The 144,179-nt window shown below is 43.1% G+C and overlaps 1 protein-coding gene across 1 annotated transcript; it reads left to right on the top strand.

Annotated features, from left to right (window-relative positions):
- Positions 1–62,069: 62,069 nt before the first annotated feature.
- On the top strand, positions 62,070–117,091 carry brinp3a.1 (bone morphogenetic protein/retinoic acid inducible neural-specific 3a, tandem duplicate 1). Its single transcript, XM_084548756.1, has 8 exons — positions 62,070–62,480; positions 62,756–63,063; positions 83,369–83,559; positions 85,583–85,767; positions 104,069–104,174; positions 104,610–104,846; positions 109,100–109,322; positions 115,193–117,091. Exons 2-8 carry the CDS (start codon positions 62,810–62,812, stop codon positions 116,307–116,309), a joined length of 2,313 nt encoding a protein of 770 aa, XP_084404882.1. The 5' UTR covers positions 62,070–62,480; positions 62,756–62,809; the 3' UTR covers positions 116,310–117,091.
- Positions 117,092–144,179: the final 27,088 nt, after the last annotated feature.

Here is a 144,179-nt window from a genome sequence, read left to right as displayed (position 1 = left end):
CTGCGAGATCCCTCTTGGCTGAATCAAAAAAAAAAGAAAAAAAAAAGAATAAATAAGTAAATCTTTTAATGTGCGGTGACTCGTCGTCTGTGTCACATCATTTAGTGAGCCGCCGCCGCCGCCGCCGCTGCCACCACCACGCTGGCTGGACAAGAACCCACAGGAGAAAAGGTTGTTTAATGCGAGCGCGACAGAAAAATGACAGTTGTGACAGCCGTGTACACGCCCGGCTTTTGGAGAGCGAATAAAAAAAAAAATAATAAAAAAAAAAGTGAGTGGCACCGTTTTGGAACAAAGCAACCTTCTTGATTGCTTGTTACGGAACCCGGAAAGCCATGGAGTCAGACGGAGGAGACAGATGTCAGAACAGTGGGTGCCTCAAAAGGAAGACGGGTCTAAGTGTTGAATTTCAGCAGGTGGGTGTCAAGAAAGTTTGAAGAATCTGAATCACTGTGGAGAGTTGCCAAACAGCTGTGTAGTGTTATATAAAATAAAATAGTTTTAGCTTTGTATAACCAAACCAGAAAGCTAAAAGAGAGGCAAATGGACTTGTTGAGTCTAAAGAAGCTACATGGATGCAGCAAAGAAAATTCAACAAGTCCTGTTGCCTCTTAGCCTGGAAGCCAGAGGGACTTCCCCGCCCACAAATCTCTTGTGGCAGAAAGTTGGGATGGAATCATTCTGTTCGGAACTGATTATGCTGTGGCAAAGATCTGCCAGGAGTGGCACAGTGGTGTGACCGTTAGGGTTAGGGTTTGAATCCATCGGCCGACTGGGGCCTTTTTGCGTGGGTTCTCTCCAGGTACTCCAGCTTCCTCCCACCGTCCAAAGACATGCTGGTTAGGTTCATTGGTGATTTTAAATTGTCCGTAGGTGGGAGTGTGAATGGTTGTCTGTCTCTCTGTGTTAGACTGGAGACCTGTCCAGGGTGTACCCCGCCTCTCGCCCAATGATAGCTGGGATAGGCTCCAGCCCCCCCTGTGACCCTCCAGAGGACAAGCGGTTACAGATAATGAATGAACGAATGATCTTCCATGGAAATCAAATCGTCTGGGGCGGGCTTTATGCCATGATGGACAGGAGTAACGGTCTGGGTCAAATCATGATGGACTAAAAAGTTAACAGCAACAGCCCTCAAAATTTTAGTGGTGTAAAGTCGGTCTGGATCATGATGGACAAAAGCGTTAACGGCAAACAACTTCCTTGCCTGGCAGTAACCCCGACCTCACCTGCGCTTAAAATTTTCGGTGGTGTAAAGCTGGCCTGGAGTCGCTCTGTTGGGAACTTATTATGCCCCTGCAATTGTCTGCCAGGCCAGTCAAATTCCTCGGGGCTGTGATGTAACAGTGACGTCATCTAAGCCTCACGGAGCTGAATTTGGATACACAATTTTGAATAAGCCCTGCGATAGACTGGCGACCTGTCCAGGGTGGACCCCGCCTCTCGCCCGATGACAGCTGGGATAGGCTCCAGCAGACCCCAGCAGACCCCGCGACCCTTAAAAGGAATAAGCGTTTACAGAAGATGAATGAATGAATTAATGAATTTTGAAAAACAAAATGGCTGTGATTGGTTGGAGGGCCATCCAATTGCATGCAAAGTTATTTTTTTGTTCTCTGTTCGGTTGAAACGCGCCCCATAATGAAATCCAAATGCTGTGGTCCAAGACTCATACTGCCTGCATTACCCAGAATATTCGGACACGGCTTTAGGTGATTTCATTAAAGTAGCTCACTGAAAAATATATTGTGCGATGGGAGAAGACAACTGTATCTAATCTAATGCAGACAGGCTGCCCTCACAACTTTTCCTCATGACGTGTGTAATGTCTTGCACGGTGTGTTGTTTACTTCTCATTTGTGAAAATGATCTTAACTTGGCATTTTGCGGAATTAGAAGTGGACTTGACTTTGCACATTGGACTGCAATAATGAAGTCATCCTGTTTCGCCAAAAAAAATAAAAAATAAAAAATTAAAATGGAAGTTGGCCATCAGGAAAACATAATGGGATATCTCTGAAGTCTGCAGCACCCCAGTAATGAAGAGAGAGATGCCCCTTGACTGTAAAGCGTAATGCAGTAATGGCTGAAATTTTAACTCGCGCAATTACTCATTCCCACTTCTGGCATGGGTTCAAACCTTGCCTTGGCCACTCATTACGTGAAACCTCCTGCACAAATTAAGTCAATAACAGCCGAATCAATGAAATTAAAATAGATGTTCTGTTTTTCTTTCCATTCCTAGAGGAACAGAATCCTTTTTTGAGTTGCGTTTTGCATTTATGACTCAGCAATACAGAAGAAGACGTTCTGGAGACAACGCCTGCGTTTGCCGATAAAGCGCCGCCGACTGCTCGCCGCACCTCCGTCGTCCTGGCTGTCAGCGGCGCTTTGCCTCTGCATCGAAAACTGAGATGCGACTCCCCCCCTCACAAAATCTGCGCACGGTGCAACAATCGCAACTTGAGATGAGTGCCAATCACGGCGGCTTTCACGTGCGCAGGAGGGATGAAGGGGGGAAAAAAGAAAGAAAAAAAGAAAGTCTGTTCTAACCTATCATACCAGAGAGGCTGACAGGCAGACATAATCTCCCCAGGAGTCTGAGCTCTCTGCTGTGGATGAAGGATAACGGGGGAGGAAGGGGGTGATGAAGCACTAGTGGTGGATAGACGGATGGGGGGGAAGGATGGATGGAGTGGTGGCGGGTACTCCAATGCCTTCTTGCTCTTGATTCTAGATAACTAGTGTCTCTGTAGTCGTCCAAAGTGATGAACACACAAATATCTCTCTCTCTGAATACATATATAAATACACACAGAAATGCATACGCCCATGTACACACTCTCACACACACAGATAAGACAGCTTTGCATCAAGGATCGCTGCTCACAAGCATGAGACCAGTAAAATCCCATTCGAAAATCCTGCTGCTACCGACGCCAGCGGGGAGTCCTGCGAGCAGCGCGGCATGCTTCTGCACTTTTGTGTGTAATAGAACAAGCGAGAACTGTCACGGCCGATAAGGAGAGGCACTTTATCTCTGGATCAAGCCTTATCCTGATGAAAACCAGTCATCTATGAGGGCATGCTGACATTTCATAGACAGCGGTGCCTCCGTATGGCACAATGTGGGAAAAGATGCTGTTTCCCAGCAGCATTCCGCGGATCCCATTCCGGCCCCTCGCTGCCGATGCCGGCAAATGATCCCAGGGAGACTGTTTGATATGCGCATCTTAAACAACGTGTGAAATGCATGTTTTGTTTTTCATCTCCCAAACACCACTAAGCATGTGCCGTGTGTGTACACCAGGTTCAGGAAGCTTGGAGCCTTTGCCCTGCGTCGCTAACTTATTCCTTACCCTCATCATCCCTGGACTCTGCCTGTCATGCCCCCTAATAAAGCAGAAATGTCAAAGAAGTGAAACAAAGATTACTCGGCTTTAGCTTAGGTTCATAACACAATACCGCCGCATTTATTTAAATACATATTAGGTGCCATTTCTGTATCATACCTTTTATCTGGAGATAAGGACGCCAATGAAAGATGGGGGATTAGAAGCAACAAAGGTCACCGACAAAACCCGAGTTGGCAATCTGAACGTGACGCCGGTTTTGAGACAGTCTCCCAATATAAACTTTTTTTTTCTTTTTTTTTTTTTATTTCATTTCCTGAAGAATAGTAAGCTGGTCTATCTTTCAAACAGCTAACATCAGGAGTTCCAGTTGAGTCGTCAGAACTGAAAAGTTAGCTCTGGCAGTTCCTCTCCCGAAACTGACAGATTGTGAACTTATAGATGAGCTGGTGGTGTTTTGATTGTATTCTTACAGCAACAACATGGATCTACATGGAGGCCAGGTCAACACCTTGTGCTGTTCTTCATGTTTTTTTTTTTAGTTGTTCCTAAAGCATTTTTGTGTGTACACATGTGTCAGGCTGCATCCTGCTGGGGATGGCTGCTGCCATCAAGGAGTGTCATTGCTATGGGGTGGGGGTGCCTGGTCTGGTCTAGGCGGGTGCTACATGTCTAAGTAACATCCACACTAATGAATGCCAGGTCCAAAAGTTTCCCAGCAGAACACTGAATTGTCACAAGATGGTCAATGTTATTCACTTCTCCTGCCAGTGGTCATAATGTTGTGGCTGATATGTGTAATTCTCCATTCCATTATGAATGAAAATGTAGGTTTCTTGCTTTATATTATTGTATTACTCCTGCATGAACTAAATCTTGTGAGTTTGAAACTGGCTTTGTAGTCATTGTTGAACATTTTCTGTAGGCCTGACCAGATGTCAATGCATTTTTCAGTCTCAAATCAAAGAGCAAATCGTACAAGCATCGTGGAATCATTTTTGCTGGCAACTGTCAAAACTGCTAAACGATGACTGAATGCATCAAGATCAGAAAGGTGGAATTTTCCAAGGACTAGCTTTGAATCTACAGCAGCGTGTCTCACCGAAGCCGCCTGCTGCAGACTTTCTCCCTGACAACAATACTTCCCCCTCACATCTTCACTTGCTCACAGAGGCACAGCTTGGCAACAGGCAAGGCCGGCGAATGCTTGGGGCTCCGGGCCAGCAGGGGGCCCCGGGCTAAGTTTTTAAATGACAGTCGGAGACCTCCACAACTCTGCACAGTCGATCCTGTTATAAGTCGTGTGCATGGCTCTTTGCGGTAGTCTAACAATGACACCCAGTTCAAAATGAAGAGGAGGTATCCCTCTGGGAGTCACAAAAGAATGGAAAAGAAAGAGGAGGAAAGAAAGCAAGACAGTGGAAAGTAAAGCAGATTATAGTGATATTAATAATATCAAATAGCAAACAAAATTTCTGCTAGTCTAGCCTTAACTATGGGCTTTAACTTTTGAACTTGGATGACAAATCAACTTCTTGACTGGTTTATTATTGTACCAAAGTACACATGGCATAATGAAATGTTTGCCTCGGGTCCCAATACACTCTGCTCTTCTTGCTCAATGCCTTTTGTGAACTTCTAAATGGTTGGTTTTCTTCATAGTGATATTGCTTTTTTCTGAGTTTTTTGATGGGTCCAAAACTTATGTTCATAGTATTACAAAAAAAAAAAAAAGCCGACAGAAATATTTTCCATCTGTTGTTTGAGTGTGCATCTGACATCCCAAGTCTGAATCCATTTTATCTCTTGCAGATGTTCCTGTCACACCAGCTAGGACGATGGAAGGAAGCAAAATGAAAGAACAAAGCTTTGCACAAGTGCTTTTGCAGCAGACTGGTTGAGTCTCAAGTGATCAAGATGAGCGAGACAACATCTTGACCAGCTGAGGGACGGAGAGATGGAGGCGCAAGCAAAACTGCACTCCTGCTGGATAAAAGTTACTGTAATTTCTCCTTTTGCAGAGGGTTTCAGATTTACACCAGCGGTTATGCTGAAACAGAACCCCCTCGGTTCAATTTTAATTTCTCGATAGGAGATGAAGAGGCAGATCATCCAGAAATCACACTCGAGTGATATATTCTGCACAGGAGTCTGATTTCCAGAGAGGGACACTCTCAACCTGTAGCCTTCATTCCCTCGACACAGCGCCAAGCACAGCTGCGGCAGTCAAGAGAGTTTAAAAATGTAATTTCCGGAAATAATGAACCAATTAAAATTAAATGCCACCCATAAACACAGACTAATCTTCGTCTTATTTGCATTTTGTAATTTATTATTTCAAAGAGACCATCTTGGCATGACTGAGTGGTTCCTGTGCTTAATATTAAAGAGCACCTCTTGCAATCTATCCAGCGACCTCCTGCTATCTTTCTGCAGAAACTTTACTTAACTTTGGAATGCACGCATTTAAAGCAATGAAATACTAGTGTGCAACAACAAGAGAGAATGACATGTTTGTGGAGTAGCATCACTCAAAACATAATAACAAAATAACACATTATTTGTCTGCCATTATCCTTGACCCTGACAAAGTCCTGTCATATTTATGAATTTGTTAAGATGACAACCCTGCATTAGACCTGCATCTAAACCCATTACTTCATTAGTCCATAAACGATTTCATTATTAAAACTTGAATGATTTATGTAATGGTATTTACTCTTGCTTATGCACATCAATGTGTCGGATAAACTGAATGAGGCACAGTGGAGTTGGAGGAGTGGAGGCCCACCAGCAGGTAAAGGGTGAAGGTGAAGCAGCAGCACCAGCCCATCAATGCTGCGCCCTTGAGCAAGGCTCTTAACCTCCCCGCACTGGCAAATGTCCAATAGAGTGTGGACGTAATAGACAGCTTCCAAGTATTCTAGTGAGTATAAATAAATGAATTTGGAAGGTTTGCTCAAATACTGAAAGACTGAAATGTTCTCAGCGTCCAAGTTCTCTTAACTTAATCCTAGTCTTGGTATTGGAGAAGTTCCATAATTGATAATGCATCCTGACCGCAGACTGTATAAAGATGGACAGCGGACCAGCTCCTCAAAAGTGAAGCCAAATCAAGTAGAGCTCCCCCTGGTGGCTGCCTGCAGTACAGGTCATAAGCTCCACCCCCTCCATGTTAGTGGGTGGGACTTGGGCCGAACTAAAACAGTAAAGTACACGTCAAATAATGTTTTTTGAAGGATGGTTTCTGTCATTTTAGGTTGTTATCAGAAATGTGGACACTTGAACATGCATCAGCATTATGCTAAGTTTAATTTTAGCTAGTTATTTGACTATAGAAACATGATGTGACATCATGATGACTACCAGTTGCTATGCCTACCACTCCCCGAAGCCGTCATCGATTGCGTACACCTGTATCCCTGGGATACTAGCATCAGTTTGGCCAATGCAAGGAAGTGTGGATGCATTGTCCATATTTATATACAGTCTATGGTCCTGACCAATAATCCGGGGCGACAAAATTGCACTGACCACCTTGAAATTGTTTTTACGTCAAAAAGCTGTAACACTGACTGGTCTGAACACCAAAGTGATTAAATGTAAAATATTTTAGCATCAGACCATCTTTAAACTTCCTGAGAGACTTGTTATAGATCTGGATTGTGTTTAGAGTCGATCTCCACACGGATACTTAAGACTCGAATGAGCCTAAACAGTGCAGGGGTGTGACAGATTTGGTACACACGGTGCACAAATGATCTTTTTCCATATACTGCCTGCTGCAAAGTAAATCATGGTCACAATAGCGGCCATTACCCCCGGGCCAGTTATTTTCCTCAGCGTTCCTTGAAACTGAGATGAAAGCCAAGAGTGCTTTCCAGGGGATTTGAATTATTAAGTAGCAACATGAAATCTAATTCAGAGTGATAAATGAAATTACATTAAATTAGAGTTCGAGCCTATGCAACCCAATCGCTGCTTGGAGGGCGTAGAGGTAATGGTCTGTGTGTGTGTGAGTAAGTGAATGTGTGGGTGCGTTTTGATGAATATGTGCCTCTCTACAGCTGTGCCTGTAGTCTTTATTGTGCTCTTGGACGTCACCAACTCCCCGTTTCGATCTCCTCTAGCAAAACAAGGGTCAACACCGTCACCTTTGTGCTGGTGTCATGAAGCTCTGTCAGAGAGCTGCAATTTTATCCTCCTTTAAAAGACAGAAATATAAAGACTCTGTAGGTTCTATTATGTGCGAATACCAGGAGGTGTACCACACATCCCATACGCTGCAGTTTGCCACTTTAAAACCTGTGCAAAGCTGCCAGGTCTGTTACGTGAGCAGAGACGGGTCCTTATAACAAGCGTGAATCAAACTGTGGAAGTTCAGCTGTACATTTTTTTTTTTCCTCCTCTTACATGTGCTGTTATACCTTCCTCCTGTCAAAGAAAATTGAGACAGTCGGGGGCGGACTTGCCATCTGGAGCAGCGGGAGATTTCCCTGTGGGACAGTCAACCCGTGAGCCGACTGTGAGATGAGTAACAGCGATGAGATTTTAAAAATTGTTCTTTACCGTTTCATTGGGCTAGATTGACTGGCTGCCTCCATAAAAGCATTGATTCATCAAGTCTCGTTTATCGAACCCCAGCAACTGTACCCTGCGCGTTTTGGGTTTGCTGATAAATTTCCACCATTTAATGATTTCACATTTGGGTGTCTACTGAAAAGGCAGCGTGATTTATTGCCACTTTCTCCACAAGAGAATCAACTTTGAAAAAATACCGGCAATGATTAGCGAGCATCACATGGCACATTTTGGACGTTCAGCCCCGTCGGAGTGTTTTCTTTTAGAAGGGGCGTAGTTGCGAGTTGAGCACACAAACAGTGTAATAAATTACAGGCAGGCAGGACTTGATGGGCCAGCCAAGCTCGTGCTGGATTAAGATACATTTCAAAAGCACTGCATAATGCTCTGTAGGCTTGCTGAAGGGTTTGGCTTTGTCTCTCTGTAACAGGCGGCACTTCCAAACTACAATATCAGGTTTCTTCCTAAACAAGACCCAGTGGTGTAAACTAACTCATTTACCCAAACACTGTACTTAAGAATAACGCTGTGTTTGCCTTGCATGTTTTAATGTTATGCGTCTTTCCACTTTGTGTTATACTGAAGAGAGCAGTATTGTACTTTACACCGATCAGCCACAACATTATAACCAGGAGAAGTAAATAACATTGAGCATCTTGACAATTCAGTGTTGTGCTGGGAAACTTTTGGACCTGGCATTTATTGGTGTGGATGTTAGTTAGACATGTAGCACCCACCTAGACCAGACCAGGCACCCCCACCCCATAGCAATGACACTCCTTGATGGCAGCAGCCATCCCCAGCAGGATGCAGCCTGACACAGAAACACACAACTAAAAAAAAACATGAAGAACAGCACAAGGTGTTGACCTGGCCTCCAAAATCCCAAACTGATCAAGTATCTGTGGGATGATCCACAGAGGCCCCTCCCCTCAAAGACCCCCCCCCCCCCACTAACAATATTCTGTTGCCAGACACCACAGGACACCCTCGGAAGGCCCATGTCCATTCTCTGGTGAGTCACAGCTGTTTTGGAGGCACAAGGGAGACCTACACCATAATAAGTACAATAAGATAAAGAACAACAACAGGAACAAATAAAAATGTTATATGGACTGGAGTGTTATATTCAGGGACCCAAAGGCCCCCCACTAACAACATTTTGCTCTGTGTGCGCTTCACTACATTCATCTCACTGTTGCAGTCGCTTGTTACTTTAGAACAGATTAGGATGATATGATGCATGACATGAAACACAATGAATTGTTATAATAAAGCCACCTGACAGCAAATAAAATAGGCAAAAAAAAACTTCTCCATCAGCTACAATATGGAAACGCTGCTTGCATTATAACACATCAGTAATAATAATGTATAACGTATGTAACAGAGCATAGATAGAGCTTGTTTGGGTGCAGGTCATGAACATAAGTTGTGGCAGAGTGTTTTTTTTTTCAGTTGCTATATTGTTACTTTCATTTTAAATAAAAGATCTGAGCGGTTACCCATGACAATTTCCCCGTCTCAGCTTCACCGAGGACACTCGGCTTGAACTCGGCAAATCGCTGCGCCGGCGGAACGTCATCTGACAAAAGTGGCAGTTCCGCAGAAGAAAAGGAAATCCATTGTGTGGATGTGAGCAGCCTGAAAGAACTCTAACGAGAGCGGCAAGCGATACTGAAGAGCAGACTCCTCCTCCTCTGCGGTTTGGGCACATGTCGCCTAGAATCCAGCGCCACGGATGACGCCGCCGGGGGAGATGTTTCACTCATCGGCACCTGAAAAGTCTGCAGGTGGACTTCCTTACCTCTGCAAAATTCTGCTGCTGTTCTAATTTACGGCAAAGCTACGATCCAAACCTTTTCTTTTGATGGGCTGTCTGAAAACAAGCCAAGTAATAAATGCTTTGTTGTGGTGCTTTGTTAATTAGTACCTGCACTTCCTTCTCTGTAAAGGTTGTCACGTTGTCAGACACAACTGTGGGAAGCTGAATACTTGATTGGGCATGCTTCTATATGTGCATGTCATTTACTTTGGTTGTAAATCAGTGCAACCTCTGTCAGGTTGACCAACTGGAGAAATGTGCTGTTCATAACATCATAAAGTACTCATAAGGTAACACAGTGCCTTGTCAGATGATGTTTCCTGCTCCAGTGTTTTTTTTCCCCGTTACCTTTTTGCTGTGATTTCGCTTTGACAGCTTCGGATGGAATATAAAATGTGAAAGAATACAACAGGTACACAAGCTTTTGGTTTTAGAGGATTAGAAAAGATTAGGGGAGACGTACGGTTTCTTTTCATCATGTTCTTCTCACATCAAGGAAAAGTAGTGAGTCAAGTTTTCTAAATCAGGTTTGTTGGTTTGACGCTCCGAGTTTTGGTAAAGCCGCTTTAGTGGCCAGCATGACAGGTCCCGACATGAGCCAAATTTTACTGCCCATGCGGCAAAAACAGAAGGGAGGGGGGCAAATAAGTCGGATTTCATGTAAGGATCTATGTCCGTCCACCAAATTGCGAAGGTGAAAGTATCATCGCATGTCTGATGCAATACATGTATCACAGATTGAATCAGAATTTTTCATTTTCACGGGATATATCCTAACACGACTATTACTTCGCTGCGAATGTGTCCAGATTTTCAATACTGGGAGCAGAGGGTAGTGGAGTCGGTGGGATGCTTGTGATCGGAGAGGGCGGCTAAATTTTTTATGCCGCGGAGTCATCTGAGACAGATGTGGAATCTACCCGGGAAGGTTCTGAAATGTATTTTCCCGCACACACACACACTTTGGAGATTTGCTATGCTACATGAAGAAGAAATCAGCCGTGCAATATTGAACATCCATATTTTCAAGTGTAAATAGGAGTTGCTAGCTTCTTATCAGAATATGAGTTTGGTAACAGTTCATATGAATGTCATTATGGGACCCACTCAACCAATACAGAGAAAAAAAAAATAATTAAATGGGCAAATGGGTAGTCCTCCAACCAATCGGAGCCATGTTGTTGGCGCTCAGATGACGTGTAGAACTGTGTCGCTGTTACTCATCTCTCCATCGATGCATAAAATCCACTCAAACAATTGGCTGATCTTTGTCGGCAATAATCAGTTCCCAATGGAGCAAGTTGGCGCGTGAAGTCAGGACAGATTCCAGGCTAGAAATTTGGTATGAATAAAACAAGAAAAAAGGATAGGTTAGTGTTGATGGCCTTTGACCCCTGACCGTTTGATGCCAGAATCTGATGTTAATGGAGTCCTATCCATCCTGTTGCCTATTCGCGGACGTGCAGCGGTTTGTTGTTCTTTGGCCAGCCGTTCCTCGCTCTACCTCCGCATCCTCCTTTCAACGAGCTCCTCATCCGTATATTCCGGCTCAAAGCGGTAAGGACGTCCATCATAAACAAAGTCGTCGTCTGCAACCTCAGAATCAGAAAAATATTCAGCCATGTTGCAAAAAACTAGCAGCAGCAAATTATAGGTAAACAAGCGGCGCTCAGAGATGACATCAACCAGGTCAGAGGTTAGTAGGTCAATCTTCAGACCCCGGATGATGATAACAGGTAACTCTGGACTCAACAGGGAATAGCGTATCATAACAAAATATTGGTGAAATGACGCTTGAAAAACCTCGAGAACAAGCTGCGAGAACACCCCAACCAGGGCAGCGAGAACACGATGGCAAACAAATGGCAGCCCGAGGAGCGAGAACAAACTAGTCACTTCTCGCGGAGTATGTAACAGCCTTAGCTGTGCGTGTACTCTGTGTGTTGCTTGTTCCGCCATGATCATCTTCTTCTTCTTCCACTGACTTACAAGCTGCTCAATCTGCTCCGGTCCCATTAAACAAACGGACCGTATTAATCGCATAGATCCGACCACCTCGAGAACACACCACGTTTGATTTCTGCCGTAATACACCAACACTCCCATGCATGTACATTCAAGCTGCTGACTCTTTTGATCTGCTCCACTCCTCCTGGAGGGCAGAGTCATTCACCACTCCATACCATATGTATGTCTGTGTCTGGCTTATGTGTAGATATTTTTTTTTTTTTTCCCCCTCTCTCTTCAACCTTCATATGCCCACCTGAGGGAAGAGGCCTTACCACAGGGTGGGGATCAATGAACTGCTGTGTTGTGCTCAGCCAGCGTAGGATCTTATTTAGAAGCCCTCCAGGTGGGTAGGATCAGTGGCGCACAGAGGGAGAGAGAGGCAAAGCCGGCATCCATTATTTATTTCTTCATTTAACACTGGCAGCGGGTTCCGCGCCCACTTTCATTTGTTCAAAGAGTAGTGGCGGTGTGGGGTTAATTCTCTAAAGGGGTTAATATCACGAGCATAATTGGATTCCTGCACCGGGACAGATGGGAGTTTGAAAGATAAGGGATGTGTTGTAAACACACAAAGCCTTGTCGCTGATAGAAGATCTATTTTGTGGTGCCTGCTCTTTTGTCGTAACGTCGCTGCGTGCCTGAACGGGGCAGCTGGTGAAGATTATTGATCTGATCTTACCTCTTCAATTAGAAGAAAGAAGAATTAGTCCTTGCCAATAAAACATAACTTATTGTCTTCACTATCCCACCCATCCATCCATCCATCCATCCATCCATACATCTGTCCACCCGCTTCTCTCACTGTCTCTCGGACCAAAAGCCAGATGCTGTTCGAATGGGGGCTTAAGAGCAAGCTCCTTTGTTCTATAGTAGATGAAACTCCTCAGAACCATCTGAAATATAGAGGTAGCTGTCTCGCAAGTTTCACATCTCACCTCCAGGAAGTTGCTTTTTTGTGTTTTCATGTGTACGATAGCTCAAAGAGAAGACACTGAAGGTAAAACCCTGACAAACGTTTTCTTTGCATTGTCATCGCAGATTCACAGCGAGAGTTAAAATACATATTGCCACAATAGAACGCTATGAATTCAAAGTTGCGCTGAATTTCGACCTCGCGTCACACTTTTATCCCCGCGGAATGAAAAATCACAGAGGAGCTGATCGATCCATTCATGCAAAGAGATTAAAAACAGCCACCGGCATCCCACGTTCTGACATTAGGACATTAACCTTGCAAAAAGTCTGTCTGAACAAGTTCTAAGCATAATCTTTAGTGGATAAAATTACCTTAAACTGCTTGAATTAAGAGTTTGAGATATATTTGCTTTTTGGAGAAATGGCACACGTGCACTGTTTGTTTATTTGAGAAGGTGCAAGCCTTCTGAGTAGTTGCATTGCAGTCAAAAAATAAACTGCTTCTGTAAAATTCCTCTAAATGTGCAAGTGTTTCCATCGTGTTTTTTCATACCGTGATTCTGCAACTAAAACGCTAAATGATCTCTTTTACCGCTGCCCCAAATGACTGAGCGGTTACCGTTAAACTTTTAAGCTCTAATTAAAAAATAGAAAAAGAAGAAGAAACGCATTCAGCTGCCGAACCCCCCCGGGGATGAAATCTGTCTTCTATTCTGTTGTAAATTGAGCACACCTAGCAGCTCACTGCAGAATAATCAGGAATTAGGGGATAAATGCGGCGACTGTGAAGAGTAATACGAGCCTGCATTGCTCCTGCACCCTGAGTTTATAAAGCTCCCTCTCCCCGCGAGCTTGTGGCTATGCTTCTCTGTTTGAATGCAGGATTTAAAAGTCTCTGGAGAAGCACAGTGGGTGAGTAAGAAGTGTTTTTATGTCACGCTATAAGCTTCCACTCGAGATATTTTCTGCCCTTTTAGATTCCGCCTTTTTTTCCCCTCCCATCTCTGAATGCATGTGAATTGTGCTTTGAAATAGCACAGAGGGAGTGTGAAGTTCTGATTGCCGCGTAATAAATGAGGGAGAGAAACACTTGCGGTGCCTTTATGCTTTGACAAGTAATTAAGGGCAACTGTGCCACAGCAGACGCCGAGTGGTGGCCGGATATTACAGATAAACAAATTCAGGCAGAAGACAGTAAATTGCCTTATTTGCGGTTTCTGCTTCCTTATTTATGTTTATGAATAAGTCAGTTTATTTTAGAGTGTAAATGATGAACTGTAATATACAGTATTTCCTTATCTGCAACCATTGTCAATCTTGCCACAGTGGATACTATGGCACTATTTGCAGTCTGCAGCCTTCCATGGGCAGTGTTGGGCTCTCGGTGTGAAGGTGAGGGACATCGAAAGGGGCCACGGCCACCTCTTTGCCCCTACATGTCCTTCAGCAGATGGAGTAAACCCCCCCCCCGCTGCTAACAACAGCCATCATTGCAGCTCTGGACGGCCTTGGTGGAAATTGAGTGTCAGGTATTTACTTGAGCGGATTAAGCAGTGGCCCAAAGATTGTACGGGGGTATTTCTTTAATCCTTGCAATTCTGCTTCTACTATTACTGTCCTTCACCGCCATGTCAACACAAACACACGGTGTTTGGACCACACACTTTTTGAGCTATAATTGTTTTATTTCTATATATATATATAGAGAGACATGTTATGGCTTGTTAGGTTCAGTTTCTGTTTGCCGTTTCAGGTCATTCTTGTGGAATGTTTCGCTATAAAGACATGTGTGATATGTGTCTGTAGTTGTGCAGCCTGTAAGATGGGGAAGTGCCATATAATGTACCCACACATGTGGATCAGGAATATTTCCTCCTTTTATCAAATATTGGCTATGACTGTTTATTTATTTATTTATTTTTTTACAATTTTTTATGATTTAACAGCCAATCCCTCCATTATGTGACAACCTTGGGGCATCTCTGCTATCTGTTTTGGATATATTTAGAAATGATATAAAAAAAACTAGGCTGCGTCTCTCCTCACAGATGATTTCTTTCGTACTAATGTAGTCCAGCTGACTGCTGGTGTATATAGCTGTGATTAACAGAGTTGTGACTCAGCGAACGAACTGAATCTATTGACCGGCTCCTTGAAACGAATGACGGGAACCGAGTCGCAGTTGGGAGCTGTTCTTTTGTTTTGTTTTTGCTGTGTTTCACACAGTTGCACACAAAAGCTCCTGCTTTGCTTTGAGGCGGTGTTTTCGAAGGAGCTGGTATAGTTCATAGTAGCATAGCAGTGGACATGGGTTCGATTCGCTCTCTGTGTTTACTGAATTTCTCACACGATAAAGAATCGAGATAGTTTGAATGATTCTGATCCATATCTTACCCTATCACCGTGCTTATTTCGGCTAGCATCTTAAAAAATAAATAAATAACAAGATGAGCCAGTCTTTTGAGCAGCTCTTTGAAAGAAACGGATCAACGAGATCTGGCTCCCTTCGAAAGAGACATTTTTTTCTTTTTACTACCCAATACAGTTTTTCAGTACATCTTTTGAGTTTTTCAGTACACTGGCAGTCTCCTTTACACAGTTTTAAATGGACATTTGGTGTTGGGAAAATATTATTTTTTTTTTAGTTGGCTTTCTATGAAACAGCAATGGCACATAATACTGTAACAGTGACATGAGTTTGTACATAAAGTTTGTGACATCTGAAAAACAACACCCAAGGCCTCAAAGGGTTAACCATTGTCCTCAAGGACGTCCATTTGTGTTTGGGCGCTGCTAACTCCAAAGTTATTTCTAGGATTCGGCTGAAACCTAGAAGTAATTTTGGAGTTGGCGAAACTGCAGTTGTCTGCGTCGACACATTACACATTCTAAATCCATCCGCACTTTTCTGCACACATACACATATATTTTCACAATGCACAGCACAAGGTCTGGCATGTCTTTTAATTTTTTATATTTTCTTGGCAAGTTATCACAAACCACGGGGAGGACAGCGGTCTCATACGCGAGGGTGTTCTTGCTGTGGAAGGCAGGCAGAATAGTGATGTGGTTTCATTACGCAAAAGTTGTCACACAGTCCTGCTGACCAGCGGTGTGAGTGCAGCCTCATTAATCCTGAAATATAAATATATATACAGATATATTTCTCACATCAAAGAGTGTTATTTACATCAGCGGCTTAGTGCATGAGGTGGATTTGCAAACTAAGTCTCTAAATGACACCAAGCAAGCTGTAATTTCTGGTTTGATCTTGCAGAGTTTGGGATGTACATGTTTTAAATAAAGTTTCAGCCATCTAATTCTATTGATTTTTATAATCAAAATCCACTGCAGTACAAATTAAAACTTGCTTGAGTTCTCTCATCAATCAGACCACATCAGGTGCACATTGATATTTGTCAAAGGTCCAATATTGTTGAATACATTAGAGATATTTAATGAAAAAATAAATCTCAAAATCTTAAATTCTAGAATATGTTAAAACGATATAGTTCACATATGTGCTCGTCATCATCATACACCGATCAGCCACAACATTATGACCACTGACAGGAGAAGTGTGTAACATTGACCATCTTGTGACAGTTCAGTGTTCTGCTGGGAAACTTTTGGACCTGGCATTCATTCATGTGTTACTTAGACATGTAGCACCCACCTAGACCAGACCAGCCCCCCCACCCCACCCCATAGCAATCACAGAGCAGGATGCAGCTTTAGGAACAACTCAAAAAAAAAACATGAAGAACAGAACAAGATGTTGACCTGGCCTCCAATTCACTAGATCCCAAACTGATCAAGTATCTTTGGGATGATCCACAGAGTCCCCTCCCCTCAACCCATAGGAACCAAAGAGTAATGTTTCATAATAAAAAAATGTTCATGGCAGCTTGTAAAAGAGGTATCACGAAGAGATGGTACAAGCCGGATTCACCAACACAAGGAAACTAGTTATTATCACATATGTTCTAGAGCAGCTGACTCCTAAGATAAGAATGCAAAGGGAGCAATGTCAAGTTAAATGGAAAAAATGGACTATGTATCATCAGAGTAAGGACTGAAATATCGATGAACTGTAAGAACAATGCAGTCCACATTGTTAGGTTTAGTGTTTATATGTATTATGTGGCAATGCAATATAGAATAATGTTCAAAAAAAAAAAAAGTTCACATAGCACAGTATTACCCAGTGTGATAAGTTTAAAAAGATCTGCCAAGTAACAGTAGGTGAAAAAACTGAGCTTTAGCTCAGTGAATTAAAGTTTGCAGAATGATTCAGTACCATGCTGTATGACTGGATTTCCCTTTCCCTCCCTAATACAAATATGCAGCTGTTTTTTTTTTCTTCAAATTCACAAACATCGTCTCAGGTGACCGTGGAGGTGAACCGCTCATTATCCGCACGCTCATTTCCATAGGAGCAACCCGAGGTCACCGGTGACAGCTCTGTGACTCATCACAGTGCAACAAGTGCCCCTGGCAGTAATCGTGGCACGCTGGCACCGTTGCCAGAACACCAGAGACCTGAAACCAGCAGATGAGAGGTCCTACACTTGACTTGAAGAGGTGGAGGCAGTCGGGGCACATATGCAACTCGCCCGCAGCGGGGGGGGGCAACAAAACCCAGCACTCGTTTCACAAATCTGGCAGCAAGAAAACTTCAGCTCAAGCCCTCACAACGGGAAATGGAATGCAAATACCGTGCAACTTCCAGCGCTCGCTCTCGGAATGCCATTTTTATAAATAGCATATCCACACTGAAGGTTTAAAATAAGTACAACATCAGGCTGCTCATAAATGTAAGTGGTTGCTTGTATTCTTATTTGCTTTTTCAAATTCATGCACAAGCTCCCTCAGTCTTTGGGGCGAGTCAAATAATTCAGAACCGCATACACTTTCATTCCTGCATTGCACATTTAACAGGGAGTCTGGCAGCTGATACATTTGAAAATGAAACCTAATTGAGAATGGTTGCGGCGGACACTCCGATATTAATTTCTCCGAGGGCAGAGTCTGCTGTGGGGCATCAGATAAAATGTAATTAGGCCCACATTTCATTTGAGAGCCTCTGCACTGCAAACACAGACCTGAGGTGAACTCAGGTCGCAGCTTTGATGATAAGTAATATTGGATGCCAAACAATGTATCAATCATGCCTGTAGGCTATGTAACTACAATTTATATTTATTCCCCGACGTAGACTTTAAGCAAGATTTCCACCTCCGTATCTACAAAGATTTAATACTTTTCATGATAGCTTGTGCTTCTCACACAGATAAAAGCTGAATAATCTCCACTTAACACTCTTATTCTTGAAAACAAGTCAGACAAAGATGGATAGTTAAAGCTATGGTGACAACGGGAATAGAAAAACAGTTGTCAACTCAAGGTCGGCTTCATCAATTCTTGTCGTCTTCGTTGCATTTGACCTTCCGTTGGGTGCCGATTAGTTTGCTGTCCACCAATTAGAGGGCTCCAACGCCTGTGAAGTGGTGGGACAGCAATGCTGGCGTCTGTTCCCATAGAAATGTGTTGAAAAGCTGCAGTAATGGATGCGAGACAGCTAACGTTAGCAACTGTGCTAACGCTGACAGAAGAGCCTATCCCAGCTGTCACTGGGCGAGAGGCGGGGTACACCCTGGACAGGTCTCCAGTCTATCGCAGGGCTAACACAGAGAGACAGGCAACCATTCACACTCACTCCTACGGCCAATTTAGAATTGCCAATGAACCTAACGAGCATATCTTTGGACGGTGGGAGGAAGCTGGAGTACCTCTTGTCATACTTCATCATACCTAGTGAGAGTAACACAGGAAATTGGAACTGTGTCGGTGGTCAACGGACCAATCTGAAGGCTAACAAAGTGTAACTTGTTGCACGTTCATATGAAAATGAACGATCAATTCACGTCACAACAATTGGACAAACTCCCCCAGTAACACGGCCTAAAGAGGGGCATTACAGTGGCTTTGGCAGGCAGTCAGTCAGTCAGTTACCACCCAGAAATCAACATCCACTGTTTTGAAACTGGCCGTTTACCTCAGCTGCATCATCCGACTCTTTCCCTATCGCCGTTTTTTTCTGTTTGCTTTTGTGCTGCGAACAATCACTCGGGGGCAAAATAACAGTTTCAACAGGAGCCAGTGGTTCCGCCGGCAAGTAAGTGAACCTTGAGTTTACTTGAGTTAAGCCTCGTTGTAAACAGCTGCAGGTCAAAAACCTATTGCTCAATGTCAACAGAAACCAAAGGGATGTTGATTTTAGAAGAGGGAAACACACACACACATACACACACACCGAGCGGATCAGAGGTGGTGCATGTGAACAGGTTTAAGTTGCTGGGAATCAATATAACGGTCATCAAACATATTGACCTTGTAAGGAAAGCCCTGAAACAGCTGACCTTCTTAAGGCTCTCCAGACAGAACATCATTGGGACCCATCTACCAAGCATTAGTGATATCAGTGAGATGAGGTGCCAGGGCGAGGAATCATATTTGGTGACTTCAGCACGGATTTTAAATTGAGTCCCGGTGCCTCTCAGCGAGGTTTAGAAGCATGTGGTTTTCACCCAGTCAATCAGAGAAGATCAAGGCAACTTTCTCAGGTCAAATGTGGTCTGCAAGGTCCACCTCTGCATGAATGCTGAGCGTTAACTGCTTTATTAGGTACTATGAAGAAGTGTCCTAATGCTGTCTAATGTATATGTTGACAAGTGCCTGAATCAGCACTTATGTTCTAATGCTCTAGATACGTGTTTACATTTGTTTACCACTTAAGAGCAAGGAACCATATATGGTAACTTCATTGATCTTGAGTTTCTACGTGAAAATTTGAAAATTTGAAAAATATCACGAAAGTAAAAAAAGTCTTCTTACGCCCTACAATAACACTCTAGGAATACATGATTTTTTCAATGAGTATTTCAATGAGTGCCCTGTAAAAGGTTAAAGTCAATACCCAACACAGCCTGTGTTCACTGGCTTCTGGTTATACAGCAATAGATACTTCTGCATAACTTACTAGACCATGGATAATTAATTTAATCATTTCACCCACTTTGAAATCTTACTCCAGACCCAAATAACTTTATTACTTGATTATTTAATTATTTAACTGTGAGTACCATTGCATCTGTATTTCACTGAAACAAGTTGTGTGATAAAAAAAAGTTCAGTTAATTATCCAATCCTACGAAACATGCACTGCATATCAAAGATAGTGATAAGTGTCTATATTTAAATGGTAACTGCCGTTTTTTACAACCTGGACCTTAGTTCTGGCATAAAATACGATTGTTTACTCACACATATACCTTTTGTGTCATTTGTAGTCATTCGGGAGATATTTAGATTCCGCGTATAGTGGGAAAGTGGGAGTGACTGGGGCACCGAAACGCCTGCCGCGAAACTCGTTCATTTCACCAATATTTTGTTATGATACGCTAGTGCTATTCCCCATTGAGTCCGGAGTTACCTGTTATCTATTCACGGATGTGCAGCAGCAGATAATGCGTTATTTAGAGGCCGTGTTTCGGTGCCCCAGTCACTTCCACTATATGGATATACACGGATCTAAATATCTCCCGAACAACTACAAATGACACAAAAGTTATATGGGTGAGTAAACGATCGTATTTTATGCCAGAAATAAGGTCCAGGTTGTAAAAAAACAGTAGTTCCCCTTTAATTCTGAACACAGACATTTGTAGCTGATAAGGTAGGTGAAGTCAGGCATTTGAAGGTCTAGCTGAGTTTCATTGCCTTTTTTACATCATGGCCAGGGGACTACAGATGAAAACTAGCCTTCTGGCTAATTCTGGCTTTTTTAACCATGTGTAATCATGTGTTCTGTGAAATTGCACTGTCCCTTTCTTAAATAAACAAACAAACAAACTGAGCGAAAGTAGGACGTAACACTTTTCATTCGACTTTTTTTTTTTTTTTTTTTTTTTTTTAATCATTGTATCCCACCTACTGTATTTGTCCTGGACATATGGAAAGAAATTCTATTGAAGATTTCCATTAAAGTTGCTTCCAGAGCGCTGCCATGTTGCCAGATACCAACGTGCACCACCTGGTCTGAACGTGCGAGGCCCTCTGCGCTTCAGAGAATTCACAGGCTAAGCCAAAGTCAATTAGTTTTACCCTCGATGGCTGCTGTAAATGCTCCATAATCATTACACTCTCAATTCTCAGATCTGCCTGCACGATCCCTCAGCTCTTCAGGAAACCGTGGAGTCTTGCCTCAAACCGAAATCCCGAATAACATCATGACGAGAAGGTCAGTTATTGCGGTAGTTAACATTTTTGAATGTCTTGCTGAGAGGGGGCCTTGCTAGGATTTAGGTTCACTTCAGGGCAAGTTACTGACTTTCAGCAGGAATAAAAAACACCGATATAATCACGGCAGACAGCACAATGTGATACAATAGATTGTGTGGAAAGGTCGTATTATTTCTACCAGCTCTAAATGAGTCGAGGGCAGCGATACAGCTCAGTAAATTCTCAGTGTGTTATAAAGCTTTCTGCGGCAACTAAATTGACTTCGAGAGAAAATCAAATCAGACACGTTTAAAGATTTTTCTCGGCCTAAAAAAAAAAAAGCAATATAAACACGGAATTGTCAGATGTCAGACACATTTGTTGAATTTCAGTCAGATGGAGCAGAAATGTTGTAATTGATGGATTAATATTGTTTGACATTTTGTTGCCTCACTGTTCAGAAACACGCAAATGTGAAGTGGGTTTTAATTATTTTCAAAATCCTATATTCCTGTATTTAACCGATCAGCCACAACAATAAAACCTCTGACAGGAGAAGTGAAAAACATTGACCATCTTGTGACAATTCAGTGTTCTGCTGGGAAACTTTTGGATCTGGCATTCATTGGTGTGGATGTTACTTAGACATGTAGCACCCACCTAGACCAGACCAAGCACCCCCACCCCATAGCAATGACACTCCTTGATGGCAGCAGCCATCCCCATGTACCACAGGAACACCCTCAGAAGGCCCATGTCCATTCTCTGATGAGTCACCACAAGGGAGACCTACACAATATTAGAAAGGTGGTCATAATGTTATGTCTGATCAGTGTACTTATGTTTTTCTTGGGTTCTGATGTAGGCTTTTATTTACTGACTAACTCTTCCCGGCAGTTTTGCTTCCTTGCTCCTGGTTGGAGCCACAAGGCACTTCCTTCCACCAGAGCTCAGGCGAAACGGCATTAATCATAAACAGCTACTGCTACGTCGGAACGGGCGTCAAAGAGCTCACCTCCGTACCTCCTCCACATCGCACGCTTCGTAACGTTCCCGCCGACTGACAAAAACGGGCAAATCGCTGCTTAATCCAAAAGCCGTACGCACGGCGTCGCACATAATGCATCTCACATTTACGCTGTAGCTTGCATTGCACTTGCAAATTCAAAGGCATTTTGTAAAGCGGGCAGATGCATTAATCTAAATGCCACAACCAACCTTCCCCCCATTCCTTCTCTGCACACAAAACAATCTACAATCTGTTTCCCCCCACGGTGACTCCCCCTGACTTATGCAGAGCTAAAGTCTTGCGGGGAGTAATTTATTACTTTACTTCGCGTTGGGCGAATCTCCACTCTGCAGTATAAAGGCATGACAGAAAGCTTCAGAGGGTCGCACGTCATTATGTGCACAGAGGTAGTGTATCCGGGGTGACTCGTCTTAACTTTTGGTTCTACATAGGGAGCTTTATCTTTGCAGCTATGCGCCAGTTCAAGAGGATGCCACCAACACTGTGAACATTATGGCTTTGACCCTTGCATGGGTCACTGGATTCACGTGTGTTCAGTACATCTAGAGGACTGAAATGTCATCACTTGCCCTTCATGGAGAATCATAAGGGCACAGTGAATTATGGTTGGGTGCGACACCCATAACCCGAGCCTGTATGTATGCAGGTTAATATTCAGGATTGGACGATTCCCTTATTTACCTCTGTTTAATTTTGAAAAAGTTTATTTATTTTTTTTTTTTTTTAAGGATGCAGCTTGAATTTCATAAAAACAAGGTACACACAATTCAATTTTGAATTAAACAATTCGGCTTGTTTTTTTCGGATTGTTGCACGACCTCCGATCGGTTTGCAGGACCCCAGCAGCGGCCGTTTTGAATTCAAATCATTTTCAAATCGGCCGGTCCTCTTTGCTTTAGCTTTGGGCACAAACAATCAATAAAGCTGAGGAAATAAAATCAGTTTTACTGTGTAGATTCCTACCTGCGGGTAACGACGGGGGGGCGTTCAGGTTGGGATAAAGTGAGCAACGAGTAATGCATGTAAACTATGCTGCCGGCGGCCAGCAAGATGTCTTCTGAATCAGATCAGTTCAATTCCAAAACAATAAATAGAAATCAGTCCCTGTCCATTCAGAAATGTTCTTCCAGTAGTTTTTGTCCAGTTTATAATTTGTTTTTACCTGAATGGCAAGAATCTTTCCACATGTGGCAGTTTTCCAGTTTTTCTTTTTCTTTTTCTTTTTTTTTTTAACACCGTATACACCAATCAGGCATAACATTATGTCCACCTGCCTAACATAGTGTAGGTCTTTTTAGAGCACCCACTGAAATACTTTCAACCCTATAGTGCCATGATTTTGTGATTAGTTTTCCTGGGTTTCTGTTTCCTGTTTTCTTTTGTTAAGTTCCTGTTACGTGTTACTCCCCGTGTTTCCCCTTCTGATTCGGTCATTGCTTTCTCCTCGTGCTATGTCTTGATTTGTTTCACCCGTGTCTCGTCACCCCTCTGTTCCCCGTGTGTATATATAGCCCTGTCTTCCCCTTTGTTCCTTGTCGTGCCATACTGTTTCTTTGTCATGTTCATGTCTTTCCTAGTCATAGATTTTCATGTCTTGTTTATGTATTCATAGTGTTTTGATTTTTGTTTTTCGGATATCCTGCCTTATGCAGCACCTTTAGTTTGCTAATTTTTGTCAACTCCTGCCTCAGCCCTCTTTGTCATGCATCCGTGTCCTAACCCCCATTACCTGCTACCCAACTTGACACCTAGAGAGTTATTGTAGGTCATAAGAAGACATTTCAACTTGTGAAATCTTTCAAAATGCTGATAAGTGCTGATTCAGGCACTTGTCAACATACACATTATCACATTAGACAACATTAGGATACTAGGACAATAAAGCAGTTACGCTCAGCGTTCATGCAGAGGTGGACCTTGCAGACCACATTTGACCTAAGAATGTTGCCTTGATCTTCTCTGATTGTCTGAATGAAACCACATAGGGACTCAATTTAAAATTGAACCAAATATGGTTCCACGCTATATAAAGTGTTAAGGTCTGAGTCTAGTGGACATTTCCACATCTCTGGATTTACAGCCAGTGTCAATGTTCAGGGCCAGGGCAGGGAGCAGTGCAACCTTTGATGCATATTGCAAGGTGGAATGTTTTAATGGAGAAGACAAGAATTTGTTTCCTGTTGCAGTTCTAAAATTAGCTTTTCCCTTTTTGAAAAGTCTTTAACCATATTGCCGCTGGTATGCGAGCAGAGCTTTTGTGAATTTCTGAAACACTGACGATGGACTGGGGAAAAAAAAAGCATCATTGCATGCAATCAAATGCAAAATCAAGTAATAATATAACCTGAGAGTTCCACATACTGTATCTATGCAAGTTCATTTACGTCACAGGGACATTTTAACAAAACTCATTGGTCATTACTGTCAAACTTTGCAAATGGACGTCAAAGAAACTAACCATCCGGTTGCCTTTAGGAATACAACAGTTTTTCCAACTCTGAAAATTGCCCTACATATGGTACTTTGATAAAGTTTAAGGCCCAAAGCATGCAGTGTTCTACATTTTTCAAAAGGAAACCAATACCGGTGTGATTGCAGCAGTGACTGTTGTCTCTTTGATTGATTATCAGCCCGAACTTCCACACTTCTGCAGGTAGAATGTATCTCAAATGTTAAGTGAGTTGGAATTCCTTATCCATCATACTTGCCAACGCCTCCACCTCCCATCTTTTACTCCACAGTGTTCACTCTGAACAATAGAACACTGTAAAATTCGCACTTATTAAGCCAAAGCTGGTGTTTTCTTTATAAAGGCACACGTTGCACTTGAACTTCTTCTTCCAGACGGCTATTACGCTTTCGCTTTCATCAAGGGAGGGAGATTTGGTACCGTGAGACAGCGCCGCACTTCAGGCCTGAAGGTCTGTCTGCAAGTGTTACAGAGACAGGGAGGGTCAGAAAGAGACGGCCATCTTTCTTGTTGCTATGATTACTGGCAATTGATTTCCGAGACGGTAACCGACGGGGAAAGAGAAATTACAGTGCAATGCTACAGTGGAATACAGCTTTTTAATAATAGCAACACTGCAATATGGATTGTCTTGGCTGAATTATTATAGGTAATATAAGGCACAGAGGATTTGGAGAATGAGGAACAATGATAACAATGGATGGTGGGGGGCGGGGGGGACGGGAAGACGCGGCTCCTGCACATTCTTTTTAATAGAGTTTACTCAAGTTATATATTTCTTTCTGCACAATAAGCTATTTTAGCCGAGTCAATAAAAGCCGCGGCTAAATTGTTTACTTCCCTTGTAGGTAAATCATTTCAAAATTGGTTTGATATTAAGGGATATCCCTGAGAGTGTGTACACGCCGGATCTGGGTGATTAAAAAGCAAACCGCAGCAACCTTTCTGGACTTCTTAAGGACCCCTGTATTCTTTCTAATTAGGTCTTTATCCCTCCAGGGCACAAGATAATGGCCAGGTGTGAGTGAAATTTGTAGGAAAGGAAATTTGCCCCGGGAAAGAGTTGGATGCTGCATGTGCTGCGAACGAAACCAGTTCATTCGTAAAGCTTCAGAGTCAAATGGGAGTGTTATTAAAGCATAATCTTGTTTCTGCCCCCGGCAGGCCTCCGCTGCATCCCAAGGGCTGAAAGAAATGGTTCACTCCTGCATGCTAACCACACCGGAATGCAATGCGTTGTATTTACATTTTGAAAATGATTGTACTTGAATATGTTACTTTGATACGGTGCATGTATAAAATATGAGAATACTGTTGAAAGACGGAATGCAAAATTAAGGAGGCAATCACAACTGGACAGTAAAAAAGGTGATGGATCAGATCATAGACCCCCCCAGGGGGTGGAAAAACACGTCGGTTATTTTTTCCATCTATTCTGTGATTAAATTTCATATTGATTCTGTTAGCCTTTACTCTCTGGCTCCTCCTGTGTACCTGAAGAAATAGTTGCGGTAGACTACAGTAAGTGTCACGGTGACCCCGTCCATTCTCCCTCTGCTTCCTCTACGACCTCCGACACAGTCAGACAGCCTCGGGCAATCTACACATGATCACTGGCTGAATTACTTTGCACTTTGCCGATATCTACTGCTGCTTCCCTCCACAGTCAGTGATAATTCTAAACCTTGGCACGGCGCTTTCGACGATTCTTGAATACTGCTTAGATTTTACAGTTCGATTTGCAGTTCAACCGAGTGTAGAAGAGCCGTTGCAGCTACGGCTGGACATCAGGAAACTGTGCACACATGAATTAAAAACATTTATTTTGCCATCACGAACGTTACAGTTCTTGTCGAGATCAGTGCATGCAGTCATACGAACGCCCTGTCTGGATAAGGATAAGCATGCTAATGCCGTGGGAGGTGGTCCAAACCCGACCACGTGATACAGTCCGGCTCCTTAGAGTCCATTGCACCAACAAATGTGTAAAGTGACATGTAAAAGCGTCACTTTCAGATTCAGAAAGCTTTATTTGTCCCCTGGGGGAAATTTAAGGCATATGACGGGTAAAAACAAGACACTTTTAAAGAAACAAAAAATAGAACAATACACAATGTGTACAAAAAATATGCCATAAATCAGGGCTGTCAAAATCATTTTAGTTCAGGGGGCCACATACAGCCCAGTTTGATCTCAAGGGGGCTGGACCAGTAACACAACAGTGTATCAACCTATAAATAACGACAACTCCAAATGTTTCCCTTTGTTTTACTGCAAAGAAGAACATTATGAAAGTGTTTACATTTAATGAAAATTACAAAACAGGTAATGAACAGCTGGACATTTTAAGAAAAAGAAGTGCTATTTCTGTATAGTCCTATGTCTCAGTGTTGTGTTATGTCCACAACTCTTGTGTGAACCCTAGGAATAGCAGTCACTTTTAATTTTTGCACTTTGCAAATTCATCCTACAGGCCAGATTGGACCCTCGGGTGGGCCGCTTTTGGCCCGCGGGCTGTATGTTTGACACCTGCGTCATAAATGTTTGAAAACCGTCTCTGGAGGATGTAAAAATGATGAGTATGAGTAAAGTCAAAAGAAGCGGATTAAGTGCAGACAGGGTAAGTGTAAAACAGGAGTTACAGGGATAATATATTTACATGTTATTGCAGAGGTAGTATGGGTAATAAGTGACAGTTGCAAAATAAAAAAAAGGTGCTTAAAAAGGTGCATTAAAAAAAAACTAAATAAAAAAACAAGCCTTTCTTTGCAGACCTCAGCCACGTTCAAGCACAGTGCTGCTTTTGCCTGGAGAAATAAACTTGCATCCTGTTGTGTTTTGATAACGCAACTAGCCAGTCACAGTCCCGAACAAGACCTTCAGGATCGCTGCTTTTAGAATGTGAATCTCCTGCTGTCTTCTTGGCCTAGTCTGTTGCGACATGTGCTTCTTAAAGTGTACGGCTATGTGTCGGTATGGCTGCCATCTATCAACCGTGGAGTCCTTGCGAAATCAGATTTGATGTTAAAGTGTTTTTATATTATACGTCCAGCACTTTATGTCAGCTACACGTGACTCGCTGTCCGAACTAGGACAGAAAGAAAGTCATTTTAAGCAAGGGCATTTTAGAGTTTTAGAGCATTTCCTGGGAAACTATTCAAAATGTTTACGAGCCATCCTGCACTCAGGACATTTCTATACAAACTATTCAATTATGCATCCAGCGGAAGTTTTTTCAGGGCGGCGACACAGCTCCCTATCTCTGATTTTTACACGAACGCGCAGAAGAAAACGGAACTCTGCAACTCATTTGATGGGTATTTTAGAGATAAGCCAAAAAATTAGCTCTTTGGTTAGTCCTGCCACACCCGCTGTAGAATTCTGGGTGTTTACCAGCTGTTCTCGAGCAGCTTCTGCATGAACTTATAATACTTTTCAGTTGGTAAACCAGCCTGCAGAAGTGCGCTTGCAACCCCGAGAGGATGAGCAACAACACTGTCGACCTTCACGGTGCTTATTGTACACTATAAGGTATGTGTGGTACGGTATAAGTAAATTCTGGGAATGTCAGTGGCATCCCACTATAAACAAGTGGCTACACGCTCGGCTATAGAGAACCGAGCGCTCAAGAGATGTTTTATTGCACTCGCATGCCGCCGCTGCCACACATTCCTATTCCATTTATTTTTTACAGGACACCTAACAGATTATTTTTTTTCTCAGGAGCCCTCTGCAACACTTTTTCCCCCCGCTCCTGTAGCCTTTGAGAGATCACTCCTACTGAAAGGGGCTGGTGTAACTAAAGGATGTTTTCTCACAATAAGGCATGGCGCATTACCATAGCCGGCCTCGGTTTACAGCTCGCAGAATAAATATTTCCCTCAATAAAGCGGCAAGTGAATGAGAGATGCTGGGGCGATTTGGAGCGTAAGGAGGCGCGTGGGGGGGAAGTCCCGACTATTGAGGTGAGTGTTTTCGCCCTCGCAGTGCATTCGTCTTGTTAGCCATTCATTAATAACAAACAGGCCTTAGGAAGTAGTTTGTCAGCCCTTTCAGCCTCCTCTTCCTTTTTTTTTTTTTTCTTCCTTCTTCCGCCATCGGTCTGAACCACGGCGCCTGCCCTCCTCGATGACCCATAACTCCCGACTAAATCAACCTCACGTGGAGAGCGCAACCAGCACATGAATCACGGCGACGCATCGGCGGGATTTATCCTCCTCGCAGGGGGATACGCGCCGAACAAGACGCCGCGGCAAAATATTAATTCTGTGAATTATTAATTTTCAAGAACACGCACGCAGCCATACATATGAAAAACTGCAATATCTGTTATGGCTTTTCAGCGCTCTGATTTATAAAGCACAGGCTCTGCCAGGATTATTGCTTCAGTGTGTTCAGCACTGCAGGGACCTCTAAAAATAAATGAGTAAGCACAGTGTTGGAAGTGTCGTTGGGTGGTTATTTAATCAGCATTCCTGTATTATGATACTATAGGTTTCAGCGTATCCGTTATTGCGATATAAACATGATTGACACCGTATTGTCTTGTCAGGTAAACACGGGCTCTGTAGCTGCTGGCATTTATAACGTGATATCGCCGCGTCTCTCTGTTGGCGCGGGGACGGAGACGAAAACGCTGCTGATAGCTGACCTCGGTGCCAATATTCAATCTGCCGTTGTTTTTTTTTCATAAAATTTTAGTATTTGCATGCCAAACGAGGAAAAATAAAGCATTGTTTTTCCTTAAGTGCTATACCTGGCAGAGCTAAGAGGACTGCAAAACATTCAGAGCATTTATAGGGAAACAGATTTCAACAAACATCATCATTGTTTCAGCTCAGTCTAGGGGTTCGAGGATGTAACATAAAAAGAAGGCGAGGAACGAGATGTGCATAAAAATGTGAACAATTTTATTTACCCCCCGACACACAGCTAGTGACGAGTGAGTTGTATACAATCTGTGTACAAAGTGAAGCGCTGCTTCAGGGTGAACCCAGGCCAAAACAACAAACAGCTACCTTGTTAACAAACCACTAACTAAACCCTACGTGCAAACAAAAGAAACAAGACTCTGAGGTCTAAAGTATAATTGACCATTCTTGACTCCTTTTGGTTTTACCTTTATATTTCATCTTAAAAACAGTTTACCTTGCCTTGTTTGACGTCATTCTTTTAAGCACAACCTCACATGTGTGACTTTACAGTTATTTTTTTCATTTTAGAAGCTTAGATTTTTCACTGTGAAAACCGCAAACATGTTTAATGGACCATTTTTATAACTTGGAATGCAAATCTAAACTGTTGTTTGCTAAATTTTTACATACGCTTTTGAAATTTACAAAGTTATTTACAACTGTTTACACTGAAATGCAGGAAATGCATCAGGCATTTTTTTTGTACAACTATTTACAACCATTTGCAAAACTATCAGGCGTCACAATAAGTAATGTCTAAAGGTCACAAATCTCTCAAATCTCAAAACTTGTTCCTCTCTTTCTCCGTCGTTACTCCATAGATTGTATATAGCGTCACTCCCACAACTTTTCCCTCTCCCTTAGTAACCATTGCCATAGAATTTTCTGATTGGTTGATGTGATGCATTTTTCCACCATAGGAAAGAGTGTCATGCTTTTGTTTTTTTTTGTTTTTTTGCTTTTGAGCATTTGAAGCTGGCTAGCGCTCTCCGCTTGCTAGCGTTCTCCAAAACATGATGACAATATTCTGGAAAAAGCATGACGTAAATTATTTTTAATAAGTCTAGTTTTACTTGGCCTATCAACACAATTTAAAAACTGGTATACAGTTCAAAGTTAGCACTTTCTACACAAGTTGAAGCGGAGGCTCTGTGAGACTGCGTCTTGCTGCTACGTTGTCTTCTGGTCATGTGATTTGGACGCGGCGGTGCGTCCATCGACTGCAGAGGGTTAGTAACCCTAAGTGCCTAATCTAGTAAAAAAAAAAAACAGTGACCGAAAGAAAATGTCAGTTCACCGCTACTGCTTCGTTCTCAACAGAAAATTTACAAACTTACAACAAAACCACCAACGGGCTAGCGCCACGGAACACACGCAATCAACAAGATAGAAGTTGCGCATTAGTCGAAGTGACAAAGGAAGTACGGTTCAGGTAGCACATCACGACCCTCTCAGCCGTTGACGGATGGACCATTTAAATGGAGGAGCCTCCAGAGCAGCCAATCCTGGGGGTCCATGTAACCAGCGTAATCGGCCAACCGGAAACTGGCCCCTGTCAAAGGCCCTCAGAATTCGAGAGGCTTCACTTGTGAGCCAAAACTGTTATCAGACGTGCAGCACACAGCTGCTCGTAACAATCATCAATAATAGTAGAAGAAGGGGAAGAAGAGGAAGAAGAACAATTTAAAAGAGGTGCAAAGAAAACCTAAAGGAAGAAGAAAGGAAGGAGCGAGGAGAAATTAAAGGACAAGACAAAGCTGAGAAAGACTGGGGAAGGAGAAAGAAGCAGGCAAAACGTAATGGGAAGGACAGAGGAGGAGGAGGAAGAGGAGGAGGAGAAAAGAACATGGAACAATAGCAGAAGAAGAGGTGGAAGGCGAAAGACACACAGACTAAGCAGAAGGAGGATGAGGAAGGAAAGAGGATAAAGGAGACAAAAGTGAAGAGGGGAAAAAAAAGCAACTCGGAAGGACGAGTCTTGGAAAGGACGACCAGGAAAAAAGGGTGAAATGAAAGATGCCGTAGAAGAAGAAGAAGAAGAAGAAGGCAAAGCGGGACAAGGAGAAGTAGGGGTCAGGATGAAGGATGGAAGACAAAGAAGTGAATAAGGAGAATGAAAGAATGACCAGAAAGAGAAGGAGACAAAGAATAAGAAGATGAAAAACAGGAACGTGCAGCAAAGATATAACACCTTTCAAATCAAATCCAACAAAAATCCATGTACTGTAATTGCAAATATATTTTTTCAGCCTAACTGTATTCCTTGTGTGTGTGTGTGTCTGTGCATACTATGGCATTAAATAGCCCTTTAAAAATCTCTTGTTCCGAATCCTTTCATCTCCAGTAATCCCTTTCTCTTCGGAGGTGCGGCTTACGTCCAGCGCGCGGTGGACTCAAGTCTTCATCCATATGGACACACGATAAACTTTCACTCACACTTTCCCAATTTCCCAGCATACCAACATGTCTATCACGCATGTGCCTGCATAGGAAAGCACGTTTATCTTGTTCCGTCAGCGCGAGACAGACGGGGCCATTACTTATGCTGCTGCCATTTCCGCCAGCGGCTCGCCAGCACAGCCGAGCGCCGCTGATTTCCACGGAGGTAATCTGCAATGGCAGAGGCGGGCGAGATTATGGATAGGAGATGAGACTGCGGGCAGGCCACGGGCGTCCCCCCAAGCTTTTGTCTGTCACGCCGCGACACCGAAGCACAGGGGCACCTCTTTGGGGGATGAAAGGATCTGTGTGTCTGTAACTGAGCTCGCAGGGCGGATAAAATGGATTTGGCTAAGGAACGAGGCGAGGACGGGGCTGGCGAAACATTTAAACATCTCGGCTGGGCTCGCGTCGGAAAGCTGATATACGGAGCACGACCGCTTGGCTGTTAACAGGTGTCCGAAGCGATCGTGTGAGATCGAATGAAGACAACAGGCCCTTCGCTACTGACACAGAAATCTTTGGAAGCGGTGACAATGCAGCATGCATACAGAAAAGTTAAATGGATGAAGTAATATTTATTTATTTAAATTAGGGATGCACCGAAAATGGCCCGAAAGTGCATTTTCGGTTTTTCGGACGGAAATGTTCGGACTTTTATCGCCAAAACAACACGTGCAAGCAACAACCGCGGCAATTTTCAGTGCATCCCTAATTTAAATTCTGTATTTTGACCCTTAAGCGCTGTTTATGCCTCTACGGGACATAGACGCCGTAACCTACGTACGTAGCCTACGCATGTGTGAGGTCAGGCCAGTCAGGTTTATTTTTGTTTCTACTTCCTGTTTCACTTTCAACAATGGCAACAGCTGAAGATTCATTCATTTTCTGTAACCGCTTGTCCTGTGAAGGGCTGCGGGGGGCCGGAGCCTATCCCAGCCGTCATCGGGCGAGAGGCGGGGTACACCCTGGACAGGTCTCCTGTCTATCTCAGGGCTAACACAGAGAGACAGACAACCATTCACACTCACACCTACGGCCAATTAAGAATCACCAATGAACCTAACCAGCATGTCTTTGGACGGTGGGAGGAAGCCGGAGTACCTGGAGAGAACCAGACACAGGGAGAACATACAAACTCCACACAGAAAGGCCCCAGGAACCCGTTACCTTCGTGGTGTGAGGCATCAGGCCAACCACCACACCACTGTGCCACCCTGATCCAAAACAATCCATTTGAAAATTGCGGAGATGGAAAAGTAGCCGGAAATACTAAAGCGGAAACCGAGCGAACGACCGCGTCGCCGTGATGCACAGTTACAATTCTGGGTGGGTGCGCGTCATGCTACGGCGTCAGGGTCTGGCGCAGAGGTATAAACTGCGGATAACTTCCTTCCACTTGCAGAATTTCCTTGCAGCACATTCAGTACAGCAGCTGACCTCATATATGTTACATTTTGTGTCAAGGCTGTCTCTCCCCTTTTTCAGATTTTCTGCAGACGTGCCTGAGCATGAAATTCTCCATTCTCTGCATTCCGCGAGGCATGATATGAATTTCGACTTCACAGGCTGCGGAGGGTTTTCTTTCCTTTAAGTGAACTGAGTCATCGTCATTGAATTCGTGTACTTTCAAAACGTCAAACTACTAAACAAATGGAAACTGGGAAAAGTCAGTGTTTCTTTTTTTTTTTTTCATCAAGGCATAAATCCAATAGAGCGGTTTGTGAAAGCTAAGAATAATAATAAAAAAAAAAAAGAAAATATGAGATGTGTAAATGCAGCTGAGATACACTTTTATTTACTCTGGAAGACCAAAAGTTTACAAAGTAATGACTGCGGCAAAAGACATGACATTTTGATTACATTTTTCAAGTGAAGAGAAACGACAGCAAAGGGAAGCACTAGCCAAATAAAATGCATTGTTTGACGATGGAGAACAATCCAATAAAAAGAAGGAGGGGGGTTGGGGTGGGGGGGGGAGTCACCTGCTCCGTCTCCAGCAGTATATAATTTCATTGAATGTTCAGTAAAGAAGATTACTGTTTCATCAAGCCGCACTTCATGAGGTGAATATAATAGAAAAGCCGGTATCTGTATTTCATAAAGCGAGGGTCCAATGCAGCGCCTGAAGACGGCGTGTCTCGAGACGGAGGACAAAGTTTGCCGACCTACCTATTTCTGCAGTTTTATATAGGTCTGGTGCGGAAGATGTCAAACCACTGGAGGATAGCGTGTCAGAGGCGAGGTGTGAACTTGGCAGGATCTTGCCTGTGGGGTGGCAGCGCACAAGGTCGGGAAAACCATTTGTGTTGAAGCAACTGCTTTGTTGACGCGGTGGAGAGTTTCACAAATAAAGGGGGATGAAAAATCTTTGGATTTCCTTCGTTTAATCAATTTTTTTGTGTTGTGTTATGAAGAAGTTGACCGTGAGCTGCAGCAGAAACTCGGGTATTCCTTGTGTCAACAAAAGTCTCAATACACAATCGCCGCAAACGCAGCTAAACCAGAAAGATTCTCACGTGACTTAAACAGTAAGTTGCAGTCACAGGTTCTCAGTTTGATCAAATCATTGACATCCTATTAGATCTACTTCATTTTCTTTTCTTTCTTTTCTTTTACCTTTATTTAAACTCGTTAGTACACTGAGGCGAGCCTCATTTACAGTGCAGACGAGAGTACAGAGCAAAACAGACAAAATACACAACAGATATTCACAATAAAATACCATAAAGAACAGAATGAAAAAAAAGGATCAGAGGAAACAATTGCAAACGGTGGACAGGGAATTAGTAATTAATGATTTGAAGTGATTGAATGGGACGAGTGAGTTTAACTTAAGAGTTAGCTGTAGATGATTCCAGATGTGTGGGGCATAAGCTGAGAGGGCAGACCTCCCCAGCTCAGTCTGAAATTTGGGAATATACAATTGCAACCAGTTGCTAGAGCGGGTATTGTAAGTGATTGTGGACTCAACAAGTAATGAAGAGATGTAGATGGGAAGTTTGCCGATGAGGGCTTTATAAATGAATAGAAACATGTGGGAGTCACGTCTTTGAGCTAGGGAGGTCCACCCTACTAAGCCATACAGAGTACAGTGATGGGTGGAGTAGGTGGCACCAGTAATGAATCTAATGGCAGAATGGTAAATGGTATCTAGGGGTTTAAGAGTGGAGGCAGAGGCATGCATGTAAATGATGTCACCATAGTCTAAAACGGACATGAAAACAGCTTCAACTAATTTCTTTCTGCATGCCAATGGAAAATTAGATTTGTTTCGATAAAGAAAACCAATTTTTTGACCTAGTTTTTTTACAAGATGATCGATATGAGAGTTGAATGTAAGTTTATCATCAATCCAAATGCCAAGATATTTATACACAGAGACTCTTTCTATATGGGAACCATGTTGAGTGTGGATGTGAAGATTAGAGCATGTGTTAGAATTTGAAAAGAACATCCATTTAGTTTTTTGTACATTCAGGGTAAGTTTAAGATTAAAAAATGCTGTCTGTAGAATATTGAAGGAAGTTTGCAGATTTTTTATGGCTATTTCGGGTGAGTTTGCAATGCAGTATAAGATTGTATCATCTGCGTATAAATGAGTATAGCAGTTTGATAATGATGAAGATATGTTATTTATGTATAATGTGAAGAGGACTGGGCCCAGAATTGATCCTTGCGGCACACCCTTAGTAATGGGTAAGAGGTGGGAATGAGTTGAGCCAAGTGAAACAAACTGTTGTCGATCTGATAGATAATTTTTGAACCAGGTGCAAGTCACGGGGCCAAAGCCTGTCTTAATTAATATTTCCAGGAGCAGAGTGTGATCAACTGAGTCGAAGGCTTTGGAGAGGTCAACGAAAATGGCAGCACAATGACTTTTTTTATCCAGGGCAGTTATAATATCGTTCAAGACCAGAGTGGTGGCAGTGAGAGTACTGTGCTGTGGCCTAAAGCCAGATTGGTGTGGATTCAAAATGAGATTAGTAGATAGAAATTTTTTGAGTTGAAGGTTTATTGAGGACTCTAGTAGTTTTACCACTGTAAATAGCTAAAAAATAAAAGCTAAAACAATGGCAACTTGACTTTTCTTTAGGGATGTTCCATCCAAGTGGCGTCTTCAGTTCCAATTTTGCAAAGAGACGTTTAGCCAGAGAAGACAGATGGTCCGAGAAAGGAGTGAAGGGAGCCATCCGTGCAAAATTAGAAACCCCCTCTCTAAACAGCAGACGTGGAGTGAGACACAATTTATCAGCCACCTCCAACACATTCTTAACATCTCTACCCCAAAAAGGTGTAACACCTTGAGTCGGAAGTGATTCTGGCTGTTAATGGGGTCGTTAGAGAAACCGTGATTGCGGAGAAGATACCGCCTGGGTTAAGTTGAATAGGATTCTCTTAACGGCGGGCAAGAGTTGGGTCATTCAAAGGTTTCAGGTTCAGCTCCATGTAAAGGGAAACCCTAAACTCCCCCACAGTTAGTTACAACTGAAGGAGAATCCTGGATGACTGGTGAAACATCTCCAAGGAACTGCCAAACACGACCAGTTTGGCTTTAGCTTTGTTTTTAGGTACGCCGTCAACTTGTTAAATGAGAATCTTGACAGAGAACTGCACAAAATCCCGTTCTAACACATGATGACCCACAAGGTTTTTGTCTTACATTTAGCCAAAACTCAAGGGACCCAGAATTTAAAATTAGCTGCAGCCATGAACAGCAAACAGTCACTACAGTACGTCCGCAGACCTGCAACCTCCATTAGACTATTTCGCGAGCAAATAAATTTCATCAATCTGCTTTCCAGATTGACCACGTAATGATGATGCATTTACACCATGTCGTTACGGTGCAAAGTAGAAACAACCATCTCAATATTCCAGGATGGAAATATTACCACGAGAGTGTTAAGAGAACTGGATGGACACCCAATTTATTCCAATTAAAATCCAGCTCTGCTGCATCCAGTCATGGTTTGTTATTTTCTTTTAGTTCCAATGTTACTAAACTCTTCCAGGTCATTCCAGGTGTCTTCACTTGCCCCTTGTGGTTGCAGCCCCTGATGGTTAGCCCCGCCCTGATGTATTTCACCTGTGTCTTGTTGTGCGTTGTTCCACTTGTATTTAGCCTCCCTTCCTCCTTTGCCAGTTCCTCTTTGTTCTCCATGACGCACCATGTGTACTTAGTTATTTTGAGCTGCTCTTTGTGATTTTTGTTTTTTTTTGCCTGTTCTGCAAGTAATTACTTTCTAACCACAATCTGTGCCTTGGGTCATGCAGTTAAGTCCCCATCTTCCTCCTCTACCACTTCCTTGTTTCAGTTGGTCACTTGGGGACCATGTAGATCATGTTTTCTTTATTCTTAGTTCCAAACTTTGGGGTTCATGCAGCACATTTCCTTCTAATTTTGTGCTGTCTTCACAAATCCACAAATTAAAGAACGTACAGATAAGGGGATTGAAATCATCAGATTTTGGACATAAAGGTTCAACAAAGTGTGTGCACTGCATGAAAGTCATTCTTCCATAGGACTTTGTGCTCAAGCACAGTTCCCCCTTCACCCTGTGTATTGTTGTCTGCATTAGGTATTTTTATCAGCAAATATGTAAGGAGAGCAAGTAAAATGTGTACAGGTCCATTGTGACAAAAATGACTTAATTTACCCGGTGTTATTTACCACTACGCCACCAGTATCAAGTGATAACAGCAAATAACAGAATAAATAACGAGCCTGCCTTATTTAGAAAAACCAACACCGCTCATTTTCCTGGGGGGATTTTGAAGCATGCATTTGATAATTTGTATAACTAAGGAGTCAAAAAAAAAAAAAGGTAGAACCACTTTCTCTTGCGGTGCCTTGTAAAACTTTGATAAAAATAAAAGTGCACTTTTGTAGGAGTTGAAAATTGAGTAAGACAAAGAGCTCATTAAGCCGTGGCTGTTCCTCCGATGTCAAAACTACTGGTGAAAACACCTGAGAAAAATGTATCACGGTGACGGGGGAACAGAAGGAACAAGAACCTATTTATTTATTGTCACGGGAAAGGTCTTGTTTCTCTTTCTGTGTCTCTCTAAGGTACGTTTGCTTTATAAACTTAACTATGTCGGAGGCGTTGCTATAGAGCTGAGCCCGGCTGATGGAACTCAAGCCTCAAAACATCAGCCATTCACTGATTTTAAAACCTTTTTCTGGATGAAGTAGCTTGTTCCGACATGAAAGAGCTTTCAGGTACATGATGCAATGAAAAACAAGAATGAAACAAACATGCAGGATGAACTGATGACCAGGAGAAAGACTTCATAAATGAATCAAGAACTCAACCCGTTACATACAAACACAAGTGCATGCATGCATGCCCCCATCTTGTGTAAGATGTACTGGTGCACAGTGCTCCAGTCCTCACATCAGGAAGCTGTAATTGTCTGTGACATATGCTGTGAAAATGACTGCAACATTATGCAGGGCTTTAGCTCGGTCCATCATAATGAGAGGCGCACAGTTTCCTCTTCCTACCCTCGCTCTCCGAGAGCCTTCGGAGGCGACAGAAGTGTTGGCACGCCACTCCTCAGCCAGGCGGGGAGGAGTCTTTTGATGGGAACGCTGATGGAAACCTTGTGGTGGTGTTGGCTGTTAGCCTGTTGTGCTCTGCTGGACAGTCATTTTCTCACCAATTTGACATGCGTGGCATTTTGTTATCTAGCAAGGGCGCCCTGTTCAGGGAGAGTAGATTATTCACCGAATGTCAAGGGGGGATATTGTCTCCTCTCCTTTCTTAAAGGATCCTGAAAGCTCAGTGACAACAAACCCTTCTCTCTCCCACGGATTTTTAGCAAAATAACACTTAAAGGTAATGGCATTACAGTCAAATGCAAATGTCTCCATGCGGGTAAAGCTGGATTAGAAATGAATAAGAGGTGCAGACAGAAGATGATGAGAAGGACTTAGAGGAAATCTTCCCTCTCAAAATTGGAGAAGTGATACATAAAACATGTGACAACATTAACTTATGTAAAACCAGCGAGAAGGGGGCGAAATATGACTAATGAAATCCGCGGCGGAGCAAATTTCATTATTTCACGGTCACATCAGATCCAGTTTTTTGGATCATGCGTCCGTCACAAAACCCTGTCGGAGCCACGGGACGCTTTGGGAAGAGAGGGCGACTTCGTTAGCCTGACGCCACCTCGAATAAGAATTATAACAAGGATAAATAAAAAGCTTTCTACCTGAGAAACACTCAGCCCAAAGGAAGAAGGGGGAAAAAAAAAATAATTCATTGTGAGTCAGTAAAAGATGTAGAATAGACTATATACCAAATATCACAAGCTCAGTACTTAGTGAGACATTTAGTCATAACTAATTTGTTTTATCATCTACTTGTCACTGCGTGAGGAAATACCTACAGTGTAAGAAGGCGTTAGATTTTAATTAAGAGTTCATGAATTTTGTTCCTCATTCATTGCAGCACTGAACTCGCTAATAGTCGTCTATCAGGCTTTTTTTTTTCTCCAAATGTTGTTGCTTCTGGTGTGACTCCCCCATGCCATAATTAGAAGACTAATTTCCTCTTTGACTTTAGTGCTCAAAATTAAAACTTTATCTTGCGGTGGCCGAATTTTAAGATTTGATGTCGTACAGCACCTACATTTAAAGGGGACCTACTGTTTTTTATATTCTCAGAGATGATATCATCCAGCTCAGAAGACATCATCCGGGGTCTGTAGGTCAATCTACAGACCCCAGATGATGATAACGGGTAACTCCGGACTCAACGGGGAATAGAACTAGCACACGATAACAAAATGTTAGTGAAATGAACAAATTTCGATAATGCGTTATTTACGGCTCTAAGGAGAGAGCCGGATCTTGTGGATCTGTTCCTTTTAAAGAGCCGTTCAAAAGACTGGCTCATTTTGATATTGGTTTATTTTCAAGATGCTACTTTTATTATTCTGATATATGGATTCTAGATACTTTAGTTATCGTGTTGGAAATTCGGCAAAGATCGATGCGTTAACCGGGAATCAAACCCTGGTCAACTGCTTGTTAGGGAGCTATACTCACCATTACGCTGCTATAGTATTTGCTTCACAGTTTTTTGTCATCACAAAGGTGCATCCAGATGCTGCTGCGTTTTCTTTGGCTGCAAAAAAAAAAAATAAATAAAAGCATTTATTTTAAAGAGCTGTTCAATAGATACGGTTCGTTCGTGGACGTCACAACTCTAACTGTAGATGGTGTCTTTAGTTAAGAAGCAAACGTTCCAGATATTTTCAGTTTTTGATTGACATCTGAGTCACATAAACAGAGCTCTAACAATCCTGCTTATTTAGAGACTGCGTTACGGTGCCCCAGTCACTCCCACTATATGGATATATGCAGATCTAAATATCTACCGAACCAATACAAAAAGTTATATGGGTGAGTAAACAATTGTATTTTATGGCGTTCCCCTTTAAGTGATTGTTTTTACTGAGCAAGTGCTAGAGCTGTGGAAGGGCGCAGACGAGCCGCTATTGCTATTATTTGATTCAGGAGAGAGCAGCTAATATCACAGTCAAACTAAACCGATGTTGACTTCTTGGACAGATTGTGAACTATTGTATCCAGTGTCAGAGGCACACAACCGACCAGACCTCCTCTCAGCATTGGCAGATACACTGTAGCGGATGGTTTCCAGCACGAAAGCTGTTGGAAAAACCACCAAATATCCCACAAAACAGCCCAAAATGTTGCATCGATATTTCGTTTCCGCTCGAATTGGTTGCTCTAGCGCGGTCAAAGCATATAAATCATCCAAGCAGCCAGCCACGACAACTACCCACATGTAGCTACTGTAAAAGCCATTTGATGAAGTCGCGTACTCCACTCATAGGCCCATGGAGCCCTTCTCTGCTCTTTAGAAAGCGTCAGTTCGAACAACTGCACCAAACACTGCTTGTCATGTGAAGACAGACGATAGACATCTTCCTCTTTGCACAAGCAGAGCACCTGCAGTCGCACAGGGACACCTATACTGTATAGACACACACACACTTTCTGGGAAAGAGTAAATGCACTTTGGTTTGTTTCAAATCGGCATTAAAAATTTATAAAACAACCCAAACTGGCCCAAATTTTATTTGCCCGCACAGTAAAATTCAAAGCTGCAACAAAGCCTCCTCTTCAACAACGCACTACAAACATTGTTACTCTGCGAAAAGACATGATGTGCACAAAGCAAACATTTTGCTTTGGTGGGAAAAAAGTATAAATACATACAGCCTTATATATAAGCCAGTGATTTATTTTCTCTTGCACCGGCACTGTCAAATAGAATTAGTTTATTATAAAGAGATTTTTTAGCTTACAAGCGTGGATGAACTCTAATTCAGGCTGATCAATAAACCTGTCTATAAAAGCAATCCCAAGCAGATGCAAACACGGTAAAAGGCGAAAGAAAATAAATCTGCACGGTGGAGTTCCCATGTGGGGGCCAACCTGCAGTTTGAAAACCCTTATTTTTGGCTTTGTGTATTTGGAGTGGCAACTTTGGAGCAGATCCAGGGAAGCAGAAACCTTTACAGGTACTGAGCTGTTGTGGGCTTAACAAATGATCTTGTAATGGCATCAGTCAGAGCTCAGGCATTCTGCACGGAGTGCAATGTGACATTTTGAAGCAACGGCTCCAGCCAGGACGTACAACAGTAATAACCCTTCAGCCACGAGACAACCTAATAATTTTAGAGAGATTTCAGGCTTTAGAGACTCTGACAATACGCTCTGTTATAATGTCAGATCTGATGCAGCGTTATTTAGTGCCACAACCATAAATTGTGTATACCGCAATAAAAGTAAGAGAAATCAAAAGGCACTCGACGTGTCAGTCATGAAAAATCGTTGAATGGGGTATTAATGGTGGAGCCACTGTTGATGCCAAAGGAATCTGCCTCATGATGATTGTGAGTGACCACTTTAAATGTACTGTAGCTCAGTCTCAAGCAAAAGTTATGCACCTGCGACACTCATTTGCAAAAATTTAAAAGTATAATAACTGCAATTTGTGAAGTTTAATTGTAGATAGAGATGGGATTTACGGCTCTAAGGAGAGAGACGGCTCTTGTGGCTCCGTTACTTTTAAAGAGCCGTTCAAAAGACTGGCTCATTTTGATATTGGTTTATTTTCAAGATGCCAGCCTGGAGGTAAGTTATTTTATTTTATCTGGGAATTAATCACTGAATAAATTATATTCTATTGGCTTTTATTATTCTGATATATAGATTCTAGATACTTCAGTTATTGTGTTGGAAATTCAGTTAAGATTGATGTGTTAATCGGGAATCAAACCCTGGTCAACTGCTTGTTAGGGAGCTATACTCACCATTACGCTGCTATAGTATTTGCTTCACAGTTTTTTGTCATCACAAGGGTGCATCCAGATGCTGCTGCGTTTTCTTTGGCTGCAAAAAAAAGATAAATAAAAGCATTTGTTTTAAAGAGCCGTTCAATAGATACGGTTCGTTCGAGGACGTCACAACTCTAATTGTAGATGGTGTCTTTTGTTAAGAAGCAAACGTTCCAGATATTTTCAGTTTTTGATTGACATCTGAGTCACAAATGGAGCTCTAAAAATCCTGCTTAAGGTGCAAGAAGAAGACAAATTAAAAACACTGACTGCAAGCTTTTTTTTTTTTTTTTCATAAAGTCAACCTTTAGCAACTTGGCAAATATATATACACCAATATTACTATCACATAATATTAGTAATATAGAAAAATAAGTGGAATTAGTCATAATGAAATGTAATTTGTAGATGATGGTGTGTATTTAAATAACTCACTGACTGTATTATGTCACTGTTTAAGTCAGCAGGTGAAATCAGCCGTATTATTGTCCTAATGTTTTAACTGATTTTGTTCTAATCCGTTCAAAATGCCTCAAACTGTTGGTGGCTTGAGTTATTTCTGGCTGCACAATTGTTCAACAGTTTCATCCACCATATTGCAAAGCCCCATGCACTGAACCAGCATGTGTGCGCGTGTGTGTGTGTGTGTGTAATCCTCAAGATTTTCGTCTCCTGGCCAGTCACCTCGCCAACTAACTTTGCAGTCTGCTCACACCCGCACAGCCCTCTCTTTTGGACAAACACAGCAGTCTCCTCTGTGATGGATGTGAAGTCTAAGTGCCACCACTGTTTTTAGCCTTCTAAATATTTCTGCTCTCGCACAAACGCCTCCATGTGCTCGACACTGGCTTCTCTGTTTGGCCTCTTTGTGTGCAATATTTGCACCTGTTCCATCCGTCTCCGCGCTCAGCCCAGCGCTGCTTTTCTGTTTCTCCGAGTGTTTTGTTTCTTCTCTCCGTCTCCGCCTGTCTCTGGAAAATCCACGGCAATCTTCCCGTGGAAGCTATGCTAATTTACCCAACAGAAGTGTGGGTGATGAGGACATATTGCCGGTTATGGGAGAAAATATGTGTGTACGCGACACCACGCATTTGCTCGTGTGGGCATGTGTACGTTAGAATGTGTTCTGAATGCTAATCCAAGATCAGCTACGACTGAGCATATTAAGGCTCGTATGATGCTGAATTACTGGAAGACCAATGTGCCTGCGGTGCCAGACATTGTGCACTCGAGCCCCCCTTTTTTTTTTTTTTTTTTTCTTTTTAGATATTTGTTTGAATAAAAACTGGAAGAGGGCAAGGCGGCTCACACGCTTGCAGACAGAAAAGGAGAAAGACTGGTTTAAAAAAAAAATAAAAACATACCACGGTTTTATGAGACTGATGAATCTGTCAGCTAAATTACAAGATCTTAAATTCCGTGCAACCAAATGTGCACGTCTCCTGCAACAAGCCAGTAAAAATCCATAAAACATAATGCTTTCAATGCTGCAGCTTTTAAATTAGCGGGGCTACTTTTGTTGCATCAAAAATGTGGTTTATTGAAAACTGAGACTTTTGAAGCGAACTGAACTGTTCATTTCGACCCACTCTGACCCGGCTATGGCGGCCATAAGGGGGCTTTTCAGAATTATATTAGTACTGTCACAAAAACGCAGCTGCACCATTAACTGCAGTGATACCACTGTGTTTTGTCACACAGTTTTTATTTTTCAAGGACCAGATTTTTCAAGGAAAAGGGCTTGTACATGGCAACAGGAGAGAAAAAATAAATAATAATCACTTCAGGGTCAAAGACATCACTTTAAAAGTTGCGTGGAAAAGCAAAAAAAAAAGTGAAACAAAAACGAAATAAATTAAGTATAAGTTTTATTCTATTATTCACCTGGAGACAGCTTTCTCTGTGTTTCACTAGACCTTGATCTGAACACGGTAACACGAAGGAGGTGGACAAAGTTTGTGATAGTGCGACCAGTGCTGTAGGGGTTAGTATTGCAGCAAGAAGGTTCCGGGTTCAAATCCATCACCCAACTGGGGCCTTTCTGTGTAGAGTTTGCATGTTCTCCCTGTATCTGTGTGGGTTCTCTCCAGGTACTCCAGCTTCCTCCCACCGTCCAAAGACATGCTCGGTTCATTGGTGATTCTAAATTGGCCGTAGGTGTAGGTGTGAATGATTGTCTGTCTCTCTGTGTTAGCCCTTTGATAGACTGGCAACCTGTCCAGGGTGTACCCCGCCTCTCGCCCAGTGACAGCTGGGATAGGCTCCGAATGAAAGATGGCGCCACACCAAATGGTTGTGGTTCTCAATGGCTGCATTAACATGGGCACTATCATCCGGCTAACATTCTGAATAATAGCGCTTATAGTCTCATGTAATAGTGGTTACATCAGGCATTTTTATTCTATCAAAACAGACCGCCCTGACTGGAAGGAATTTTGAATCAGATTGTGAATATTTAGAAAATTTGTTCAATAGGAAGATATTGGCAACGAATAATGATGTAAACGCTTGATCTGGTGGTTTCTCTCCGGTTGGATAATATATTCTTTTTGTGCCGAGTGTTTGAACAGATGAATGAAGCCGAAATTGATGTGGGCAGCGCGGTCGAAAACAAGGTTCATCTTGTTCTTCTCTGGAATGAATTCAGTGTTGTCAATAAAGTTCTTCTGTTATATTTTCAGCGGATTTGGTGCTCCACAGTGGATGGATTCACTTTGTGCATGTCCAAAAATCGTGATTGATGTTTTGGACCATGTACAGATATCATACAAGATATGCATGCACACTGATCTGCCACAACATTAAAACCACTGACAGAAGAAGTAAATAACACTGACCATCTTGTGACAATTCAGTGTTCTGCTGGGAAACTTCTGGACCTGGCATTCATAGGTGTGGATGTTACTTAGACATGTAGCACCCACCTAGACCAGACCAGGCACCCCCACCCCATAGCAATGACACTCCTTGATGGCAGCAGCCATCCCCAGCAGGATGCAGCCTGACACACACAAAAACGGTTTAGGAATAACTCAAAGAACAGCACAGGGTGTTGACCTGGCCTCCAAGTTCACCAGATCCCAAACTGATCAAGTATCTGTGGGATGATCCACAGAGGCCCCTCCCCTCAAAGGCCCCCCACTAACAACATTGTGTTGCCAGACACCACAGGACACCCTCAGAAGGCCAATGTCCATTCTCTGATGAGTCACCACAAGGGAGACCTACACAATATTACGAAGGTGGTCATAAAGTTATGCCTGATTAGTGTATATCCTATCAGATCATTTTGTTTTGTGTCTCAAACAAGTTGGAATCTGATCAGAATGCTTTCACTCAGGTTGAGGAAATAATGTGCATATATGTAAATGTAGCCACTATCATACAGGACTTCCTGAGTCACGTTTCAACATTTTTCAACCTCCTTTTTTTTTTATCACCGCACTGTCTTTGGTCTGACAGCTTCTAATACAGAACACTTGTGCGAGATTACATATTTAGCATGTCAAGACAAGTCGATGTCACAGTTTTCCTTTTTAACGCATTTCTACAGAGGTGGTGGATTTTTAAACAAACGCACGTTTTGTACGAGGTCTCAATGTAGGGATGATCGGTAGTAGTGTAACTGGTGACTTTAAGTTTGGACGGGGTTGCAACAAATAAAAAGAATCGGCATTTACAAGCCATATAAACCGTACAAGCCACAGGCATGGCCCGAAGGCATACTAAATCCTGGTAATAAATGTTTTTATAATGTTAAGGTGGGGCACTAAAGAGGCAAATCAAGCTGGGGCATGACAGATGCTCGCGCATTTACAATCAAACAATGCTCTAAAAACTTGGTCAATTCCTTTAAGGGATGCCCCCCCCCCCACACACACACACACCACCACCACCACCACTCAAAACAGAGGCTCACTGCAGCAGCCACAAACCGACCATGAAGGGAAGACATAAGCGCTGAGCTGCTTGCTGCCTCTTTAGGGAGGAGAGAGTAATGCCGGGAGACAAGCTGAGAGTCAGAGACGCACTGAAGGGTGTCAATATAGTACAAAATTGAATTAAAGTGTAATTAGGGAAATCATTACCTGACACTTCTGCAGTGGGGGATTTGGTTAATTTACTGAACAATCCTTCAGTGAATGGACTGTGTCTTAGAAGATTTTTTATGTCAAGGGTGACTAAGTGCCTGTGAGTGGTAGAGGATGAATTCATAATGCACTCCTTAATAATGAATGCAGATTCAATCAGATCTTCTTTAAAAGTGTTTATGCAGTGTAAAAAGGCAGCAAAGTTGGTGCTGACGGAGGCATCTCTCATCCCGGATCAAAGCGTAAGCTGTAACTGTGAGGGTTAATAATTCACTGTGTATATGATTTAGAAAAATATGTAGTTTAAGCCACTCGATTGAAACATCCTGAGAACTTTTATATGATATGACGGCTCGGAGTGAAGTTAGATCAGATACAAGCACCAAAAGCTGCATAAACGGGTATGAATTTACCAAGTGTTTTCTGAAAAAAGTCACATGTCCATCTTAAACTTGATTGCATTAAGCCAGAGTCTTTGCTTTTCTAGGTGATGTGCAATTGAGGATCAACCTTCCTTCGGTCTACAAGGAATTACCAATTCCTTGTAGAAAAGAAAACACTACGGATTACTGCTACTGATGCTGATTATCCATGTCCCAACCAATCTGCAATGTCTCAGCCAGCCGCTTGATACAGACTCCAATCCAGTTCAATTCGATGCAATTGCCTGGAAGCCAGCCCAAACATTTTTGTGGGAGAAAGTTGGTCTGGGAACTGATTATGCGTTGGCAAAGATCAGCCAGAGAGTGGCACAATGGCGTGGTGGTTAGCACTGATGCCTCACAGCAAGAAGGTTCTGGGTTCGAATCCATTGGCCATTCTGTGTGTAGTTTGCATGTTCTCCCTGTGTCTGCGTGGGTTCTCTCCAGGTACTCCAGCTTCCTCCCACCATCCAAAGACATGCTGGTTAGGTTCATTGGTGATTCTAAATTGGCCGTAGGTGTGAGTGTGAATGGTTATCTGCCTCTCTGTTTTATCCTTTTGATGGACTAGCATCCACCCAAGTGGTGGTATGGGCTTTTGAGTATTTTCTGTGATTTGTTTTGTCCTTGCTCTGCCCTCATTAGTTTCACCTGTGTCCTTAGCTCCGCCCTCATTGGTTTCACCTGTGTCTCGTTAGCCCCTCTACACTGGTTTGTGCATGTATAACCCTGCCTTCCCCCTCTTTCCTCTGTCAAGTCGTTGTCTATGCTACCCGTTTTGTCCTGCCATTCATTTTCTTGTGTTGGTCCTCACCTGTTTTTGTAGTTGTGTTTTTGGATACCCTGTCTTCCCTGCAATGTCTGAGTTTTTCTTAAAATCATTTGGGTCCTACTTCACCTGAAACTTGACAAAACCAAGTGTGAAGTACTATTGTTTTATCTGTACTGGATGAAACACGCCCCATAATGAAATCCCAATGACGCGTTACCGGACTTATATTGTGATAAGAATTGAGTCTGGTTATGCAAGACTATCGTCGGTAACAAATCAAATTGCCTCAAATCGCTTCACGGAACCGAGAGCTTGGAACCCCAAGAGCATGAAGGAGACAGTGGCAAGAAAAAGGCTTCCCGTTAACGGGAAGAAACGTTGAGCAAGACCCAGCTCATGAGCGGAAAACCCAGCAGCTAATCAAATCAAATTTCTGCCTCCAAAATCTTCATTTGTGTCTTTATTTGGACGATCCTGGCTCCAAACAGAGAAACAAAAACATTGTCACAGCTCTGGGACTAAATCTGGCTCCAGTGACCTCACTGCTGTACGACCACGGTGACACATAGTCTATGAACCCGAAACAAAGACATGAATGAACTGCATTTCTGATGGACAACAGTTTTATTGTCCTCACAGTCCAACTCAAGACACTCTAACCGCTACAGATCAATGCTCTCTCATCTACACAGATCATTCAGTGGCTGCACTGATCAGGGAGCAGACAAATGCGACAATCGCTTGGTTTGAATAGGATGTAATTGTGTGTAGAAATGAGACAGAGATCACTGGCTGAGGTGTCTATAGTTAAACTATCAGTTACTTTCTTGCAAGTATAGATGGTCAGTAAAGAAGTATGAACATAGCCAGCTGAGGGGCAGCAAAACAACTACAAGATGGGGCCATTTTATTCGTTCTTCAATCCCAAATTGTTGGGAGAGTGGTTGAAAAGTTCAAATAACTAGCGACTGAGAACAGAAGGTGCACAGAAAGACCAGCAGCAGATCGTATTGGATTACATATGCATTAGTAAAATCAAGAACAAGGCAAGAAACGGCGCCAAGGATCATTTGAGAGATCATCGAGCGTTGCCATATGCATTCCAGTCCACACCGCTCGATGTACAGTGCGATCGGCGAGTAAGTAAGGCAGAAAGGATTCACGAGCTCAAAGAATAAAACGGCACGGATTAAATTTTCAGTTCAAAGAAAGGCGAAGAAAGCAGCTTTTGGAGATGTGGGTTACGAGATGTGAGTCCAAATTCGGCCTACATGGAAGCCCGGTGTGGAGGAGGAAGCCAGGGGAAGAATTCCAACCAGACTGCAGCAAGACTGCAATGTAGCATGGAGTCAAAGCCTGGGCACCGTTAGTTTTTTTGTTTTTTTTTGTTTTTTCCCTGGAGCAGATTAACCTCCTTTCATAGATGCAATTATGAAATGTGAAGTCTACAGAACAATTGTAGATGCAAACCTAAAGAAATAAGAAAAAAAAAAATGTTCTCAAGTCTCTTCAGAGCAACAGCAGATCTTTGTTTTTCTTGTTGCCACATAGACTTTCCCTCCCAGAGCCCTGAAAGCTACATAATAAAGCACTGAATCTTACTTTATAATTGTGCATGTTCTTGCTTTGCTTTGATTTTTTTTCTTTCTTTTCTATGAGAGATTGAGAATAAATGTTGAAAGCATAAATGCATCCAAAGCATCTCCACAAACAGCCCGATCTCAGAAAAACAAAGGGCGACTGAAAAGACCAGTGTTAACAAAGCAATGCATTCAGCTATGCTCGTGTGCATAAGAGAAAAATCCTCCAGCCGGGGTGGACCTCTTCGCCACAGCAGCGAGTTTGCCTTGTCTCTTTTACACCGAACCATGATCACGTCCTAAGTCTAACCAAGGCATGAAAATAAAATAAAAATAATCAAAAAGGGACTCGCTGGACGTCAACATTCACCTCCATTCACGTCTGAGGACCTGCCATAAGTGATTTTCTCTCACAACGAGGTGGTAGTAGTACAGGAACTCAAGGTTTTCGCAATAGATTGGGGGAAAAAGTAAGAAATAACATTGTCATCAGCATAAAATTGGTACAATGCATTTCACAACCTTTTCCCAAAGATTATTAACATAAATGGGGGAACATAGTTTAAAAGCAGTGGATGGAGAGGAGGAAAGGGAAGACCCAGCTATAAGTGGATGAGTTTTAGCCTACAGGTACCAAGATTACAGATTCATCTTTGTAAAAAGAAAAAATGTCTTGGCCATTAGGCTAACATAAATCAATGCATCTGAGTCTAAATACGGGAACTGTGTCGATGACATTGTTGCACGCAACGCACTGATCATTTCCAGGCTAAACAAGTGCAGCTACACACAAGTTACATGACCGCAATTAGAAACGGCAGTTCCCTCCGGGGGAGAGATTTACGAGCAGGTACGTCGTGCGTTCACGCGCATTTGTGTGGGATCTCGAAAAAAGAGCGCCGCGCCAGGGCGAGGTGGCGGGGGGGGGGTTTTGCGAGGCGGCGTTATTTTTTTCCGCAGAGGAGCTTCATTTGTCGCGCCCTCTTGAGTAATTAATTCATTCGCAACGGTTAAAAATAAAAACCGGGAGAGGACCCTTGTGAGAATGTAAAGGCGGCGGAGGGAGCTGGAAGGGTGTCAGAACATCTGCTGGTCCCGCTGCAGAGCTTCGTCCACAAACACTCGAGAAACTGAAAAGATAAAAAAATAAATAAAAGTATGGGCTCTTAGTGACGGTGCTACATTTTATACTGTCTTTGTTTTTTTATTGGTTTATTTGGCAGCATTATTCCCAAAAGATTTTTTTTATTTTCCCTTGAGGAAAATAAAGGAGAGCTGAATAATGGCCCTTGCCTCAGTTGCTCTTTTTGGATCATTGCTGTTGATGAAACCGTGACCTTCAGACATTGCTGTAAAATGGAGAGTAAAGGAAATTAAACAAAAGAAAAATAATAATAAGAGAGATTTGAGCAGTTTTAGGCTTCAGAAGTAACACGTCTTACCTTTCCTGCAAGGCACACAAGACCTTGGTAATTAAAACCTATGGCGGGGAAGGTGAACGTGTTTAATACCAAACTGTTCGAAGTGCAGATTTTTAACAAAACTAATTGTCCAGTGCGGGTGGCACAGTGATGTGGTGGTTAGCATTGATGCCTCACAGCAAGAAGGTTCCGGGTTCGAATCCACTGGCCCAACTGGGGTCTTTCAGTGTAGGTTCATTGGTGATTCTAAATTGGCCGACAAGCAGTTACAGAAGATGAATGAATGAATGAATGAATGAATAATCGTCCAGTGCAATTATATGTTCAACAGGGGTGTAACGGTACACACAAGTCACGGTTTGTCCGGTCTGTCCGGTCCACCACTCGCGTGCCATAGCCGTTATGTTGCACCGGGAAACCAAAATGTTCCACTTACTTTTCTTCTTCGTCTGTTTTTCTTCTTCTGTAGGCTAATAACGTTTGCTGGCGGCTTTTAGACTCATTACCACCACCTGGATTGAAGTGAGGACTCGACTTTTTCGTACCGTGACACTGCGGGACAAATACAAATACCGTTACACCCCTAATGTTCAATGAATCATTCATTCATTCACCTTCTGTACCCGCTTAGTCCTGTTAAGGGTTGCGGTGGTCCGCTGGAGCCTATCCCTGCTGTCATCGGGCAAGAGGCAGGGGTACACCCTGGACAGGTCGCCAGTCCATCGAAGGGCTAACACAGAGACAGACAACCATTTGTTCAATGAATCTTCTGTTGGAAACAATGCAGCACAAAGTAAAAATGTGTGTAAGGTACGACCTTAAATCTTTGAACAGCACAAGGTAAATAACAACCACTAAGAAAATAAGTATTGCTTTTCCCGTCTAAATACCCTTTGCACACACACGCCACCGTTTAAAGCGATGAATCCTTTAAATTAACCTCGAATTAGATTCGATTCCACAAAACGACTTTAGGTGCATCATTATTTGAGATCCTCTGTATCAGAGAGACTAAGACCTAACGTAGACTCAAAACATTTTTCTAACCTCTCCTCGCACACCTTTCCTTTCTCACATCTCCACCGGCCAGGGTGCTGACAGCTCGGGTCCCCGCGGCCTCCTCCCCCCCTCCCCGCGTCACTCATTTTCCAGCAACACCCTCAGATCACAACATTTCATTTATTCTGTAAGCGTTTGTGATCACATGTAATTTGCTTTTTTTCTTTTTTTTTCCCCCTCTCCACTGTCCCAGTGTTGATGGCAGCTGATGAGGTCTTAGAGAGCCAAGCCTTTTATTCTCCCGAGATCATGTCCCATAACAGCATCTGGCCATGCCTCGCAGCCAATCACACACACACACACCACAACACACACACACACTCTGAATATACTATATTTAACCAGTTCAGTCCGTCTCGCTGCTGCATTAGCCCTAACTGTTCGTCCATCTGCAGCCATTCCATTAAATCCCAACGCAGTCTGTTGTCTGCTGTTTAAAATCTCACTGCTGTGTGATTTCAGTGTTGCAGGGACATATGGTCTCTAATAAAATGATATTATACTGTGCTATTTGAGAGGCAGAATCCAAATCAATTCATAAATATCACTCCGTGAGGAATTTGTCCTTCTAAGCAAACGCGCGCACACACAACGTGAAAGTATTCAAGTCTTAAATGGTAAACACTGTATGAGAAAAGCTGGTGCAGGACATGAGAGATGATATTTTTTGCACTACTCGCGGTCTTTAACTCTGCGTTTCCCTTTTTTTTAAGTTCTTAAGACATTCCCACCATATTATCTTAAATGTAGCCTGCAGCAAAGTACTGTGCAATACCCATAATTTGTTAAGGTAATATAAAATCAGTATTTCATTTATCTGCGGTGACTACAGTACAGGAAGAGAAAAGACGATTCAAAGACATCACGTTATTAGTTCCAAAACTGAAAATCTTCTTTTCTTCCCAGTGGAAGTGGTGCATATAATTATGGCGTAATGATTTAGCTGGTGCTGCTTCTCTCCCCTAAAACAATGGTGACCCTCAACAAGGTTATTTGAGATCTAATGTGTGCAAACAATGACCATAAAATTACTGCAAACATCTTGTGCAGCACAATCCAACTACTCAAAAGTCCAATATTTACCTCATTATACCCAGATTTTCTCCTCTCACGGTGCTCTCGTGGCCCGGCAGCACATGGAAGAGTGCTGCTGCTGCTGGCTGCTCTCGTTGTAGGCACGCGCTTCTAAACTTCAACCCTATGAATACTTATTAGTGAGAAATAATGAAACCCTGAGACAAAAGTAGCCCCTTTAGCGTTTATTGTGGTGGATTCCAACGGAGGCAAAGCAACTTTGTGGAAAATACATGCTTTATGTTTTATATTTAATGATAGCATTTCGGTACTGAGATGATCCGTTGGTTCATAAGTCGGCTGAGCTACAGAAACTTAATTATCTAAACTGTTGATGAGCATTCAAGAGTGCACGGCCAAGTTCAGGGCCGCCACGTCTGTGTGGACGTCCACGGTTAGCTAAAAATGGCAAGATTTGCATAGATTAACTGTATGCACTGCAAATGCGCCAACTGTGCACCCACTACCAAAGCAAATAAAATGATTGTTTGATATGTTCACATATCCCTTAATTACACAAATCATATTCTTTTCTTTTCTTTTTTTTTTTACCTTTTCTCATTTACGTCTGTAGCATAGACTGTATGAACATGGACGGCGGAACTGCTCCTCAAAAGTGAATCCAAAGCAAGTAGAGCTCCCCCTGGTGGCTGGCTGCAGTACAGGTCATAAGCTCCACCTCCTCCATGTTAGTATACAGGACTTGGGCCAAACTAAAACACTAAAATACACGTCAAATCATTTTTTTTAGAATTTAAAAATAGGTACAGTGTATAATCCAACATTTCCTTAGAACTGGTGGAGGTAGAGCGTAGTGTAGTATTAATTAAATGAAAATGCGAGTGAGTCTGGTGGAAGTGTGGGCGGGTCATCGATGTCGCGGCTCTGCGTGGCTCCACTCTTGGGCCGTACTGCGCAGACTCTGGCTCCAAACTTGCAAGATGGCGTCGCCCATATCCCCCGGAAAATGGTGTCCGTTTGGCCAATGCAAGGAAGTGGGGACGCATTGTCCATATTTATACTGTCTATAGTCTGTAGCTGTATGTGTACATGCCTTAAAATGCTAATCTTTATTAATTAGAGTTAAACACAAACTAAATTGAATTGTTGACCTGTGCTCCCCAAACCAGATTGTTTAAGGAGCACGAATGCTTACAACATTTTGTGCATGTCCAAGAAATTAAGATCTTTTATCTGGGTGACTACACTCTGACCTGTTGGTGGCGCTAGATGGAAAGTTAACTGATATCTGATAAGGTCACTTTATTCTATATCTGCTCTGTCCAGATTTATAAGTGATATAGCACAGTGAACGTGTTATCGCTAAAGCTGCTAGCATGACTGAATGTTTCATATATTTGCTAGTTCCTGGCCCTCATACAAGAGGCTTTGTTGTTTTTATGTAAATACTTTGTGGTTTTTGGCCAGTTACTGGAGCAAAACAAGTAATTTAATCACTTTTAGACTCTGGAAAATGATGATGAGTGTTTTCCCATTTTTGAAATGTTACGGACATTAGCATTTAGCTCTAAGCACCTCTCCGCTCAGGTGCTCCTCTCGCTCAGAGCGGCTGGCTTTTTGTCTGACAGATGATTCGATGATGAAAGTAAGTGTTTGCCCAGGCCGGGGTTCCACGGTTAAATCTGTATCTGACAGAAAGTCATTTTGGGCTTAGTGTTTCTTTGAAAAATAAATGGGAAAGATGTAGCCCGTGTCTCTCTCCTTCGGTGTCATTTGTTATGAGATCACAAGTCGTATCAGAGTGGCGCCACTAAGCCGTTTGGAGCAATTTGCATTCTCTGATGACAGCTACACTCACACTGGGTGAGAAATCAGGCTTGTGTACAATATGTGCGCCGCATTTAGATGATTACAGCGCAGCCCTCCAGTATTTCAGCCGGACACTGCAGCCAGAGGACTGCAGGCCGAGGTTATTTATCAGCAGCCAGCCGCTACAAGAAAAGGCTGGGCACTTTCTAACCCTGACCTATGTTCTCCATAAACCGAGACGATGTCCTACTAACGCCAGGTTTTTATTCTGCGAAAAGTCTCTCTATCACAGGTGAATTGTTTGCTTTTCTTTCCCCCGGAGGATTTGATTCGTCCTTGCTCCCCCCCCCCCACAAATTCAGACCAGCATCAAGGAGGAAGTAAAAAAAAAAAAAAAAAAAAAAAGAGGGGGAAAACATACGGCTAAAGAGGTTATACAATGGGTAGAGCCAACGAAGCAATCTGTTTGGTCAGATAAGCATTCTTAACATGTTTTATGAGACCCTTAACCATGTTCAGCCCAGCTGGACAAAACTAATACTGGCTGCAAAGCTAAAAAAAAAAAATAAGTGAACTAGTGTGCTAGCTGGGGAGATAAGCAACTATTTGTACCTGTCTCTTTTGTTTATTTATATATACTGTATGCACACCACTTTAAGAGCCTCATTGACCCAAAAAAAAAAAAAGCCACCAATCTTAAAACATCGTGAACCAGCATTTAATCTTCTGAACGGAAAAACGGTCGAGTCGTCGTGGTTATCTGAGGATGGATTACTTTCCGTCGACTGACGCCGGTTACATAAGCATCAGGATGATTTTTAATTTTTTTTATGAATGCTAATAATCTGAATAACATTAGTTCCGTGATCACAAAATCTCTGCATCCGTAAACCGGCCCCCGCGCCGGCATTCGGAGATCCGTCACGAGGAAGCGCTTTCAAAGGCGAGGCTGCATCCGGCACTTTGAAAATCAATCAATTCTATAGAGAGGAATTAACAGCCAGCAGATTACATAAGGAGGACTCATGAGTCACCCAAATGGAGCTGACTTGTTGCTAACTAACGCTGCAGGCAGTGGAATAATAACACTTCTGTAAGGGAGGAATTTTTGAATTTCCTACATCCCTGCAAAGCATTAGTCATTAGATGCACCTCTCACCACTTGGTACAGAGTATGTATGATACGTATATGTTTCCTGTTCTGCTATGACGTGGAGTTTGTGGGTGATGCAACATACACTGATCAGGCATAACATTATGACCACCTTCCTAATATTGTGTAGGTCTCCCTTGTGCCTCTGTAACAGTTGTGACTCATCAGAGAATGGACATGGGCCTTCTGAGGGTGTCCTGTGGTGTATGACAACAGAATGTTGTTAGTGGGGGGCCTTTGGGTCCTATGGGTTTATGGGAGGGGCCTCATCCCACAGATACTTGATCAGTTTGGGATCTAGTGAATTTGGAGGCCCGGTCAACACCTTGTGCTGTTCTTTGAGTTATTCCTAAACCGTTTTTGTGTGTGTGTGTCTGTGTCAGGCTGCATCCTGCTGGGGATGGCTGCTGCCATCAAGGAGTGTCATTGCTATGGGGTGGGGGTGCCTGGTCTGGTCTAGGTGGGTGCTACATGTCTAAGTAACATCCACACCAATGAATGCCAGGTCCAGAAGTTTCCCAGCAGAACACTGAACTGCCACAAGATGGTCAATGTTCTTTACTTCTCCTGTCCGTGGTTTTAATGTTGTGGCTGATTGGTGTAAGTTCAGACGCCCAGCTGGCTGTAAATACCTGCGTCTCCATTACACTTCATATAGACAACAAGATAGCAAGAACATAGCATAATTGGTGCGAGCACATCTTGAAAGCTATACTGGAACGTGCCCATCTGCTTGTTAGGCCTGTGTTTTCCCACTCAATAAAAACGCAATAATGTTTAGTCTTTACTATGCAACACAGTATATATTTCAATCTCTGGAGTTAATGGTTTCCCCACTGAAGTGGCCACATTTGCAAATAACAATTTTGCTCCCGCAAATGAACTCAACTCCCTGATGAGGTGAAAAGTCTACCAGGCTTGACGGCGGGGAATGATTTCACACTGGCTCTTTATCATACACACACAAACGCACCGGCCGTCGCCGCATTCATGACTGAATGCGCGGGTGTCAGAGTCGTTCAGCGAGAGAGGCAACAACGGGGAGAGGCCGAGCATCTGGGGAGCCCGCGAAGGGAGGCGGGAGGTTCTCCTCCTGTGGACGGGCTGACACACTTTATTAATTCACTCCCTCCTTCCGTCTCCTGCTCCCTTTCTTTCCAGCAACAAATACTCCCGTTTGCATGCGTGTATCATGTCAGGTTGCAGAGGCGGATAAGGGATGACGGCATGAATAAATGACAATGAAAAGTACTTTACCGTGACAGGAGTGGCTTCGGCTGAACATGTACATGCATGCAACTATAACATACACAAGTATTGCATTTATATTACATTACAAACACGGTGCATGCGTTTATGCATTGCGTAGACACACAATTAATCTCAATGGCTGATATTAGGCATGTTTTCCTCAGAGCACTTGTCTCCTTTATGCAGCCGTATACTGAGCTCTCCCAGGCTGACACAGCAAGACGATGAATAATATTCAGCAACAGTAAAGCTGGGTCGTAACAATATAACTTAAATTCATAGGAGAAGGTTTAAATGTTCACAAATATTATACATGCTGCGGTAATCACTTAAACGCTTTGTACTGGAAATAAATCCCTAATGGATGCGTGCACTGCTGGTACGTAGAAAAACAAGATGATACAGAACATGCACTGTCTCTTCACTGACACAAGCTGTATACGTACAGTACGGCGGCGTCTGCAGGGGCTCATTAAATAGCCGTTTTCCTCCCTGAGCCGGTGGCAGGTGAGGGTGCAATCCGCAGGCGTCTCGTGCGCTTTCACACATGCGGGATGCACAGACGCCTTCTTCACAACAGAATTCACAGAGCTCCCACACACGCGCCCGACCTCCCAAAATAACGAACTATAGAGGGAAAGGGTGCGCTAGCCAAACGGGAGGTTGCCGGTGAATGTCAAATTCCAAAAAATACAGAACCATTTGACAGAAGAATGGTCCGTACGTGGATGCACAGAAGGAATGGTCGCTATCTACAGCCGTTATCTCGTATTGACTATCCTCCACTGTCCTGTGTACAATGACCAACAGTGTGTCTGACAGTCGCATAATAACGCAAGACCTCACGGTGAACCCGGCACTTAATTAGAAACGGGTTATTTATTGCACTCAAACTAAAATAACTTGAATACTCATACAGTACTGCTAGATGATGATACAGCCAAAAGACCAGACAAAGGCGGGGGGGGGGGGGGGGGGAGGGGATCTTCACTTGATTAATGGTGAGTGTGGCGACCCAAATGAGCAATGAGTAATCCAGATTCTGATTAAAGCTTTGTCAGGCTATTGGCTTCTTTAATCAGCACATTACGTGTCCCTCTGACCCCCCCGCTGAGTTATGTTTCCGTGGGCAACGCCGAGTCTCTTCCTTCGCAAGTGGCTGGTGGCGATTTATACTTTTATAGAGACGGTTAACTGGAATCCTGAGTCATTCGGTGCTACCTCTCCAAACAAAAGCCGATGCAGTTCCTTGTAATTCAAGTCTCTCAATCTGCGCAGGCGTTCATTCAGTCGTTTTCTGTAGCCGCTCGTCCTCTGGGGGTCGTTTCGGGGGGGTGGACACTCACACCTACGGCCAATTTAGAATCACCAATGAACCTAACGAGCATGTCTTTGGACGGTGGGAGGAAGCCGGAGAACCTGGAGAGAACTCACGCAGACACAGGGAGAACATCCAAACTCCAGATGGATTCAAACCCAGAACCCTGTGAAGAGCATCAGTGCTGACCACGACACCACTGTGCAGACGTGTTAATGCTCAACAAAATAAATCCACAGAGTTGCAGCGAGGTGTGCATTTCACGTAGGATCTGGGAGTGTCAAGCAAACACAAGACTTCCCTCCCCTTTCCGTACCGCTCACCAGGAAAACACAGGTAGAGCAAACGGCGCTGTGACAAAGCACTGACAAAGGCTGTCAGGTTTTCAGGCTAATTAAAACCTCAGCTCCCTCAGTTCCCTGATCACCCCTCACCAAGACCCTTGAGTGGCATCAATGAGCACGCTCAGGCTTAAGTGAATGTTTACCTCCCCTAATGACTAGCTGTCTCGGTGCTGAGCAAACGCGGTCCTTTCCGCCGCTCGCCTGGGTTACACGGGCTTCACGTCGAGGCAAGACCTCAGCCCGGGGTCCGCGCAACAGCTGTTTGACGACACAAGACCATTTGCAGGTGGTTATTCTTTTGCCGTGTGCAATGATTGCTCAGCGGGCGCAGCGCCGGCTGACACAAAGAAGAGGGCTAGCCGGAGATCCACACCTCCGTCCTGTCCGCTCGGAGCTTTATATTAGTTCTGTCTGAGCTACCAGCGTGTGAGAATGTGAAATTGACTTTCTTTTTGTTTGCCCTGTGATGGAAGGACAACCACGAGGGTGTTTTCCTGCCTGCTGGCCATGCACTGCATGCCGGGAGTAGAAGAAAATAAAGAGACGGGGTGGTTTAATGGTGAAGCTTTGACAGTGAACTTAGCAGGAGCAGTCAGGTTTTATTGCACACTGCATTTTATGTGAATGCATTTGTTTTTTGATTACATTGAAATGCAATGAATTCATATTATATTGTGCATGTTATAAAAATCACTTAATAGCTTTGCCTATTACTATGCATCACATTTTACGTGCAGTTTACATTTGTTTCTATGTAAAACTATAACTGGTGAAGTAAAAGCAGCTATGTAGGTGATGAATACAGTGTAAATATATTGTATATCTAGATTCCTTCTCTAGTGAAGATGTTCAAGTACCTCATTATTATAATTTGACCTCCTGGGAACAGTTAGTGAAAGCGTCAGGAAATCAGCCATTCACACATTTAAAAGGCACGGACGAACATTAGCACGCCGCGTGGCTTTTAACTCTGGTTTGGTCTCCATCCTCTCCCGAGAGAAATATGACAATAAAGCTGTGGGCTGTGAAAGCGGAACAATGAGGTGTGAGGTACTGCAACTTGTTGATGAGTCTTTGAACCTCTGCTCATATTCCGTAAAAGATAATTCTGAGCAGTGAAGCTTTACGTGATATATTTGAGCCGACAGTTTTTGCCCCATGCCTTGCATTTTCTGTAAGTCGCGTTTGACACGATTAAATTCGAGGTATTCGAATATGCATCATGCAATCTATGGCTTATACCGATCAGCCACAACATTATGACCACTGACAGGAGAAGTAAATAACATCGACCATCTTGTGACAGTTCAGTGTTCTGCTGGGAAACTTCTGGTCCTGGCATTCATTGGTGTGGATGTTACTTAGACATGTAGCACCCACCTAGACCAGACCGGGCACACCCACCCCATAGCAATGACACTCAAAACTCCACCCATAGGACCCAAAGGTCCCCCACTAATAACATTCTTTTACCAGACACCACAGGACACCCTCAGAAGACCCATGTCCTTTCTCTGATGAGTCACAACTGTTTTGGAGGCACAAGTGAGACCTGCACAATATTAGGCAGGTGGTCATAATGTTATGCCTGATTGGCGTATGTTTGTATGCATTTAATGTCCATTAATTCTGTCATAAAGATAATTTCTTTCAGGAGAAGTTAACCAACAGTAGGAGAAAGAAAGAAATGGCCACTTGTGCATACAGTACAAAAGTGCAAAAATTCCAAGTAACATTTGTTCATTATTTTCAATTTTTAAAACATATGCCGGAGCAATGCAATTCCCAACGCTCTGGTTGTGCAGTCTTTTGGTTACCGTGACCTCAAGGGATGACTTCTCGTTACAGGTCACCGCTCAGCCACTGTGACCTACACATCCCATGCACAGTTCCGGAGCTTTAATGAGCGCTTTGCTGTGACATTATCTTTCATTTCTCTCTCTCTCCCCCCCCCCTCTTTTTCTTTTTTCCCCCTCTCTCATTGCGCTCGGTTTTCATCTGGTCCACGCAGCCAACCTGATGTTCCATCAGTTGGCAATCAATTCCGCTGCCCGGCCCGTCTCTGCTAAAAAAGAAATAAACAAGGAGGCTTGTGTGCAGGCTACAGCAGCCTACGCACATCTACTCTTGCGCACAAAAGCGCACTCAAACTGATGAATGATTTATTTGAAATTGTAAATATGAGCTGTGGGCACCTCCACTCTGCTCCTATGAGTTGAGGGGCTCTGAAACCTGAAAACAGCCTTCTAAAAAAAAAAGAAACACTACCTAAATGCTATGTGAACCCATTGAAGTAACGAGCCATGACACCACCTCCACTAAAAATCATATTTTATTCAGAGCTTTAAAAGGAAAAAAAAAAAAAAAAAAGTTGAACCCGTGTTTTGCAGACTAACTTTTAAATGGTCAGCCCGGATGAACACTTACTGGTCTGTTGCCTAGTGTTACTCGACAGAGGGGTTACTCTGACTGTTCTTATTAGGTAGATGTCCTTCTCAAGCCGTCGTGGCTGCAGGGCAGGGTCAGAAGAAAAGGCACCCAATCCCAAAACGGGATGATGAAACCGAGACAAATCAACTCATTCTTTCACTCCGGAATCTGCGAGTCGCTGTGCCACGGGATTTGGGCTCCTCTTTGAGTTTGGGAGCCCAGCGAATCTCGCGACTCAATGGTGTTCATTTCTCTAATCCAATCCCTGTGTAAAAACCTCCCTTTGAACGTCTACAGAGGAGCTGAAAGGCGGCGCACAGCCCTCCCTCCGTAACGCCTGCTCCCCTCTCCTCTGATCCGCGCTCGGTGTCCGACGCACAAGAGGCGCGGATAGAGCGGGGGATGGAGCAGATCTAATTAAGTTTGCTGATGGTGAAAGTGATGATTATCCTACAGGGGAAGGGGAGAGGGAGAGAGAGGGGGGAGAGGGCATGGGGAGATAACGAGAATAACCGCGGGTAGGGTGAAGGGGGGGATGGATATACCCCTCCTGCTCCTCTTCTTCGCGATGATCGTCCTCATCGCCACCACAGTCATCATTAAAGTCATTACTGGAATAATTCGAAACTTTTTCCGGATTCATTTACAGTCTGACAATATCCATTTTTTTCTTTTACAGTCTTCATTTAGAGGACTGAGTCTATAGCCCCAGAATATTAATGATAATTCTTTTTTTTTCTTTTTTTTCTGGGTCATTTCTTTACGCAACTTGCCCAAATATGTTTAAACTCCAGGTTTAATTTTCTTAATAAAGAGGGATTACATTCCCCTCTTTATTAGAGGATGGCTTTTACCATTTTTCAGCAGAATTACACGGGGAAAATAAGACCCGGATTTATTAAAGTTGACATTTCCTCCTGGTTTGTCCCTTTTTTTTTCTCCATCTTGCCTCTTTAATTTGTCTTAATCTGAGCTGCAGGTGACTTCTGTCGGTTTTCTAAAAACGAGGCATCCGACTCCAAGGCACCAGCATCCCCTGACCATCCCCTCACATCCAGCCTGCCCCCCTTTCTGAACACCTCCTCCTCCTCCTCCTCCTCTCACTTCCTCCAGTTACGTCCCAGCCAACCGGGATGGTGCTCGCTGCTGGAATAAATTAAATTGCGGCGGCATCGTACAGGAGAGCGAGAGAGAGTGAGTGAGAGAGAGAGAGAGAGAGAGAGAGACCCGAATGCCATTCACACGTTCCGTGCGCAGGGAGACCAGGCACCGTCAGCAGCTCTCCGTGCGCCCTGCATGCGCCCCGAGCGCGTCTCTCCAAATCAGGAGCAGAAATGAGTTAGGGGTGGACGGCAGCTGACCGCGCTTCTCGCAGTGTGCGGGTGGTCCGGGACGCATTCACCGAGCGTCCAGACCGTGGCCGGCGCGCTGAAACAATCAAGCCACCTGGAAGGTTTGACCCTCTGGAAGCGTCCGCTGCGGCTCATTCCGCTGGAGAGGACTTACATTATCTGCTGCGCATCGTCGAAGGTCTCTCCGCTGGAAATACGCCGCCGCTGGAAACGAGGAGCACGCTCCGATGAGATTGGATGTCATCCTCTGTTTCGCTCAAGTTGTTTCGCAGCCCCTGACTGCCCGTTCTTTTTGCGTTTGTGGCAGTCCATTTTAACAAAACAACACAAAAAAAGTAATTTTTTTCTTCAAATGCTGTCCCGTCTGTGTGCCCACCCGAACCCAACTTCACGGTTCTATCAGGGGATTTTACGGAGACTAATTCTAACCAGTCACGGACCACACTACTTACAGAATAAGGTAAAATGCGCATCGTTGAATTGAAATAGAAATATAGCAGCTATATCAGTTCATCACATTCATATCATTTTCATATGTATACCACATTGGCTACAGATACTGTCTCGGAAAATAGAATCACTTTGCTATGATTTCTGACCCTCGGACAAATGAAGCCTTCTTCGTTCACCTTTCATACATCTCACACCCAAACCAACACTGCAGCCTGAATGTCTTGTGTCCACCCTGCCTCAACTCAAGCCCCCCTCTTCCTCTCTCTCTCCCCATTCCAGCAGGATTCATCGGGAGTGCAGGGAGAATGAGGAGTCACCGGGGCCGGGGGAAGCAGCATGAGTGGCCCGTGCATCTCCATTAGACTGGCGGCCCTCATGTTTCTATGGAAGTGGTTAACACTAAGCCTGCTCCTGAGCTGGTTGTCTGTAGGGGCCAGCGCTGCGGACTCTGGAGGGGCCGGCTTCAGCGGCTCCACTGGGCCCCTGGGCTGGCTCCTGTCGGACAAGGGTCCCTTTCACAGCTCGCAGGAGTTTGTCGATTTCTCAGAGCGCTACCAGCAAGGATTCACAACCAAGTACAAGATTTACAGGTGAGAGACGGTGGGAAAAGTGTCGGCGATGAGTGCACGGTCTGCGAACCTGAGGTGCCAGATGTGCCAAATCCAGACAGGCTGTGCTGTGATTCTTGTGGCCTCGCATGAAAGGAAAACAGCCTTAGAAATCCATGCAAGAGATCACGCTTTACTTTTCTTTACACTATAAAAGATGCAGATTTAGTAGGTGGCAAACTGTGGGATGAAAGCACTGAGAAGATTACTTAGTGGAGTTTTGCATATAAATGAAAGCCTCTGAATGCATTCTGTCTCGACGCAAGCTTCTCTGGGCGCGACTGCCAGCTTCCCCTTTTTGTGGGCAGCGCAGACATATGGTTCGGGCGCGATACAAACTCGCAGAATGCTGCATATCAGTGGAAACTCAAAGTGGAGATACCGCAGGAGGGCTTGGGCGAAGCAGTGGGATATAACAGATATCTGACTGAGCCAGTTGATGTGTGACGGTGGGTAGACAGGAAGGCTTCAGAAGTGTGCGGTGTGGAGTGTGGTGGGTGTGCGCTCGGAAGCAGCGGGGTATTGTTTGAAAGCTCGCCGTGACGTCTGATGTCGTTTTTCTTCAGTTTTCCTTGTGACAAGAGCGCTATCAGTAAAAAAAAAAAGACAAAAGACAAAACACAACACTGCATTTCAAGGGACAAACATCCGTGTGTGCACAGGATATTCGTCAGCTCTTAGCTGGAATACACATGCATGCACAGTGTGCTCTTTCTGTGCAGTGTTTTGCACGTGGATTTGCAATTCTGAACCTTGCATCTTAAGAGAAAGGATGACAAGTTTGCTATTTTGTATGGTTAACCGTCTAGAAAAATGTAACAGCTGCTGCCTAAACTGTACCTAGCAGGCTTCATTTGTTGGTAGTTAGCACTGATACATGCATGGGTTGGTGCTGGTATTTCCCAGAGTCTCAACTCTCCAAACTCAAGCTGAGACTGTTAATATACCATTAGGCAGTGGTTCAGTGTCTCTCAGTAATGTTCAATAGGCAGTGTGAAGTCTTATGTGTGCGTGCTGGTTTGCAATTTGTTAACCTAATACGTGCATGCAGGACAATACGTGCATCACACAAACTCGACTTCAGGGTGTAAAGCTCCTCGAGAGGCTTCCCAAGTGGAAACCTTGAGCCTTGAAAAAGCCTTTTCTAATTCCACGAGACGTCGACGCTCTAGCTTTACAGAAGGCGACGACAGCAGCCGGCTCTCTTTCGAGGGTGCTGTGGAACTCGGTGTGCAAACTTGAGTGCCTGTTGTTTGTCTCTGTGCGTCCAGGTAAGTGTTTTGATACTCCTGCGATGAGAGTGATGTCGGGAGTGTCCGCGGCCGCGCAGCGGAGCGGCTCTTGCCAGCCGAACAGAGGGCTGACTGACAGTGGCATTTAGCAGCTGACGGGGGTGACAATGCCAGGCAGAGATAGAGAATGTAGGGCTGCTGGCTTCCACACATCCATCATTTCCTCCCTCGCTGCCCATCCGTTGCCGTTTTCCCTCCGTTTCTCCGGATGTCTTCATACCTGCTCTTGCTCTGAGCTCTCCTGCTCTTTCTGCACCGCACCCAAGGCGTGGAAACAGAGCACATATTTGCATGCACATGATTAACAGTCTTACATTACTTAAACTCGCGCAGCCATTTCCCCACCATTTCCATTTGCAGAGATGTAGCTCTAAGCCCTTTTTAGCATTCTGTAACCTATACTATGACTTTTATTGACCTCTATCAGCAAATATCTGGAAATGCACTCTTGACAAGTCTATAACGTTCTTTCCCCACTGGGCAACGGTGGCCTTTACGGTTTCCTTTGAAATATAAGAGAGTGCCGGCTAATTAGTGCAAAAATCCAACAGAAACTCAAGTGAAAAGGTGAAATATCATCACGCTAAAAGGTGAATTTATGCGCCGGCGTTGTCATTTGCTTTCCTCGGCTTGGAAAACAAGCATTTTCAGGCTTTAAATATCTTGCACTTCTGGAACTGTCATCCATTGCCGAGCAGTCGAGGACGCTGAGAACTGAAGACATCAGAAGTGGCTTCAAACTGAAATGGGCTGTGCAGCTGTTCTCGTTCTTTTTTTTTTTTTTTTGGTCCACAATAGACTTGTGAATCTTAAAAGCCCCCAAAAAGTCAGGCGAAACACTCTTAGAGTCATTTGTATTGATCAACAGCATCGCTCCGCTTCTCGCAGACACTTTGCGGCCCTTTATGAGTCAGTAAAAGTCTCGTTATCGCCTCTCAAATTGTCACCAATCCTCGCTGCAATTCAAGCCCAAACCTCAAACTGGTCTCGAGTGGGACCGAGGAGGAGCAGCCTAAATGTCCTTAATTTGGACAGCTTTCCTCGGTGCTCGTGCGGATTGTGCTCCCGCAGCCCCGCATACAAGCACGAGCACGTGAGACGGCAAGAGATTAGTCTTAATTATCCACCGGTTTAAAAGAAGGTTAAATGAAAACATTAAATTCCAACCTTTGTCTGTCTGTGCCTTTATCTCCATGACTATCTCACATTTTCTCTCGTTCCTTCCCTCCCTCCCATTCCCCCCCCGTCGCTCCCTCCTTTGTGGAATGATCTCAAACCAATTGCTCTCCCTCGCTCATAAATATTCTCCAGAGCTCAGTTGGCCTTTCCCGTCAGGGGGCAGGGGAGAGGGAGTCGAGGACGAGGGGGAGTACTGGAGGAGTTGGAGTACAGAATGAGAAGCAAGAAGAGAAGAGGGACCGCGGCTTTATCTCCCCCTGCTGGCTGGCCACTGCACCAGAACAGATTGTAGTCATTTACAATTACAATTCCTTTTATTTTAAATGAAATTTCAACGGCGTATTATTCAAGAGCAGTAAAGCGTTTCAGTTTTTTTACACCAACAATTGCTCATCTTCTGTCTGATGCAGGTTTAAAAGCTTAAAGATTTTACAGTTCTTGTGCCGCAGCAGTTTAATGTGAAAGACTGTTAAAAAAAAAAAAGAAAAAAAAAAGTGATTTTCAGATGGCGAATCCTCCGAGCGAGACAAGTTTTCCCTTTTCAAGGTCTGGTCAAATGCAGTAATGGAAGTGATAAACGAATGGATTCAGTGAGTCCAAGAGCAGCGAGGAGCAGACACAGAGATGCACTTAACAATATTACATCCGCCGTGATCGCAGACAAATGCACCTGTTATGACGGGGGAGTTTTAAAATACCTGTTCTTTCATTCATTCGTTCTCTCACATCTTGGCTTTTATTTTCTACTGAAAGCTGCTGCTTGCTGATTCCGTGTTTCCTTTCCTTGTCAAAGCACATGCACCTCTCTGTTGTTGAGGGAAAAACACAACCCAAGCAATTAACGTCATTTTTTTTGACTGCTCTTTTTTCTTTCTTTTTTTTGTTGTTCACACTGGTTCCATGGGATTAAATTAGATCGTTATTTATTTATTTATTTATTTATTTTTGGTGCAGCTTGCGCTCACGCGTGCATCAGAGGTTGAAATGAGTGTAAAATGAACAAAAGCGTGTTTCATTTAATAATTCAAGAAGCCTGCGCGAGTGTGAGAAGCTCCAGCTCCTTGATTTCTCGCGTGCCGTCGAGCCACATCCGACAGACAGCGGCATATTAGTCAAAATGTCACCTCCTCCCTCCTTCTTCTACTTCTTCTTCTTCATGGGCCATAACTTCTACATCACGCCTCATCTCCCGTGTTTTCTCCTCTCTTCCCTCCTGTCGGCCCGTTGGCTACTGCGCCGGCTTCATTTGATGCGGGGAGTCGTCTCTTGTGATCGCGAGAGTGATTAGTGTTTCAATTACACGCAGGCTCCATGTTTGCGGAGAATATGTTGTGGAGAGGCACGATGTTACAATACCTGTCATTTAGCTTAGGACGCCGCGCTTTGTCTGTCTCGTGTTTATGGCTTCGCTATTGTGCTCTGAAAGCTTTTGATGGGAAAGCACATTTAAAAGAGATTACGAAATGGGATGGAATAAATGGGTATACAACTACAGTGAAAAAGCAATGAATAGGAGACAACATAAGAAATGAGAATTAAAAAAAAAATAAAGAATAGAGGCGAGAACATTAGGCGTGAAGAGAACTTAATATCCTAATGTGCTGCAATACAACACAATACTTTAAACCGTACAATAGCAAATACTATGTGTGCACATGAACTCATTTGATGAATATAAACCTCTCACCATCTCAGACATGGGCACACATACCATATTACTTATTTACTATGAACATAAGCTATTCTTTGTCAAATCAAAGGACGTGCAATTAAAAAGTAATGGATTTGACTTCATCTGCTTTTTGCAACTTGGCGTGCAGCATGAAGGTTTGCTGAACAGGGAGAATTACTATATGTGCACCTTCTGTCGTGTCACAATAGAAGAGTTGATTCTAGACGAGCGGTACTTGCATGCACAGCTCGTATGGAGTCATGACTGGAGTGCAATTGGCGTAATCGTGCTGTTCGCAAATACGACCAATCGGCTCAGAGTTTCCGTTGCTTAAAAGAAGAGCACGAGTTTATTGGTGCCAGCGGCAGATTTAACGATTTAATGCAAATGTCAGACAAATGCAAATAAATGCAGTTTATTAATAGAGAGTTTTAGTTACCCGCCAGTGAATGGAAAGGTTGACACGTCATTATCGCCATAGCCTACATGTAAAAAAATACATGACACCCTATGCATGGTATTAAATAAGCGTGCAATGCACAATATTTGCAAATGTGGTGATTACAAGACTTCATATGTAAAAATGTAGTCTTATCTGAAGACAAATTCTTTATGTTTCTCGAGTTATCTCTGGTCATGTACAGTACAAGTTCATGCAGGCTACAGTGCACAGAATACTGAGCAGAAGGTTTGACTGGTATATTAATGTTGAGTATTTGTTCTTTTTCTGCATCAGACTGGAGCAAAATGGCGGTTAGTGCAGTGTTAAATTAAAATGCAAAGTTTACTTTCAACCATGACCGCGCTCTTAATTTACAGTCCGACCTCACGGGAGTTTGGGAAACGGATACAGAATTCTACATTTGTCTCTCTGGATTAAAATTCTCTCTTACAAATATGTAATGCTGTGTCCAAACCAGAACATAACCAGGTGTTTTTGTTGCATAAATCTAACTAAGGAGTGACTGAAAGAAAAGTGACGATGGGAAAACATGACAAAAGAAAACAGAGAGTGAAATGTGAGTAAAAATAACAAGGTGCCAAAGAGGACTAGAACCCTATGTCTGAGGGTAGTATCATGAAAGAATATGGCAAATGTACCGATCAGGCATAACATTATGACGGGTGAAGTGAATAACTCTGACCATCTTGTACCACCCCATAGCAATGACACTCCTTGATGGCAGCAGCCATCCCCAGCAGGATGCAGCCTGACACAGACACACACACAAAAGCGCTTTAGGAACAGCTCAAAACTCATCCCATAGGATCCAAAGCCCCCCCCTCACTAAAAACATTCTATTCCCAGACACCACAGGACACCCTCAGAAGGCCCATGTCAATTCTCTGATGAGTCACCACAAGGGAGACCTACAGAATATTAAGAAGGTGGTCATAATGTTATGCCTGATCGGTGTATGTGTCCATGAACACAGAAAGTGGCTTTTAAAAGCGGTCAAAACTCCCGCAACTCTAATAAATGGAACGGCTTCCATTCAAATCATCATCATCGAGATGGCAGATCGGAAAATTGTCGAATGAGACATTATGGTAACGGTGACCTCCTGCTAGAAGGGTTGCACGCTTCATCTCCCATGACCTATTTAGCCATTGTGATTGCAGAACCAACCGGAATCAGAAAAAAGTTGGCAGATCATTTGAAAGAAAGCAAAGTTGTCGGTGAGAAAAAAAGCGACATGAGCAGTGCCCTCGATGTTTATTTCATATATTCTGGCGCCTGTGAAGTTTTTCAGAGCATAACGTCACAATTGCTCATTATTAGCTGCACATTGAGTGTCTCCTTGTCAGGAAATCACACAGAGGCTTTTTCCTTTGACTTTTTTTTGCCTTGCCAATAAAAACAGATAATTGGCTACAGTTGATTCATTTCACGCTTCATTTAGCGTTGTGCTGTGTTTCTTTAAATTCAGAGCTCATTCCGGCACTTCCCCTCTCCCGCTCCACTCTCCTGACATACAAATCTGACCTTGTGGCGCTGGCTGTAGAGTATATTTCCAGGCAGCGGCTGTTCATCCTCCCTGCGACGGCCTTTGTTTGTTTTTATCAATACATTTTATTGGTGTCTGGAAATCATAAAGCTTCTCCGCAGACATTAGTGAACACATCCACCGAGACACAGTTTCATAAAGCTCCGCGTAGGAAAGCCTGGCCGGCTTTTTCAGTGAAATATGCGGCGGCGACACCTCCGTCTGTCGTCCTCCAGTCCGAGGTTGAATGTGTCTCCAGGACAGAAGCGAAGCAGCCTCCTCTTCTTGATCACCAGCAGCAATATCAGAGACATCGTTGAGTGCAGAGCTTATGGCTTCTGACAAGTGTGTGATGTGCGAGGGAGGGGGGGGGAGTTATCAGGGCCAGAGGTCCATGAAAGCAGCTTTTATGAGACTCCGCATGAGTGTGGGAGTTAATTTGGTATGGATGGCCTGAGCTATGATCACCGGGTGCGTAAACCAGTTTCAGCAGAGTCATTGCCGGCATTTTGTTGGCTTGTTGACCTCTCCACAAAGACACCAAGGAGGAAATATTTTTAGGATGTGTTGCCGACAATGTCCTGTGACTACTCAAGTCAAACTGCGGCGTGCGACGCTGCCCCTTGATGCCCAAAACTGGAGCGCAATGATTGACCGGCACTGTGTGTTATGATTGCGTTTTACTGAGCAGCTCTCGGATCAGAAAGGTTATAAATCCAGTTTTGCCGAACCTGCTCGGAAAACAAATGACGGGAGATATTGCCTCGCTCGAAGGGCAACGTTTTTCAAAGCAGCTTTGCGATTGAAATGTGTACAATTTAAGAGAGAATGTCGAGTTGCCGTTTCCAAACAGTTCAGATGTTTTGATTCAAGTTCGAGTGGGTCGATGTACTGTGGAAGCTGCAGTGTGGGATTTTTACATATAAATGAATGTCTTGCGACGTTCGAGCCCTCACCAAACGAGTTCACACAGTGCGAATCAGACCCAGGGGAATCTCTTTGTATTTCGCAGTATTCCTGTATTCCTGCACAGGTGGTGATGCATTTTATGTCAGTCAGAAATTACCGTTTTCCAGAGCTGAATACGACAGAGACAGAGTAGCCCACAGCAACTATAGGAGTGTCATGGAGCCTATTGTGGAAAGACAACAATTCAATTAAGATTCTGTAAATTCGAGGGCTTTGGGGTCTGGAAGAATAAAAGAACTTATGAAGTGACCCAGAAAACTTTAAGATGCCCTTGGTAAAAAACAAAAAAAAACTCAAGTGTTCAGAAGAAGAACTACAGTCTAAAAAAGAAAGCGATCGATATCAAGGACAAGGACGGATTACCATTGGTGTGGTTTCTCCACGCTGAGGAGCTCGGAAAGCAGAGTGCTGTAGATTGCAGGGTTGTGTCATATTCACGTGTGTTTGCGTAATTACTCTCACCACCAGGAGGGGGAGGGGTACAAATGTTCTGCACTGTAGCTTTAACCCTTTATAGGTCACTCATTGCAATACTTGGAAATTCTAAATTTCACCCCTAGCGTGTTATTGTAGGGCATGGGATGACTTTTTTACTTTCATGGAAAGTAAAATCAAGGTCAGTGAAGTTACCATATATGGTTCCTTGCTCTTTAGACCATATTTAGACCATTAGAATATCAACTCTGATTCAGATGCTTGTCAACATACACATTAGACAACATTAGGCCACTAATGGTATGTAAGCGTTCATGCATAGGTGGACTTTGCAGACCACATTTGACCATTGACCGTATATAAATATGGACAATGCGTCCCCACTTCCTTGCATTGGCCAAACTGACGCTATTTTCCCGGGGATATGGGCGGCAGCATCCTGCGAGTTTGGAGCCACAGTCTGCGCAGTACGGTCCAAGAGTGGAGCCACACGTAGCCGCGTTATCGATGACCTGACCGCACTTCCTCTAGATTCAGTCGCGTTTTTGTTTCATTAATACTGCGCCATGCCCTACCTCCGCCAGTTGCAAAGAAATACTGGACTATGCACTGTACTTATTATTCTATTTATTTTTTACAACTCTCACTTACAGAGCAGTTGGCATGGCAACTGGTAGCCGCCATTATGTCACATCCTGTTTCTATAGTGTCGAATAACTAACTAAAACAAAACTTATTTACAAACTTGGACTCTTGAACATGCATCAGTATTATATTAAATACCTAAAATGACAGAAAACATCCTTGAAAGAAAAAAAATATTTGACGTGTATTTTAGCGTTTTAGTTTTGCCCATGTCCCATCCACTAACATGGAGGGGGTGGAGCTTATGACCTGTACTGCAGCCAGCCACCAGGGGGAGCTCTACTTGCTTTGGCTTCACTTTTGAGGAGCAGTTCCACCGTCCAGCTTTATACAGTCTATGGATTTTGCCTGAGAATGTTGCCTTGATCTTCACTGATTGGCTGGGTGGAAACCACATGCTTCTTGACCTCACTGAGAGGGACGCAATTTAAAGTGTGTGCTGAAGTTACCATATATGGTTCCTCCACCGAGAAAGGGTTTAACTATTGAGAACTTGCTTAAGTTCGTATCTGCTGACGTGGTCGTGCGTGCAGAGCTACAGAATATGATGTTTGATGATTTGTTCAAAGAAAGAAACTAGAAAATTAAGATTTAGGAGATGGTGACTCTCATACGAGCTTTCTTTTTGCAGACTTCAAGGCTTTCAACATGCTGTAGCTGCATTTTCTTTTAAGATAGATCTAATAGGTCACACTGCAATTTCAAATCGTCTCATCAGCTTGTATCGCAGATTTCAGCTTCAGAGTGTGAAAGGCGGCTAAACCCTTTACTAAAACCATCGGTTCTCTGTAAGACAAGAAAGTCCGTGTCCACGGAGGACCCGCGAGGATGTGTCCTTTCGCCCCGACTCTTTGTTATGTACACTTACGGGACGCTGTCAGGAGGCCAACTATTTTCTGACAACACCGCATCGCTGACCCTTCTCCGCGGTTCTGAACCAGACCGCGGGAATGCTCTCACTGATTTCATTCCCTGGCATGACATCTTTCGACATAAACGTCTCTAGAACCGAGGAGCTGTTCATTGATTTTAGATGTGCGCTAAGTGTGGAAGTGGTTACTTCACACAAATACGTGGGGACTCTTTTCAAACGATCACCTTTTTTCGAAGCGAGGGGACAACAGAGAATTCATCTCTGCATATTAAACTCCTTTTCTGTCACTTGTGTTGTTCTTTGCTGCTTTTATCAATCTTTTATTTTGTATTTTTTATTGAGTCTCCTTCTTTTATCTGCCGGTTTTCACAGCCTCACAGTAGGTCGGAACGGATTTTAACAATGCTATTCACGCTGTTTCTAAGATCACCAGCGTGAAACAAAGAGATGTGAATTATCTTTGTGAGCAACAAATCCTTTTTCCGGAAACAGCACGCATTTTTTCCTCTGGACATGTCCTCAGAATTGAATTTTCTCAGTTGCCATCGGGGTGCTGGTCTGTTTTACGTGCTTGGAAAACTAACCACTGTTCTAAATAGTTAGATTTTACCACCAAGTCCCCCCTACGGTGTGTTTTTATCTGTCCGTTGCATTGTTTAACTGGTTTATTAATATTTTATTCCACATTTAGCCTTATCCTTTTGTTTGCACGTTGTTGCGTTTCATGTGTAACAGGCTTCTACTAAAAAAAATTGCCGCCATAATAGGTCTGCACGTATTGTGTGGTGTTCAAGTGTGTGTGCGCGGTGTGTATTAACAGTATGTACACGCCTCATTATGTAGACAATGCGTTTCCAGGCATTCCTTCCTTTGTGTGCGAGGAGCAGCCTCTTGTCAACAGTGTTATGACAAATTGCAGTACAAACGGGATAAGCAGTCTTCATGACAGCAAAGCCTGCTGCAAATCATCACGGCGCTCTCTCCGAGTTGCCCTTGCTTTGTTTTTTTTTTATCAGAGGTGCAGTGATATTCACGGAAGCCACAAATCGATACAGCGATTGCATTTTTCAAACAAAACTTACCCTGCTCCACCACTGAACATTACCCGTTTTATTTATTTGATTCTTTTTCACATCGTGCAGCATTTCACAATTTCACGAGATTGGGTCTGCTCAAATTGCCTCGATAGGCTAAAATAAGGTAAAAACGGAAAATAAATGGCGAGTTTTCCTTTTCTTCCGAGATTCGTGTAAATTGTGAAGCCTTGCTTAAAAGAAACTGGACAAAGAAAACTGCATCTCTTGTATACTGATGGCTCCTTTGAGAAGGTGTAAAGTGGCTAGAAATGGTTATGTTGGTCAATAACAGCACGCCATCACTTCAGTCAGAGGCATCAAGGAAGCGGTTTTGTTTTTCATATTTGGAAGGAAAATATTCTGCTTCTATAAAAATCTGAGCAACAAGGATGGTTGCTTTCTACACACGAACTGTCTTACTTTACTTTTGTCGTGTTAATAAAGAATAATTTCTCTGATACTTACTCTAACCATAAGGAGTACTTGCCTAACCCCTCAGCCTTAACTACTGACCCAGCAATCACTGGGGACGAGGCTTTTTTCCCCAGATTGCACCTGCCATCTCCAGTTAACTGATGTTGAGTCTGGCAAGTGTCCCCGAACTCAGCATAAACCGGATGCATATACTGTACATACACACAAATGCACCCACATTACTTCTAGTGATTACCAGATGAAGCTTTCCATCCAGTTGGTTCAAAAGAAAAAAAAAAGGTTCATTTTTCGAGCCTCTGTGTGCACAAAAACCCCCCGCTGGTTGAAACCTTTATTGTCATTTCAACCATTTGTGACGGCCTCTTGGCTGTCTTGCAACAGTGTTAGCATGGGAATAATTACAGCCAAGAAAAGAAATAAAACCACTTTCATTTAATTTTCTGTGGTTCCGTCATTCATCTAATCTGGTTTTGATTAATGCGTGGGTAACAGTAAAAGAGGTCTATTACGCCGTGCATAATATGAAGCAGTTGCAGCGAAGCTCTGGGCCAATGCGTGGTTATGCCGGTCACGTGATTTATGACATATGAACCACTTTACTGCTTCGTTCGGTGTAGAAACCCTACCACTAGATCGGTTGTCTCGGCTCTTTGGAAGAGCTGAGCCGAGCCTTTGAAGCAAATAGAGTTGACAGAGGTTTGGTTTGACAGCTTTACATTCAGTACTAAAGATCCTAAAACCGTGATACCCAGAGCAAATGAAAATAGTTAGGTGTTAGCGCCGTAACATGAACATTGGTGGGAGCTGATTGGAAGAGTGTGATTGGAACTTGTGGTGCATCATGAAACCGGCAGTCTTGTAACAATGTCGCTAAGGTTAGATTCCCTTTCAAAGCTGAGTGTTACCATTACAGCTGTAGAAATACCATTGCATTTTTATTTTTACATTGACTATGTCTGTGAAGGTTCTCAGTCATCCAGGCCATGGTATATCCAACAAAGGTTCAAAAAAGGCAACTGGACTTGTAGAGTTTTGGAGAAGACGTTTCACCACTCATCCTTCTCCAAAACTCTACAAGTCCAGTTGCCTTTTTTGAACCTTTGTTGGATATTTACATTGACTATGAGCTACATATCAAGATACCGTTTAGTGTCAATACAACATTCGTTCCATTCCTTTAAAAGAGACCCAGAAAAATGAAGCTCGTCAAAGTAGAAGAAGAAGATGTAGTGTTCTTTGGGAGGAGGTCAGGGTGGATGGATGGCAATACAGTTGTGTCTGGCTGGATAGTGTCTGTAACAATTTATTTATGTATTTATTTATTTATTTTTGCAACAGTCAATCAACTCCTTTAAAGTAATGGTTGAAAATGTCTCAGTTTGGCTTCAGCAGCAAATGGTCGGTTCAATTTAACAGAAATATTTGCTTTTTCTGGCTTGTCCAAAGGTTAACCAAGTCTTTCTAGCAGCACATCTGCAACTTAAAAAAAAAAACTAATGCATTACATTCTAATTCATTTCAAAAGTGCAAAAAAAAAACAGAAAAGTTGTAAATTATATGTAGTTACATATGGTTTTTAGCCACGCACAGGTCTGAGAATTTTCTTGAATCTTATTGTCAATGGAAGGCCACATGGCAATCTTTAATAAACACTAATCCAAGTTTACTTTATGTTAGTTTGACTCAACGCTTTGACTCCGTATGATCCTGGAATGGTAAAAGAAAGAAGACACAATTCCTGTCTATGCCATGTTAATTTCATTCTGTCTTTTGCCACTATGCGTCTTTCGGAATGTCTTCTGACTTTCCTGCCGCTTCTAGTCACCTGACTCCCCAAACCCACAACCTGATTTCCCATGTCTCGTTCCCTAATCACCCAGACCTGACTCCTACACCCACCCCACCTGCTTCCCGTTCTCCCTATCAGCTCTTGTCGTGTGTACCTGCCGTCTTTCCGTTGCCGTTTGTCAGATTGCTGCATCATTCTTCGCACTTATATTTGGTAACTTGCTTGTTCCTGTTTTCTGCTTCCGTACTGGGCTGTCTACCTTTATTTCCAATCTAATGAAAGCACTGAACTGTTCCTGCCAACCTTGTTTCCGTCTGCTCTGGGGTCCTCCTTCCTTTTTTTCTTTTTCTTTTACATTATTCTCATCGTGACAGAATCAGAATAACTTTGATAATCCCTGCAGGGATATTTCTTTGTGGCAGTTGCTCAAATATGTAGAAGTTGTAAAAACTGTACAAGAAATACAATACCAGAATAAAATAAAAGGCTCCGGGGGCGCAGAGTTTGGCGTCTCGTAGAAACAGAGTGGATGAGGTCACACTTGATTGCCGTCTGAAAGGCGCTGATGGCAACAATGGGATTCTTAATCATTCCTGTAGCCATGTCTGTGAAATACATAAAACTAAACTAACAGAAGTCTCCTCAATCCATCACTGGGTATTTTAGCTTTGCCCACGATTATAGAGAGGAGACACAGCTTATAAGGCCTGTCCTCCATCTGTCCGACTTGTGATTTCTGCAGGGATATCTATTGTAGTTTTTGGGCCGGCATGCCGGCTGTTGAATGAAAGATGCAACAACGTGCCAAAAAGAACAAACAAAACAAAGCAGAAGTCTCCTAATTTGCATGTCCACAGGTGACATACACTGTCTGGCCAAAAAAGTCACCACCAAAAAAAAAGTTCACACACTCTAATATTTCATTGGACCACATTTAGCTTTGATTACAGCACACATTCTCTGTGGCATTGTTTCAAGCTTCTGCAATGTCACCAGATTTATTTCCATCCAGTGTTGCATCATCAATACAAGATCTTGGTGAAAAATGGATGTGAGAGTCTGACCACTGCACAAAGCCTTCTCCAGCGCATCCCAAAGATTCTCAATGGGGTTGGCCGATCCATGTGTGAAAATGATGTCTCATGCTCCCTGAACCACTCTTCCACAATCTCCATGAATCTTGACATTGTCATCTTGGAATATGCCCGTGAACATCAGGGAAGAAAAAATCCATTGATGGAATAACCTGGTCATTCAGTATATTCAGGTAGTCAGCTGACCTCATTCTTTGGGCACATAATGTTGCTGAACCTAGACCTGAGCAACTGTAGCAACCCCAGATCATAGCACTGCCCCCACAGGCTTGTACAGTAGACACTAGGCATGATGGGTGCATCACTTCATCTGCCTCTCTTCTTACACTGATGTGATAGTTCCCCACTATCCTTCCAGTTTTTAAAAATGCGTTGGACAGTTCTTAACCCAGTTTTAGTAGTTTCTACAATCTACTTAGTCTGTTTGAGAAGGGTCAAATCACTGGCATGCATCAAGCAGAGAAAACATCTAACATCTTTTCCACGACCACAGGATGTGTCTTTAGACATGGTTGTTTAAGAAATGAGAAGCTACTCATTGCATAAGTTGGGGTTAAATAACTTGTTGCCAACTGAAAGATAATCACTCATGCAGTAATTATCCAATAGGAGGCTCGTACCTATTTGCTTTGTTAAATCCAAGTGGCGACTTTTTTTTGGCCAGGCAGTGTAGCTCCAAAGTGTCACCAGCTGTGGGGAAAAAAAATAAATTTCAATTAGTTGCACTTTCTCTATAAAGTTAGTTTGGTGGCTTTTTAGTAAAAAAAAAAAAAAAAAAAAAAAAAAAAAATAGTCATAATGTACAGTACTTCAACCTCTCAAGGCTTCCCTAAGTTGCTTTCCTTTGCATCATATTGCAATCCAATTCGTTTTAATCCTCTGCAGTAGCCCATGACAGTGGTCACATTTTTTTTAGGTGGCAGTGTTTGGATTTTTCCACGCTTTTAACGCTACTAGGTGTTCCAAACGAGCTGGGAACGGCGTGTCGCCTTGTTTGCAGGACCTCTCAGCAGGTTTAATAGGATTTTCACAAATTAATGGTCTGATGTTTGTTTGATGCTGTTGGATAAACTGTCGCTGGCAATTCTGTGGAGCGTTCGCAACCAGCGGCTTTTAACTACATCATTACGCTATCTTTCTCTGCCTTGATCTTGCTTTCTTTCCCAGTTTGTCTCTGTGGCGGGTCGAAAAGCCAGAGAGGGAGTCTATCTTACTCTCACTTCAGTCTCTTGCTAAGACGGGATCATCGTTGGCTCAATTAACAAAGTTGATTTGCGCCACGACGAAGGTGCCTTTCAGGATGAGGCTCGCGATGCAGCTCTGCCGAACTCCTTTTGCTGCCACTCCAAAGAAAAGCCTCTTTTGTTTGTAATTCTTAATTTCAAAAATCATTTCCCGGATGTTATTGGCGCACGCATATTGAGAAGGATCAATGTCAAATCAGATTAAATGAGGAGAAGGGGAAAAAAAGGAAACTGCAGCAAAGATAGAAAAAGAAAGTGTAGCACGAAAAACTGCAGAGCGGTTGCAGTTTTGCAGTTCGCAAGGTCTTCTAAATAAATGCAATTTGGTTTATCTAACTGAATGAGGCATGAAGGACTCATTTTGCACTATTCTCTTTGGGGAGGTCCTTGAAATAACTTTGAGTCTACATCAACCAACTGTTTTACACAGTGGGTTATTTTGGTATCTGGGGTAACCCAGCTACAAAACAACAATGTGTTCTCACGAAGCCCCTATTGATGATAAGCCAATGTTTGTCTATCAGGTAAAGTAAATGCTGCTTGTTTGTGACTTGTTTTTTCATAGTCATGGAAGCCACAGAGGAGAAATCTAAACGGGTACCGCTAATAAACACTTCCTGCCCTGTTTTCTTTTAATTTAATGCAATCCTCCCAAGACCTAAAAATACATTTGAAACATTTTTAGGCCTTGCAGACTAATCTTGCTATTTCCTAATAATTTTCTAGGTCAACACCATCTCCCATAATACAACAGAAAATACACCGATCAGCCACAACATTAAAACCACTGATAGGAGAAGTAAATAACATTGACCATCTTGTGACAATTCAGTGTTCAACATTTTCAAAACCTTAGAAAGACCTTTCACTGTTTAAAAACCACTCACAAAAAAGATGTGAACCCTGGTATCGAGTAGTAACCACTGAACAGGATCTAACCAGCAAAACAAAATAAATTAGGATAAGTCCGTGCACATAGGCTAATCTCTGGGGAGGGGGGGGTAGTTTTTAGAGCACCCAATATGAACTCCTATGCATAATGCCTTGCAGATATGTAATTTAAATAAAAGGCTTAATACTGCATAAAGTCAAAGGTGAAATTAGACTTTTCTGAGGCAATCAAACAAAAGAAGGCGTTTAATTAATGTCTTCCCCTTTATACTATTGACATGACTCAAAATTTGCATTAATTACTTCATATAATAGAAGGAGAAAAAAATAACTGCCTTGATTGCAATCCACCGTTTCCCCAGTGGGTAAATAGTGCATTTATTTTTTTTATATATGCAGACCAGTGGTGGTGGTGGACATATTTGCTTTAACGTCATTATACAGTATCAGAGTAAAACTGGGCAGAAATTGGGGAGAAAAGTGTCTTCAGCAACAATCAGCTCGCTGTTGGAAACGGTGCCTGAATGCAAATGTTCAGAACACCTGCGAAGTCGGGATTTTTCCCCTTCTTTTTTTTTTTTTTGCTTTTGTTCCTCCTTGTCTTTCTCTGTGACATCCAGATTCAGCTTTTCATTTCAGGTGAATTGAAATGAAAATGCACTGTGGCCCACGATTGGCATGAAAGAGATGCCAGGAAGGAGAAGAACCACGGAGCTGCAATGGAGCCCCGTTTCACGCCGGGCTAATTAACTCGCAGACACGGAGTAATTCAAAATAAATTAAATGTTTTTTTTTTTTTTTTTTAAAAGTAATATAGTTGCTGTTTTGAAAAAAAAATGTGTGCATATTCAAAACAGTTGAGGATAAATTAGTAAGTATCAACCGATGACCAGAGGTTTGCGTTTTTCGTCACGCTGCTTGTCACATGCGACTGTGTGTACAGCTGGCAAATGAGCCGCAGAGATGATCAGGCTAATGGTCCAAACAACTGAACACGCGCATATTTTAACATATATCCCCTTTGAAGTGATTTCAAGTGTGATATAGGAGACATAACGAGGCTGTCGCAGTATATACCGACCGCAGCGTGTGTGCTTTTTATTCAAAGGGGATTTCAAACTGTGGCCTGAAGGTCTGACTTCATAGATGTTCCCGTAGGTACAGTATTAGTCACGGAGAATGACATTGAGGCTGATATTTAAACAAAAGCGGGGCCAAAGCTGCCGTAACCGCTCATGTGATTATACAATGTGCACATAATTCAATGAAAACCTAAAGAAACTAACAAAAAACAATGCAGCTGGGAGCGATATTTGTTCAGAATGCAGACGTAAAGCATGCAACAACAAATGTTTGTAATTAAAAGCAATTTATAGCCTTTTTCCAGCCTCCTGTTATAAACTGTACAGTACAACACTCCATTTTCAGTAATTTCCACCTTAACAGACCTTCAGAAGATCAGAAGAAGCAGGGCCCCTGAGCCGTCTCAGCCGGCGGTGTGCTGGGCTGACTGAAGTCTGCATTGCTATGCTCAGTAGCATGTTTTAACTGCATCAGCAGGTTATTCACTGGGTTGGTTTCCTGATTTGTTATGTTGGGCGCCGAGAAACGCCCTCGGGCAGCTCGTGATGGATCTGAGACACCGTGCGCCGTGATGGACGGGGTAGCGGGGAGCAACTCCTCGGCTCTGATCGGCAGCTCTTCACCTATTGGTGCACGCGGCGCTCTGGCTCGCTCAGAGGGGGGGCTGACAGGTAGATGTGCAAGGAGCCCCCTGCTGCACGCAGCTGCGAGTGATAGAAGCCTTCCCGCCAGTGTGTGTGTGCGTGCGTGCTCGACTATTCCACTCATTCAGCATCTCACTGAGAAGAGCTAAGGGTGAAATGGGCCGGCAGTCTCCCACGAAACGCAGGATCTTAATGTGTGCGGCATGCAAGAGGCAAGGTTGAACTGAAGCCTCGGACAACAGATTCATGTGCGCCGTACTCTTACGCAGCTTAGCACGTGCCACCGTCCACAGACGACAAGCAGCATCGTGAGGCGGTGTGTCGATCACGGTTAAGCTCTCCCTCTGTCTCTCTCCTCCGCAGCCGGCCCCCGGGGATGGGAAGAAACACTAATGGCCGCTCGTTATGGAGGAACACCAACATGAAACAGGGCTTAATGAGCTGTTCTGTTTTGTATTTTTCTCAGGGAGGGGGACTCAGGGGGTCATCGTTATTGGTGGGAAATTGATTGGCAGCAGGCCCGCACCCGTGGGGGCCGTGCGGTATTCTGGGTGACGGCAAAGTTGTTGCAGCAAGGGCAGCTTTGTTTAGAGTTTGCAGCTGCAGGGGGGGTTGCGAACGCGTGTGCACGGGCGTGCGTCTTTGCACGGGGGAGTTGCCGTGTGTCTGTAGATCGCAGGCAGGAAAGTTAAAGAGCGAAGGGCACCTCCTTTGTAAAGACGACTCAAGCAGCGGAGCAGAGTTTAAGGGATTGTTCTCCGTAGGAGCCATATAAGCTCAAGTTCCAGGCATGCAGTTGTCAGCTCGTCAGGAGGCTGTTCTGTTGAAATTGTGCAGAGGCCACGCTGTCACTTTGTCATATCCTGTGCTCTTAGATGATATCTTACACAGGATTGTGTGCCCAAATGAAAAACCTGCAAAATTGAGGCATAACGAGAAAAAAACAAAACAAAAAAAAACATGTTTGATAATCAACCCACAGAGAATTATCACCTCAACTCAGAAGAGTTTTTTTTTTTTAGCATCTTTTAGCAAGTTATTTAGTTTTCTTTGGCACATTCACACCGTTGTTCCGTCTCAGTTCCCTCATCAACCTTGTTAAGCTTTGATAAAACTGTTGTCTCTAGTGCACCGAATGGCACGCAGACTAATTTAGCATCCGTCCTAACACCTACAGAGCCGGATGTTTCACCTGGAGTTGGTGGAGACCAAATCAGAGGCAAAAATATGAGGAATACTGGACATCAACTCATCAAGTGCACAGAAACTCGATTCTGATGCGAATATCTCTCCGTATCGGAGGGATTTAAAGGGTATCGCTTGCCGACAGATTAGCCCGGGGAAGTTAGCTTTCTGCTCGTCCATGCGTTAGTGTGTGTGCCTCTAAAATATGCAACACGATTTGAGTTTGTCTCGTGGGCCATCGTGAGCATCCACAAACACTGTCAGTGGTACGTCTTTGGGGGCATTTTGCGCCTTATTTATAGATTCAAAAGTAGACAGATGACGGGAAACGAGAGGACAGAGATGGAGCGTAACATCCAGTAAAGATCCTCTGCTTAGGGGATTCAACCGCGGGCGTGACGGTCAGCACTTCAGCAAGGTTTTTAGAGGGTATCGCAGTGACGAGTATTTTTATATTCACTCCCAAACAACCGGAATCAAATCAAACCTAACTAATGCATTTTGTTTTTCTTGTCACCGGGGGTGTCTCAAGTGCTGTGGGACTGTCTGAGTGATGTCTGGTGATTGTTTTTACATCCTAGATCTTTCATTTCTCTCCGTGTTGTTTTGGCATCTACGCGTGAATTCCGACAGGAGCCAACACACGTTCCGCTGTGGTTAATCTTCAAAATGAAAGTACAACTTTTTTTTTGTCACAAGACCAAAAGGGGGGAGATTGTAACTCATCCCCCTGTGAACCGCTTTAGATGTATTTGTAACTCTCATATTTGAAGCTTAACATTATTTAAAATGATTCCGCAGCACAAGAAATGTATTTGGGGAGAAATTTTTTTATAGGCATAAAAAAAAAAAAAAAAAGGTGCTTTTGTGTTGCAGCCACTCTTTGATATAGCAGGGTTTCTTGTTACACTAAAATCTAACCTAGTGCGGCTTTGCAAAGCAAGAACACATTCAATTGCGTGTAAGATTCAAATCCATGTGAGATTCTATTTCCTAAAACACCAGTCAACAACCCAAAAGTCGCTGAAAGATCTCCGATTTCTCCCCCGCTAGGTGTGAGGAGCGCCGCGTTTATTACCGGCGGTATTTGAATAGCGCTAATCTACGCATCAAGCGGCGGCACTCAGTCTGCACTCGGTAGATAAAGGCAGCTGGCATGCTCCAAGGCCGGGCTGAATATCAAACGACTGCAGATGAAGCCTGTTCTCTCCAGAAGAGGCCCTGAAAGCAGCAAGACTCCCGTCCATGATTACAGCCCGTCCAACCGCAGCGCCTCAGAAAAGTGACTGGAGATGAGAAAAGATTGTGCCATTATTTAAAATCGGCGGCGAAACACAATGTTTTTCGCTGCGGCGCAAAGCAATTCTCCGAGCCGGAGGTAGACACAGCACGAGAGCATTCATCTTTTAAGAGTGGCACACGAGATTCACTTAGAGGTCATGCATACATCATATTTTCCGCCTGGCAAGGAAGGGTTTTGAATATGAGCCTCATTGTGAGGGGGCAAGCTGTGTCCTGTCAGCTTTAAAATTGCGACAATAGACTCCATTTTCCTTCTTTTCAAGAAGAAGAAAAATACAGATCAATGTGATGGATTTAGTATTTGCATTTTGTTTGTGATGAAAATGTCTCGGTGCAGCTCCCAGATCCCTGTCATGTTTTGACAGGGATTGAAAGACTCCGCAAACGAAGACCTAATTGTGCAATAGTCCGTGTAGCATTCTCTTGAACCTTTCTCACTTGTGTTGTACGCCTTTGCTAACGCCGAGCATGTGTTTGTGTGACATTGCAGGGAGTTTGGCCGATGGAAGGTGAACAGCTTGGCCCTGGAGAGACAAGAGAACAATGGCTTTTCCTTGCCGCTGGACCCAGAGTTCCTCCAGACCATTAGGCAGCTGGGCAGGAGGCCCAGTCTTAGCGCCATCACTGACAACATTATCAGGAAATACGGAACCCACTTCCTGCTCTCTGCTACACTGGGAGGTAAATAAAGTCCACGGGCTGTGGTTCTCTTTGTTTTTACTGACCTAGCTTAACGCGAGGGAAGAGGAAGGTGTTAGAAGGTGAGGGTTTGGTAATCCAGCTGGCCCTGGCTCAGGACAAACACACCGTATAGCCCCTTTCCACTACAGAAGGGCTTATTACGACTTCAGAAACTTTACCAGTGCTCCACCTTGAAGAAGAAATTTAAACCTACAAATAATATATAAATTGTTTCTAACACTCAGAGATTTCCATTAGATTTCTATTCTATAAGAGTTTGGAGGATTTTCTTTTCCACCTCTGAATCCCCCCTGTTCAAGATCAATTTGAATAAAACAGTCATGCAGTAGTAAATTGCAAAGAGGTAAGACTTTCTAAAAAAAAAAAAAAAAAAAAAACACATTACAAAGGGATAAAGGGATTTTTCTTTCCTGATTTATTTTTCAGAATGTCGTTCCGGTGGCTCCCGCAACTAGTTTGTGGTATCATTTGAAGAATTGCTCTTTTCGGTGTCCCAAGCTGAGAGCTTGTCATCACCGCCAAACGAATGAAATCAATTGTTAGCGCCATGAATGAGGACTTTAAGCTTATATTCCCAGACTCAACTTGTAAAATATGTCCTTATGGTTGTTTGCCAAAAAAAATAAAAAATTGTCGGCATATCCTCCATTTCCGTAACAACGGATCTTAAAGTACTGAAATGTGGAGTAAAGCTCCCACGGCTATCTGGTGCACAATCTCCTCCCGGCTCCTCTTCTGGCACTTTTCATCTTTTGTCTCTTGTGCACAGACTCTCAAAGCCGCAATGAATACCAACGCTGTTTAAATAGATAGGAAAGACAATCTTGCACATTATCTATTGCAAACAAAAGGGAAGAAATGCAGTGGCTAAAGCATGCTTAACATGAGCTACAGTACCTGGTGTACACACCATGACATGGATGACTGAGAATCTTCATACATCTATGATACAATATAATTCCAAGAATACCCTAAAGACTGTGAAATACTGTAAAGGGTTGCATTAGGTTGCAACTGCAACAAAATTAATATTAATACAATTATATATTATTCCTGTCACTTGATTAGTATTGGAAACACATCCCCAGATTTAATTTTATTCTGAATTATAATTAAATTTTATTTATACAGCGTCAATAACAATACAAATTGTCTCAAGATGCTTTACAAAATCCGGCCTGAAACCCCCAGAGCAAGCATGAAGGCGACGGTGGCAGGGAAGAACTCCCTTATAACAGGAAGAAACCTTGAGCAGAACCTTAAGCTCATATGGAGGAACCCATCTGCTTGAGGCTGGCCGGGTAGAGACAGAAAAGAGAAAAGAAAATCTGATGATGATACAAATACAAGACAGTTTGAGAATAACAGGCAGGTTGGAGAACTGTACATTCAGGTGAGGGGTGGGGAGGGGGCACACAACATGCTATACAGTAGAAGCACAGAATTGCATGACTAGTAATAGAGAAGAAGAAATTAGAGGACAAGAGCTCGGTGCGAGAGAGAAGAGAATAGAGGACATGTGCTCAGTGCATCGTCCCCCAGCAGCCTAGGCCTATAGCAGCATAACTGAGGGGTGGTTCAGTCCAGTCCTAACTATAAGCTTGATGGATAGTTGGAAATCATTTTTTTTTCTGCATTGTGATGGAAAATATCTTTATCTATTAACCTTAACCCATCCTCACTAGTTATGTAGTATTAGTCCTAGCGTCTCTCCAAATTAAAACCACATTCCTCATAAAACCTAATCCCATTACAAAAGATTTTCCACTCGATCTTTCACTTGTTCCTTCCTTGATTAGAAAGTTGGCCGACGCTGTTAGGTTTCTCCACAGTCTCTGCTTACGCTGCGATAAAATGAACGCTGGCAGGTGTCCGTGGGTTAACGTTGACCGTTACACCACTGAGAACGCTGTGTGTGCGTTCGCGGGGGTTGAGTCATTAACAGTTTGTGCCTGTGCCCCTGTCTGTGTGCGTGCGTGTGTGTGTGTGCGCGCGCTCATAGGGGAAGAGTCATTAATGATCTTCGTGGACAAGCGGAAGTTGAGTCGGACGTCTGAAGCGAGCGAGGCTAATGGCACAGCTGTGACGCTGGAAGCCCTGCATCAGCTGGCCGCGTCCTACTTCATCGACAGGGAGAGCACCCTGCACAAGCTGCACCACATCCAGATCGCCTCCACTGCCATCAAGGTAAGCTTCGGTCAAACACGATAACGGAATCGGACTAATCGACAAAGCCTTAAATTGCCCCCGTTGTTGGACATTTCCACCTGTGATTACAGCCATTTTCGTTGTTGCAGTTGGTTTCGTTGGATGAGTGCAATTACTGTATTTTTCAAAACATGGCAAGTGGTCTTGATTAGCTCCTGCTCTAAAGGATTAATGAAATCACGACCAGTGAGGGCCATTTGAATAGAAGCCCTACAATCAGCAAATTTGGCTCATTTTAACAAGTGGAGCTGTTATTATGGGTCAGTCATGGCCCTGTCTTTTTTTTCTTTTAGCTTTTTTTTTTCTTTTTTTTTGTCTTTGAATATAATCTCTAAATTTAATATATACCTGTTAGAGACATTACAAACATCACTATTCATTTACTGACCTACATTTCATATGATGGGAACAGAACACCAGGGGATCTTTATCATGAGGTATTGACAGACTAATAAATGTTGTGTAATATTTTTTATAGAATTTGAAAACCCAAAACCAATTATTTCTGTTGCCCTGCTGATTTCGTTTTTTTTTTTTTTTTTTGCTCTCTGATGTGCAGACTATGAGTCACTGACTGGAACAGCTGTGTATGTGCTTATCTTCTTGAGATTGTAATTGCACTTCTTCTCCCTTCTGGGAATAGGTATTGGAACGAATTAAGAAAACCACGCGCTACAATGGTCAGTACTTACCGAGTACTTAGCGCCCGCTACCAATTACCGCGTGCAGTTTACAGCCCGCGAATAGGCCCTCAATGGGAAACTTTGGCCCGCTCCACGTGCGGAGTGTGATTATTAAAACATATTTTAAAGTCCTTGGTTGAGAGGATTGGGACTATTTAAAGGCTAGAACCTCTGCTCAAACTAATAAAAGGACGGCTACTTTTCTCACCATTTTTAATTAATGAACCATTATGTACTCCAAGACCTCATCTCATGTTCTTTCCAAACTCCAGTGGCAGCCATTTCAGTATTTTCACAGCCCTTTTAAGTAAAATTATCCAGAGGGTACAGCTTCATTACCCAATAGATTTACTTAACAAAATAGTTGGACAAAGTGCATACCACAGCAGAAATCTTTTTTTCATAGGGTCCATCCACAATATGCCGAGATAAGGTTGATAAGCACGCCAGGGTTCACAAGTCTCATAGTGTCATCTATAAAGTCTGATGCATCTAAATAATATGAATGGCTAATGTATTGTATATTTCCATTCAAAAGTTTTTTTTTTTTTTTTTTTTATGAACATAAATGAACGTAATAATTTTGGCTACAGAGAGTTAACTTGGCACTGGTGTTTACACCGATCAGCCACAACATTAAAACCACTGACAGGTGAAGCGAATATCATTGACCATCTTGTAACAATTCAGTGTTCTGCTGGGAAACTTCTGGACCTGGCATTCATTGGTGTGGATGTCACTTAGACATGTAGCACCCACCTAGACCAGACCAGGCACCCCCACCCCATAGCAATGACACTCCTTGATGGCAGCAGCCATCCCCAGCAGGATGCAGCCTGACACAGACACACACACACACAAAAACACTTTAGGAACAACTAAAAAACAAAACATGAAGAACAGCACAAGGTGTTGACCTGGCCTCCAAGTTCACTAGATCCCAAACTGATCAAGTATCTGTGGGATGAGTCCCTCCCCCCACTAAAAACATCGTGTTGCCATACACCACAGGACACCCTCAGAAGGCCCATGTCCTTTCTCTGATGAGGCACAAGGGAGACCTACACAATAAAAGGAAGGTAGTCATAATGTTATGCCGGATTGGTGTATACCTCAATAGACTTGTAGGTTAAAGAAGCATCTAAACCAAGTGTATTGATTGTGATTTTGTCTATTGCAGTCTTGAAGTTACTGGTGTTAATGTAGCTGCTGTTAGACTCAAACCAAATTTTAAATCAAATATGTCTAATACATCAGTTTAGTAAAAAAAAAAAAAAAAAAAAAAAACACACATTCCCTTGGAAACTTGCTGCTGTGTGTACTTTATGACGCTTTTATGTGACATTTGAGTAAACATGCACGCTCACTGAACAAGACAGAGTCGGACCTAGAGCAGAGATGAAGCATGCAGCACCGTGTTACTTTCATCCTTGCACTTTCCTGCACGTATTCACGGGCTTGTATATGGAACAGCACGCTGTGCATATCAAGATATGCTTCTGGTGTAGACTAAATATGACCCCGCATCTCTTACAGCTTAATACCTTCATGGTGTGTTCATTCATCACTCTGTCAGTTGTTATCAAGATGAATGAACTGAATAGGCTGAGGTTTCCCTTTGCATAGGATTCTTGGATGCTCTCTGAGGGGAATCTGGTCCCTCACAGGGCTTTAATGTGTTTACACCCGTTTGTGGAAAACAACAGATTAACGTCACACAATGGAGGCAATAACGGCAGAAAACACCAGGCTGAGGCGCTGTCGGCTTCCCCCGGTCTGTTTGGCATGTGATTGCACCCGTTTCTGCAGACTGGGTACACCAGAAGCCAACACCTTCGGGCCCCATATGAACTGTCTTCACATAATCGGTGGGGTTCTTAGAGGACATTTGGAGTTTACAGACATGTGTTCTGAGGAAAAAAAACACATTCCTCAGAGGTGACGAGGAAATGAGGAAGCATCCATTGGTAAGCGGGCGCAGCGGGATGCAAAAGAGGGCACCGACATGACACAGTACTCAGCAAAAACAATCTCGATATAAAACATTTGACTGGGTCATTTTAATCCGCGCAATCTAAACGTCTTCATCAGCGAAAAAAAAAAAGAGCAGATCCAGTTCTCATCTCATCACATAAGAAGCTCTAATACTTCAAAACAGCTTAAGGGAACACTCAGTAATATTGTGTTTTATGAAACTGGTACCTGAATAAGATGATATAGTATATCGCAAGGACAGAATTGTGTTTTATGCGGATACCGAACATTTTTGCTGCCAACTACTTGGCTCTAGCATTCATTCATGAATAACAGACCGCATCGAGGACAGTCAAAAGCCTTGGCATCTATTTGTCCTTATGCTCACTGCAAATATGTCCCTACCGATGATAAAATGAGTAAAGGTGTTGGAAAGAGGGAAGAGACTTTGCAACTCTCTGAATCTACGAGATTTTTGGTTAGAATCTTACACACATGTTAAGGCATGTGAGACATGTTTTGAAATAATAAGAAAAAGATATATATAAAGAGAGGGGTGGCACAGTGGCGTGGTGGTTAGCACTAATGCCTGACAGCAAGAAGGGTTCGAATCCATGGGCCGAATGGATACGAATGCGGGTTTGAATCCATGGCCCTTCTGTGTGGAGTCTGCATGTTCTCCCTGTGTCTGTGTGGGTTCTCTCCAGGTACATTGGTGATTCTAAATTGGCCATAGGTGTGACTGTGAATGGTTGTCTGTCTCTCTGTGTTAGCCCTGTGATAGACCCCACCTCTCGCCCAATGACAGCTAGGATAGGCTCAAGCACCCCCGAGCGACCCTTCACAGGACAAGTGGTTACAGAAGTTGAATGAATAAATGACTATATGAAGAGTGGCCCATATTATATTCAGATATTTAGGTTCCCAGGTTGTCTGTGAAGGTTCTACGTGGATGCAAAAGCTGAAACTGGACTTGTTGGTTTTTCTTGAAGACCTTTCACCATTCATCTCATCCAAGAAGCTTCTTCAATTCTACTGTTGGTATTTATTAGGAACATCTCTGGGTGGTGATCATCTGAAACTAACGTGGTGCCGTAGTCTGGTGTTCATCCCCCCAGAAATGTAACTGTGCGTCATGGCGACGCAGACTGCAAGAGTTGTGGTTAGTCCGCTTGGTAGTATCGTGTTTACTCTTTAGTATTTACAGCTGCTTTCTCCATCTCCGCGATTTTCAAATCGATTGTTTTCGATCAGTAAAGATAGAACACATTGAAGAAAGGCTAACTGAGGAGGTTCGGCGATACAAACATTAGCATGAATTGTCTTCGGTGAAAGTTTCAGTCGCCATTGTTGAAAGTGAAGCAGAAAGTAGAAACAAAAATTAACCAGACTGGCAAAAAGGACAAAGCCGCCGACTAGCGTTTGGGTGGTGTTTTAGTATAAATGGCTCGCTCCAGCGTAGGCTACGTAGGTCATGGCGTCTTGTCCCGCAGAGGCACACACGTGCGTAATGACCAGATACAGGGGAGGTGGACTGACATAATTTGCCATCAACACAGTCTTTACATCTGTCCCAGAAAGTTTCACTCTCATTCACCCAATTGAGACTACAGTTTCTAGGCAAATAATGGGTAGTTTGAGTGCCATTCACTTTGAGGAAAAAAAAAGAACAAATTCTTGCAATTACAGGTGGGTATCTGGTCCTTGACAGAAAGTTGTGGGTTACAGGTGGGCGCCGCTCGCAGATGTTCCTAATGAAACCAAACCCCAACACTCCACCAGGCATTAAGAAAAGAAGCAGCAACTTGGATCACACAGAAAGTACAAAGCTCTGTAATGCCTGCTCTAAATCTTCTATTTATTTGCGTGGCCGCCTTGTTTGTCACTTCCTGTGCCAGGTAGTAAACCAACCGTAAGCAGTTGTCAGCGAGGAGCACGGAGCCAACAGGGGAGCTCCGAGACAGGCCTCTGTTCCAAAAGCAGAACTGTGACTTGTCCGTTTCCCTCATTCTGACCGCGTAGCTATAGCTTAAAAAAAAATAAATAAATTAAAAAAAAGCGAAATTGCTTTCCCTTATTCTTTTGAGATGCAGCCTGTTTTTCCATTGACTTGTCCTTAGCGGTGCCCCCCGCCGCACCCCACCCCCATACAGCCCATCAGAGATAAAACCGTACATTCTCTAAAGTGAATTGGCAAAGAGGACGTCGAGCTGATTTGGCAGCCACCGCGGAACCAAAGTGCTGCTAAAAACCCCTCTGATTGAGATGAATAGAGAGAAAGCCCTCTGGGGTGCATTTGTTTGGGAGGCGTTTTCAGGTGACTGATGTAAAATATTCACGGCGTCAGCAGCCTCTAATTCCGAACACGGCTTTTTTACCTCACCCCAATGAAGACGGATGCCAAAACAAAGCTGCCTTTCAGAAGAGCACTGGTCCCCTGGTTTTAAGAGATAACATATTTAAAATGGTAGAAATGCCTGGCCCGGAGGCCTGCAGGACTGAGGACAGCAGCAGCAGCAGCGGCAGCAGCACTGGAAAATAATCAAAGACGGGAAAAAATGAGATAAGAGTATAGCAAAAAAAAAAATGTCCCTGCTGTTACATGGTGTGATGAATCAGCCCTTCCATTTCAGTAATTTCCTTTGAGAGCCTCTGTCATTTGTCAAACATTTTGTGATGTGAGTTAAGGTGTCATATGCAACTGAACAGAGGAGATGAGAAAGGCCTTATTTAGCGGGGGGTATTGAGTGTGTGCGCAGCACGTAAAGCACAGGAAAAGCTGCATCAATCACCCAGCTTACTTATATTATTCGGGCCAGGCTCGCCCCTATTGAAAATTAATTAAACAGAAGTTAGCTGGAGAATATTATCGACGTGGAGGAGAGGCGGTGAGGAATGTTTGAGCCGATCCGCTCCAAAAAAAAAAGTTTGGGGCAGTTCTCATGCCAGGATGAGCACCAGCTAAACCAAACACAAATAAACAAAGCAACAAAAGCGCTCCGTCCTCAGTCGTCACGAGCGCGGATGAATTATTCATCCCAGACTTTTATTTTTGCAGCTTCATTATTCAGAAAGGAAGATAAATGTTCTACTTTGTCTTTTCACCACGTCTTCAACCCTTTTAACTTTTAACAAGATGCGTTTCCCTTGATGAAGAAGCCGGGATGCGGTAGCCGGATGATGGCTCTCGGCTTCAGTCTGGTATCTGATGTCAAGATTTTGAAGAATTTCCCCGTCTTCCGGCTATGTCGCTTTTAATCTGCAGCTGGTTAAAAAGACGTGAAGCCTGGAGAGCAAAGACAAAATACACAGAATCAAATTTGCTCCCTTGGTCCCTCTTCAAGTTACTCCATGTAAAATAACATGGTGTACTTTCCCTCAGTGAACATATCACATACAGTATTAAATTCCACTTTCTTCTATCAAAGGTCCCCCCCCTTTGCTCTCCTGTGGCTTTGAGTGCCCCCCTCCTCCCATCTCCAAAGGCGCACAATAATCTCATTCTGATGCTATTTTCCTCTTCTTCCTCCTTTCCCTTGCTTATAGTTTATGAGCTTATCCCTCTCTGCTTGACATTAGGGTGTAAGCCAGTGCAACAAAGTGGTCCCGAAACATGCACCGAAAATCCTCAAAGACTGAATAAACAGGCGGAAAACGTATCGCAGATGCAAATGTGGATTTGCGCGTCGACTGCGCCGCGGTGATTAAGCGGATGACGGTTTCCGAAGGTGCGGCGAATGGGGCAATTTTGAGATGAGCGATGATTTTCATGAAACGTTAATGCCGCCTTGTACTTTTTTCTTTTTTTTTTTTTTTTTCACCTCCAGCAAGAAGCAGAAAGTGCAGCCATTTAAAGACCATTGTTGCTCAAACATGTGACAACACGGGCTCGCTAAGTGACATTTTATGCTGTTTTGTGGAATTATTCATACGAGGGATTCGCTGCAGTGATGAATCTTCATCAGTAAAATGCGCTCTCCTAACTGGTCTTATAATAATATTAAAGGCTTACATTTTTAAATAATGGATGTGCCTTAGAGCCATCTGTATCAGCCGACCATGTTAAAAGGCTAAGTGCTTGCGTTGCCCTGCCAAGTCTCCACACCAAGCACCCATAGGTTATCATTGATTTATATACAGGGCAGGACTTGGCTTGATCTGATTTAGATACGAGGGGTATTTTAATAGCGAACTTGTAGCGTTGTTTCCTTTTATCAGGCTCATTTTATTAAATTTGATCGTTGTAAATATCCATTTCCAGCTGCTCGGTCAAATCGGATAAAGCTGCAAAGTGGTTGTTCCTATTATGTCAGGTTTTGTCAAGAAAAATACACCAACCAGCCACAACATTACAACCACTGACAGGTGAAGTAAATAACATTGATCAACTTGTGACAATTCAGTGTTCTGCTGGGAAACTTCTGGACCTGGCATTCATTGGTGTGGATGTTACTTAGACATGTAGCACCCACCTAGACCAGACCAGGCACCCCCCACCCCATAGCAATGACACTCCTTGATGGCAGCCATCCCCAGCAGGATGCAGCCTGACACAGACACACACACAAAAAAAGAACAGCACAAGGTGTTGACCTGGCCTCCGAATTCACTGGATCCCAAACTGATCAAGTATCTGTAGGATGATCCACAGAGGCCCCTCCCTTCAAAGCCCCCACCCCCAACTACATTATGTTGTCAGAGAGCACAGGACACCCTCAGAAGGCCCATATCCATTCTCTGATGAGTCACAACTATTTTGGAGGCAGAAGGGAGCCCTGCAGTATATTAGGTCATAATGTTATGCCAGACCAGCCTAATCAACTTCATTGTCATGCTTTTCTGCTTCTTGTGCAACACCCTTATTTGCAGCTGTTGCAGCAAATAAAAATATATCAATTTTTTTTCCTCCAGTTGGAAAACTCTGAGATATCTGTATCTCCCTTCGCTGCAGAAAGTCCCCAGCTGTGCAGCGTTCGGTCCAGTTACGATTCCAAACACCAGCCGTGGCTCTCACCTGCTCCAAAAGTTTAAATGACTCCTTCTGAGCCGCTGCCGCAGCACTCGTACGCCGGGCCTCTGCTCCTCAATCTCAGAGGGGAGCTATGTCAGCTCTACAGGCGGCAGTGTTTTCCTGAGCTGATGTGTGCTACTTTTATGTATTTTTTTATAGGCACAGAGTACATTGAAGTGGAGATGCATGCCTTCAGGGCTCACTTGGGAATGTATGTTTGTTGCTCGACTATACAGACAAATTAAAGGGAAAAACATGAATCATGAAGGGGGCGATGGCTCCATACGGGGCACGGAAGCTAACCGAACACTGAAAATAATATGAATCATATATGCGGTGGCGTTTCTAGAACTACCTGTGGAAGATTTAGTCTGAATGGTAATCATTCCTCTTATAGAATTCCAGAGAGCCGGAGAGTCTCCGCCAAGGAAGCACTGAAGTTGTTGCGGCGTCGTGCGGCGGCAAAATATTTAACTCGTATTACTGAAGCTGCTGTTGCACTTCTCACATCTGGCAGTTCTGTCTTGACAGTGTGTGCGAGAAGCTGTTTGCGAACGTCTGTGTACCTTCCTGTTTGTTGTGATGGCGCTGCACTAAATGTGGATGTGCGCGAGTCCCGTTTGGCCTAGAAAGCAGTATAGTGAGAATAATGGAGTTAACAGCTCATTGTGTGTGTCCCTGCAAAAGAACAGAACTGAGACCTAATACCTAGTTTTTCCGGTAAACCTTCACCTCACCACCGTTGATGGCCATTGCCTGTAGAGTCATACATTTCTTTCCACTTGCCAGCTCACGGATCCTGTGCGTATTTGGTGGAAAACAGTACAGAACTAAACTTCAAAAGGTCAAAACTTGCAACTTAATGGAACACTGAAGCGGGCAGAGAGACTTTTATACAAGTAGATTTGAAGAGAATAATTCGATCATGGGGTTTGTGAAAATTGTTAAGTCTCTGTAGCGCTTTGTCGCGCCACAGGAATCTGGAATCTAAGCACATGAGTGACTCTCCAACTCATATTGTATGAGTATATATTTAGTGGTATTTAAAAGCGGCGTGGACTCAGTGAAGGACCGCCTACCCCCTGCCTTAGCCCTAACCATTTCACATGTCATTTTCCAAAGCGAAACGACACACTAAATGTGGCTGAAGGGGCGTCCTACTGGTAATATCGCACTCACAGTCCGACTGTAGAAGTATTTTTCTGGTTCATGCTGCTCATAATGTAAGGCTGGATGACATGCTTGTATTAGAATGCATGTGTACATATTATGTTGCATTCATTTTCCATAACCACTTGTCCTCTGGAGGGTCGTGGAGGAGGGTTGGTTGGAGCCTATCCCAGCTGTCATTGGGCGGGAGGCGGGGTACGCTCTAGACAGGTCTCCAGTCTACCTCTGGGCTAACACAGAGAGACAGACAACCATTCACACTCACACCTACGGCCAATTTAGAATCACCAATGAGCCTAACGAGCATGTCTTTGGACGGTGGGAGGAAGCTGGAGTACCCAGAGAGAACCCACGCAGACACAGGGAGAACATGCAAACTCCACACCGATGGATTAGAACCCAGAAACTTCTTGCTGTGAGGCATGAAAGATTTTAAGTATGATATTAATATTCCCCATATTAGTCACCCCTAAAAAAGACAAATTTATGTTTCAGAAGTTTGCAAAGGGAACATTTTTTCTCCTTCTTAATAAATTCTAGAGGAGTATTTAGACAGTGAAAAGACATCAAACGGCGCGCCAGAGGGCAAAGTGAAATTCATTGTGATGGGATAAACAAGTCACGTCCGCGGCACGCATGAGCATCGCAAACTGCTTATTCTAGGAAAGCCTTTAAGTGCAATTAAATGTTCCATTAAATGCAGCTGTTAGTTATTCCAACACAGTCAGCACAATTATCTTGTACTCAATTATGGCACATTAATAATTCCCCCGCCAGCTGATCCATTTCATTTACATATCACTTTTTTTTGCAGAATAACTTGTATGTTTTCTCGCTTTTAGCAAAATGAAGAAGAGAAAGAAAAAAAAAAAGACCAATGAAGTCTTGAAAGTAGTGAAATATACAAAAAGAGTTGGGGTTTTTTTCCTCCCCCCCGTTTTTTCTTTGTGGTTGCTTTCTAATACAGAGGGCTGACTGTGCACACATGCTCTGCTCCACTGGGTTCTTTTTGCAGATGGTCTCATTGCTATGCATAGAAAAGCCATCTTTAGATTTGCATTTGGTCAATCTTCCCCTTTAAGTTGGACATCTGTCTGTGTTGGAAATTAATCTGTGGGTCCCTACGGAGGCTGCTCGGATTTTAATTAATTGTGTTAACGCATCAATAATAAAAAAAAATAAATAAATTAAAGAAGAAGAAGAATGGCAGTTTTCCTCCCACACTCATTCTAGCGGTGTGTGTCTGTCTTGGGTAAACTGCTGACATCTTTGTAGGCAAAAGACAATATTTCAGTAATTAACAGTCGCTTAGTTAAAGATTTATTTTCGTGAAAGAGGTCTGGATGTATTCTGTAGCCACAGACAGAGCTCCCAGCTTTTATTTCTTCTCTTGCCTCTCTGCTCCTCAGCGACCTTGTAGTTGTCAAAAGTAGATGTCAAAAGACAAGACAACTTTTTTTTTTTTTTTTTCCCCCCCCCCAACCCTACAGCGTCTTCCTTATCCTTTTGGCTGGATACCATGGTTGCTGTCATTAATCCAGCAAAGAAACGTGGTTACTTTTATTGGGCCTTTGGGAAAATATGAAAAGACGACACCGTCATGGTGTTTGGCAATAATTCGCGAGTGACAGCGAAGGAGATGGATTTCCCTTCGGGTTGGCAGTTTATCTTTGCTCCTCGTGGAGGCTGGATATACGCATGCTCTAAATCAAGCTTTTGTCAGAGATGATTGAGCTGAGATTGTTCACGATCCAACTAGGAGCTCAAATGAAGAGAGTCTGCAGTCTTTTTTTTTTTTTTTTTCATGCATCCGTGCTTTTGTCAGCACAAATCTGGTGTTGCGCCTTTGAGGTTTGGATGTAGCATCTTCCAAGACCTGCGGCAAAAGTTGTATGATCTTTTTTTTTTTTTTTTTTTTACACCCGTCTTAAAAAGTTTCTGCACAAGTTCCCATCCCCCTTCAGGGGAGACATCCTGTACTTGACAAAATGTATTTGTTAAGAACATTTTCATTCCTTGAGTTCGTTCAGCATGTTCTCATCACCGTGTAATCTGTAAAAATTAGTCTGTCTGACCTTTAAGCTTCATTTGACAGTCAATTTTCTGCTTAATTTAGTTGACTTTAATTATTGCGGTCTGTACCTGACCTGTTTTTGAGAAATGTCTTTTATGCCTTTTTACATCATTTTTTTGCAAAACAAAATATGAGTTGAGTCAGTGGCAGAGCATCTGAAGGAGAGATCAGTCGGATTATCAGCTTTGCAAACTAGTGTACGAGAAGAGAAACGGGGAGTTATGAACGTAGGCAAACAGGGAAGTCAAGGAGACTCTTCTCACTTTCAGCAACTTTCTCAATGGCAAAAAATCAAAAACAAAAAAAGCTGGTCACTACAGTACCTTGTCTACTGGAAAGCATGATTCAGAAGAGGCCAAGTCTGTATACTTTGTTGGTCTTCCTACGTTCCCACCTAATCGTAGCTCTTCCGGTTTTCCTTTTTGAACAAGGAATACAGACTACTGCCACCTGATGCTATGAAGAATTATTTCCTCTCACGCAGAACGTAGTGTATATGCTAGCTGATCATTGCATCAAGTTCATGTGTTACGGGTTTAAACACAACTTCTTTGTTAGTCCTTTTTTTGCTGGTAGTTCTTCGAAGGTGGTTGCACTCGTTTGAGTCCTCTCCTTCAAACGGGTTTGACGACGGGCTCTGTTGTAAGTGCGCTAGCCTGTCTCCAAACCACCACGCAATTCAAAAGAGTACAGCAATAGATAGGTCCCTCAAATGTTTTACTGTCCTACTGCGGGCGTGTTTCTACCAATACAAAGGAAAAAAACAACCTCTGCACGTAACTGGACCAACAACTAATCCATTTTGTTGTAAACAAATTAAGCTCCATGGCGCTCAGATGACATTTAGGACTACGACCCCGTTACTCTTCTGTCCATCACCACATGAAGCCCACCCAGATGATTTGCTTATCCAGGTGGATCAGTCTGCAACAGAGCGGCTCCTTACCAATATAAAAAATTATTATTTGTGCACGGGGGACGAAGGTTTTGCTTCCAGCCTAGAGATGCCATTCCTTTTTATCCAGATTAACAACTAGTGACTTTATTTTCAAAGACTACGCAGGCCAACTTTGGCTAGATGGTCACCTTATTCAAGTACAAAAGGAAAATTAGTAGTATAATCAGTGTGCTACACATGCTTGCAGTCCGCGTTTTAAAACCATTTGTCCGCAAATTACCTTAATGCATCGGCCTATGATTAATTTTGACAGCAGAGAATGGACTAATGGCATTAGAAAAATGAACCGGTCTCTATAAAAATACTTGGCTTTTAGTCTCTTTGTGTTTCTACATTCAGTGAATCCACAAACTGAACTGCAACACACTCGTTTAGAATTAAATGTCAGGGTTATGTTTAATAGTGAAAGAATGCTAAGGGAACTCAAGGGATTGGGACTGAACAGCTGTGTAGCCTTAAGAAAATCACTAATCGGTGAGGCTAACCGGAAAAAAAGGGTTCAGTTTGCTAGGGAGCATAAAGATTGGACTCTGGAGCAATGGAAGAAGGTCATGTGGTCTGATGAGTCCAGATTTACCCTGTTCCAGAGTGATGGGGGCATCAGGGTAAGAAGAGAGGCAGATGAAGTGATGCACCCATCATGCCTAGTGCCTACTGTACAAGCCTGTGGGGGCAGTGCTATGATCTGGGGTTGCTGCAGTTGCTCAGGTCTAGGTTCAGCAACATTATGTGTCCAAAGAATGAGGTCAGCTGACTACCTGAATATACTGAATGACCAGGTTATTCCATCAATGGATTTTTTTCTTCCCTGATGTTCACGGGCATATTCCAAGATGACAATGTCAGGATTCATGGGGCTCAGATTGTGAGAGAGTGGTTCAGGGAGCATGAGACATCATCCAGACCTTAACACCATTGAGACTCTTTGGGATGTGCTGAAGAAGGCTTTGTGCAGTGGTCAGACTCTCCCATCATCAATACAAGATCTTGGTGAAAAATGAATGCAACACTGGATGGAAATAAATCTTGTGATAACGCAGAAGCTCATCGAAACTGAATAAAAACAGAATTGTTCATGGAAGCAAATATCGACTCTGTCGACAGTTAAGCCAAGAGAGAGTAAGGATTGAGGTTTAATTGATGGTAAATGGCCTTGTTTTTATGTAACACCTTTCTACTTATTGGTACTCAAGGACACATCTACCCATTCGCTCACACACATTCACATACCAGTGCAGTTCAGCGTCTTGCTCAAGGACACTTTGTGTTCCGGGGATTGAACTGCTAACCCTCTGGTTCATGGACAACCTGCTCTACCTACTGAACCACAGCCGCCAATAGAAATAAACACATTCTGCTTGAATAGAGCAGTTATCTGCGTACACAGTTTCAAAAGCTTAAATTTGTCCAGAGAGTCATTTCCTCCTCTCATATAGGTACGAATTAAAATGGCTGCATCTCTCTACTTGTTCAGAAACATCATCTGATCTTCTAGACTTTGCTAGATTTACTGTCCCTAGGTGGAACTGGGGGAGTTTAAGAACGAACACATGACAACCGCGGAAGTCGAGTTGTGATGGCAGGGTAAACTTAACAGGATTCACCTCAATTCCAAAATAAGAGTAACTGAAAAACTGCTTGAAGCGCACACACAGTGGGAGAAGGTTTGGACCACGTGGTTGTGCCAAATAAATGAAAGCAATATGACAAAACTTGACTATCAAACTTATCCAAGTTGAAAGCAACAAACAAAAGGCCTGGCTATCTAATGTAATCAAAAATACATACACTTAACCTCCCCTGTAGTCCACACCTGCCAACACAATTAACATAAATGGAGCACATATGTCCACATGTCTCAATATCTAGCAAGGCAGGTAACAGAAATCAGAGTAAACAGCAGTCACACATTAAAACAATCAAGGAATAAAGCAGGGCAAGCAGTGAGGGTGGATCCCCCCCCCCCCCAGCTGGGTCCCTTTTAATGTAGGCCCTGGGTAGTGATTGGGCAATCTGGGGCCGAACCAACCAATCAGCAGGCACCACCAGACTTCCCAGGTGGAAGCCAATTGAGTAATTAACACCTACAAAAAGAAACAGGAGAGGGGGAGAATACGTTGCCTCCTGCCTGGCACGTAACACTGCCGTTTAGTTCTTGCTTTCCAAACTGTTACACTGGCAGCTTTTATAAAGTCAGGATTTGTGATTACTTTGGTTGTTGTTTTTTTTCCCCATACTGTTTTTAAGAGTTATACTGTTTTGGGCCTCTAGTGTAGATGATCTGAAAAGCTCTACGAACAAATCACAGTTGTTGTTTTCACGGATTTACCAGGCAAACTGCAAAGTGGTTTCTCTTGGCTCTCCAGCACAGACAAAAAGGACACAAAGATGATTACCACACGGGCTGTTTATTCAAACAAGCCGCGGCTTTTGTGACAATCTGGACAATCCCTGTGCACACATGAGGCCTGTGGACAGTCAAGCAGCGTGTACAAATAAACACTTTCTTCCTAAATATTGGAACCAGAACACGGCAGAGTTGTTTCCTTGATGGAACTGTGTCCATGTTCATTTCCCTTCTCCTTCTCCCACGTCCTTGAACCTGTTCTGAGTCAATTAACCTGACTTGGTACAGGTGTGCAAACCCAAATGTCCTCACTGCCTCCAGCTGGTGCCACTGATGACAAACGCTCAGTAGAAGATCTTGGGATTTTTCCGTCATAGCTGTTTACCGCAACTTAAATATGAATCCTTAAACATGGACTTTTAACTCTTATTATCTGACACACGCAAGGTGTGTGGATGAATAAGATGGCCGCATCCTCTATAGACTGGCTGGGAAGTGACCCGCTGTCAGTGCCAAACCAACAATCCCTGCCAGCTTGTTTGGCGCCTCGCTTCATGCCACTGAGCCGTTTCCTTGATTTGCGCAAGAGATCTCCTGGGACGAGAGAAACTTAAACCAACCCAATGTGTTTACTCCCTTCAAGCTGCACTAATTTAATATCCTTAAACCATCAGTAGCCTCCTTTGGGTGTAATTTATTCTCTCATGAAGACTTCACACCCACACAGCCGCATGAAGTTTCTGCTGGGTGAAGTTATTTGCAGTAAAAATCAGCCCTACTCATTTCTCTCAGTCACTAAATTGTCAAACCGCCGCTGAGCACACTGCACTCGTTTCAAGAGGATGGGGGGAAAAAAAATGTGGCATTAATTTGTCAGAGCTGAAGCAATCACACCTACTGACAGTATAATCCCATTGTACTTCTGTTTTCAGCTCCTCCACAGGTGCAGCAGAAGCTGCCAAAAATCACTTGTTATACCATGTAAGCTCACATTATACACCTGTGACAGAGCTGTGTGTGGCTTGTTGCTGGTTTTCAGGGTGAGACGTTTTGCTGCCCTAGATTATGCTTCGGTAGTCTCTGTACCAACTTGTTAAAAAATAATAATAATTGGCCACCATTCAGCTCAAGTTTACATGAGGAACTTATAATCACGATGCAGCGCAAAAGGAATATTTGTCACGAAGGGACACTCGTTATTCCACTGCTGTATGCACCGAGAAAAAAAATCTGTCCATATCTCAGAAACTCAATTGCTAATGGTTGTATTGATTTAGAAAACAAACCGCTAATAAGCTGTTTGCTTATCACTGTGTTGCTGTAGGCGACAGAACGAGAAGTCTAGTGATACAGAACATGGACTTTATTTAATTTATTTAGATTGCTGCTAATGATTGTCTGGCTTAAAATGAATCTGGGCATGCAATAAATCTTTAGACTGAAATTCCTTATCCACAATTATTCATGGTCGTCGTAGTATATTGTACACTTTTTTTCCCCTTCCCATCTGCTACCAATCTATTCATATAGAGTCTCAGATAAACAAAGGGGGAGATTCATAGAGGGTTTTCTTGTCTCACTTGCACCCAGGTTCTGGGTTTGAATCCATGGGCCGACTGGTGCCTTCCTGTGTGGAGTTTGCATGTTCTCCTTGGCTGCGTTCAGACTGCCAGCCAAAATCCGATTTTTAGCCCATTCAGATTTGAATCGGATCTCGATTTTGAAGTCTGAACAGTGACAGATCACATGAAATCCGATTTTTGCCAAACGGTTGCAAACCACATCCAGAGGTAGTTTCATATCGCATTCGTATCGGATATGGACAGATGCGTCTCAGTCTGAACAGCTCACAACACTCAGATGGGTTTTGACTGTCCGTGACGTCACTTACGCGACGCCAGGCCAGAACCAATGCGCCAGACCGCGTGCCTATTTCCGTTGTGGAGGAGCCACGTTACGGCCACGGACAGTGATATTACAGCTATCACAATGGAGGAGGACTTTGAAAACAATTGCCTTATAAATCTTTACACTGACGTGACGTACATCCATGTGTTGTTTGTTGTTGTTTTGCTTGTCGCTGTCGCAATTATATAACGTCTGACAAATACACGTGCTGAATGACGCTTCCGCTCGTTGCTACAGCAACCTATCAGACCGGTGAAGAATGTGGCCCAGTCTGAACAGAACCATATCCGATTTGGACACTTGCTAAAGGCAGTGTGAACAGTCAGCCCTAAAAATATGAGAAGGATATGAGAAGGAATCAGATTTGAATCAGATCCGTCTGCAGTCTGAACGCAGCCCTTGTGTCTGTGAGGGTTCCCCAGGTACTCCAGCTTCCTCCCACCGTCCAAAGACATGCTGGTTAGGTTCATTGGTGATTCTAAATTGGCCGTAGGTGTGAGTGTGAATGGTTGTCTGTCTCTCTGTGTTAGCCCTGTGATAGACTGGAGACCTGTCCAGGGTGTACCCCGCCTCTCGCCCAATGACAGCTGGGATAGGCTCCAGCCCCCTCTGCGTTACAGAAAATAAATGAATGAATGAAATAGGGCTGTCAGAGGTAATGTAGTGAGTAGACGGTAGCTCTTACCTTAGCTCCAGAAACTAGATCAGATGGTGAAAACTAGGATTTTCTACTCCAGAAATGTACTGGGCGTCCAATGTACTGGTCTCTCCATGAGGCTCTTATCAAGAAAACCATTGTCATCTTTTAAACGGAGCGTTCAGTGTTGTTGTTTATTGTTTTTTCTGTCCAACCTTTGCCTGAGTTGACTACCAGTGGAGGGTTGGTAAACTACAAAAGATCAGACTTGGCTGAAGCTCTATACCGATCCTATCATTTTAAAAATGCCTGGATTGGCCCGATACCAATCAGAACATTCCTGGGTAAAAATAAAAAATGGATCATGTCACCCTCAAGATGCCTTATAATTACTTTTTATTTAATGCCAACATGGAGCAGTTGATGTGACCAAATTACAGCAAAACTAATAACTTTTTAGTCAGGCTCAGCTGTACATTCAGTGCAAATTAGTAAATGTTTAAAGTAAGTCTAGTAAGTGTTTAAACATGGTAAACATTAGTATGTGAGCAGGATGACGTTTAGCTCAAAGCTCTGCTGTGGCTCCAGTGTCACAAAGCAGCCTGTCGTGGCTCCTTTTAAATAAGAAATAAGAAAGCACTTTAACTCCAGATGACCTCCAACAACACCGGAGCTGCGCTTAACTCGAACATACTGTAGCGGACGTGTTTTCTGAAAGTTTATTGAAACCTGGACCGAGCCCACGCCAACACTATAAACAGTCTCCGTCTGTCTCGTATAGTATCCAGCCCTCGCTCGGGAAAACTGTCTTCTTTTTATATATCTTGCGTCTCTTGCACGGTGCATTCGCTGTCATTGGAACATGGAAACACACTCTCTAACTGCAGCTACAGTGTCGGCTAATAGAACGTCATTCAGCATTAAATTGAAAAAGAAGCTATTTATATATTCATCAGGATCAAGGCCTTGTTTAGTAGATTTGAAGAACGGGTCGACAGTTTACAGAGTGCGTTGCCAGTCCTCTCATCACGTTTGAGCCCTGTAACAAAACTGCACACCTCGAGTAAATGTTTGCGCCGAGCGATTCCGTGAATCCTCAGGCGCATCCATAATTGATGATGACATGCTTACGCTGGCATACAGTGGATTTTAGCATGTTACGAGCGTCGGAGGGCAACGTAATGGGTAAACACAATGTAGGGGTAAATTTGACAGCTGACGCCACGACTTACTCATTACGCTTTACACCAGGGATCCTCATCACAACTTAATTTCCACCTCACCAGCTCACAGAGTCATTAACCTGAATGTGATTTACACAATGGAGGAATCTAAATAATGTGTAATTTATTTAGTGTTTCTCTGAAGAGGAAATTGTAAAAAGTAAGGTTGCCGTGTGCCCCCTCTTTCCTTTTCCTTTGTTTTCCCTCTGTGTTTGTCCGTCTGTATATTTCATGATATTAGGTTTCTTCCTCAGTATGGATTATTGTCATGTGCCTCTGTCTCCGCTCCCTTTAGGTGACCGAAACAAGGACGGGCCCTCTCGGATGCAGTAACTATGACAACCTCGACTCTGTCAGCTCCGTTTTGGTTCAGAGCCCTGAAAACAAGATTCATTTGCAAGGTTGGCCATCCATAATTGAACTCCCCCAATTTCTGATGGAATTGTCACAGTGTCTGTTCTTTGGCAAGCTTATAACTGCAGCACGAGAGTGTCAGAACGAATTTAGCTTCAATCACTCTTTCGTTTTTTTTGTTTTTTTTTTTCCCCCTTGCATGCTTGCAGAGTTCTGAAGTGAATCCCGGGCAGTAACGACTCAGAACAAAAGTAGCAGAAATGTGAAGGAAAAATAACTTTAAGTGAATCTCAGCATATTGCATGTGACGCCAAGCATATGTCAAGCATAGCGGATGGAAAAAAAACCTTTGGTGATTTACAGATCTAGCTTACAGCAGCCATCTAAATGCGTTTTCTGCAAAAACCTAAAGTACTTACAGCCTCCACTTCATTCATCCATGTGACATTTCCATGTTTTTTTTTTTTTTGTCCTTGCCCCAGGCCTCCAGGCCATACTGCCAGAGTATCTGAGGGCCAGGTTTGTGCAGGCAGCTCTCAGCTACATCGGCTGTAATGAGGAGGGCCAGTTTGTGTGCCGGGACAATGACTGCTGGTGCCAGTGTGCCGTTGACTATCCACAATGTAATTGCCCCGAGGTGGCTCTGAGGGCAATGGAAGCCAGTTTGCTGCAAATTCGAGATTCCTGGAATGTGGCCAACCAAGACTTTGAAGAGTCAGGTCAGTATTTTCTTCCTCGCACTCATTCAGTGGCGGGGACCCTCCCACTGACAGCAAATTACACCCTATTGTTAAAGAGGAGGTGATGGGCAAAGAAAACAAAGGCAGACGGGCTATGACTGGATGGGCAATTACATCTAATCCATGTAATGGGAATTCATCACTACACGGAGGAGCGATTTTTAGAGCAATTTATTGCAAAATCACACGCGTAATACAAAGACAACTGAGCCATATTAATTGAGCCTAATTCATCTAAGAAATGATGAAAACAAAAAGTTATTCTGTCCCATAAAACTACTTGATTTAATTTGATTAAACCTAGCATCATAAAATTAGTAAACGTGACTATGATGGTCAATGTCATGCCCATAGACTGTATATAAATATGGACTATGCATCCCCACTTCCTTGCATAGGCCAAACCGACACTATTTTCCCAGGGAGACGGGCAGCGCCATCTTGCGACTTCGGACCCGGAGTCTCCGCAGTATGGGCCGGCGTATATTGCGGCTCCATTCTCGACGCCCCGCCCACACTTCCTCCAGACTCACTCGCGTTTTTGTTTAACACCATGCTCTGCTCTACCTCCACCAGTTACAAGGAAGTCTTGGATTATACACTGTACTTGTTTTTTAAACTGTCTTTTACAACTCTCATGGTTCCACGGGACGCAACTGGTAGTCGCCATTATGTCACATCCTGTTTCTATAGCGGCATAATAACTAACTACAACGAAACTTATCCAAACTTGGACCCTTGAACATCCATCAACATTATATTAACTACCTAAAATGACAGAAACCATCCTTGAAAAAAAAATTATTTGACGTGTATTTTAGTGTTTTAGTTCGTCCCATCCGCTAATATGAAGGGGGTGGAGCTTATATGACCTATACTGCAACCAGCCACCAGGGGGAGCTCTACTTGCTTTGGCTTCACTTTTGAGGAGCAGTTCCGCCGTCCATCTTTATACAGTCTATGGCCATCGTGCACAGCAACTCAGAATTCATCCATTATGCCATTTTATTCGTGGTATTGTTAATACAAGTTCACTTCTGCAAATGTTTGTGGGAGAAACATTTTATCTATTGGCCATCATCTTTAATGGGACGCTCGACAATTGAAGGCACTTCATCACATTGATGCAGAACCCCCGTAAATGCAATACTGCCATAAAGCAGCGCTGCCTATTGATTGGCACCATCTCCCTCGGTGGCCTAGCACAGCCAGAGATATGAAAGGGATAGCTGACTCAATAGAAGCCGCATAGCAAAATCTCCAAGACTTGAAAAGTCGGACATCCCACAGTGAAGATTGTCTAAACAGCAAACCCTCTTCCCTCGGCGTTCAAACCAATACCTATTTTTTCTCCCATTTGAGCCTGACTGTGTCGGTCTGTGTGTGTGTGTGTGTGTGTGTGTGTGAAGAGAAATTGTATGGTTCAAATTTCAATGTCCAGAAAATGAAAGGGAAGCATTCGCAGCAATGTGACTGGGTCAACAGTGATTCAGTCAAATGAAGGCTCAGCTAGGAGGAGCGGCGGTCATGCCCCAGAAACAAACTACAGTTGCTGTAATCCGCTCACAGCGTGCGATGCGACCTCTGATAAAACACTTCACAGCTCGGTCGCTGCCATTTTATCAGTTAGCTGATTTGAAAAAATAATAATAATAATAATAAGCACACTGACATTTTCACACAGCTTTAAAACGAGCTCCTGGCGTCGTATAATTTTCTCCGCGGCTCTGCTCCTGTGTTCCCCTATCGCAGCTGAAACTGAGCTGCATCCACAGGCTCCTGGGGCATCTAGCGGCTTCAGTCATTTCCAGCTCTTGCCTTAAGCTGTTTTCTGCGCACCTCGCCGGCTGAGAGTGTTATTACCGGCTACATGCTTCTGCACTAAGGGCAACTTGATTAGCGCACAGTAGGCAATAACTTAAACAGCAAGGTGCCCCGAGACCCGGGCTGCAGCGCTGTAATAAATAAAGAAAAAATAAGTTCCCGTGAAGCCCCTGGAGATCTACTTGTGTAGTTGATCTGATAGAGAACAACTTCCATCGGTTGCAGAGAGATTAATAATAATTAGAGCTCTGATTGTAAAATGAGGTTTCTACAGTCGGTGGATGGCAAACATGATTTGCTTTGACCTCCTGCTAAGCGTAAAAGGCTTTAAATAGCGTATTCTACAGTTGGATCAATATCTCCATTCACTATGAATAATAGCCCCAGTTTATTGGCATAATGTGAAGGAAAAATCCTGAAAGGCACCGACTCTGGTTCAATGCATATCCAGAGATTATTTCAGAGAATATTTCAAACATTTAAACAGTTGGTTAGATTATCCCAGCCTCTAAATCTAAATCTGTGACCTCGTAATTTGGCAGTTTTACAAAAAAAGGACTCCACGTACGGTAATCCTCTCGATGCACGTCATTAGCCTCCCGCCTCCCAGGGTTGCTTTCTAATAATGCCCACACTGTGCCCGCGCTTGTGCTCCACCAAATCCGACAGAGTTTTCTCCTGTTTTTAAAGTCACTCGAGAGGGAAGCGCCGTTACCTGACGAGATAATAACGATGGTTAGAGAGCGGGAGGCGTTGTCGTCTTGGCGATAAAATAGCGGCCCGGTTCATCCGGCACTAGCGTTCCACCTTCCCCGGCATAAACAAGACTATGATTTAAACATTTTGACTGCATTTAATATGCATTTATTTGTATTTTATTTATCTTCCAGGAACCCCACGTACAGTATATTCTACATTTGGGGTCAGGCCAATAATGGGAGTGTAAAATAATTAACAGTAATTAAGCTCAAGCCCTAACCTCACTTATGGCTGCACATAAACTATGCTTTTTATAGTTAACTTAAATGAATTTTATGGGATATCGGTTATTAACATCCAATCACTTTAAAATGAGCAAACATAAATAACTGCACATATCCTAAGACCTGGAGGAAGCCGGGCATAGATAGAAGCACTTTTTTAAAAGCATTTTTTTTTTATGAACCCCACAATTTTTGACATGTGCTCTGGTTATATCCTGCTCACATTTTTATTTTATTTTATTTATTTTTTTTCCCAGCTGTAATTTCCATTTTTATATGATTCTTTAACAGCTAGCTTCACTTCTGTTTGTTTTGCCCTGTCAGATTTGCATACATCCACTGAGACTTTTTATTGCATGTCACGAGGAACGATGTCTCAATAACTCAGACGAATAACGATGATGAAAGCTGCATGTGTATCCGGGCCGCAACATATATCTTATGTACTGCTGTGATTTAACATTTGTTGTTGAAAATGCATTGGTGAGCTCCGCCGTTGACGTCGAGAGGATGCGTTTTTTTGGGTTTGGGCGATGAACTCGTCGTTTAAACTCACTTTATAGCAGGAGACAAATGAATATGTCGAAAGGAAATAATCTACTGAGCATGTGTAATTAAATGAAGAAGACAAAATAAAAATCCGGGAGCTGCAGCGTGTAATTTTTCTTCTCCTCAGGACAATCTCCAATTTTAATAATGTAGGACATGGAAAGCAACCCCCCACTACCCCAACCCCACCAAATATCCTTTTAATATGTTTTATTACAACCTGTTTAATCAACTTATTAATTTTACAGGAACATGTAATACAAATTGCATAATCACAAGGGAAGCCATTGACACTTAATTGGTTTTCTAATCAGATATTTCATTATCAAGATAACGTTAGCAAATTACAAACAGTGCTACGGTCATTTTCTAATCAGTCTTGCACATGCTTCGATTTTCCCTGCAACCAATCATGATTATGGTGACAATATTGTTATTGAATGCCCTGGATATGTAATCTGTTTATTGTGCATTGTGCATTGTGCATGCGGCGAACAGTAGCTGTGAATGGCTGACAGATATTATCCTCTGTGCTTCATGTCCATCCTATTTTCTCCAGACTGGAAGAATAAGCTCCGAAAAAAGCTGTTGGCTGTTCATTAATGAAAGAGAGGAGGGGGGAGAAAAAATAAAAATGGTACCCCATCCCCGTATTTAGCTCTGCCTTTTTCTATTAGCATACGCGTCAAACAATATCACTCCCAGTTTGCCCCACGGCTTGTGAGCCAACGAGGCCTCTGCAAGGAGAGTCTCTCATTTGCTCTGACTGAATTAGCCAAATATAGTTGGAAGGGAATGAGAGGGTTGGTTTTGCCGTGTGCTGGAGAAGAATCAGAAGAACTCCCCTCTCATGTTGCTTGTCTCCCTGCTTTCCAGATGAGTTCCAGAACTTCGTCCGGAGGCTCCCCACCTTCTACGCCCTGAACGCGTCCGCCATCCAGTACTTCTGGAAGACGGAGCCGGCCGTTCACCAGCGCTACAAGCAGCTGGAGCTCGGCGCCCAGCAGCTCCTGAGCAAAGCGCGGCGCATCGTCAGCAAGCTCTTCACCCTCAGCAAGAGGTGTCAAACGCAGCCCAAAATCATTATGCTGAGAGAGAGGTGAGAGGCTGTTAAGTATTCCTGCTGACCTTTTCTGTTGACGCGGATGCGATACTTTGTGCGCGAGTGCCTGTATGGAAAATAAGCAAAAAATTCCACAGCCCACAGTCACATCACGAGCCCTTTCAAGCAAGCCGTGAAAGGCAATGCTCGTTTATTTTCTCCAGCCCGCTCCCGTGTGCAGCACTTTGTTCCCCTGAACTAGGCATTATGCTAATGATACATACAATACATTAGCGCTTTGATATTCAACTGCGGCCCCCGCTGAAGTGAGCTACGGTGTCACACCTGATGACTTCGCTGCACTCCCAGCTTAGGTGTCCTTTAGATTCAGAAAATCAAAGCTATCCACCTGTGAAATTAAAGTTTGCGGTGTTTTAAAGAGACATGCAAAGTTTGGGAGATGTTCCTCCCGGTTAACTGGGCTGTGATTAAATCATACCCACACACACACAAAAAAATTATTTCCTTCTATTTTCTGTCTCAAAAAAAAAGAAAATCTGTCACATAGTCTGCAAGACGAGCTTATGAAAAAGAAATGTGATTATGTCGGTGCAGCTGACGCAGCCAGGTTTATTTTAGGAGTCATTTCAGGTGGGAAACCATCTATTCATCCTCGGCAATATGATTTTTAGCTGGTGCAGGGCTACAGTCGCCCCCGTGTTCACTTCCTGATAAATAAGGGAGTATAATCCGTGTTCATTCTCCAAATCTTATCAGACCAGGCATACGTACATTTGCAATGTTAACCTTGGGAGGTGCTACAAGTTCAGATTCGGAAGTTTTAGCATCAGACACGATAGCCGGCGTCCTGCAGCGCCGGTGCCCCCCTCTTTACCAAAGAGGTTCTGTCATAACGGATGAAACAGGGCGCGGTCGATTTGTAAAATACAGTTGGAGGCGAATGAAAATACGAATGCATGCATCAACCTGAGCTCTCAGCGCGGCGTCCAGCACGGGACAAAGGAGCATTAATGCAACAATAACCTGTCATTTTTCACTTTTTTTCCGTCTCCCAAAGGTCCTTCGTGTGTTTATTTGCCCTGATTTATAATGGCTCACAGCGCAGCGGCCGCGGCCTGTTGCAACATAATTAATCTAACATTACATCACGTGCATGCTACAATGCAGTGTCAGATTTTTAATTAGTGGCACAAATATAGTGCAGCTAAGCACGTTTAGAGCTACAGCCTTAGGAAACGCGCAGCTATGTTTTACGTAGAAAAAATATGCAAAATTATCCTCAAAAGAAATACTGCATCAGGCTTAGTAAATGCTCCCTACTGTGTATAAAAGCTCACAAGCTGCAGTGATGATATAATAAGTGACTTTCCGTGTGTGTGGAGAGGAGTCAATTAACAAGGCGCATCCGAATGTGCAGCACTGTGTGCAGCGACTCCGATACGCTGAGTCGGATTTTTTCCTCAACACTTAAGCCGGACACGAACTGGGGCGAACTTTGGCGGAGGAGCAAACGCAGACGGAGCGGGAGTGATGAAAGCAAATACGGAAAGTGGGTAAAGTGGGTATTTTGGGTCCCGCCGTTATATAACCTGGCGCACCACTCAGACGTTCGGAGCAAAGAGCCTCTGTGGTTCGCAATAAGCTCTCAATTTAAATAGTTCATCATCCTCCACGTTGAAATCTTTTAATTGCGGGGTAGACGTCATCAGCTTTGCTTTTGAAAAGCAAACTGCACAAATACAGTAGGCATTAGGGCATTGCACATTTTGACTTTGGCAAGTTTGATGAAAGGGCTCAATTTTCTTATTAACCCTGAAAATATACAATACATTTCCCACGCCGTCTTTTTTTATTTTGCCTCGTGTGTAATGACCTAGTTCATGGAGGACTTTGTTTGTTTTTTTTTTTTTTTTTCTTTCCAGTTTTTATAAAAGGGAATATTCATGCATCTCCGTAGCCATTATTCATGTACTGAAGCATCTTGGTCTTTGTCGGCTGGAGACAAAGCAAACAGAAAAATATCTTATCCTTTGTAGGCTGCAAATCCATTTTGGAGTTTCTTTTGTAACTTTGTAGCCCAGCTTTTCGGAGATAAGTACCGTATTTTTCTTTTATTTTTTTTTTCGATTTTAGCTGCGCTGCCTGAGAATACAAGAGGTGTCAGACCAGCAGTGCTGGAGCTCCACAAAACAACTGATGTGCCTTTTTTTTTTTTTTTTTTTGTGGTATACCAAGCAAATAAATATGGGTTTTAATGTGAAAAAAAAAAATGTAATGTATCTTCTGTGGAGAGAGAGAGAGGGAGAAAAAAAAGTTTTGGTAGTGAAAATTGAATCTGCAGCAGGAGGAGAAAGTTGGTTCGTGGCATTGATCTGTGTGAAATGAGCTGACAGACAATGAACAGATTGCAGAGTGAACACGCTGCTTCTCTTTGGCCCGCGCTGCACACTGCGTCTCCGCGACAGTTTACATGTCCTGCTGACACAATGCGCTTTATGACGGCGAGACAGCTTCCTCCCTCTCGCTGTGCACAGCCTCCACTCCGGAGGTGAGATACGCACAGCTGACTCTGATGAGAAAGCGGCTAAGACCGCGTGTTAACACATTACATCAACTGTCTCTTCGACAAAAAAAAAAAAGAAAAGTTGCCGGATTGTAAATTTTCGCAAATCGAAAATGTCTTCTGCTCCTTTCTGCTGTCCTCCTTGTCCTCCTCCTCCTCCTCATTGCACCGACTGCACTCGCTGTGATGTTGGAAACTAGGGTGGCTTTCTGGTTCAAAGCACTCGTGAAAAAAACTCATTTGAAATTGACAACTGGTGCCTTCTATAGACTCCGGCTCCCCGTGATAATTGTTTTTTCATGCTTAAGATATGCATTCTCAGTTACTGACAGAGTGAAATGGACCAGAATGAACGGAATATGAATATATATAAATAAATAAATAAATTAAAAAAAAACACCATCTGTCACAGTTATATATTTTATTTCTCCACATCTGAAGGTGTTATGTATTTGTTTACTTGAATGATGTGAAGAAAAAAACGCACATCATAACCAAAGCAGCAAAAATATTAATTTGTGTTAAGTTCCTTAATAATGTACCTGTGAACATAACGGCATTAAATGAAATGCAGCAGTCTCAAGAATAGTCACCATTTGTTGGTGTCTCGCATAAAGTTCCAACTTTATCATCTACATGTTATCACAGTAGACTCTAAACCTGTTCCATTGTTCAAAAAAAAAAAAAACTCCTGCACTGCAGAACCAGTATGTACACCAATCTGGCATAAGATTATGACCACCTTCCTAATATTGTGCAGGTCTCCCTTGTGGTGACACATCAGAGAATGGACATGGGCCTGTGGGTGTCCTGTGGTGTCTGGCAACAGAATGTTGGTAGTTGATCCTCTGTGGATCGTCCCACAGATACTTGATTAGTTTGGGATCTAGTGAACTTGGAGGCCAGGTCAACACCTTGTGCTGTTCTTTATGTTTTTTTTTAGTTGTTCCTAAAGCGTTTTTGTGTGTGTGTCTGTGTCAGGCTGCATCCTGCTGGGGATGGCTGCTGCCATCAAGGAGTGTCATTGCTATGGGGTGGGTGTGCCTGGTCTGGTCTAGGTGGGTGCTACATGTCTAAGTAACATCCACACCAATGAATGCCAGGTCCAAAAGTTTCCCAGCAGAACACTGAATTGTCACAACATGGTCAAGGTTATTCACCTCTCCTGTCAGTGGTCATAATGTTGTGGCTGATCGGTGTATGTAGTAATTTTCTAATTGTTTTGAGTCAAATGTCTGGTAAGGAAAAGTTGGCGCCAAATTCAGCTTCAGGATTTGTTTTTCTGTTGTAACTACACTAAGCCAGACTTTTATTTTGAAATCTTAAAATATGCCTTGACGATCTGCTCTAAACTTTAAAGATTTCCATCTAGCGTGCCTTATTAAAGAAAACATCCCCAGTGCTACACACAAACACCGCGCAGCCCAGCTATTCTTTAGTCAAACAACTGTTTGGATAAATGCTATTTATTTTTTTTCCCCCTTCAATAAAATGTGTTTTGAAACCTAAATTACTTATACATGCAGCATTGTTTACCCTAAATTAATTAGCAGCTGCACACAACAGCAATAACCGAACCGCTAATTCTGCTGACGGCGGACTGGGAAATGTGACAGATGTGGAACAAAAGCGAGTGAGGGGCTGATTGAGGACATTATATTCTTGTCATGAGGTCCATCTGCTTCTTTATTCAGCGACAATATCGGAAATTTGGGTTTAGCGCTGGCGTTTGTCGGAGAATAAATAAAAGATTTTGCTGCCGTTGCTGACAGATCCAGTCAGTCTGTCACAAAGACGAGTTTCATGTCCGATACATATTTAACAGTCTTGTTAAAAACTTAGAATACATCTGGAACACACAAGAAATTAAAGCAATGGGATTTTGTAGCTGTTTTGCATTTGTTTTTAGCCTTTCTCACTTTTTTTTGAAGCAGATGAGACTAAATGAAAAACAATATCTCTAACACAATTAAATATAAATCTAATAAAAGTTATTCTTCTGTTAGCTTATATGGAGACCTTACCATGACCCGATGAACCCAAAATGTCTTTATTTTTCGTGCAGTAAGTTACTATATTTAAAAGTAAGGATTTAGTTTCTCGTCTGACGTTATTCAAGGTTCAGTGAAATGACCGCTGAAGCATCTTCAGCTGCTGTGTGGACTAAACTCGTGCATACGGACAGGATATCATTTCTTGAGGGACTTTCCATCAAATGTTCAGGGATTCCAACGCGTAGCTTTGACGTGGGCCGTGCTTAGCGGGCACGAGTCCGTGGGGAACGCGAAGTGATGCAGAGCTGTGGAGGAGGACTGTTGACCTTCACACTAACTCCCTGCCTCCCCCACAACAGGAAGAAGATGAAGAAGATATCCATGTTATTTTTCTTTTTTTTTTTTAAATCAACATTAAACCATGCATCCAAATCCCATGATATCATTTTGCATGCTTCCACGATGACCCGTGTCTTATATAATGGGAGGGTTTAGTTGGTCTTGTTTAATTCACGTTTAATTTAAAAGATTAATTTAAAATAAATATATATATATAAGTAAAGGGCAACATCCTAGCCCAATGATTACATACATCATAAGTGCAATGTCAGTGTGACCCTGGCAGGACCTTGTATTTAATACGACCTTCTCTAATCCTGCACCTGGCTAAAGAAAAGCAAATAATCACCAATCAGCCACAACATTGTGACCACTGACAGAAGAAGTAAAGAACATTGACCATCTTGTGACAATTCAATGTTCTGCTGGGAAACTTCTGGACCTGGCATTCATTGGTGTGGATGTTACTTAGACATGTAGCACCCACCTAGACCAGACCAGACCAGGCACCCCCACCCCATAGCAATGACACTCCTTGATGGCAGCAGCCATCCCCAGCAGGATGCAGCCTGACACAGACACACACACAAAAACACTTTAGGAACAACTAAAAAAAAAAAAACATGAAGAACAGCACAAGGTGTTGACCTGGCCTCCAAATTCACTAGATCCCAAACTGATCAAGTATCTGTGGGATGATCCACAGAGGCCCCTCCCCTCAAGAGCCCCCCCACTACCAACATTCTGTTGCCAGACACCACGGGACACCCTCAGAAGGCCCATGTCCATTCTCCGATGAGTCACAACTGTTTTGGAGGCACAACCGAGACCTACACAATATTAGGAAGGTGGTCATAATGTTATGCCAGATTGATGTGTATATATATATATTTTTTTTTTTTCTTACATTAGGTAGTTGCTAAAAGTCAGCTAAACAATTCACATTTATTGTTTATAAAAGGTTTGCTTTGTCAGATAACTCAAGTGTCATTCCTCTGTCTTTGTTGCAGGCCCCTGAGCTACTGGTCGAGCTACATCCTCTCCATCATGTACTGCAGTGAAAACAACCACATCGGCTCCTACCTGGAGGAGACGCGGAGCTGCTCCTGCCCCTACGAGCATCCCCCCTGCCAGGGCGTGATCCCCTGCGCCGTGGGAGAGGGCACCTCCTGCGCGTCCTGCTCCTACGAGAACCGCTCCCGCTGCGCCACCTGCAACCAGGGTTACATGCTGAGTCAGGGCGTGTGCCGCAACGAGGTGCCGGACTCCACCGACCACTACATCGGCTTCGAGACCGACCTGCAGGACATGGAGCTGCGCTACCTGCTGCAGAAACGTGACAACCGCATCAGCATCCACGGGATCTTCGTCAGCAACGACGTCAGGCTGAATAATTGGTTCGACCCGTCGTGGAGGAAGAGGATGCTGCTGACGCTGAAAAGTAATAAATACAAGTCAAACCATGTCCACATGCTCCTGGGGATGTCTCTACAGATCTGCCTTACCAAGAACAGCACTCTGGACCCCATGCTGTCTGTCTATATCAATCCATTTGGGGGGAGTCACTCAGAGAGTTGGATCATGCCCATTGACCAGAACAACTACCCTGACTGGGAGAGGACTAAATTAGACCTTCCCTATGACTGCTATAACTGGACTTTGACTTTAGGCAACAAGTGGAAAACCTTTTTTGAGACAGTCCACTTTTACCTTCGGAGCCGGATCCGAGGCCCCTCGAGTAACGGAAATGGAACTGTATACTATGAACCCTTGGAGTACCTGGAACCGGGAAGAAACCTAGGCTACATGAAGATCAACAGCATCCAGGTGTACGGCTACAGTATGCACTTTGACCCGGAGGCGATCCAGGACTTGATCTTACAGCTGGACTACCCATACACTCAGGGATCGCAGGACTCGGCCCTGCTGCAGCTGCTGGAGATCCGGGATCGGGTCAACAGGCTCTCGCCGCCCGGAGCTCAGCCCCTGGACCTCTTCTCCTGTCTGCTGCGGCACCGGCTCAAACTGTCCACCACAGACGTTGCCAGGATCCAGGCAGCGCTGCAGACTTTCAGTGCCAAGCAGCCCAACTCGATGGAATACGAAACAACCAAATTATGTAGCTAATAAGTGGGCGGGCAGCCAGGTGCACAGATGGACGGACGGTTAACGCACACGCCTGACGACGGTTAAGAGCAATTCTGGAGCCGTGCAAAGGGACATTTGGGGGACATTTTCATTGTCGTCACGAATCTCATGTCAGTTTTTTCCTATAAATTTGTACAACATCTTAGAATTAAGGAGGAACCTCACCATATTTGCCTCATGACCTAATGAAAACGATAACTTTGACAGTCAGTAATATAAATTCAGAACTCTGCCATCACCGATATGTTGCCCATGTGCTGACGTTTGTAGATTGCACAAATTTGAACCACTCACATACGTAAACAAAGGCTTTTGCTGATAAAGTATTACTCAAGCAATGTAATCATCTCACAATTCCATTGCAACACCAGCATGTTTTGGGGTTTTGTTCGTTCGTTCGTATTTTCTTCATTATTTCATTTCATTTTTTCTTTTTTTCCAGGTGCAAAAATGAACATGACAACTTGTTTTGATATCACGGCCCTGCCTTTCAGCCTGGGACACGACGGGCACCTCCATTCTTTTTAGCTGTCCTTGTGATAAAAACACTCTTTTTTTTTTTTTTTTTATTTTAAGCTCTACTACACCTTTTTTTATAAGAAACAAATAAATGAAATAAAGTGAATAAATAGATGCTGTATTACTGCGGATTTGCTGAGGAAGGACAAAAAAAAATTAAAAAATGACGTACCATGATCACAGTATATGTTACATGTGCTTTTATTTTTATAATGCTGTCGTTTGTGAATTAAAAGTTACAAAAACACTGTCTATAAAATGTAAAATACAATTTGTTAATACACTAAATAAAATACATTTTTATGTGTGGTCTATAGACAATGTGATGTACTTGTCGTGCATGGTGCGCCTGGTTTCACAGGTGGGTGTAGCTGGTGCAGCAGCACATGAATTCAAAAGCGTTTATTAAGGTTATTATTAACGTCCACGCTTTCACTGCAGTGACGTGTCAAATGCCACGCCGTGAAGCCATCCTGGACCGTGTTCTTTATTTATGAATTGTTGAGGATTTTACGCACGCTGGGATTCCTCGAAGCCGGCTTAATATTGAGCGGCCGCCAATGTTACACATGTAGAAATGTATTAATTGTAATCCATATCCATGATATTTAAGGTGCAACGAATTTAAGAAAATGTACTCCCACGAAATATGGTGTTTCTTACATGTGGCAATGAAGGAAAGAGTTTAGGTGAAAACATGTGGTTTACGACTCAATTGTCACATTTTCACAACAACCAATCCTAAAAAGACACAAAACCACAAAGAGTTCCGGTCGCTGCCAAAAAGCGTCATATTTATCTACTTGAGTTGCTAATGACGGGAATATGTCTTTTTCCATTGTCGTTGCTGGGCCACTTGAACAGAACAGAGGAGTCATTGATGTCGCTGCCAGCCGCTGTCGCCATTTGAAAGCTAACATTTGTGAACTGTGTTTTCATCCAGTGTTGCCAGACGCAGCTGATTGGTTTCCACCCTGAAAGCTGTTGAAAAACCACCAAAACGCAATCAAACAAAAACATTAGGCTGATGCTGTGTTTAGTACTTTTACCACCGACGTTGCTTACGCTAGTGTAGCCTAGCATAAAAAAGCAACGCAGTCAAAGCAAAGAAAACATATGGCGGATCACCGCAACTACTCAGATCTATTGCCATTTAATGACGACATGTAGTCTACCGATACGCTGCAAAAATCTAACAGAGATGTAATAAAAGCTTGTTTTTTTTTTTTTTGTCTACCCAGATAATTCTTCTTACTGGACCGTTTTTTTGTTGGAGCATTTGACTCACTTTAAGTGTTTTGTCCCTAAATTATCTTAATAAGCAGTTACAACTTGCTATTGAGGTTTTCTCACAGGTTTTAGTTAAATTAATGCTTAAAGTGAGAACTACAACGGTTCTAAAGGTTTTAGATGAACACAGACGAGTGCGCAGCTGCTGCTTTGTCAAATTTTGAATTTCAAGCGTCTTCGCCTTTTCATCTCTTGTATAACGTATCAAAAACAGAAAATGACCAAATGTAATCCATTATTTACTTTCTTTAAAAGAATCGTGTCAACTCAAATTTCCAAACACTGCTTGACAAGTGAGGAGAGACTAATGACAATGAGGTAGACATCGTTTGTGGAACTTATGCACACAAGCGTAGCAGAATTCTGCAATATAAGATCTCTTAATGCTTCTGTCCTAGGACTTCATGCACATTGGTTTTGTTTAAAATGCATTAAATACTAATTAGAAAAAAATGACGGCACAGTGGCGTGGTGGTTAGCACCGATGTCTCACAGCAAGAAGGTTCTGAGTTCTAATCCAGGCCGACCTGGGCCTTTCTGTGTGGAGTTTACATATTCTCTGCATGGGTTCTCATCCAGGTACTCCAGCTTCCTCCCACCCTCCAAAGACATACTTGTTAGGTTCATTGGTGATTCTAAATTAGTGTGAGAGTGAATGGTTGTCTATCTCTCTCTGTGTTAGCCCTGCAAATGTATGAATGAATGACGCCAACCAGCCCAAATTTTGTTTGCCCGCCTAATTTTATCTTTACCTGCAAAAAATCAAATATATTCAAAACTTTCCAGTTGTGTGTGAAACTGCTAGTGACTGCATAATTTAATTTAAACAAGAATATTTTTAATTTTAATGTGTAGCTAAACTGTTACACTACTAACTTCATGAAATTTAGTTCATGAATATATTCATGAAACAAATTCATTCGTGCATTTTAGCTGCACTTAAAATGTGAGTCTTGTGCTTTACTCACCCATCATTCACACCAACAACCTCCTTACTTTTCACAGCTACTGCATTTATGCCACTTGGAAACCCGGCTTTTGTTTGACAGTAGACAGTGCTGCAAAGGAACAAACAGTAATTCAAGCAACAACAGTGCAGCCCTTCGGAATACGAATAATATAATTCTAATTTATGTAGGACACAGGGTTGCTGAAGGGACATCTGATTCACCAATCCAGCCTGGGAGAATTGCATCATCGCAAAACCTGCTGTTACACAAAAATACATAAACATAAAAAAATACTGGAAAAACATCAAAGCAGAAAGGGAAGTGTCAAATTGGAGAGATTAAATGCAAATCCAACAATGCGGAAAGCTGCAATCAAACTCATTTCATCTAAAAGGGAAAAAAAAAATAAAAAATCCAGCGACTGGAAAATATCATTAGGAGCTATTACAGTCAACACACTTCTAAAACCGTGTCCCTGAATGACACTTTTCTACCATACTTCTCTGAAGTCACATAATACCCCAAACTAGTTTAATCAGTGGAATTTTGCAGATTTGCTTTGGTGGCTTATTCGGAGTTTAAGTAGCTCACCCAAAACTAGAATTACCTCCTCACGGTTGCATGCTTGGGCCAGGTAGTCAAGATGCATCCATAGCTGCTCAGACTCGTGTAGTGAGTAGATGTAGTGAAGACTTGTCGTGTTTACACTACATAATAATGTCGCAGTGAAGTTGACCTTTTGCATATAAAATGTCAGGAAGCACATGGCACGTTGAGTTAAACAGTTCATCCTCATGTCAAAGTGGACATTTGTGCCAAATCTGAGCCAAATCCCTGGAGGTCCTCCACAGATATAGCTTACACAAGAATGGGCCAGATGGGTTCACAGGCATAACCCGAACATACCCAAACGTAATGCCTGGCGGCTGTCTGATTCACTGAAGATAAACCAGCAGCTTGTGTTTACATTGAATTTCTGGTTTACCCAAGCTCATTAAACTGTCATTTATTCCTTTGGCTGCCAATCCAAGAAAGGAGATCTGTAATACGTCCTATTATACTTTATATATGGGCCTGTTTTCCTAAAGATGCTGCTCCTTGTGGCCAAATTTTAAGAAAATTATTAGATTCGTGATGTTTTCTAAGAATTTCCCCTCAAAGTTCAGAGTAGATCCTGGTAAAGATAAAAGATATTCCTAAAGACTCTTGGCTCTTAAGAGAGCTCCTAAGGTGAGATCTGTTAAGAGCAGGGCGGAGGACTTTTAAGAGGCTTAGGAGTTTATTAAGCAGAAAGGAGGTTTATCTGTTGTGCTATGTTTTCCCATGCCTGATTATTGGTTTGTAGTGTGTCACTGGGGCCAAACCTACCTCTCAAAACACCTTTATTCTCATTGACCAGTTGAGCCAGAAGCAAACACTGTTCCTCTGTCCAGTTGGGTTTCCTACTTCATTTCTTCTCCATCGCTGTTCGGTTTGTGGAAGATCTGAACGCCAACCAACGCTGCTTCTCATCGGCCGGTAAGCAATCACAGAAACTGATGAAAGCTGAGTCATTTTATGTCTGTGAAGGTTCTCAGTCATCCAGGTCATGGTATATCCAACAAAGGTTCAAAAAAGGCAACTGGACTTGTAGAGTTTTTTGAGAAGACGTTTCACCACTCATCCAAGTAGCTTCTTCAGTTCTAGGGGACTGGTGGGAAGTCTGCGGTTTAAATAGGAACTCCTCCTGAAAAAATGGTGGTTATTGCTGGTTATTAGCATAACAAGCAATTTTTTTCAGGAGGAGTTCCTGTTTAAACCTCAGACTTCCCACCAGTCCCCTAGAACTGAAGAAGCTGCTCGGATGAGTGGTGAAACATCCTCTCAAAAAACTCTACAAGTCCAGTTGCCTTTTTTGAGGCTGAGTCATTTTACCCTTGTTAATACCAAATGGATGAAAAATGAGCAGCATGGTGAATGAATGGAAGCAAATAAATAGAACTATCAGCATGTGAATACTGTGGTAGTGGGCCTGAGTTGAATCACACATTTTGTGATTCCACAGTCTTCATAGAGATTAGATTCTATGATTAAATCTATTAATTTGACGGTCCATTCTAGGCCCAGTTTCACCAAAAGTGTATTTCTATCTAGCTTTTAGGATCAACCAATCCACCTTTTGAAATGATGACTCATACTTAGCAACGGGGTCAACCACACCTCCTCACTAAGATCAGAGTTTCTGTCCATTCCTTGCTCAGAGTTCTCTGAGAATTTTCTGGAATCACTCCTAAGTTAAGACTCCTTGCTAGGAAGTTTTATGCTAAGTTAGGAGCTCTCTGAGAGGATTTTAAGAATCTTTAGGAATACAGGAATATGTTTTTTTTTTTTTTTTTTTTTTTTTTGTCTGATTTACTGCAAGCTTTCAGTTGATGCTGGCCTGACACGCAGATATGTAACAATTAATGCAATGCCCTGTAGAGAAAGACTCTTTCTGAGTTTCACATCTCTTCTGAGGTTTAGATTCGTGCTGATGGATGGATAGTCAGCGGGGAAAGGCACGGCATCAAAGGCCGTTTTCTCAGGTGCTTCTCCCACCGGTTTGTAGTCCGTTGTAATTTGCCGGGGTTTATGTCTTACTCCAAACCGTGAAATAAAAGCATCAAACCCCGAGTCCCTCCGAGGTGCTCTGAGCTACGCGTTGTATGCGGCCCCGGCTGCACCACACGCAGCCATTCTCTTGCACCTCTCTGATGTCAAACCGTTTCACATGATGAAAGCAGTCAATGTGAAAAAGCGGGTTCGGAGACTTTAAATCGCCCCCGAGTATTCCCCATCACACGTTCAGACGGCCGCGGCTCTTCCCATAGCGGAGAGATGTCAGAGAAATGAAAAATGCCGCTTCCTGCTAGAAGCACGTCATGTGGAAATTATGAGGAGTAGACTGTGAAATATTTCTGAAGCACAAGTTTTGTAAGATTGTCCTGACTGACATTACATTTGTAAAAAAAAAAAAAAAAGAAGCCTGCAACTTGGAATGCACTGCAAAATGAAGAATTACTGGATATTAGTTTATTTATGGAAGCCAGTACATGCTGAGATACTCCAAACAAGAGAATATAGAGAATGGATTGATGGATGAACGCAGCTCTGAGGGTTTTTCATCTTGGATACATACTGCAGCATTAGAAACTGCATGGAAAACATACATATTTTCCAGCTAAATCTAATCTCGAAAGCATGAATGTTTCATTTATTCCTTTTCTCATATCCGAGATAAATCCCTGTAACATGGTAGAGCTGTAATTACAACCACACTAGCAGGGAATTTCCACCTTCCAGCATCATGCACCAGAGTGGCTGGCGTGTTCGCGTTTCTCATTATTTTACCATGTAGTGATTTTGTTTGAAATTATCTGTGCATTGCAACAATCACAAGTAACATCTGCGTGATATGTTTTTGCTCTATTAATCCTCGCAAACGGGGAAAATCCAACGCTTCTGTCGTCAAAATGCAATACGCCGTTTGCGGTGAAGCACAGGTCCAGTACCTTCATGCTCGCGTAACTGCCGTAACCCGTCCACCAAAGCAAGGAAGAGAGACAAAGTCAAAGCGCACAAGCAGTGTAACGCGTTTTAAAAATGGAACGCCTGTGTGTTAAAGTGCTGATGAGAGCATTAAGCTCGGCACAGGTGGTAAAAGCGAAAGCAGGGTGTCTTGTCGAAAGAAAATATGAGATACCGCGCAGGGCCGGTTGTGGCCTGAACCTCTTTTCATTGACACACGTAATCTAGGTTCTTGGAGTCTACTGGTATCAGGAGTCAAAAGAATCACTGGAGAAGTCAAAGTTTGATGCAGGGAGAGTTTATTCTCAAAGGATACAAACTTGAGTCTGTTTCTTTGCTGCTATGCGAGTTCAGACTGATTTCGTACATCAGGTTTTATAGTGTTTGGTGCTTCATTAACATATTTGGCTGGACACAGCCCTTTGCCAAAAAGTTCAGTACTTTCTGCTCCACAAATAACCATGTCTCTCTGTACCAGGTTTGCAACCGTATCTAGACACAGATCTTCAATCCATCAGTAGAGTGCATTTTCATCTGTCACATTTGCATTTTAAAAAAGAATGACAATTCCATGTATGGTCTGGTCAGCTCTGTGTGCTGCTCTTATACATCCCTTAGCTGCCTGACATTTAACTGCCATCTAAATGCCATCTGTGTCCATTTCCATATTGTGTGATTATACTGTATGTTCAGTCCCTACTGATGTGGTACCTAATATTAGAAACACGTGGTTACATAGAGATTACATTGCATAGAGGTTACATACTCATCAAAACGTTCACGTCTGATTTCTCCCTCTGATTTGGACCACAAAGAATCTGGAAATCTGAGATATTCTTTGACTTTTTTGCTGTTTTTGCTGATAAGGGCCGTGTCCGACCTCTCGTATCGATCATCAGACATGCAGGCGGGGGCGACTGATAGCAGTCCTGTGATACTGTTTCAGACAGGACTAAATGATGTTTCTGTCTGCGCCGAGAAGAATCGGACCACGGCCTTGAGCCCGAAAGCACACTCCAGACTCTCATCCGCATTGGCTGAGGTCAGTGCTGCAAATGCTGATCAAGGCAATGTGAATACATGATTCATATCTTAAAAAACATTCCGGGCTTTGTTATTCATTTTTGTACCTCACACTCAGTGGTTTTCTTGCTTGATTGTGAGTAACCATACCTACCAATAATACAGTCCCAGTACCTTTATTTTCTCCCACAGTGGTGAATTTTACCATGTTACAGCAGCATATGGTTAAGGACAGTGCACAAGACAAGGAAAAGTAAAACATTAAATAAGTACAAAAATAGCAAATTAAATACAACAGTTGTTATTTGGATGTGGTCTACTGGGATTGGTTGTACAGCCTAGGGGTTGAAGGACTTTGGAGTTGAATGACTTCGGATTTTCAAAGTCGACTTGTATGTGGTGAGAGTCGAGCCTCCTACTCTCTGTTACCGTAGGACGTTTGGTGAAGTTAACTGACTGCAGTCCAGAGGATTTGGAACGTTCCTCTGCTAGTATTAGCTTTTTCAGATGCACCACAGATGTACTTTTGTTGTATTTCAGGACAGACATTTCACAGTAGTATGGGCTTCATCTTTAGTGAAGTATTTCCACACACTTGATGCAAGTTTGCTGCAATGACCCACTGGGCTCCTCACCTGTCTTCTCTGAGGCGTCCATGATCGCCGACGAGTCCACTTACTTGCTAAAAGCCTCACGGCACAGCAGTAAAGTCGACTAGTCGGTACAACCCCTAGCCACCTCACAGCAGGCAAGAAGGAAGGACCTGAGGTAACGCTCCTTCACGAGCGGTGGAAAAAAGATTCGGGATCCGGCTCATTGAACCGGCCACCAAAGAAGACTCAAGAATCATGAATCTAAACGTCTATTGAATCGGCTCAGTTGAGTCCTACCACATTTGATTACTATATAATCAATAAACGGCACCATTCAAACATATGTACATTTTGCTTCTCTGCCGAGTGAGATCACAAAATGTACTACTCGACCTGACCACTAGCAGCGCCATCTGCACTCAGCCAGCAGGGATTCATGAGTAGCGAATCTGTAGCGGATCCGCCACTCATGAGTCCGCTGTTGATCCGCCACTCATGAGTCCGATCCGCCACTCATGAATCCGCTGTTGATCCGCCACTCATGAGTCCGATCCGCCATTCATGAATCCGCTGCGGATTCGCCACTCATGAGTCCGATCCGTCACTCATGAGTCCGCTGCGGATCCGCCAGTCATGCGTCCGATTCACCACTCATGAGTCCGATCTGTCACTCATGAGTCCGCTGCGGATCCGCCACTCATGAGTCCCTGCTTAACCGAGAGCAGGGAATCAACAGCCATTCACTCGGTCGGCAGAGAAACAAAACTTAACGTGAATTAATAGCCTCTGCATCCACTCCACATACATTTTAGACCATAAGAAAAGAAAATATTCTTTCGTAGTAGTGACCCTGTCCTCATTCATTGTTTTTTTTTTTTTTGTTTTTTTGTTTTTTTTTTGGACAGTTCAAGTGGCTCAAGTGACTCGCAAAACCCGGCTCATACAAGTGAGTGACTCAGACACATCCGAATCCCTCCAAAGATCCGGGTTTTACACTACTATCCTTCACACAGTCAGCTCCTTAAGGCGCCATGGAGGGGGGTGGGACTGCTTTGCCGCTGCCAGTTTGCATTACAGTTTGGTCTGCTTATTTATCTGCTCCTGGCATTATGAAATGGAAAAAAAAAGAGTTTGAGATTGATTTTGTGAAGAGACAAATTAACAGAGAGTTGAGGAACATCACTAGCACCCCCCCCCCCTCCCCCCGCCTCTGCTTATTCAAGTTTTACAAACGTTGTTCGGAGACGAGCGCGGTATGCTCAAGGACTATCGGCTTATGCTGTTGAACGGGGCTGAACCAACGATCTCCTGCTGCAGCCTTCAACCCTAATATTTATTACTCCTTTTCATTGACTAGTACTTCAGGCAGCATTGTGTTCCAAGGGTTTGTTCTTCTGGATCAATCAAACTACATTTTAGAAGCCCTCGGAAGAAAAAAAAAGAAAAACTTTTAATTAAAAAAGAAAAAATCCGTCTTGAATGGAATACAAAGAACTAAATGAGCTGAATTCAGAGATTCTGTTGAATTGTTATGTCGTTTGCCTGAATGTTTATATTCAGAGAAATGAAGAGTGTATTTCTTCCTTTTGTAAAGAAGCAATTTTCTGAAATTTTCTGAATGTAACCTGTATCCTTGAGACCTTGTCGAATGTGCTGCATGTCATACCTCCATAAACATTAGCTTCATTTTTATTATATATAGGCCTATATACATTAATTCTGCATTGTTTGCCTTGTTTAATTTTGTAGTGCATGGAAACAAAATGGGGAGCAGCTTCTGAAAACATTGCCTCAGCAGTGCTCAAAGACTGCACAGAGTACCTTCAACTAATGTCATTATGTTCAGTTTTGGGAAGGTTATGTTTAACATCATCGGTTTTAAAACTTTTATTAGCCATGATAAGAAACATGGCTAATAAATATTATAAAACCCACAATTTCTTATCTGTCCGTGACGCGTGAGGTCACAGAAAGTTTGTGGTTGTGTCCATAAAAATAACACGCCGGCATTTTATGCACAATCTTCCTTCAGTGAACAGGTCCTGGGGTAAAGGAGAAAAGTCATAAAATATTACTACTAAAACTGACCCAAGGACTGCAGGAAATCCCAGTGTTTGTACATGGTACAAATATGTACTTGCGTGTTACTTGGGTCACAATGAATGAATCCACGGTTCTAGATATATCAGCTTTCTTGCAGTTTAGTCATTTAACCCACAGTGACTGGAACAAATTGAAAAGTGTTAACACTCATGAAGCACCTTGCATAGTTAAAACAGTATGTGTCGTCACATTAGAATGGAGTTTGCACTAGTGTGTATTAGGGGTTGTACCGACTCGTCGACTAGTTGACTTCTGTGCCGTGATGCCTTAAAGGGGAATTACCATTTTTTACAACTTGGACCTTATTTCTGGCATAAAATACGATCATTTACTCACCCATATAACTTTGGTGTCATTTGGAGTCGTATATCTATATAGTGGGAGTGACTGGGGCACCAAAACACAACCTCTAAATAACGCATTATCTGCCGCGAAACTCGCTCGTGACTCTGGACTCAACGGGGAACAGCACTAGCATATCATAACAAAATATTGGTGAAATGAACGAGTTTCGGGGCAGATAATGCGTTATTTAGAGGCTGCATTTCGGTGCCCCAGTCACTCCCACTATATGGATATAGTCAATAACACCCTGCGGTACCAGAGAGAATGAGGCTGCACATCAGCAATTTGTTGGTGAATTTTGTTGTCGAAAGTTATTAGACCTTTAGCTGGCAACACTGCAGAATGGACAGAAGAGTTAGAGCGACGTAGTCAAATGCATCATCAGAGCGCAGGGGATTTGATTTTTACCACCAGTCTTGGCTTCATGACGGCTATGAAGGTATTCAGCATTTGTTAACGTTTTGTTTTGTTTCTATTATTTTGACCCCATTTTAGTCAGTGGGCTAGGTCAAATATTCAATCCAGTTTAACACCACAAACTAACTAAAATGAACATAACTGTTGAAACATAATACGGTCATGAAGGAGGATTTAATGCTGGACAGTTATATAAGAAACCATTTTCACTAGTGTACCTAATGAACTGGCTAGTGTGTGTCTATAATAATCAAATCAAACCAATTCTCTGTTGGCCTTTAAGATGGATTTAATAAATCCTGCTTGGCATCATTAGACATGCATAGCATTAATTTATAGACTCTATCATGATAGAGTCTATAAAACAACTGCAGTTGTTTTCCTAATGTTTGGTGCATAGCTTCTTTTTCATGTCAGAAAACATTCATGGCTACAACTTAGTGCAACTAAATTCTTTTTACACAGTGGCTTTACAACTTCTAAGTAGCAGCATTTCCCTCCTCGAGAGACAGATTTTCTGTGATTTGAGAGTCAAAATATTTCCGCAATCAGCATGTGCTGCTTCAGTTTTATTATTCGGCGTCGGGCTATTGTTGCCGTTCCCTCCTCGGCTTAGTTCTAGCAGCAGAGCAATCTGTGTGGAGAAAATGCACTTTGTAGTTCACCACGCTGCAATCAGATCACAAATCCCAAAGTGACCCCAAGGAGTTGCAGGACTCTCTCCGGCGAGCGAGGAAAAACCTTACCGCAAACTCATAACCGGCGTCTTAATAGTGGCACTGAAACATAATGTTAAAGGATGAAAGGAAAAGAGCACCATCTGCACAGAATGTGGTGGGTGAAGGTGACAATATTATCATTAGCTCAATGCCAGATCCTCAGAGAAAACATTCCCTCAGAAACAGAAAGTAGGCGGTGAGACATAATGTCCTAGCCTGGCGGAGACTGCCTTGTGACTTTTTGAAGAGCTCCGAATGAAAAAAATCAAGAGAGTAATTCATTTCTAATAAAAGTCAGAAACATGGATGATTTTTGAAGGTTATTGACATTAATGTGGCCTACCTACAGTGTACTTGAGATTTAATATATATATATATTTAGAACAAATCTTTGGTGGTATAAGTTATTTTTACGCACATTATGCTCCCCTGCCAGAGGGAGTAAGTGAATCTAATTTAGCGGCTATAAAACCAAATTAATGGACTACAAGCATCGGAGCACATAAAGAACTAATTCCATCTGAGAGTAACATTAACACAGAGAATATGTAATTGCGAGAGAGGTCTATAAAAATAGTGATTTGGTCGGCCAAATGCAAATGTGTTCCTCAATCAGCGCTGCCAAGTTCTGTTCAAGCGTGACGTGCAAACTGGATCTGAGGCAAGATTTTTTTTTTCTTTTTTTTTTCCCCAAAATCATCAGATTTGAGAGGAGCCCAGAAGTGAATAGAATATGCAGGATAATGGAGCAGAAAGGTTCAAAAATTCTGCACTATCGTTTATTCTGTCCTTTTTAAAGTTGTGTCTGTGTGAAGTTTTTTTTTGGAGCTAAGGATCCGGGGAGTGTTGTCAATCAACTTTAAGTTTTATTCAAATTTTTCGGCTTTTTTGTTATATTTTTATGTCTCCCAGGCTCTGATGTCAGCAACCGAGTTTTTCGCCGCTAGCAGTTTTTAAATCCAAGAGGTGCCAAACAGCAGGTGGTTATAAAGTTAGCGGCTGAAACGGTTGAGCTGTTTCCAGATGCAGGACATCGTCTTTGGGTAAACCTTGTTCCGTGTGCAAATGGTCAACATCAGAAGCTCAGAACACATCAGATGTTGCTCTAAACTCGTTTTCCACCGCCCCCCATGAGTGACCTTAAAGTAAATGAATTAATAGTGCATACTCATTTGACAGGTTTTATATTTTGCTTCATTGTGTACCCATTACCAAAGCTAATAAATCTATTTTCTCCTTTGAAACAACAATAACAACAATATTGAGGGCGGCTTATCTATACTAACAACCCATTCTTGTTATGATGATGTGGGTCAACCGGCTAACTCCTCCCACATGTTCCTGTACTCGTTATCAGAGTTAGCCTGGTGTAGTCAGTCAATGAGTCTTGAAATAAGTCAGTGGGATTTCATTATGGAGCGTGTTTCAACCGATACGGAAAAAACTGTAACAGTCCTACAACCACCAGAGCCATTTTGTTGACAACTAATTCAACTCCACATTGCTCAAATGACGTCCATAACTAATAAAGCCCACCCCCCCAAAAAAAACAAATGGATTGGCCCGGCACATCTTTGCCGGAGCATAATCAGTTCCCAGTGGAGTGACTCCAGACTAACTTTCTGCCCGCTGGAAGTCAATATCAGGGTATCATCGTGGAAACAAAACTAGTCTCCTCTAGTAAACTGCGCCCTGCAACAAACTGCGCACCCACAGCCCAGAGGTCAAGAAAAAAAAAACATCCCAACAATCAAGAACACAATCATTTATAGTAATAAAGCAATAGTTACAACTGCTGGAAAGTTCTTCAAAAACAAATGTGTCAGCTGCGAAAACTGTGGAGCTAAACTCGTTTTGTGAACTGCATCAGAGTGGACAGATGGAGGCTGGGGTGGATGACAGGCACACAAAGCTTGCGACTCTCATGTCCGATACCAGGGTTCATGTTTACATTTCTCCTTTAAGACTCATTTAAAGCACTGCAGGACATAGATGCTATAACCTACGCACGTAGCCTACTGCGGTGCGAGTCATTTATTCGTCAGTCTGGCTCGCTCTGTAACAACTCCACCCAAACGCTAGTTGGCGCTGTGTCTATTTTGCCAGTCTGGTGAAGTTTTGTTTCTACTTCTTGCTTCACTTTCAACAATGGTGACTGAAACTTTCGCTTAAATTTCGACGAAGACAAGTCATACAAATGTTTGTATTTCCAAACCTCCTCATTTAACCTTTCCTCGATGCATTCCATCTTTATTGATCCAAAACAATCAATTTGGAAATTGTGGAGATGGAGAAGCGGCCGGAAATACTAAAGCAGAAACACGCTACCACCAAGCGGACCAATCACAGCTCTTGCGGTCTACATCGGCGCTGGCGTCTGTGCATGCTCTGCGCTGCCATAGCTACGGCCTCAAATTTGACTCAGAAGCCCAAACCGCCCATTATGGTTACGTGTTTTTCTTGTATTACAGAAGATGATGATGATCTGACCCTGAAGTTTTGAATGTGCCTAAAAAAAGCCATAAAACCTTCAATGAAACTGAAGTCCCTGCAAGTAGCTATTGTTGTGCAAGGTAGTTTTGGTACAGAAAAGAGAAAATACACGGTCCGTGAACACAGCACTGATGCAGAACGAAAATAAACATGCTCCATAATAAATGTGCTGATCAATGGTTTCTCATTACAATACTTGAGAATGTAATCCGGCGGAAATTACATTTTTGTCTAAATGATTTTGCCGTTCTATTTTAGTTGTGCAGAACAGGACACGTTTTATTTCTTCTAGGCTCAAACCTTTCAACAAACTATTCCGTATTTTTATTACTGCATCCTTTTTAACTGACAGTGTGGTGTGGGTGAATGCCTAGCGCTCCAGAGACTCCAATGACGGCTAAAACACACTCATCTCTGACGGATTAAATCGAATCTCTGAGGTATATTTGATGAAATCCCACCTGAAATACAGTCAAATATTCTCTCTCCGGTATTTGTCACATTGCACCACCTGAACCGCCATTCCTCTCTGTATTTAAAAATATGCAACTAGAAAAAACAATGCAGCCCCTTGCGCTATTATAGCCGCTTTGAATTAAAGAAAGCTGACGACGCGTGTGTCTCGAGTATCATTTATTCGACTTTTAAAAGCGGTTTGGAACTTCTGATGTGAAAACTGAGCTATTTCTGCTCTGGGCTTTCAAAGCTCTGTTGGTTGCGGCAAAATGCACAACGCCGCCCTTATAGTTCATATTAATACTCAAAGCCCGTTTCTCTTCATCTTTAAAGGACAGGAAATGGAAATGAGAGGCTTAAAAGAAAAACTACAGAAAGATGTTAACCTCATTTCTTCAGAAAATAAAACACATGTCTCTTTTTGTTCCTGCACTCTTATCCACCACTCTGAACATCACAGCTTGCCCTATTGCTCAACCTAGTTATGCATGCCAGGGAAAAAAAAAAAAAAGTATTTTGTGTCCATTTCTATTCCAATTGCTTATGATAGCAGGAGCGCCGTGGTTTTCCTCTGGGGCCCGAGAAATGCTCATTTGAAAAATCGCCCAGACGTGCACGGAGGTTGCCAACCTCAATTTTTGATGCAGTGGCTCATTTTGTGTGTCTTCCTCAGGAGTCACAGCCCAGCCCCACCGGAGGCCCGGCCATGCTAGCCAGCCAATTATCGGGGCCTTTTTCTGCACCTGCCCACTGCTGCCCTGTGTGTGGGTCTGCAGCTCCACTCCAGGCCAAGGAGCAATCCGGGGGTTGCTGCCCCACTACGGCTGATCCGAGAAGCTCAAACTGCTAAGAGGAAAAAAATAATATATGCCACATTGTTTGGAAGAGTAGGAAAGGAAAATGAGAAAGAGATTTTGGTAGATTGTTCAAAACACTCTTAGCATGCCTGGAGTGAGCTGTTTTAGCTGCTGACGCTTATGTGCAGAAATTCAATCTCTAAATCCCAAACTAAAAGCAAAGAAATGATTCATCTTTGCAATTTACTTTACATTAGATCTTGACTGGAATGCAAAAAACATGCAACTACTGCAAATAATGCTCTTTATTCTTTAAGTGTAAAGTGGTTAACATAAAACAGTAGGTATATAAATAAATACGGGTTATATCTGATGGCATTTTATAAAGTCTACATGAAAATATGACAATCTTTCCATTTCGGGATTTGCACTTTCCATCTGCACAAACCACAACGTGGAAATGTAGCGGAAGCAATTTCTTTTCCCAGCTAGACTCGATCAGTAATTACCCGTCTCGTGAAGCCCTTATTTCCTGTTTCCTGCTTGCTCCTCCGCCTCCGCGTGTTTTTTTTCCCCCCCGTGCCCGTCTCCATCATTTGTTACTGCACACTTGCTAAACGCGCTACAAAACACAATGGAGCAATCTCGGTGTAACAGAGAGAGAGAAAGGGAGAGAGAGAGCGAGCAGATACAGTGTGTGACTTTCCAAAAAATGCTTCTCATCGCTCCAGGTAAAAATCACCCAACGAGAGCTCTCGCTTCACGTACACAGAATCGCACAGTGTCAGGGCAATGAAGTCGCACCGGGAAGCCTGATATTTCTGAAGCAAAATAAGGCTTCACTTTTACTTGAAGCCACTTTGAGAAAATAATTTCTCCTGCAGCTCGCTGATCAAAACAAGCTAACTGATGAGCACTGTCCAGCATGGAAATTGGTATTTTTTATTTATTTATTTTTTTCGAGATGCGGGAGATTGAGCGTCGAGAGGATAAGAGAACAAGTTGTTAGCCGCGAGGAGCGGCTGAGAGACAAACTGATTGGAGTCTAAACTGGGTGTAAAAGCGGCCTGCCGCATAAGTAGTCCACGTCGTTTAGCATCAGTTTGACTGAAGGAACAGAAATCGAAAAATCCTTTGTGCAAACGCCGCCTCTCGTCTTCTTCTGGCTTTAACGTGCAATGTGGCTATTTTTCCTCCTTCTTTTTACCAACTGTCCCGTACACGACGTCTTTAAGATGACAGCCGTCTCAGGGGCTTAAGATTTTGCTCCCGTAATTCCTGCGAAACTTACTTAAAATAAATAATGAACCTCCGCCTGTAATTTTGCGGCTTCTCCTAATCGTCGGACGGCTTCACGGAGAACGGAGATTCTGAAGCTGGCAGCAATTTCCCACACAGTATCACGGATGAGTCACTGGTTTCAATGAAGCCGGGATAAATCACACACACACACACACCAATTTAAAGGATAACGTAGGTGTAAAAAGACAAAATTAATGTTTCTATCAGCCGTGTCCAAAGCCTGATTTCCTGTATTCCTCTGCTCCCTTGTGGTCTGTAAACCATTAAAAATACATTACCGAGTCGCTCAATCGCGGTAAGGTGATATTTGTTTTTCATAAAATAAAAAGAATGGGAAACGTAGCTCCTGTGTGTTCTTTCAGAAACCACACTTAGCTTCACTCCTTACCCAGAAACGACATTCTATAATGAAGTGAAGCAAATTTCCATGTGTCTAACTCTGATAGGCCATGCTGGGATTTGAAAGTCCTCCAAAAGTGACAAGGGAAATTTAAGCGAGAACGGTTAAAACTGCGGCACAAGGTGGACTCGTGATAAATCTCAGAGTCACGTGTGGACCCCGGCCCTGGTTGCTTGGCTTTCACATTTATCAAAAAAAAAGACGAGCGCCGTGACACGCCATCTCAACACCCCGTCTCAACGTCGGAGAAGCTTAACGAGCTGCCGTATATTCACCGCGGTGCCGCGAAACTGAAAACAATATTCAGTCAGTGCCTACGTGGTAATGCTTTGACAAGAATTCATTCTGATATAATCTCTTGATGGATGGACATGTAATAAGAGCTGGTCCGGGCAGCCGATGAAATTCAGAGGCAATTATTCATGATGCAAAGTCGTTAAATTCCTTCGTTTAGAACTGAACTGGCGGCCCGGATTCTGTAAGGCCTCTCCAAATAAAGCAGATTTACGCTTGTGAAAAGATATGTTCTTTCCTGCGAGAAACTGTTTTTGACTTGTAGACACATGATCCGTTGCACGAAATGTTCCACATCTGCTGTGCCAAAATTACAAAGATAACACACAAAAAAAAAAGACAGCAAACACGCGGAGATAGACACTGATATTTGCCCTCTCAGTACATTAATATTCACGGCTTATCTGGGAGCCCACAGGGGTCTTCTACGAGAAAACATGCCACGTTCAAGACAAGGAGGAGAAGACTGACGTCGGACGGCTTCAATTCAGCTAAATCCGGTGTACTACAGGTTCGCCCGGGGCACAAATGTGGTTGGTGCTCAGGATCTGTCTCCGTTTTTGGAAGAGACACAATAACATTTTCTCTAAAGGTTATGAAGATTCAGCACATTTGGCATCCCTGGTGTCCTTGTAATACCCCAAAGGATGTCACCATGTTAGCAGTCACATTGAAATGTTTATGGCCAAGCAAGGAGACAATAGCAATAGTAATTTGTTGTGAACAAATAGCCTGTAGGGTTTTCCTATAGATGTTGTTTTTGTTTTTGGAATAGGCCTCAGGAGTTCTTATTATTGACAGCTTAGCCGTTATATTTTAGATAGATAGATAGATAGATGTTGGTTCCTCACAAGGAGGTCTTATGTCCTGAGGGACAAACGACCTCCTCAACCTGTCCATGGAGCAGGACAGAGACAGCCGCCAGTCACTTCTCTGCCTGACTATGGTGTCATGTAGATGGTGGTTGTTACACCCCGGTCTAGGGGTTCGAGGAAGTAACGTAACAAAATGGACGAGGAACGTGATGCAGCAAAAGTGACGCTTTTTAATAACACCGTGACACACACAAACAGTGACAAGCGAGCTAAGTGCTATATACCAAGAAACGAAGCTCGCCCTCAGGGTGAACTAAGGCCAAAACAACAAACAAAAACCCAGCTAGCTGGTTCTCAGAATATCTAACTAAATCCTAAATGCAAACAAAAAGACATTTTCTGAACCTAACTACGTAAATCTAACAAAAACAGGAGAAAACTGGTTTGAAAGGAAATGGCAGTTCACCCCTACTGCTTCCATCATCCATCAACACCATCGTCTGTGAGGAACACACTCACCAACCACAGATTTTGCAAAGTAAACGAAATGTCACACAAAGCACAGCTCAGGTAGCTCATCACAGGACAGTCAAAATCACGATCTTTTTCAGCCGTTGAGATGTGGAGCTCCTGGGCGTCAACTAATCTGCATCCAAGGCAGGAAGCTGCACCTGTCAGAGATCCTCGTGAGCTGAAATAACTATTAATACGAGCAGCGGACAGCTATTCGTAACAGTGGTGGACGTTGTTCGCGATGGACTGGAGTTTGTTGAAGGTCCTTGCATCTGCCGCCAGTGTCAGGGACTCCATCTCCACTGGGTTTACGCTAGGTTCGATACGCTTTTATTTGTGTCCTGGTTTGAGAAAGAGTGCCAGAACAACTCACTCCACTGTGTTTGCGATGCAGGACACATTCCGTGCTCACCTCATTACACCAGAACATGCTCAAAGCGCTCTTAAATACAGTTTAAAAATATATATTTTCTGTAATGTACTGCATGAACTGCTGCGCCGTCTACAGCTGAGCGTTCTAAACACTCTTTACAAACACTTGCTCTTCATTTTGCTCGACTACACGTCTCATGATTATGTTTCCGGCACTAGAAGAGGAGGCTGTCACCGTCTGAAAACAATATGAATGCATGCTGTTTGTCATCCAAGCCGAGGCCATTTCTCCAGGGTATTTCCCCATTTATGACAGGATTTATTCTCTCTCTCTCTCTCTCTCTCTCTCTCTCTCTCTCTCTCTCTCTCTCTCTCTCTCTCTCTCTCTCTCTCTCTCTCTCTCTCTCTCGCACTTCCTACTTCTTTAATATATGTCCTGACTTGCGGGCACTTCCTCATTATTCCTATCTTGATATCTGCCACTGTTAATGAGTGGAGGGACTCCGGCTGCAGAGCCTGAGCATTTGGATTAATGTGGGTGCTGCAGCGGGGATGTTTGGGAATAGTGTGCGCTCTCACAGTTCATTACTGTGGATATATGACATTTTAAGGCTGGGAGACGCCGGGCTAATGATGCTCCCCGGTAAACACTGGAGACTGCCAGCCACTGCACCTGAGAATGTTCCTCTAATAGCAGGGATGTCAACATGGTGACAGGTTCACTTCCTCTGCAGCCACTGTACCAGTGCTTTCTTTTCCTTTTTCTTTTTTTTATAATACAGTGAGTCCTCCATTGTTAATTGATAATGGACAGGTTTCATAAGTTCAAGCGCAGTAACTAGATCACTAGAGCAACATAACAAGTCTAAAGCATTTTTCAATAATAGTTTGTTTCAGCGAGGCAACACTTTTTGTGTATCCTCGCAGCTGTGGAACCGTGTGCCGAACCGTGCCCACTGGAACGACGCCGCATTGAAATTCAACCGGTCTCCCAAGATATTCTCGCGTCAGTAGCTTTAAAGATGCCATCATTAGGTTACCAGCCTGACAACGCGTGGAAGGGGCCCACAACAGGACATCATGCTTCGAGATGACACCCGGTTCTTTCCCGTCTTTTGACACCGGATCTGTATGCTGTTCATGGAGCATGAAAATTAGAATCATTCTCTGCCCCAGCAAGAGGATTCAGCGCTCACTTTGCACACAAACAACACACTGACATGGCTGCTTATGGCTTAGTTTTATTTTTCCTGGACTTAGCTGATCTCCGTAAATACCTGCCTGCCTAATAATAATGACTCATATGAACTGTAATGCGTTTAGCATTGTGCAGAATACTATTTGCAGAAACCATATGGGGGAAAAAAGTATTTTTTTCTCCATATGAGCTGGGTTCAGCTCAAGGTTTCTTCCTGTTAAAAAGGGAGATTTTCATTGCCATCATTGCCTTAGCTCCTGCTCTGGGGGGGTTTCAGGCTCTGGTTTTTGTAAGCGTCTTGAAACAGCTTGTATTGTCTTTATAAATAAAACTGAATTGAAAATTTGAATTAATCTTGCTTTGGGGGGGGGGGGGGGGGGGGCTTTTGTAGGTGCATTGTCTCCCAAGTGTTTTGCACTGTCTGCATTGTATTGTTTGTCTTTGCACTGTTTCTCGTTCTTGCACTGTTGGCAATGTTTGTCTGCACTGTCTGCACCATTTGCACTGTTTGTCTGCATAAGCTTGCACGCGTGCACTTTATGCCCAGTCCCTTGTATTGTACTCAGTCGTACATCTTCTTGTAGCACCGTGGTCCTCTCATTTCACTGTGTGCTGCATCCTCTATATATGGTTGAAATGGCAATAAAAACCACTTTGACTTTTAGCCACCAAACCAAAATTACATGCATGAAGATATTGTATAACTGTACCTTTTTTGTGATCTCAAGTATCTCTTTTTCACAGCAACTGCAAGATCAGCAGTAGGTAGGGATATTGCATTCTAGTATAAACTGTATTGGCATAGCCATCGTGACTTCACCCACAGGTGTGTGCACTGCCACTTTGGAGGGAAGTGAGGTGTGGAGTTAACCGAGAATCTGAGGACCAAATACGCCCATACGGTGGCAACTACACCCTAAAACGTACTATTTCCATCTAAATGGAACCTGATTGACAAGGATGGACATCATGCTACTTTGAAGGAAACTTTAAACTAGTGATGGAGACCTTAAACCCACTGGAAACATGTTTACTGAGGTGGAAAACAAGGTTGTTCCCTCATAGGCGATCTGATTTTGTTTTGCAACCAACCAACATCTCTGCTGGCAATTAGAAGGAATAAAGGCTGAAGGCAACGTTCGCATGGGAAACACGTTTCAGACGTGTATGAGAAAAGCCTCGAGGCTGCCGAATTAGTCTGCGGCGGGTGTGTTTTACTGCCGGTCAATTAAAAGTTAAATCGTGTTATTACTTCTGTCAAGAGTTACTTGGTCTTAATTTCAAATCTCGATGTATAAGTCAGTTCAGGTGTTCTGGATGTTCACCTCCTCGGTCATAAAGAATAGACCTATAAAAAGTAAGACCGTTTTCTTGCATAAAAAGTGTTGTCGCTCACCTCTTAGTTTGATTTAGCCGGTTAGGTATGAATTTTTTATTTGCGCTCGTATCGATTCGTCCATGCAAACACGAAATGGGCAATGAGGGACCGGCTGAAAGGCATTGATCACCTCAGATCCCTGACAGCAACCTTTTTTTTTTATTATTATTTATTTATTTCATTATTATTTGAAGTCACGTCATTGTGAAAATGGAGGTCATACTTCAACTTTATCGAGTCCTGCTGCCCGGTCGGTGCGGCAGCAACACGGAGTCAGCATAAAAAATAAAAAATAAAAACGCCTTCGGGTAGCAAAGCCAACCTCTCTTTTGGGGATAAAATATGCCATCCGGACACAGGAAGTATTTATCAAGCCTCAAATTGATAATGTCAACAGCCGACCTCAGCGTAGCCGGCAGCACAGCCCAGCTACTTCACATCTGTAGATAACCTAATATAACTCCAGCCTGCTGCACCGGCAAAAAAAAAAATAAAAAAATGCCTTTGCTTGAGCAAGAGACAAATTATCATTTGATTTGAAATGGACCATTTCCTTAAATACCTGTATTCCTAATGAGTCCAACACACCCCCTCTCTCTGCTCTTACTCTCTGCTTGTCTCGCTATTAGTGTCCAGGGAGCTAGCGGCGTGCTGCCCGACTGCCTGGCTGCCTGAGTGATTAACTAAGGCTCGGGGCTGACAGGCTAGCTACCCCTGATGGAAGCGGGAGGGGGATAATGTGGGACTCTGTTTAGCAAGGCAGAGAGGACAGGAGAAAATAGTGGATGGGTTAGAAAGGGGAGCAGGGAGGAGGGGGGGAAGGCGGGGAAACAGGGGAGGCAGCAGAGATGATAGAGCCGGGGGAACAAATGGACAAAGTGAATGCAGTATGCGGAGGATGAGAAAGTGGACTGGGTGCAAGAGAGGGAAGTTGTGAAAGAGGGAAAATGGAAAAAAAAATAGGAAAAGGAAACGAGAGTTTTTTGGACAGGACAGTATGGAAATTAATAGAACGCTATAAGACTACGGGAGAGGTGATGAGGAGGCACACAGAGGGAGAAGCGATGCACGGGACTACTGCAGGTGGGACTCCCTTGCGAGATAGCGGTTAAGTCTATGTGGTGATAGGGGCTCAAGCAAAACTAATGATCTCGTCCAATTGAGAATAGGCCATCCGAGACTAGTTTGCACCTAATGGATGGTGCGGCAGCCCGTGCAGGTGTTTCAGATAGCCTTTAGCGAAGCTCTCCCCGAAGCCTCCCTATGTATAGAACGTGCGGCACCACCGGATTCCTCCGGATCAACACGGCGACGGGCAGCGCTTCGTTTTTTTCCCCAGCCAAAGCCGGCGACTGCTGTGCATCAGAGTGACAGTTACAGGTTGAGGTTTGTGAAGTGCTGATGACAGGGTGCTTTTTTTAGAAAGCGATTCTCCTGTGGATGTTGAGCCGCGAGTGAGAACAGATTCATTAGCACAATGGAGATGAAAAAAAGAAAACTTCTATCCGTTGGCCCTCGCGTGTCGGTTTTGTTCCGACGAGCACATTTCAAATCCCCCCGGGAATGTTAAATTCACATCGACGATCGCAATGCAGCAATTAAAAATTTCCGTTTATAACTTACGCTTTTACATCGACTGCGATAAAAACCCAACTTTAAAAAGCTGCTTTTGTTATATGTTCGCATGTTTAAATCCACCACATGAATGCTAACCCTCGTTCATAATGACTGCATTTCCATGCGCCGCTTGTGCCCCTGTGCTGAGTTGGTTTCCCGTCGAAGCCGAGCATCCTAATTCTCCATCCCTTTTCTGAAATAAACCATCGGTCAAGAAAGGATGAATATAACTGTGCCAGCATTTTTTTCCTCAATCACGAGGCATTAGCTGCAAATAGAAAGCGTATCACACCGGCTTTTTATTTTTTTCCCCCTTACTAAAAAGCCTGCGGAAATCCAACAATTTTTTTTTTTTTTTTTTGGCGGCAATGACTATTGAAAAATTCTGAGGGGACAGATAAGATTCAGGATTGGAGTAGCGCGCCACATTCATTTTCTTTTCCATATGAAATCACGTTGGCAGCATTTCTGTCCCCCCCTAGAAAATGCTTGGCTCTGTATTTTGTCACCTTATTAGTGTCTTCCTGTCCTGCCGCTGCTGTGGGTACTTTCCATATATGACAATATGACAAGCTGTAGAAAGCCACCGGGCACTTTTAGGTGAGAAAGTGTCACTGAGGAGCAATGGAACTATGCCGGAAAAATAATAAATTCTGCTTTCAGTGAAGCCTTCGGGGCCATATCTTCATTTATGCTTCAATACCCGTGGTTATTGTAATTTGTATTATTAATGTGCAGTTGGATATTAAAACCAGTATCCACTGACAGTTTGCCAGAACGAAGGGGGAGGCTCGTTTAATCCATATTTCAAATGGATGTAATAACAAAAAAGAAAAGTTGCATTTTTGACGAATGCTTCCGCGAACCATTTATCTTTTGTCTCTTCAAAAACAGGAGCCGGAAGCTAAAGCAGAATGTCCGCACCGTTCTTCTGTTCTGCTTTGCATAAGAAATGTTATCAGCGATTCTTCTTCTCTTCTCCCCCCACCCCCAAAGTGAGAACCACCATGGAGGCGTGAAAACAACTTCAGAGGAAGCCAGCGAGAAAACTGCAGTGGCTTTTTTTTTTCTCTCTTCCACTCTAGCTGGGATCAAAATACTGCAACCTGTCATTTTCCATCTCAGCTGCTCTTCTGGCACCGTCCTTTGATGTCCTCTCAAAGGCGTTCAATCATGGTTAATTAGCATAATAGAAATGTTAATGTCGGCGGTGTGAGTCACAACAGCGAGCAGCCATTAGCAGTCACACACATAAACACAGGGACAAACATGGATTACAAGGAAAAGTTGTCGGGATGAAGCACCAATGGCAGAAAAGTAGCTCTGTGATTGTGAATTTTCATTAAGGGATACTTACGGCACATGCGTCTATAAACAGAGCCGGCGCCGAGAGATGCGCGGCTCATAGGCGTCATCACATCCACGGCTGCACCGAGGAAGACTGACATGTATGCCTTTGCACAGTGCAGCCAATTATTTCCCTCTCCAAGTGAGTACTGCTGTGCTGACTCTCAAAAACTGACACATTCAGCAAGAGTGTTTGAAGAATATTCTCCCCCCTCCTCCTTTCACCTTCACACTTGAAGACAAAGAAAACAAAGCATCTTCAAGTGTGAGACCTTGGGATGAAGTTATACCAATCAGACCTGCAGTGAGTTGTCTGGAGGTGCTATTACAAACCGGGAGAGCAGGAGAAGTGAATAACATTGACCGTCTTGTGACAGTTCAATGTTCTGCTGGGAAACTTTTGGACCTGGCATTCATTCATGTGGATGTTACTTAGACATGTAGCACCCACCTAGACCAGACCAGACACCATAGCAATGACACTCCTTGATGGCAGCAGCCATCCCCTGGTGGTTTAAGAACGGTAAAGATCACAGGTTACCAGAAACTTTGGTACCAAGCAAGGTCCACGACAGATTTCTTGGAAAGTGTTAAAGCAAAACAAAACTCTTGAAGTCTGAACCCAGCTTTCCTGGCCCTGCCCCATCTCTGGGGAAGCTTTATGTTATATCTATAAGTAAAAGAGTAATAACTGACCTTCATTGTCCTGTTGGATAAAAGGGCCACAGGTCAGCCACAACATTATGACCACTGACAGGAGAATTAAATAACATCAACCATCTTGTGATAGTTCAGTGTTCTGCTGGGAAACTTTTGGACCTGGCATCCACTTAGACATGTAGCACCCACCTAGACCAGACCAAGCACCCCCCACCCCATAGCAATGACACTCTCTGATGGCAGCAGCCATCCCCAGCAGGATGCAGCCTGACGCAGGCACACATGCAAAAACACTTCAGGAACAACTAAAACATGAAGACCAGCACAAGGTGTTGACCTGGCCTCCAAATTCACTAGATCCCAAACTGATCAAGTATCTGTGGGATGATCCACAGAAGCCCCTCCCCTCAAAGGACCCCCACTATAAGAACATTCTGTTGCCAGACACCACAGGACACCCTCAGAAGGCTCATGTCCATTCTCTGATGAGTCACAACTGTTTTGGAGGCACAAGGTAGACCTGCACAATACTAGGAAGGTGGTCATAATGTTATGCCTGATCGGATTAAGTTAAAAGCTGTATAATTATAATATTTATTCCTTCAATTATCAATCTTGTTGCTGCACAAATCCCTGAGGAGAGAGACACGATGGAGGCAGCGCAGAGTTCAGGGATCAGAGATGAAGACCTGACAAAAGGGATTCAATCCCAGCTTCCTCCTCTGTTCCTCCATCACATGAGGGTTCAAGATAAACCTCGTGAAAGGGTGAATTCACAGCAACGTAAACACCTTCAAATCAGCCTCGGGCGTTTCTTTTTTTATTTTTTTTTTTCTCATTGTAAACAATTTAAAAGCACAGCCTGGTGGGGGGAGAAGGCAAGCTGGCATCTATCAGTGCCTCTCGCACACATTCAAAGAGCTGCTAAATCTGCCTGATTAATCATCAGAAAGATGACAGTTTCTTAAAAAGCTGTGATCATACGCCGGCTCCGCGTGGTTCGACTTTTATTCTGTTTTGCCTAAGGCGGACCCGGGAAGATCTGACACCTCCCAGCTCCATACTCCTCCACCTTTTAAAAGGCTTCTTGTTAGTTGTTAATAATAATAATAATAAGAATAAAAAAAGAAAAACGCCGCTCGCAAACCTCACTGACACATGTAAACATCATGAAGATGGGAGTCACGTCTTCAGAACACACATCTTACCGTCTATACTTTTAATGCCTGGCTGCTGAGTTGAGAATTGAATGGTTGCTTTTAGTGGAGGGGGGAAAAAAAAAAACATGTTTCCATGCAGCTCCTAACTTGCGTTACCTCGTAATCACTTATTTCTTTTTCCCATTAAGAGACTTTGAGAAGCTTCTCGCCGACATCAATTGATTTATGGAGCTACAGTCGCGGCTCTGCTTTACTTCTTTGAAAAACAAAAGCGAGGCTGAGCAAGAGATGCCTCTTCCACACATCAGTTAGGAAACCACAATTAGGGAGGGAAAGAAACCAAAAAAAATAAAAAAAAACACGACAAGCTGTCGCTGTGCCGCCTTCGCCCATCGCCCCCCCACCACCACCACCACAACGCACAGCGTGATCCACTGGCTGGCTGCTTTTGTCTGACTAAACGCTGAATTTATGAGTCTTTAAATGAATACTTTAGGGAAGGGGGATTTACATCCTGCTGTGGTGACTTAAAGTGTTTTTGTTTAGCATTTGTTCAGACAAGATGACACTGAATATTTATGACTTCTCTTAATTTTGCAAAGAGCCGTGAAAACTTTGTGGGGCGCGCGCTGCGGAACTCCACAAGAGACGTCGATACGGGTTTGTGGGATTGTCCAAACACTTGTCTGTCTTTTCTAAATGCTGTCAACATCTTGTGCACAGACTTACTGTGGCGCTGCATGCAAGGATGTTGCTAAAATAGCTTTTAGATGGCGATAGATCATTCAGATGCAGATCAGGACCTAGCAAAAACTCATGCTAAGGTCGGACTGCATCCAATCCAGCCCAGTATTCTTAAAGATTACTTCTACATTACAGGACTTTTGCTATTTATCCCTAGCATCAACTTGTAGTGCCAAGTAGGAAGAACTGTGATCTCTATGTTGCATGGTGGAAAGCATGTGAAGGCAGTAGTTGTGTTAATCTACGCCACTCGTCAAACATTCACCTGCTGGCTGCTTTAATGTTGTTATTGCTTGTTCTCGTATTGAAAAATTCTGTCTCTCACATTTAACTCTAATTCTCTAATTCTCTGTCTCTTTAGCTGCTAAATGCTTCACTTTGTTCACCGGCTAGTCGCTAACCTTGTCTGGTCTGCATTTGATGTTGGCCAGGTGGCGTTCAATGGGTTTATTAGAGCACAGCTGCTTTCTGCTGCTGGAACAGAGTGGTGATAACTCTCTATGCGATCATGTTTCACACAGACGTGGCATTTGCTCCACTGTTGAAGCAAAAGTGTTAATTAACAGTGCTGTAGTGTCTATAACTTGAACGTAATTTGAAAACATTGGACTTAAAGTTGCAGCTGTCAGAATATTGTCTGGCAATGGAGCTGAGGGGGCGTCCACGCGGGAAGAGACCAGCAGCCATGAGGCTGCAAGGGACCGTGAGACAATTCAGCACAAACCAGAGGTCGTCGGTGACACAGCTAGCTGACTGACTTACACCGTTCAGCCGCAACATTAAAACCGCTGACAGAAG

The sequence above is a fragment of the Chelon labrosus genome (assembly GCF_963514085.1).
Source record: "Chelon labrosus genome assembly, chromosome: 7".
Classification (NCBI taxonomy): Eukaryota; Metazoa; Chordata; class Actinopteri; order Mugiliformes; family Mugilidae; genus Chelon; species Chelon labrosus.
The sequence above is the reverse complement of the archived record's forward strand: the minus strand, read 5'-3'. Positions and strand labels throughout refer to the sequence as shown.

Excerpts from the sequence above, each read along its gene's own strand:
- brinp3a.1 (XM_084548756.1), top strand. The coding sequence starts at position 62,810 with ATGAGTGGCCCGTGCATCTCCATTAGACTGGCGGCCCTCATGTTTCTA. Across the intron at positions 83,560-85,582 it reads GCTCTCTGCTACACTGGGAG|GGGAAGAGTCATTAATGATC; the intron begins GTAAATAAAGTC and ends GCGCGCTCATAG. Across the intron at positions 85,768-104,068 it reads TCGCCTCCACTGCCATCAAG|GTGACCGAAACAAGGACGGG; the intron begins GTAAGCTTCGGT and ends CGCTCCCTTTAG.